The sequence below is a fragment of the Canis lupus genome, chromosome 6 (genome assembly GCF_011100685.1).
Source record: "Canis lupus familiaris isolate Mischka breed German Shepherd chromosome 6, alternate assembly UU_Cfam_GSD_1.0, whole genome shotgun sequence".
Lineage (NCBI taxonomy): Eukaryota > Metazoa > Chordata > Mammalia > Carnivora > Canidae > Canis > Canis lupus.
In genome coordinates this window covers 12,673,702-12,811,140 of record NC_049227.1, presented here as the reverse complement: position 1 = coordinate 12,811,140, position 137,439 = coordinate 12,673,702, and the positions used below count along the sequence as shown (strand labels likewise).

General features: G+C 55.2%; 2 protein-coding genes and 1 long non-coding RNA gene across 5 annotated transcripts; 2 read left to right on the top strand and 1 right to left on the bottom strand.

Annotated features, from left to right (window-relative positions):
• Positions 1–19,653: 19,653 nt before the first annotated feature.
• Positions 19,654–46,448, top strand: SLC29A4 (solute carrier family 29 member 4). Of its 3 annotated transcripts, none has more exons than XM_038539564.1 (11): positions 19,654–19,790; positions 33,861–34,046; positions 36,950–37,081; positions 37,349–37,462; positions 37,970–38,098; positions 40,000–40,074; positions 41,551–41,798; positions 42,444–42,585; positions 42,670–42,857; positions 43,868–44,108; positions 45,310–46,448. In XM_038539564.1, exons 2-11 carry the CDS (start codon positions 33,872–33,874, stop codon positions 45,444–45,446), a joined length of 1,581 nt encoding a protein of 526 aa, XP_038395492.1. In that variant the 5' UTR covers positions 19,654–19,790; positions 33,861–33,871; the 3' UTR covers positions 45,447–46,448. The 3 variants fall into 3 exon arrangements, with proteins under 3 accessions (XP_038395492.1, XP_038395491.1, XP_038395493.1); XM_038539563.1 differs by lacking the exon at positions 19,654–19,790 and adding an exon at positions 30,292–30,333; XM_038539565.1 differs by lacking the exon at positions 19,654–19,790 and having other exon boundaries at positions 38,007–38,098; positions 40,005–40,074.
• Positions 46,449–48,105: 1,657 nt separating this feature from the next.
• Positions 48,106–132,801, bottom strand: TNRC18 (trinucleotide repeat containing 18). The gene is given in 33 exon segments (XM_038539566.1): positions 48,106–49,320; positions 49,628–49,702; positions 49,809–50,045; positions 53,301–54,619; positions 55,006–55,170; positions 55,839–55,955; positions 58,369–58,477; positions 58,567–58,642; positions 59,086–59,203; positions 61,218–61,359; positions 61,692–61,844; positions 65,695–66,125; positions 77,241–77,486; positions 82,479–82,754; positions 86,475–86,835; positions 88,212–88,383; positions 90,053–90,181; positions 90,408–90,544; positions 91,109–91,284; positions 95,935–96,933; positions 98,332–98,761; positions 99,986–100,176; positions 100,641–100,787; positions 101,224–101,429; positions 101,702–101,804; positions 108,467–109,498; positions 109,501–109,554; positions 109,614–109,709; positions 109,712–109,854; positions 109,901–110,207; positions 110,806–110,931; positions 113,105–113,260; positions 132,548–132,801. Coding segments are annotated over 33 exon segments (8,823 nt in total). The 5' UTR covers positions 132,735–132,801; the 3' UTR covers positions 48,106–49,113.
• Positions 86,305–92,367, top strand: LOC119872163. Its single transcript, XR_005360646.1, has 2 exons — positions 86,305–87,754; positions 88,960–92,367. It is a non-coding gene; the product is annotated as an uncharacterized LOC119872163 (long non-coding RNA).
• Positions 132,802–137,439: the final 4,638 nt, after the last annotated feature.

Genomic DNA, 137,439 nt, shown 5'->3' with positions numbered 1-137,439 from the left:
ACAGGGGCTCTTGTATTCCTCTTTCTCATAGCTGCTGGGTTATGCAGGCATTTGTGCGATGTGGGCCTAGGTGCCCTATTTCCTGGGCCCAGGACGTAGGAGGCCTGCTGGCCAGTGCTGGGAGAAAGAGTTCCCCCTGCCTCCTGCCTCCTGCCCAGGAAGTGGGGGTGCGGTGGTCCCTGGCAGGGGCAGATGGGCATGGGGTCCTCCTGCTTGAAGCACATCCTGGTGGCTGTGTTCAAACAAAAACATTATGAACGCAGAGGCTCAGTGTGGACAATTCTGAAAAAATAGGGATGGATAAAGAGGACAAAGGTCACCTGCACCCCATCCTAAGCTAATGCAGGGTTAACCTTTTGGTGTGTTTCCTTCCAGTTTCTTCTCCAACAGGTCATTTGTAAGTTGATTTCTTTAAATCAATATACAGCTCTGCATACTATTCTCCCTGAACAATTAATGGGGAGCCTTATCTTTCCAGTTTCAAAACTGGAATGTGTTCTCTCTCCATACAGGCTGCCTAGAACTGGTGGCTGCCAGGTGAAGGGCAAGTGGGACATTCAGAGGCGTAGGGTCGCAGACAGAAGGTCTGAAACCAAGACTCTAGCAAGACAGCCAGGATGTGTGGTGGAGGATGGTGGGGATGTGCTGTTGCATGCACGCATGCGTGGTATGTGCATCTCAGTTCAGGCTGCTGTGACAATGCGGTAGACTGGGTGGCTTGGAAACGATAGAAATATATTCTCACACAGCTCAGGAGGCTAGAAGTCCCACATGCACATGCTGGCAAATCCCGTGCCTGGTGAGAGCTGCTTCCTGGTTCACAAACCACATCTCATACTGTCCTCACCTGAGTGGGAGGGTCAAGGGAGCACTGTGGTCTCTTTTATAAGAACACGAACCCCATGCACCCCAGAGTTAGGATCTGACATGGAAATTCATCCCATAGCAGAGTGTGACTCCTGTGTGCACATGTGTGCATTTGTGTATGTGGTGTTGGGAAGGTCACCTCCAATGTCCCAGCCACCAGGACTCTTCAGGTTCTCATGAGCAGTTGTATGTGGAGCCAGGCAGGTGACCTCCATCATCACCTGGTCAGTGTCTCTGAAGTCAGGCTTGTTTGAAAGGATACATTTGCTATGTCTTCTTCCCTCTAATCCTGCCTCAAGCCTGGCAAGATGTTTCTGCTCTCTTGAGTCCACAGCCCCCTCCTCTCAAGTGGCTCTACTCACAGCCTGCAGCGTCCTCAAATACAGAGTATTTCATTTATGATCCACGAATACTCAACAGATCCGTGAATGGATGGAAGGAATGAATAGACTTTTTGTTGGGTTTTGCAGACAGTCACACTGTCCCAGAGGATATATTTAGAATAGGACGTCTACATACATTTTTCTCTTGGGTTTTCAGGAAATTCCCATGCATCCTCCTGGCGGTGTTCTCTGTTGTGTTAAAGTGAGGTTGTTCATTTACACCTTCTCCTGTTGACAGACATGTGGGTTGTCTCCAGTTTGGGGCTGTTATAGTGTCCCTGCGAGCATCCTCATATATGTATTTTGGGACATTCCTGTGGGGTTCTTAACCTAGGAGTGGGGTTGCTGGGGCATGAGGTATGCAGACGTTCAGCTTCAGAAGATCGCGGCAAACTTTTGCAAGATGGTTACAGCATAACATCCTGCTGCATACCAAATCACCCACAACTCCTCTTGAAACAACAATATATTGTTTGTCATCACTCCGCAATCCAGCTGGACCCAGCTGCTCTCCAGAAGGCTTCTTGAGGTTGGCCAGGTGCCTCCCTCACAACATGGCTGCTTGGGCTTCCTCGCAGCATGGCAGCTTATCTGCAGTCAGACTTCTCACACGTGGCTGACTTCCAGAGAGTGAAAGTGGAACCCGCCAGATTTCTTTAAAAAAAAAAAAAAAAACTGGTATACTTGTCACTCTGACTCCATTCTCCTCCTGGCCAAGACAAGTCAGAAAGGACAGGTACAAGGGAGCAAAATCAACTCTCCTGTTGAGGTGCAGCTACAAGTACCTGCAGGAGGGAAGGGGTGAGGTCTGCATATTTGGAGAAGGATTGTATCAGTTCTCACCTCCACTCACTCACAGCCTGTTCACGTATTGCCCAACCTCATGGGGCACAGAATGCCTTTTTGACATTTGTGTGTCTAAAACCGAGAGAAGGAACACTTCTGGGACCCCACGTCCAAAGGGCTGCACCAAGTCCAGAGCAGGAGGGCTGAATTGAGGGTCCTATGGGCAGTGGAGAGGCTGCCGGCCCCAGGCTCCCAGCCTGATCTCTCCTCTGGTCCAGAACTGTGCTCCATGCTGTCTCTGCTTGTGGTTGTGTGGGGGCTGCCTTCTGGGGGGTTATATTTGCATAAGCCGGGGGAGGGCTTGGCTGCCAGAGAGCTCTGAGCAAAGGTTCGCAATAGCAACACAAATGCTCTGAAGCGCTTAAAATAAAACCTGGTAAAGAAACAGGCCAGTTAAGAGAAGATGTGATTACCCAGCTGTCACTTAAAACTCATGTTCAGCCCTCAAATCCCTTGCTGTGTTTGCCTGACTGTGTTTCAACTGATCATGGGATAGATATATTCACTTTTGAAAGGAGACTTGGAGAGCCCACAGGGGAGGCAGGCAGGCACCGTGGTTTCTGCTCCATAAATGGAAAGCCTGCCATGGAAGTCTGTGTGGGTTGGTAGGGAAATGTGGAGGGTTTTAGTTCAGGAATGAACTTGGTGGATGTAGAACCATTCTCACTCCAGCCACAAATACAAACACATAGCCAGGCTCGAAAGAAGAGGAAATTCTCAGGTTGAGAAACTCTTAAAGGCAAACAAGTGGGAGCAGGCTCACAGCCCAGATACCTGGGGTGGGGGCCCCAGATCCAGATCGCAGCTTGGGGGCCGGACCCTGATTCTGCCTGAGATGGCAGCAGGGACAGAGACTGCTCCAAACAGAAGTCACTGCAGAGCTTTCCGGTGAGAAGGGACAGGACAGCCCCAGCCACCAGCCCTGAGGAAGACCCATGACACAACACTTGCTATGTGCCCATGGTGGGGGTGCCATGGGGAAGGTTTAGGGAATGGTGACAGTTTTTCTGTTGGGAATGATGACAGGTTGTGGAATTAGTGATGAAAGTTAACACAACATTGTGCGTATACTGAATGCCACTGAACCCTGTGCTTAAAAATGGCTAAAATAGGAAATTTTATAGTATATATGTTTTGCCACAATTAGAAGCAAAAAATACTGGGAAGGAGGAAGCAGATTTTTGTTATCTGCAAGTAATAATGGTCATCTCCTTGGAAAGCCCAAGAAAACCCATGAGAATGTATTGGGATCACAATGCCCAGTCAGGTGTGTGGTTATGAAAGCCACACAAGTTTTCTGCACCAGCAATAGTGAGAAAATACAGCGGTGAGGGAGGAGCAACGGGAGATCATGCCTCGTCTTAGCAGAGATGGTGCTTAATACAATAAGGAGGCTACACAAGGAGCTACACAAGTAACACTTGCTGAATGAATGAACCATGACTCATTGTCCCGGAGAAATGGAAAAGAAACAAGAGTAAAGGGACGCCTGGGTGGCTCAGTGGTTGAGCGTCTGCCTTCAGCTCAGGGCATGATCCTGGGACATCGGATCAAGTCCCACATCCCTACATCAGGCTCCTCGCGGGGACCCTGCTTCTCCCTCTATGTCTCTGCCTCTCTCTCTCTCTGTGTCTCTCATGAATAAATGAAATCTTAAAAGATGTATCCTGTTTGGGGGAGAAAAATAAGTGATGAGCAAGGACATGGATAAGCCTGTTGATGAATATAAAGACACATGGACTCCTAACAAAAAAAGTCATAATGGCTCATCTGGGACATTCAAGTGATGTTAGCAGACCTATTGACAAAACACTGGACGTCAGTAAGGAGAGATGACCATTGTGAATGCAGAAGGGTCCGCAGAGCTTCCACATACTGATCTGACCATTTTGTAAGACCGACATTTTTAAAAATAAAGAATTGGAAAATTTATGAAGCATTCAGGAAAATTTGAGCACTGATGGTCTATTCCACGCTGTTAAGGAAACATTGTTCACCTTTTTTCAGCATGATAACGGTATTGTGATGGTTTTCAAAAGTGCTCTCTTTTAGAAGTATATCCTAGAATATATTCGGATAACGAATTTTGGATTTTCAAAGTCTGTGATGGGGAAGAAGGGAATGCTTCCAGCCTTGCTCCCGCCACGGACAGTCTGAGATGCTCACATGCCTAATGAGCAGGTGTGGGCTCGGACCTGCTGCTGACCTCCTTGGTCTCCAGAACCTCCTGCCAGTGCGTCCTGGGGGAGAGCCCAGCTCTACCGCACTCCCCCTGCCTCGCAGGGCCCACTCCTCCTGCTCCCCCCCCCCACACACACACACACACGTGCGGGCGTACACACATCCTTCCCCTCCTTCTGTTTTCTCTCCTGCGGGACAAGGTGTGCAGAGCACGGCTATACTTGTGCATGATTGTTCTCCGTCACTGTCGCTGCGCCAGGGTCTGCCCTAAGGAGAGCACGTTAGAGACCATGGTGTCACTCAGACCCTTCATAGCAGGAGTAACCCAGGAGCAAGCAACCGTGGAGGGGACATGCAGGGGCTGGTCTTGAGCTGGATTGGCCCCGGAAGCAGAATCGAGAGAAGGATGACCCTGGGAGGTGAGAAGGCTGAGGGAAGGAAGCCAGATGAGCCGGCTACAGTACTCATGCCACAAGGGGCAACTAGAACCGCAGGGCCAGGATTACCCACCAACTGGCAGCCACTATGGACAGTGCCACCCCTGGGATCCTTAGCTCCCTGGATGGCAAACCCTATCTGTGTGCCTGGGCTGGGCACGCCCTCAGGTGGAGGTCACAGGTATTTAGAGGTGGGTCGCGTAAGTAGAACTTTGTGCCCTGGCTGCAGGGGTCATAGTGCGGGGGGTCGGGGGGCAGAGCGGGGCAAGGAGAAGACAAGGGAGTCACAGTTTGCTAGTTGCCCAAGGAAACCAAATGCACCCTCTGTCTCCCAGTGCTCACTGTCCTGCCTTGCCTGATCACCTGATCTCCCGTACCCTACGACAAGGTGCTGCTTTGTGGAGTCGGGAAAGCCAGACCCCCAACAACCCCGGTCCTTCCACCCCAGCCTCTGTTCTCTGCCCTGGGCACAGCCAAATGCCTCTTGCCTAGCAATGAATGCTTTGCTTCTTCCCTCAAGGGCCATTGGGGCCAAGGGTCTAGAAGTACCAAGCACCTGCATCAGCCTCCTTACCTGCTTCATCATGTCCATTCTGGCCTGTTCCATCTTCCTGGACCTGCAGAGCTGAGCCACTGCCCCAGTCCACTGGGCAAGTAGCCGGGGTCAGGCCCCCTGGAGTGGGCTCGGAGAGCAGAGGCCGTGTTCAAACACACAGCACATGTTAATTTTCTTCCTCCGAGGAAGAGCTCAAGAGCCTCTCAAGAGTCGGACCCTTTCGAGAGTCTGTAAGAAGCACTTGCCAAGAAACCTCACACTCACCCAGCTGTGAGGCCTATACTCTGAGAATGTGATTTCATCAAGCGTGAAGTATTTGGAGGAGGATTAGCCTCTCGGCCGTGGCAGGGGGCAAAGCCAAATGGTGGTACAGCATTCTCTGCATCCTTGTCATGGGAGCTGCCCAGGATAGACTGGGGGGCCCAGAACGGGGGCTTGGCCACACCACCTCTGAGGCCTCCGAACTGCCACCCCCTCCCCTGAGCCCCACAGGGACCCATCCCCCAGGGAAGCTGCCTCCAACTAGGCCTCCTGGGCCTGAAACACCCATTCCCTCCCCACCTTCCTCCAGCAGGCCCTCTGGAAGGTGAGAATTCTCGTCACCTCTAAAATCTTAGGAGAAATCGCTTCCACTTCAGCGTTTCTGCCTGAAAGTAGCTGGAAACTGTGAGGGAAGCCAAGGCCGTTGGGCTCACCCAGAGCTCTCAAGGCCTGAGAGCAGTGGGGGGGGGGGGGGAGTGAGCTGGCACATAAGAGGCCCCCCAAAGGTGGGCGAACCCTCGAACAAGCTGGTGAAAGCGTCGAAGGGCATCTCCTAAGTGGCCTAACCAAACTATTTTACTTGGAGAATCATTTAGTTTACCATACATTTATGTAATTGCTAAAAGTGACTTGAAATACTGGCTTGCACCATTCCTAAAAGTTCAACAATCAGCCTTCAAGCACCCACGTGAGCTGGCTTCACCTGCCGGGCGGGCCGGGGAGGCCTGGGAGGCCACACTGCATGGAATGAGGGGTCAGGGAGAGACTGAATTCTGGCCTCCGGGCTGGTATTTATTGGCTCTGCTGACTCAGCACACCATCTGCCTTCAGATGCACTCATCACCACTCTCTGTGCCTGGTTTATGTCCAGACTCTTCCATTTATTAAAACGGCTCTTGTTCCAGGCACCACTGGCTTCTAAGTGACTCCCCAGGTGCCAGCAGGGGGCTGAGGCCACTTGGCAGCAGGCAGGAGATGGGGGTAGGGAAGAGGGAGGGAGGATGCTCAGCCCGTGGTCTAGCAGCTGCCTCTGGTTTGTCCTCCACGACTGCCCATGGGGGTCACCAACCCAGAATGACTACAGACACGGCCAGGGCCATCCAAACCAGAATGACCCAAAGGCTCAGGGGTGACACAAGGCTGGAGGCTGTTGTCATGGGGACCACACGCACAGGAGCACAAGGCCGTGAGGGAGGAGGTACACGTCCACCCCCCTGAGGCTCCCTCTCTTCCATGAGAGATTAACTCAGGAAGAACCAGCTTTTCAAGGGAGACAGGAGCCGCTCACAAAATGGGTGCAACAGGTGGACGCACGGTTCCAGCCAATGGCTGGTGACCAATGGCAATGGGCTTTTCCTGCCAGGCCCCCCTGGAAGCTACTGCCTTGTCGGACTCTGGGCCTGGCTGGCATCTCTGAGCACTGGGTCCCCGGAAAATGAGCTGCCTGTTACAGTTGGGGAAGGTGGTAGCCTTAGCTGATGTCCCTCAGGTTGTGCCCCCCCAGGACCCTAGCAGGACAGGGCAGGACAAGCCTAACCAGGTCTCTCCCTCAGCGTCCAGGTAGTGGGCCGGCCTGGCTTCCCCCCAGGGTCTTCAGAGCAAGTCCTGTAGTCCAAGCAGCCAGGAAAGGCCTAGACACAGGCATCCTCAGGGGACGCTGCCAAGGACCCTCTGCCTCCAAGCGCCTGACGGTGCCCATGTCAGCGTGCTGGTCAGCCCACGGGGAGGAGCGGGGCCTGACCATGGAGGGCTCCTTCACGGACGTAGCTCCACGCAGGGAAGAGGCCCCCAGCTTCAGAAGCAGCCCTAGGCTCCGACCCTCGCCCTGTGTGGCCCTGGTCACAGTATTCAATCTCTCTGCACCTCAGTTCTCCTTTTTTTTTTTAATTTTAGAGAACATATATATATATTTTTTTTTAAGATTTTATTTATTCATGAGAGAGACAGAGAGAGGGAGGCAGAGACACAGGCAGAGGGAGAAGCAGGCTCCATGCAGGGAGCCCGACGTGGGACTCGATCCCGGGTCTCCAGGATCACACCCTGGGCTGAAGGCGGGCGCTAAACCACCGAGCCACCCGGGATCCCTGCACCTCAGTTATCCTATCTGCAAAATGGGGCAATAATCCTACCTACCTCAGAGGGTGGCTGCCAGGGCCTGGTAGGGGTCCTACTGACCATGTTTCCTCCTGCTCTAGTTACATTTGCTCAGAGGCGTGTTTTGTTCTGTTCCAGGAGTTCAGGAAGGGCTCTGCTGGGCAGTCCCCTCCTGGGGTCTCTCATGAGGCCCAGTCAGATGTCCCAGGCGCTGTAGTCATCTGAGTGTTCTTCTGGGCTTCGCATCCAGAACTTCTCCCTCCAGGCCTGCAGGTGATCTAGGGGCAGGGGGTGGGATGGGGGTGCCTCTCCAGGACGTTCAGGCATCTCACAAGGAGCAGGTGTCCCAGTGAGTGATCTAGGTGGAAGCTCCAGGAGCTTTCATGACCTAGCACCTCGTCCTCAACCCCTCTCCCCACTTCCCCTGGCCTGCCCACACTCAAGGCGAGTGGACACAGACCTACTTCTCCTGGGAGGGGCCAGAGAATTGGAGGCAGTATCTTGAAACCTTTACAGAGACTTTGCCTGAACCCTTCAATAAATATTTGCTTGGTAGTCAGATTAACAGGAAGCCTGGCTGGCCAATTTTTTTTAAAGACTTAATTTTTTGAGAGAAGTTTTTTGTTGTTGTTGTTTAAGATTTATTTATTTGACAGAGAGAGAAAGAGCACAGGCAGGGGGAGTAGCAGAGGGAGAGGAAGAAGTGGACTCCCCGTGAAGACGGCAGCCTGACATGGGGCTGGATCCCAGGACCCTGAGATCATGACCTGAGTGAAAAGAAGGCAGATGCTACAGCGCCTGAACCACCTATAGGCTCCCCTCTAAGAGCAGTTTTATGTTCACAGCAAAATTGGGAGGAAGATAGAGGCTTCCCATGTCCCCCTCCCCACCTCCACATGCACAGCCTCCTCCCCCACATCCCCCACCAGGTGGTCATTTTGTTAACGATCGATGAGCGTGTATGGACACAACATAATCGTCCATAGTTCGCAGTAGGGTTCACTCTTGGTGTCGTACCTTCTGTAGACTTGGACACACATGTGATGACACCCAGCCGTCATTCTAGTGTCACCCAGAGTAGGTTCACTGCCCGGCAGATCCTCCGTGCTTCGCTTCTTCACTCCTCCCACCCCCAAGCCCCCAGCAACTGCTGTCCCTAGTTGCGCCTCTTCCAGAATATCATAGAGTTGAAATTATATAGTATGTGGCATTTTCAGACTGGCTTCTTTCACTTACAAATATGCATTTAGGGTTCCTCCGGGTCTTTTCTTGGCTGGATGGCTCATTCCTTTGTAGCACCTAATACTATTCCATTGTCTGGATGGACCACGGTTTATCCATCACCTAGCAGAGGACGGATTGGTTACCTCCAAGTTTGGACACTTGTGGATAAAGCTGCTGCTGTAAGCATCTTTGCGCAGGGTTTCGTGAGGACATAAGTTTTACACTCCTTTGGGAGCTTAAGGGGCACCACCACTGGATCATATGGTAGATGTTAATTTTTATTAAAAAATTGCCAAACTGGGACACATGGGTGGCTCAGTGGTTGAGCATCTGCCTTCAGCTCAGATTGTGATCCCAGGATCCTGGGATCGAGTCCCGCATCAGGCTCCCTACATGGAGCCTGCTTCTCCTTCTTCCTGTGTCTCTGCCTCTCTCTCTCTCTCTCTCTTTCTCTCTCTGTGTGTGTGTGTGTCATGAATAAATAAATAAACAAATAAATAAATAAAAGGAAAAAAAGAAAATGCCAAACTCCCCAGTTGGCAGCACCATGTTATATCCAGCTTACTGATTTTTTTCTTTTCCTGATCAAAATATGCTGAAGTTCATCTTGAGGCCAGGTTGGTCACTCCTGCCCTTAATGCCTCAGCCCTCAGCCAGTTTGGCAGGCACTCAAGTCAATTTGGGTAAAATGGTTGTGTGGCTCCTGAAGATGAGGCTCTGCTGTGGAATCCACCATCCACAGGGGCAGCGGGAGCCTCTGCCAGACTCAGCACTGGCATCCTGCGGTGAGCGCTGGAGATGCGCCCTGCCAAGGCACCCCGGGACTGCACACCAGAGCTGGGGCCTAGTGTGGGGCTCTCCAAAGTTCTGGGGGTGCAGCCAGTGGAGCATGTTTGCAAGCAGTGACTCCTCTGGCAGACGCACCAGGACCCTTCGAGCCTATGAGCCCTCTGCACCCTCACGTTCCAGCTTGGGGCCTCTGGGACTGGCAGGCAAGATTGCCATTGCTTGTGGCCAAGTCCTCAAGAGCCAGGTGCTACTGTCCTGAGGCCACACCTGCCCTGTGGCCTGCCTGCAGCTTTTGGGGTCACTGAGCCTCTGTCCTCCTACCACATGCCAAGCACAGTGTCGGGCCCTGGGGATGAGAGCCAGGAGTAGCCTCTGTCCCCTGCAGTTGGCAGTTTCTTGGGAAGACAGACAATACCTGTGCACCTGTTCTTGGGGCCTACTGTGAGGTTAGCAGGCAGCATCAGAAATGACTCCCATGGGGAGCTGCAGGTGACAGGGCCTTGATGGTCCACAAACGGGTGAGCAGGCAGGGGGCCCAGACTGTGCAAAGGCCTAAGGTGCAAATTTCGGGTGTGTCTGGGAAGCACAAGGGATAGCGAATGAGGAGATAAGGCTACAGAAGCTGGCAAGGCCCCACATTGTATCCTGGGAGGTACCCCAAGTCCCACACGAGAACAGCTGAGATCCACAGCCCAAGCCTCTGGGGGGCTGGTGAGCACTCGCCAGGGACCAGGCTCCATCCGGGAGCCTTCCCAAATGAGCACTGGTCTTTACATCTGCACTGGATGGGTTTTCCCATTTCATAAGAAATCTGAGGCTCAGAGAGGTTAAGAAATATGACCAAAGACACACAGCAGAGTAAGGTTTGAATCCAGCCCCACCTTGGCACCCTGAGTAGAGGAACTAGTCAGAGAGGGAGTGTGTGTGTGGGGGGGGAGGTGTCAGGGGGGCTGCAGCTGGCTCCTACCCACTCAGGAGCTGATCATGGGCCCCTCCTGTCCCCTGTGCTCTCAGCCACGTCATAGGAGGAGAGTTGACACCATGGGAGTCCACAACTGCTACAAAGCAAAAACCTGGCTGCTAAATAGGAACCTGTCCACCACTGGTCTATGTGAAACCGAACATATGTGTGTTCATGTCTGTGTGTCTGTATGTGTATCTGTGCATCTGTGTGAGACTGTGCATGTGTGTGTTCGTGTCTGCATGTGTGACTTGTATGTTGGTGTGTCTGAGGGTGTGTCCCATGTATGCACACGCCTGTACGTCTGTGTGTAGTCAGGGTGCATGTGTTTCTGTGTGACAGTGAGTTGAGAGTGTTTATATGTGTCTGTGTGATTGGTGTTTGTGTCTGTCACTGTGTGTGTCATTGTGGATGTCACTGCGCACTGCATGTGTATCACTGTGTGTGTCACTGTGTGTGGCCTCTCAAGCTGCAGGTTGTGGTTTCAAGTGAAATAGAGTCTGCGTGAAGACACTGCTGGCAAATGTCCTTGAGGAGGCAAAGGACTTGGGCTGCACGAAGAGGGGAGGGGCCGGAGCCAGCTGAGACAGACCACGCCCAGCCCAGGGCAGAAATGAAGTCACAGGACAGGATCGGAAGCCGCCAACCCCCCCACCCCCCCCACCCCCGTCTGGCCCTCGGAGTGTCCCCAGCCCTGCAGGCAGCAGGGCCCTCGAGAGCCTTCCATGCCATGACCACAGCCCTTGAGAAAGCAGTGTCAGGAGGGTTTGTAGGGATAAAAATATAAACTTGGTTGCTTACAAAAATCACTCGCAGCTTAAAAGCACTGGCCCCCTGTTGTCATGGAGTTGACAATACCGATAAGGATCAAAGGGACAAGAATAGACTGAAAGGACTGGTTCCCACTTAACTCTTAGAATCTTTTTTTCCCCTAAATTTCTGGCTCTCTCTTCCTGAAGAATATTCTAGATGCTGTAGTGTGACCCCCATTTTGTGAACGCTGCATCCTCTGCTGTCCCAGGACAGCCCCCCAAGCCATGGGGCCGTCTGACTGCCCACCCTCCTAGCCCCCGGGTGGCCGTGTGAGCCATGCTGGACCCATCAGGGCTCTGCCCTGGGACTCTCCCATTGGGATGGAGAGAGGCGGGTCAGGCCCTCTTGGGACACGGGATAGGAGCCATGAGTGATGGGGACAGAGACTGAAGGCCCTCCCCGCAGTCTGGCTTCCTGTTCTAGCACTTCTGAGGCCCTGTCTCCCCTGGCTGAGCCCCCAAGTGGTTCTATGAGAGGGGTGTGTGTCCCTCGAAACTTCCCGAGTCCTGATCTGAAGCCCGGTTACTCTCCAGCCAGCCCCTCACTTTTCCCTTGCACATATTTATCACAAGGGGCGCTATGTGTGCACAGGGGCTGTCACCTGTCAACCCTGCCCCATTCCCACTGCTAGAAGTGGTGCGAGGGCCGGGACCTGTATGGCTGCCTCAGTCAGGGCTCTTTCAGGGGCGAGGTTCAAAAACCCAATTCAAACTGCCTTAAGCAAGAAGGGAACGTGTGGCCTGCATCACTGGGGCGTCGGGACCCGAGCGGGCCGTCAGAGATGCCACCAGACCTCTCATCCCTCCATCAGCCTCTCTGTGCAGCAGCCCCGCCTTCAGAACCGGGGTAACGCTGGTCACAGACGCCGGGGGCGCCACTGATGTGGATTCATAAACCCCAAGCAGGACAGTCCCCTCCCTAACACGCCCGTGTCGCAGAGCTCAGAAGAGGCTTTGCTGGCCCTGCAAGGCTCCCACGGCCTCTGCTGAACCAGTCACAGACTTGGGGTCACAGTGCGGTGATTGAACTGCCCCAGAAGGAGGTACGGTCACATGGCAGGGGCTGGAGGGTGGGGGATGGCCCTCCAGCAGAAAGGCCTGGGGCCCTGACACCCACCCCCAAGGCCCACAGCCTCATATGGTCTCTCAGCCACAAGGCATCTGGCTCTACCATCCTGGGGCTCAGAGGCTGGAGCTCTGGTCTCAGGGGGACACATACAGACAATGCAATTGAGATGAGAATCCCAGGTCCCAAGGGCACAACTCATCCAAGGCTCAGGTGGGGCAGGAGGAACCGAGAAGGAGAAGCAGGCCCAGAGGAGCATCCTGGGGAGCAGAGAGGGAGGCCCCTTCAGCAAGGAGTGTGCTTTGCAGAGAACAAGGCCGGACGCCCCCCACCAAGGGAGGGGGCGGCGGGGTGGAGGGCACATGGGGGCCGGGTCTGCCGGGAGAAGCCAGGTCGTGGCTGCCACTCAGAGGGCGATCCCACCAAACTTGCGCACGATTTGGCCGGCAAGCACGTGCCTGGCCGATGACTCCACGTGGAGAATTGCGACTGCCACCTGCTCTGGCCCAGGGAGGCAGCGTGACCTGCCCAAGGCCACGTGGCTGCGGTGCTGGGAGACAAAGTCCCAGAGAAGCTTCCCTCCGTCCTTGGGTCAAGATGGAAAAATTCAAAGCACCCTCAGCTCCCAGTGGCTCGGAAGGCAGCCATACCGTCAATTATTAATCATCCCTTAAAAGCCCAGGAAAACTGAGATGGGAAAGCCACGAGGCCCCTCACAGCCTTTGCCTAAAAAGCCACAATGGGTCTGTGTTAAGCCACAGACCCCAGAGGCCAAGAGCTCCCCGTTTCTGAGGCTCCCTGGAAGAATGACCCCTCTGCTGAGGACAGGACTTTGCAAACCAGGAAGGGGTTTCCGGGCAGGCTTCGTTGTCCCTGTCACTTTATGGGGAGCCGGGGGGGCAGGGTGGGGGATGTGACACTTTAGGGTATGTCAGCAACACCACCCAACCTCTGCGTCCCGGGCTCCGTGGGCAAATGCTCAAGAACCCAGAGGCGAATCTTTGGCTAAGGGCAGAGTCCTTTCTTCTCCATGAATATTTATCACACGTGAACCTGGCTTGTTCGTACTTCATAAAGCAAGGCACGTTCGCCCGAACATTATAATGTGTATATTATTTCATGGACTGTGATCTTTATTTCCAGTCACTCCCCTTCTCACTCTTTTCTTTCTCACCACCCACCTCTCCTCCCAACCCATGCCTCCTTCAGCAGCCGTCGAAGAGCCCCTGCAAACCCACCGTGGACGGGGCAAGGCAGCAGGGACCGTGCATCCTGGGAAAAGCGCTCGGGAGCCTGCACTTGTCGTGAACCCATCTCCTGTGGCTTCTGCAACAAACACCACACACTGGATGACTCAGAACATCGTGTAGGCTGAACTGCGACCCCAAAATTAACGCAGTGTCCCAAAATAATGACTGTCTTCGGAGATAGGGTCTTTAAAAGGGTAATTTTTTTTAATTACTTATTTACTCATGAGAGACACAGAGAGGCAGAGACACAGGCAGAGGGAGAAGCAGGCTCCATGCAGGGAGCCCAACGTGGGACTCGATCCCAGGACTCCAGGATCACGCCCTGGGCCGAAGGCAGGCACTAAACCGCTGAGCCACCCAAGCTGCCCTTTCAAGGGGTAATTAAGGTAAAATGAGATCCCAAGGGTAGTCCCCAATCCCACAGGACTGGAGTCCTTAGAAGAGGAAGATTTCAGGGCACAGATAGGCATAAGGGATGATGACATGGGGACACAGAAGATGACCACCTACACACCAGGGAGGGAGGCCTCAGGAGGAGCCAGTCCTGCCCACACCTTGCAGGGGCTGAGGAGGGTCTGCCCCAGGGTTTGGCGATCCTGGACATTCCTTGGGTTGTAGACACCTCTCCCTCTGCCTCTAAGGACACTGGTCATCGGATTAGGGCCCACTTTAATCCATCTGGACCTCCTCCAAACCTGTGCAGAGACTCTGTTTCCAGACAGGGTCACATTCACAGGCACTGGGGCTTAGGACTTTGGGCATAGCTTTGGAGGCCACAGTTTAAGCCACAACGTGGCACCGTGTACGAGGCCAGCGTATGGAGGGGAGCAGTGTGGCGAGGAAGCCACAGTGGCTCAATCCCCGGCACTTTGAGCCTTGGCCCGGGGAACAGACCTGGGAGGGGGAAAGCCACCATCTGCCAGTGACCACATTTGAGATGCAGAGTGAGAACTGCCGGGCTGAGCCCAGTTCACTGCCAGACCCGTGAGCAGAATGGGCGGCTGCCATTGCTTCAACCCTTGCTTTTGAGGGGCAATTTCTTACATAGCACCAGATACCTCAACAACCATCCCACTTTCCACAATGGCCACAGCATGTCACATTCCCACCGGCAAAGTCTGGGGGTGCCTCTTCCCTCATCCTCGCCATCACTGGGTGTTATCGCTTTCAACATTTTTTTAACCATTTGGTCAGTAATGAGGGATATTCAAGTTTGTAAACCCGCGGTACACTGCTCTCAGGCGTGGATGCCCAGGGAGTCTCGGCTCGCCTAGGCCGACCTCTCATGCTCTCAATGGGCAACGGAGCATCAGAGTGACGTGGCTTGTGCAAGACACACCCTGGGCCTTTACTGGTTCTGTCACCCCAGCCGCTCCACCCAGAGCTACCATGTTCATCTGATCCTATGTGGTTTTCATGGCTCATGTATCCCTCAGACTCCCAGGGAAAACAGACGGTGCACTCAGGTTGGGATACTTCCAGGAGGGCTTGTTTCCAAGAGTGGGGGACAGAGGGTCAGGAGCCATGGGAACAGTGCAGAGACCTGGGGCAGTACCAGAGCTGCTGCCCCCAAACCCTGGGAGTCGGAGAAGGGTCGGCAACTGGAGTCTGGAATGAGAGGATCATGCAGAGAGGAGCCTGGAAAGCCGCGGTGGCAGGAGAGACACCGCCAGCTGAGGTAACCTCAACAGGTGGGAGTCAGGGAAGAGATGCCCTGACCCCACTCTGCCCCCTCCCTCCAATCTCTCACTGGGGACTTCCGTTGACCAAACCCAACCGGGAGCCAGAGGCAGGGACCCTGCTAGTGTGGCCCATATGGGGCAGCAGCCTCCAAGGGCACAGAGGAGACAGGAGGGGGCAGTAGGGCAAACCCAGGAAGATATTCCATGTAGTCTGATGATGAAACTACCACGGCCATCCTGTCAGCAGCTGCTGACATATCTGGGCCTTGAGAGCTGGGAGAAATCGCCCTGGAGGCTCCTTAGTCTTTGGGAGGAAGCGGGGGCCCCACTGAGGATCTGATGAAATCCAAGTGTTCCTCCTCCCAGCAATAGGCACATCCATCTCCAAGCAGCAGAAACACCAATAGAACAGCTTTCTGCCAGAAAAGGAATTTACTGGCTCATGCGGTGGGTGTCAGGTAAGGCTAGATCCAGGGTCACAGCACTGCCAGGGCTTTACCTCTCCCTCCTTCTCTCTCTGTGCTTGTCATCCTGAACTTCCTTCTGTATCTCAGTGCTTGGCACAGGGCAGACAGGTGGCTGCCACAGCTTGATCCTATCTTCCCAAGTTAGGAGACCCTATGGGAGAACCCCCCAAGCTAGACCCAGCGGGAGTTCTGGGGAAGGCTCTGGGGGGCCATGCACGAGCCACATGCCCATCCCCAACTGACCACTATGTCCCCGTGGATGCTGTCCTGTGACCGGCCTGCATTGTGCCTGACGGTCCTGCCACCTCCACTATGGGATGGGATAAAGAAGGTTTGTTTGTTTGTTTGTTTGTTTCTAAAGACTTATTTATTCATAAGAGAGACACAGAGAGAGGCAGAGACACAGGCAGAGGGAGAAGCAGGCTCCATGCAGGGAGCCCGATGCGGGACTCGATCCAGGGACTCTGGGATCACACCCTGGGCCAAAGGCAGACGCTCAACCACTGAGCCACCCAGGGGTCCCTGAAGAAGCTTTTCAAACCAACCTTAACCGTGGCAGCCACAGTCCATCCCCTTAGACACCTGACATTTCAGGGGCCACTGACCACTGCCAATCTCTTTCCGGTACAGGAGGAGGAGCAGAGCCGTAGATCAAGGTCACTCAGGGAGTGGAGAACAAAGCCGTCTAGGCTTTCTCTTAGAGAGCCTGAAACCTATAAATCCTTAAATGGCATTAGCAAGGGACAAGCACTGAGTTTCCTTAATCCGCCAAGGGGATTAGGAAAATGCAGCCAAGCTAAGCTCCTTTCAGGGACGAGAAACAGCCACCCCCCACCAGCACTGTGCTTCTCCTGAGCTGGCCCATCCCTGGAGGGTAGGCAGTAGGCCCTGCAGCCAACATCCTGGGGCCTCGGGACCCCCCCCCCACACACACACACACATAACACTGCAGCCTGGAACTAATGACCACTGGCATCAGCAGCATCCGACAGCTGAGGAAGGTTTCCAGGGGCACAGGCAGGTGTTCCGGATGGACCAAACCACATGAACGAAGGTATCAAGTCTGGAATTAGGGTCATCCCTGCCCCTAAATTTGCAGGGCCTGGGACAAAGGTTAAATGAAAAAAGGCCCACTTGCCGTCAGTCCAAACAGTGAAGAGCAAACAAACTGTTGAACAAACATGTTCTGTCTCACACCTTCTAACAACATGGTGTGAATTGAGCCTCCTTTTAGGAAGGGGGGGGGGGGGGTGGGGCAGGCAGCAGCACCCCGCTGACCTCTGACTTCTGGTCGCCCATGCTACCATGCTAGCCAACCCTGGTGCAGGAGCTCCCTTCTTTCCCACCCCTGTCGACCCATGGGTCACAGTGACATGTCACACATGCATGAGTGTGGACCTCCCAGCCTCTGGGGCCGTGTTCTGTCCTCCTTCCCCACACAGGCTCGCCCCTGTTCACCCTTGGTCCAGGACTGCACATGCCAGCCACATAGCCAGTCATCGGGGGAGGAGTCCCCACAGACCCCAGAAGGGGCTCAGGACTGCTCCTGACCCAGGGTGGGGCTTCGGGCAGTGGTTCGACTTGGCAGAGTCAGTTTGGCAGGATCGGGGGGTGAGCAGTGAAGTGGACAGAGCTGGCCAGCCCTGACGCCCCTGACAGCCTGGGGTGGGAGCCACCAGAGGACTGGATCCTGGGAGCACACAGTCAGCTCCATGCCAGAAGACAGGCCTCCGGATGCCACGGGCAGGGGGTTGTGGGGTGAGACGTGCCCAGGAGCCAAGGAGGAACCGTGACAGAGAGGGGACCCCAGGCTGGAGTTCATGCCCCCTGAGTCCAGGGCATGAACAGTCTGGGATGTGTTTATGGGACCCTCAGAGGGGAAGACCGCCCCCCTTGATGTGGAGCACAGGCAGTGAGAAGCGGTAGTGTGCTGGGAAGGGCGTAACCAGCAGCTCTCGGGTAGGAAAAGCCCTGATCTGAAGCAGTGGCCAATTCCCGTGGTGTAAATGTTCCCACCACAGCCGATTTCAAGGTGTCAACAGGACATCAGGGAACAGAGTTGGGAAGAGAGATGCCGAAGCACACCATCACTTGGCACCACTCCCATCACCTCGAGAGCAGAGAAAAGTAAAATAACCAAGACATGATGAGTCTTCGATAAGTATTAATTTAGCACGTTCATTTAATTTTTAGTAATGGCTGAGTCTAAGGACCATCTTGCAGAATTCCCTGAGAATGTAAAACTCAGCTCTCCAGAGCTGGTGGTAGCTGTGTTCTCCAGCACAGCCCTGAGGAGCCTAGATGCAGAGCTGAGGCATCTAGAATGTTCCCTGGCTAAATCCTCCATGGGGTGGAGTGATAGGGGGACTGTGCCCACTGCCCCCCAAGGGCCACATCCATCCCCCTTCCCAGCCTGAGGGGCAGCCTGACCTCCAGGTGCCAAACACACCAGGAGACCCCGTCACTCTGGCCGTGGGCAGGCTGAGGATCCCATCCCTGGTGGCCCCCTTCCTGCACTGGCCCCCAGCAGCCAGGCCCCCATGCCCTAAGTGCTCTGGGGGCTCCGCTCCTCCCCTGCCCTGTCCCGCAATAAGGATACTGGGACCTCAGCTCAAGCCTGCCCTGGCTGCTTGTCCTACCACCCCGTAGCCTAGATGATCTGGAACTGCAGGGTGACCTACAGACAACGCAGGTCACCTGTTGTTACACGGCCCTCTGCAGCCCAAGCTGTTCCTTGCAGCAAGCAGCCTGCGGGAAGCCTCCTGGACCTGCCTCGGGCTGGACGTTCCGGCCTCACCAGGAAGCCCTGCACCCCTGGCACCGACCCCGTAGGATCGAGTGTGCCCTGGGCACGGTAACGTTCATCCTGTTGATGGCGGAGAACAGCCCCCAGGGCGCCGAGTTCAGTGCCAGCGGGCTCGACGATCGGCACACAGGTATTAATGTAATTAGCAACGATCCCGTGACACGGCCACTGTTGTGACCCCATTTTTATAGATGAGGCAAGTGAGATCTGCTCAGCGGTCACACAGCTAGGAGGTAGAAGGCCCGGGCAGACTCAGATTTGTCTGACAGCAAGGCTCAACCTCAAGCCTTGTGCTCTCCTGAGTGGAGGAAAGGACCAGGTGTCGAGGCACAGTCTCCAGGGGTGGGGGTGGTTATCCTTCTCTCTCTCTCTCTCTCTCTCTCTCTCTCTGCAATCTCCCAGTCAGTAATCTCACCGCACATGTGGACCCCAGATGTGACAAGTGGCTGGACAGATATTCCCCTCCACCGATGTTCTCCATCCAAGGAATGGTGCATCGCGCTTGGTTCACCTTTCTGTGTCACACGTTTCTGGATTCGGTGGATTATCATCTTTACATTCAGAGGAAACAATAAAGCTATTTTCAGCTTGGGAACAAACGAATCCAGTGGTAAATAAAACCCCAAAGCCTGGTGCTGGGAAGGCCCACACTGTCCTCCCAGTTGGCAGGCTTCCTCTGCCTGGGGGGGCTCCGTCCACACCCCGGGGGGGGGTGGGAGTGTGCAGGCCCAGAAGGGAAGCAGGCAGGGAGCGTTCTGGAATCATAGCAGCTGTATGATCCCCACGTCGGCTTTACGGATGCAGACACTGAGGTCCAGAGAGGGTGAGCTGCCCGCCGGGGACACAGCCCTGGGCGCCAGGGAGCGCTGTCCCCGGCTCCGCTGGTGCTCCGGCTCCCGCGGCTGCTCCAGTGTTTTCTCAGCACTTGAGAACAGATGGCTCCAACTCCCACCCACGGAAGCCAAACATTTTCCCTGGTTACCCTGCTAATTTGCTCACAAGCCTCCTCTTGTAAATAGAGAGTACAAAGGCTCCTGTGAACAGCGTGCCCGACGAGCAAATTCTGACTTCACTGGAAAGGCTTCAGACGGAGCACAGCAAGCCCCAGGTAAGGCCCAGGTGTGGCTCAGGTGTGGCTCAGGTGTGGCCAGCAGCCTCGGTGGCCAGCCCGTCATAAGCAGGTACCAGCTCGGGCTCCAGCCCCCGTTCTGCCCCTCCCACCAAGGCTGGCTGGGAAAGCTTGGGCCGGCCCCTGGGGCTCCCTGGCATCCTTCTCTCACCTGTGAAATGGGTGTGCTGATTCCAGAGCCGTAGGACGTGAGATATCATGCATGTGCTCCGGGAACAGAGGAGAGGTGTCTGTGAGAATCCAGTCACCTTCATCTGGTGACAGTGGGCTGGCGTCACTCTGCACCCCACCCCTCACCCGACAATAGTCCACTTGCTCAGCCCCTTTCACTTCTGGAGCCCTCCTCCCAAGACCCAGAGAGGAGCTAACGCCTCAAGATTCTCAGCTGTGTGATGCTGCACGAGCGCCTTCACGTCTCTGGGCCTCATCCCCACCTGTGAGGATCCAATGATCCCTGATACCCAGTGAGTGCTCAGGGTCATCCCTACCTCACCAAAGCCAGGGGAGGCTCCTTGGAGGAGGGGGCGGTGGCCTGGAGCTCTTGCAGAAGAGTAGATGTTGGTGGGGTAGAGGGGAGTGTGCGTCAACGGGCAGGTCCTCCAGGTAGAGGGAACTCCGTGGGTAAAGCTCAGGAAGGAGTCACCTCCCTGTGGGGGAGCGGAAGCCACAGGAGCCCGGGTGTGGCTGGTGCTGGGCGGAGAGGGGGCACAGCGGCTAGCCAGGTGGGCAGGGGATCCAGAGGTTTGGAACTGGCAGGGAGAGAGGAGTCAAGGCTCCCAGCAGGTCCCCAGGGTCCCCCAACCTCACCCACAGCAGCCATAATGAAGAGCTCTTCCTGCTAAAAGCTCCTGGAGCCGGGCCAGGCAGCGTCTGCCGTCCTGGCCACCCTCCAGCGGCAACCCTGGGAGCTGCTGTCCCATCCTGCTGGCGGCCTGTGGTGTCCTGGGGGGTGCAGACCCGGGAGGCCACTTATGGCTTGGGGGCCCAGTCCAGGAAGCCTGGCCAGGGTGCCACGCCTTTGATCTGTAGGCCTGGGGCGTGGGGGTCCAGGGGATGGCATAACCTGCAGGATCGACAACAGTGGCTGAAGAGGGAAGAGCGCGATCCTGGCCCTGCTGTGGGACTGGAGCAAGCCCTCCCACCTCTCTGAGCCTCCCGCCTCTGTCAGCCTCCCCTGGCAGAGTTGCAGTGAGGATTGGAGCAGAGCTTGGCTCCTAGCCGCTGCCCGTAGCGTCCACCCCCACCCCCATCACGCACAGCACCACGCAGGGGGGTCTTCACCCTCTTAGGACAGAATTACCGGCTTTGCTTGTTTATTGGATTTAAACAAAGCCCAGATGGCTGACTCCCCTCTTCTCCCGAGGTTGACAGCACAGGTGCTTGCATGGAGGCAGGGGCACTGCACTGGGCAGCGATGGGGCAGACGGTGCGTCCTGGAGGGTGACGCCCGGCAAGGGCTTCTCCTCTCTGCACCCGGGTCCTGGGCAGTTCCAGGGGCCTTTCCGTCCATGGCCAGACATAGGCTTTGACACCGTGGTGGTCCCCGGGCCCGCCCTAAGTTGCCTCAATAATCCTGTGTCCTGGGGTCACTGTGAGCACAAAATGCAGTGCATATATGGCTGTGACCCACCATCCCAGGTGGGAGTCCCACCTCACCACTCACCGGCTGGCTTCTTCATCTCTAAGAGGGGGTTCAGGGCACACCCGTCTGTGCAAGAATTAGAGAAGGTGACGTCAATGAAGGCCACTCCCCGCTCAGGGGGACGCGGGAGGGGAGACCCCCGTCCCTTGAGATCCGCTGAGCCTCCCCCTGCTGGGCGCATCCAGCAGCAGCCCACGCAGCATCCCTCCCTCTGCGCTGGGGAGGCTCCCGCTCCCTCTCCCTCCCCGGGCTGTGTCCTGGGCAGGCCCCACACTTCGTTCTCTGTCTGGCTCTTGGCTGCAAGTACCGGTTTGACGGGAAGATTCTAATGGGCTTTAAGTTAATAAGTTGGGAATAAATTAGGTTTGAGCTCCGTAGGAAGCAGATGGCGCAGCCGCCGTGGCCTGGAACAGCCCCGCTGGAGCAGCGACGGGCAGGCAGGGGCATGGCTGGGCTCTCTTTATTCTTCTTTCTCCTCCAACATCTTATTATGAAAATTTAACATAAAGAAGATCCAAAAGAATCGTGCAGTGAACACCCATATGCTCACTGTCTGCATTTGCTCTGTGAGCTCACTGGGACAGCTGCCCGTCCCCCCCGTCCCCCTTGCCAGCCACCAGCCCAACTCGCTGTTTTTAATGCATTTCTAAGTCCGTGGCAGACATCAGTCACTTCACCCCTAAACATGCATATCATTAGCTAGAGGTCAATATTTGTTTTGGGTTTGGGTTGTTTGTTTTTAGGTAAAATTTACTAACAGTGAAATGCACAAATCTAGAGTGGACACTTGCTGAGTTTTGACAGATGCACACATTGCAGAAGCCAGAGCTCCACCGAGACACAGCATCGCCGTCGCCCCAGATAGCTCCCCATGCCCCGCACGCTTCCCGAGGGTGATCACCCTCTTAATCACCTCAGAACCATGTTGTCTGGTCTAGAACTTCATATGAATGGATATGTGTCCTTCTGTGTCCTTTTTCACTCGGCACAATGCTCTTGAGATTCCTTCCGGTTGTTGGGGTATCAGTGCTGCGTTCCCTTTTATTGCTGAGTACCGCGCTGTGGTCTGGAAGGACCACAGTCTGTGTACTCATCTCCTGCTGATGGACGCCTGGGCTGTTGCCAGGATTTTACTATTGTGAATAAAATCCTTATGGGTCTTTTTGTGGACATTAAGTTTATTTTAGTTTAGTTTTTTAAAGATTTATTTATTTATTTATTTGGGGGGGAGAGAGAGGGAGAGCAAGTGGGGGAGGGGCAGGGGGAGAGAATCTCAAGCAGACTCCTCACTAAGCGTGGAGTCCGATGGGAGACTCCACTTCATGACCCGTGAGCTGAGCTGAAACCAAGAGCCAGATGTTCAATCCATTGAGCTACCCAGGTGCCCTGACATGAAGTCTATTTTTAAGCTAATCTTGAGTCCCTCTTTCCCCTAAAACAAGACCAGCTCACTCCATAGCTGCAGGGGTTAGGATAATGCTTCAACTGTCCCCCCTGGTTTTTGGCTGGCCACATCTCCCCAGACTGAGTCCCCGTGGTGGGCCGTGGTGGGCCTTGGCGGTCTGCAGTGGCTCGTGCTCCTTCATGGGTGGCCAGGCTGGCGGCTGTTGTCTGCAGTGGTGAGAGCTACTCTGGAAAGTCTAGCTTGGGCCCAAAGTGTCTCCTTCAAGGTTTGTGTACAAGCACACGCACCTGGGAGGCTTGGTTGGATTGACCACCAGAAAAAACAGACCCGAGGGCCCCAGGGAAGGGATTCACCCCAAAGCAGAGATCAACTGTAGAGTACCACTGACGAAACACAGCAAAATCTCAAAGGTGCCACAGAGAGTGGCCATGGAGTAACAGACACGGCTAAGAAACACTCCAGGCCATACTCAAAACTCTCAGCCAGGTGGAAAGGGCTTCTAAGAATCTTAAAACTTAGACTTTCTCTGCTCGACTAGAGGGCTCCTAAAACTCCCATGGCCCCAAACAGAGAGACAATGTCTCAAACAGATGTGCATGTGTGGCTCTTACCCAATAGAGGGTGTTGTAATCTCATACACAGGAAGCCCACAAGGTTTTCAAAGGAATCATATCGGCTGGCCTGAGCAGAGCTGATGGGGCTTCAAGGCTGGCGAGCTGGCCTATAGCCCTCTCACCCTTATCAGCCATTCCTCGAGGGCGAGTGTGTGCAAGTTGGGTGAGATCAGCTGGCTCAGAACCCCTTGGGCTTTGGGTTCTACCCTAGTGCCCACTGAGGAATTATGGGAGAGAGTTAGCAATAGAAGGACACCTTTTAGAAAGCTCACTCTGCCCAAGAAGAGGGATTGGAGGGCAGAGTGGCAAAAGCCAGGAGACCAAGGAGGAGGCCCTGATAGCCATCCTACTGAAAAATTATTTTTTTTTTTGGTGGGGGAAGCATCTGAGGCCATTTAGAACAGCACCTGGAGCTTGCCAAGTGAGGACAAAGCAGGTGCCCTGACCCCTGGCAGTGGCAGCGCCCTGCTCCCTCTGTCCACAAGGCAGACCGTGGCACAGCATCTCCATGCACCGATCTGGCTGTGCCACCGGGGCCCAGATGACACAACAGTCATGCTGCAGGTCCCTCCCACAGTCGCTGCTGCAGCCTGTCACCTGCTCCTCTGATGGGCCCTTAATTGTCTGCATTTTTCATCCTGGCAGCTGGCTTTCCTCTAAGGGAGGGTTGCTAACAGGGTCGGGAGGACAGACATCGATTAGCAGAGTCCTCACTGCTGTCAGTGAGGCCCGGGTGTCATTGGCACTGACAGCAAGCCTGGCCCCGAGCCTCGCCCACCCTGGCACCCCCACAGGGAACCGTTTCCCAGCACTGCAGTCACCCCTAACAGAGGCACCCATGCTTAGCGGCCAGCACACAGGCTGAAGAGCACAAGACTCTGCTTCCACCTACCAGCTAGGGGCCTTCTTGGGCCTCAGTCTGCTCACACAGAAACTCGGCAGGGATGCTAACAGTCCCAGGTCACAGGGAACTGGGAGATTAATTTGTTTTTTTAAGATTTATGTATTTATTTGAGAGGGAGAGAGAAAGAGAGCAGTGGGGAGGGGCAGAGGAAGGGAGAGAGAGAGAGAGAGAGAGAGAGAATCTTGAACAAGCTCCATGATTGTAGTGGAGCCCATCACCAGGGCTAGATCTCACAACCCTGAGATCAGGACTGGAGTCGAAATTAAGAATCAGATGCTTAACCCACTGAACCCCAAAGGCATGCTGGCCCCACTTCCTCCTTGACACCAAGGGCTCCTCCCCACTCTGCAGAGCCCCAAGGAAAACTCCTGACTCGGCCAGCTGTGGGGATGGCCCGCCCCTCTCAGCTCTGGGACCTCGTCAGACACACCCACCCCTCATGCCATTGCCACCAGCCCCTTTTGCACCCACAACACAGCCCTGAAACCCCCCCAACACACACACACACACACACACACACACACAACCACAAGCCACTGCTCAGATGCTCTGGACATTGGGCAACATCAATCCTATGCCCAGACCTTGGCCCTAATCTAAACCCCAAAGTTTCTCCTGTTATTCCAGACTAGGAGTCCTTCACTCCCCAAGTCCTCCCATCACTTGGTGCTATCAGGAGCCAGGGTGCAGAGAGCACGGGAACCAGGCAGGTGAGGAAGATAAAATGTCTATCTCTGCACATAAACAATGTTTCGTTTTTCATAAGAAACATGTACTTGGAAAAAAACATTACAACTTGACCTGGGCTTATAGAAACAGTGGAGAAACAGACAGGAACATTCAGGAACACAGTTCAGTATTTTGCTGCATTTCCTTCTAGTCACTTCTCTATGTGGAGTGAATATTCTGTATTGTGTATCCTGTGTGTCCCACTTTAAAAAAATGCAGGGGCGCCTGGCTGGCTCAGTCAGTTAAGTGTCCAACTCTCGATCTCAGCTCAGGTCGTGATCTCAGGGTTGTGAGTTCGAGTCTCACGTTGGGCTCCACACTGGGCATAAAGCCTACTTAAAAAATAAAAATCCAGGGATCCCTGGGTGGCGCAGCGGTTTGGCGCCTGCCTTTGGTCTTGGAGACCCGGGATCGAATCCCACATCGGGCTCCCAGTGCATGGAGCCTGCTTCTCCCTCTGCCTGTGTCTCTGCCCCTCTCTCTCTCTCTCTCTCTCTCTCTGTGACTAACATAAAAAAAAAAAGATCTTTAAAAAAAATAAAAAATAAATAAAAATAAAAATCCAGGGGATCACTGGGTGGCTCAGTGCTTTAGCTCCTCTCTGGAGATTCTGGTTAATACAGTGCCTCTCTCTTCTCTCTCTCTCTCTCTCTCTCTCATGAATAAATAAATAAATAATCTTTTTTAAAAATCCAAAGTGTATATAAGTCTACAGTAAGTTAAGTTCAGTTTATTTTTTAAAAGATTTTATTTATTTATCCATAGAGACACACAGAGAGAGGGAGAGGCAGAGGAGACACAGGCAGAGGGAGAAGCAGGCCCCATGCAGGGAGCCCAACGTGGGACTCGATCCCGGGTCTCCAGGATCACGCCCTAAGCTGAAGGCGGCACTAAACCACTGAGCCACCCGGGCTGCCCTAAGTTCAGTTTAAATTTGAAAAAAGGCTACAATAAAATTAATTATCCCTTCTCTGACCCCAGCCCCACCGTCTCCTTTCTCCAAAGCAATCACCGTTACCTACCCATGTACACCTTCCAGAACAATCTGTGTTCAGGCAAGCACACCCGTGGATGCTCCCCCTTTGTAACACAATGATTTCATACTCTACACACTGTATTAACCAGAATCTCCAGAGAAACAAAATCAATAGGATGTGTGTGTAATGTAAATTTAGCATGAGGAAATTGGCTCACATAATTATGGAGGCTGGCAAGTCCAAAATCTGCAGGGCGGGTCAGCAGGCTGGAGGCCAGGAAGAGCTGATGCTGCGGCTGAAGTCCAGGGGCAGAATTCCCCCCTTGCTCAGGGCTAACTGATCAACTTTCTGTTCTTTGCCGGCCTTCAACTGATTAGGTGAGGCCCACCCACATGGTAGTGGGCGATCTTTCAAAGTCCTTGGATTTGCTTTTTCTTAAGATTTTATTTATTTATTTGAGAGAGGGTGAGAGAGAACACAAGCAGGGGGAGGGGCAGAGGGAGAGGGAGAGGCAGGCTCCCCACTGAGCAGGGAGCCTAATGTGTCACTCAATCCCAGCACCCTGGGATCGTGACCTGAGCTGAAGGCAGATACGTAACTGATTAAGCCACCCAGACACTTCAGTATTTTGCCCACTTTAGTGTCCATATCAATGACCATATGTTTTTTTTCTTTGACCTGTTCCTGTGACGCATGACGTCAATGGCGTTCTTTACGAGACCCTGCGTGTACCATGTTATAGAGCATGCTAATTGCAATGTGCTCCTGGATTTTGTCGGCTACTATTTCAGTGAGGATTTTATACTGCCATTCATAGGTGAGATTGGTCTGTTGATTTCTTAGAGAAATCTGTCAAGTTTAGGAAGCTCTTCTTTATTTTTTAACCCGTGCTCTGGAAGAGTAAGATTGCACTGTGGCTCCTTCTTTAAAAGTTTGGTAAAATTCTGAAATTCTGTGAACCTACCCAACCAAGCCTGGGGTTTCAACGGAGGGGTAATAGATCTTCAACAGAATCCTCTAGTTCCTGCTTAGTAATTGTTTTATTTAGATTCCTTTCTCTTCTGATAGCAGGTTGTCTGTTTATATTTTCCTAGAATATCATCTTACCCATTTTAAAAAATATTTTGTTTGTTTGTTGAGAGAGAGAGAAAGAGAGGCAGGGACACAGGCAGAAGGAGAAGCAGGCTCCATGCAGGGACTCAACCCCAGGACTCTGGGATCATGCCCTGGCCTGAAGGCGGTGCTAAACCATTGAGCCACCCGGGCTGCCCCATCTTACCCATTTTTTAAAAATTTTGTGGCCCAGGGGCACCTGGATGGCTCAGTTGGTTAAGTGTCTGCCTCTGGCTCAGGTCATGATCTTAGGGTCCTGAGATCGAGCCCCGCATTGGGCTCCCTGCTCAGTGGGGAGCCTGCCTCTCTCTCCCTCTCTGCCTCTCCACCCGCTTGTGTGCTCTTTCTCTCTCTCTGTCGAATAAATAGAATCTTTAAAAAAACTTCTGTGGCCTAGATGCAACGTGTGTTTTGCAGTGCTTCCCATTTCCTGTTTGTGTGTCACCACTTTCACCCTACCAGTTCCACCTGAGTAGGTAGGTACCTGGTGGTACCTCAGAGCTGTACATCCTAGTGGTGACTTCAGATTTCTCAGTGTGGTTACAGTCTTCCACTGGCTTTCTTGGGTTTCTCATATATTTTTTTTAAGATTCTATTTATTTGCGGGAGAGAGAGCACACGGCTGGGGGAGGGGGAAAGGGGGGAGGGGGAGAGGGAGATGGAAGGGCAGAGGGAGAAGCAGGAGCTCCACTGAGCAGGGAGCGCCTCGTGGGGCTCGATCCCAGGACCCTGAGATCATGACCTGAGCGGAAGGCAGGTGCTTCACGGACTGAGCCACCCAGGCGCCCCCTGAATTTTTCAGATAGAACAATCATAGTCTGTCTCCCACCATGATGAATATTCCTTACCCACTCTCCCGGAGTAATTGGGCTATTTTTGCAATGTCTGGCTGTTACAATGCACATCTTCATATACAAAGCCTTTTCTGTATTTAGAATTATTTCCTTGGGCTAGATACTCTGGATCAAAGGGTAAGCATGTTTTTTTAGGCCAGTTTACTTTCCAGAAGGGTTGTTCCAATTTGCACTCCCACCAGCAACCAAGGATTAAAAACCTGGGTCAGGTCATGCTTTTTCCTCCAACAGAAACACTGCAGGGGCTCCCACCCATTCCCACTGCCAACAAGACCCCCCTTCAGGCTGCTTTATGCCCCCAACCTTACTTCCCATCTCCCACTGGAAAGTTCTTCCTCCTCTGACCTTCTTTTTGTTCTTGAATATGAGCTTTTCCTGGCTCCAGGACTTTGCACTGGCGGTTCCCTGTGCCCCAAACACGCCTACCACAAACCACCCCACAATGGGCTCCTCTCCATCACAGTTCTGGCGTCACCTCCCCGGAATGGCCCTCCCTGACCACTAGACAATGATGCCCACCCCATCCCCATGGTCACACACAACCCCACCATTCTGTCCTATTGTCTTGCAGGCATCTGATGCTTCCTAAAGTGGCTGCTTGTTTGTCGCCAGCTTCCCCCATTAGACTGAAATTCCCCGGGAGCAGAGACCCCAATAGTCCCCTGTATCTAGAGCAATGTCTCACACACACACCAAATAATTTTTATTTACACCCAGGAGAGCTCGGCATGGCTTCCTGCATAGACCCTTTCAAAACTCCAGAACTGTGGAAAGCACAAGGCTCATTACTTTAAGATCAGTTACTTTGATCACCTGGCTGTCTCCCCCCCGTCCAGACAGCACCAGAAGGTGGGCAGAGGGGTGCTTCCAGCCCTGAGTGCACGACAGCACCCTCCCCAGCACCTTTCACTTATCTTCACTCTACTTCACTCAATGCAGCCTAATTCAGCACCCAGTTAAGTCCTCTTCAAACAAATATTTGGCTCTTTCTGTATGCCTGGCACTCCACTGAGCACTGAGGATCTAGTGGCTTTACTCCCAGGGGGCTTCCAGTCTTTCAGAAGGGATGGGGCAAGGCCTTGAGTAAAGGTGCCAACTCCGGCTCTGGGCTGACCAGCACCTCTGGGGCTTCCTGTTTGATGGCAGAGGTGGGTCTCAGGACAACAGGAGGAGCTAGTCTGGTGGGAAGTGAGAGGAGGCATCCAGGCAGGGGCCTGTCGGGTGCTTTGGTAGTCCCGTTCTGATCCCATCCTGGTGGCTCGGTCCTGGGTGGGGAGGGGGTTCGTCTGATTCCCATGGACACGGCTCCCAGCCCTGGAGGGACCCAGGACATGTCTACCTTCTCACCTTGTCACAGGACCCTCTCCCCAGCATGGACACCCACCCTCCATCCCTAGCTCATTTCCTGTGCCAGGGCGGGGACTCCCCTCTGCAATGTTCTCCAGGCTTCCAGACAGTCTCTCTTAAAATCACATTACACAAGAGTAAACAGAGGCTCAGACAAAAGTGGGCGAGCTCGGGCCCTCAGCCCCGAGAGCGACTCCTCTTTACCGGAGAGAAAACCGAGGCTCCGCGATAGGAAGCCATCCGCCAGGGTCTCGTCCCAAGCCGGGGGGAGCAGAGACTGGGCAAGGGGCTGGCGTCAACCCCCAGGCCCGGCCGGGACGCGCCCCTCACGGCCTCCAGCCCACGGACTCCTACTCATCCTTCAGAACTTGGGGTCTGGCCGCTCGGCTCGGGTGACCTGCCCCAGCCACTGAGCTGGGCGCTGCAGGCCTGCCCCCCACAGCGGCCGCGGCGGGAGCGGGGAGCGCGGGGCAGTGCGCCCGGGCGTCCGCGCGGGAGGTGCGCGTGGGGCCGGGGCTGGGGCAGGCGAGGTCACCCCGCGGGGGATGGCGGGGGCGCCGCGCCCCTCGGGGTGTCCGGGCGGGTGAGGACCTGAGCCGCGCCCCGCCCCCGCCTCTGCGGGCCCGGCTGGGGGGAGGGGAGGGAGGGAGGGGAGGGAGGGGGCGGGGCGGGGCTCCGCGGGGGGCGGGCCGGGGCGGAGCGTGGTGGCCCCCGCCGCGCTCGCCGCCGCCGCTGCGCCCCCCGGACACGCTCGCGGAGCCGGGCCCGGCCGACCGCGGACCCGCGGAGGACGGCGGGGGCGCCGGGCCCGAAGCGCGGGGCGCGGGGCGCGGGGCGCGGGCGCCCAGGGGTCCCGGCGCGGGGCCGGCGGGGCCGGCGGGGCGGCGGGGGCGGCGGGGCCGGGCGCGCCGAGGACCCCGGGGCCGGGCCGGGCGAGGTAAGCGGTCGCCGCGGGGCGGGGGCGGGGCGGGCGGCGGGGACCGGCTGGGCTGAGGCGCGGGGACCTGTCGGAGCCTTTGTCTGCGGCGCGCGCGGCCCCACTCCGCGCCCCTCCCCCTCCGTGGCGGTCGGGCCGCTGAGTCCGGGGCGAGGGCACGTGCCTGGGGACCCCGAATCTCCCCCCCCCCTCGTCCCAGGTACTCCCAGCCTGTACCTCACCCGCCATCTGGGCCGGGCCAGCCCCCACCCCCGTCGGCCCACCTCGGAGTGGCCAGTGGCCCCAGCCATGCCCGGCGCTGGGAGCCACCGCCCGCCCGGGCGTGCCCAGGGGTCCTTCCTCCTGAAGTTCCTCCCTGGACCCCCTCTGCCCCGTCTCACGTCATCCCCCAGCCAGCTCCCTCCTGGCTCCTGGAAAAGCCACTGTAAGAGGCAGGGCCTGTGCCCAGGGGTCACCTCCGGCGGCCTGGGGAGTCCCTCTTTTGCCTAGGGGCACAGGCTGGGAACCAACTTTGTTGCTGATAGGACCCGGCAGGCAGAAGGAGCCCGGGGGATGCAGGGTGCTGCTGGCCTGGGACCCGCAGAAACCAAGGCCAGGGAGGAGGGGGTGCGACTGGGCTGGGAGCTGCCAGCCAGCGCCTGTGGCCAGCGCCTCCGCCTCTCCAACAGCAACTGCAGGAAGGAAGCGGCCCAGGGCCTTGAAACCCACTTTTCTGTGGGCAGAACCAGCAGGGACGAGTTGGGGCAATCTGTGAGCTGAAAGGGGGGGGTGCCAAAGGTGCTCGACCCTGCCAGGGCTTCAGTGCGAGCCGTGTGACCTCTGACCTTGGCTCTCCGGGCAAAGTGGGGGCCCGTGAGCCAGGCTTTCAGGACTGCTGGAATCCGGAGCCCTCTGAGGCCCACAGCAGTGCCCCAAAGCAGGGGCTGGTGTGACTTCTGAGCGCCTCCTGTGTGTAGTCCAGCTTTGACCATCTAGCCACCTGCTCCCATTTATGAAGTACGTGACAGCCTCACCTTCCTCATCCACAACAGGGAGATAGGGAAACTGAGGCCTGGAGTGGCCCTTTGAAGCATTAAGTGGTGACCTGTTGACCAAAGAAATGAACTTTGTCCTCTCGACTACTCCCCAGGGGTGGACATTGAGGGGTTCTGGCAGGGTGGGGGGATCAGAGAAGAGCCCGTGCTCTCTTGCATTTTTAAGCCCATGTGCATATCCTTAAATCTTAACTGAAGAGGGACATGAGAAGAGGAGGAATGGGTTGGGGGACCATCTGAGGCTCCAGGCTGTTGGTGTGGAATGTGAGGGGTCCAGGGAGGGGCGAGTTGGCCGGGAGAGGTATAGATGAGCCACCTCAGCCCCCCCCACACTCTGCCACCCTGCGAGGCCTGGCCTCTGCCCAGGCCAGTGACGTTGTGCCTAGGGGCCTGGGGCCGCCACAGGGGAAGCCAGAGCCCCCTGCCCACAGGAGGGACCAGGAGAAGCACATGGGGACAGTGGCTGAGGCAGGCATTGTGGGTGGCAGCTGCCTGCCTCACTGATGAGCCAGAGGGAGCAGTGGGGCCGCCTCCTGGCTCAATGCTGAGCATGTCCGCCTTCCCGGGTGGTGTGGTCAGACGTGTCCAGGGCGCTGCGTCTTGGGAAGCTTTGCAGAACACAGGTCAGGGGTTCGGGGTTCGGGCGTCCTCTGGGGCTGGGCTCAGGTCCTGAGAGGATTGCAGGGGGGAGTGTGCCATTGTTGTAAACCACTGCTCTGCTGCTGGCTCCTTCCTCGGCCTTCCCATCGGCTCAGGGAGGCTGGGAGGGCGGGGCCCAGGGTCTTGGAGCCTCCTGTGCCGGATCCTGACCAAGGCCACAGAGCAAGGCCACGGTCATTCAAACCAGGCGCAGCTCTGTCCTGAGTCCACTTGGTATCCCCAGCTCCAGATGTGGCAGGAGGCCCAGGGCTGGGGGACACTTGGGAGATGCACTGAGCCTGCAGTGGGGTTACGCCTGCCTCTCAGCCCCCAGACGGAGAATCCTCAACCTTCTTGCCCATGCTTGTGGGTGCCCATCAGCTGGGGCAGCCCCCAATTGGCAGGGGCAGTTTCCCCAGTCCCTGGACCAGCCTGGAAGGAAGCAGGATGGCTCTGAGCTCCAAGGTCCCTGTTAACACTCTGTAGAGCGCAGGAAGGGTGGAAACACGGGCCGGCAGGAGGCACTCAGTAACTAGTCAGCACATCAGATCCGGGGGCTGAGAGCGGGTAAACTGAGGCAGGAGGGCAAGAAGAAATGAGACAAAAGAAGTGCAGGTGGAGGTTGGAGGGGTGGTGGCGGGCCGACTGCAGAGATGATTGGAGCAGTCTCGGACACCCAGGATCCTTCGGGAAGTGGGCCTTCTCCTGGCTTCTTCACACACACTCTTGGGTGGGTCGAGGTGCCACACTCAGTGCCCGATGCTCTGGTGTCCCACCTCTGTCTCAGATTCTCTGCCATGAGTGTGTAAGAAGATAAATGAATAAAAGTCATTAGAAAAACAACTGGCTCAGTCGCTGGAGCGTGCCATCTTGCAGTTGTGAGTTCAAGCCCCACACTGGGTTTGCTGATTACTTTAAAAGAAAATAGAATCTTTTTTTTTAAAGGAATTTATTTTTTATTTATTTTTTTTAAGATTTTATTTATTTATTCATGATAGACACACAGACAGAGAGAGAGAGAGAGAGAGGCAGAGACATAGGCAGAGGGAGAAGCAGGTTCCATGCAGGGAGCCCGACGTGGGACTCGATCCCTGGTCTCCAGGATCACGCCCTGGGCCAAAGGCAGGCGCCAAACCACTGCACCACCCAGGGATCCCAAAAAAATAGAATCTTAAAGAAAAAACAGAAAAGAAAAACTGGTAACTCTTTTTAGGGATAAAAACAAGACTCCCTCCAGCCCCACTTGCCCCCCACAGGGTTACCTCTACAATGGAGGTGACTCTCCATCAGGGATAAATTAGCTTCTTCCTTTCTTTTAAACGTAAGACTTGAATTGAAGCAAGAGAAACTGGGGTGAGACCAAAGGAAGGACTTCCCACCACGGAAAGTGGTTGGCCCCAGAATGGAGGGCTGCGGTGCTTCTGAGTGTCCCCGGGCTGCTGCTCCCCTTACGGTCTGTGAGACTGGGGTGGGGGTGGCGGGGGCGGCTGTCTCTAGGCTCCCGTTCCCTTCCCGGCTGTAAAATGAGTGAGTATGGGCACGTCTTCCCAGAGGGAGATGGTGCGGGGGACACTGAGCACGTCGCTGGCACACGCAGCACTCAGTGATGTCTGCTGTCACTCTGACTGCTCACCGAGTCCTGGCACTCCAGCTCCAGATTCCCCCTCCGCCCACCCCATGTCTCTCCCTCCGTGCCACCATGCCACTGTCACCGGGGTCCCCGTCATGGCGCCACTGCGACCAAGCCTGGAGTGGCATGGCACCGCTCAGCCACAGGCTCGTGTGCCCCGGGGGCGCAGCGGGGTGCGGGGTCCCCCTGGCTCGCTCAGCCCGCCTCCTCTCCCCTCTCCGCAGCACGGGCTGCCATGGGCTCCGTGGGCAGCCAGCGCCTCAAGGAGCCCAGCGTGGCGGGCACGCCAGACAGGAGCGTGGTGATGAGCTTCAGCTTCGACAGCTGCCAGCTGGAGGAGGAGGTGGCGGCGGGGACGGCTCAGGGCCAGGGCGGTGTGGCTGGGGTTGTCCCGGCTCTCGCGGACTCCGGTGAGTGACGGGGCCGGCGGGGGCGGGGGCGGCGCAGGTGTGTGTCCGGCTCAGGGCCAGGATGGGCTGCGGGAGCCCCCGGGAGCCACCGAGTGCAGGACGCAGCATCTGCCAGGAGGGATCTGTCTCGAGGACTTCGCCCTGATGTCACGTGTCCCACGTGGGTCACGGAGCCAGGCGAAGAGCTTTCATCTGGCCAGAGGCTCCTGTGACCTCTGGGCAGGTGGAAGGGCGCACGATGAATCATGCACTGCCCTGTAGAGCTTCCGTCTGGAAGTGACACATGTCGCTTGGGTCACCTTCACTGGCCTCCCTTCAGTGGAGATGGGCAAGCGAGTGCCAGATGGGAGGACCAATGTGAGGTGCAAAGACTTGATTTTCATCCTGACCGTGTGACCTTGACACAGGCCTAAACCTCTCTGAGCCTCGGTTCCCCCACATCAAGGAAATGGGCCAGTTGCCTATGCGATCGGACTTGCTCGGTAGAGGGCTGCATGCGGGGCTGACACTGGACAGGTTTGGGTTCAACCACGTCCTTCCACCGACTTGGGGGCCTTGGGCGAGTGACCATTCTCTGAGCTTTGGTTCTGTCATCTAGAAAGGGGAGAAGTCCAGGTGCCACCCTCACTGTGGCTGCACAGAAGCCCCAAAACATTGCTAAGGGCTGTCCCTGCCCTCGGGAGGCCCCCAGTGACAGCTCATTTTGGGGTGCCTGCAGTTGTTTTTTTAAGATTTTATTTATTTATTCATGAGAGACAGAAAGGAGAGAGAGAGGGAGAGAGGCAGAGACACAGGCAGAGGGAGAAGCAGGCTCCATGCCGGGGGCCCAACGCGGGACTTGATCCCGGGCGGGACTCCAGGATCACGTCCTGGGCCAAAGGCAGGCGCTAAACCGCTGAGCCACCTGGGCTGCCCATGCCTGCAGTTTTTGCTAGCACCCCTCCAGGCTCAGAAATAGGGGCTGATTTTCTGGTTCCATGCCCTGTCTTTGCACGTGGGAAGCAGAGGTCCTGCTGGCCAAGCCCTGTTCCCCTGTACTTAGGCAGAGCCAGCTCTGGGCCCATCCCCAGGGTGCCAGACTTCCCCTGGCCAGTCGTGGCACTAGATAACATGTGACTGTGGCCATAGAAGCAGATGGTGGTCATGGCAATGGTGATTTTAACTGTAGTCGCCTTGGTGATGGTGGCTGGGTCACTCAGCCAAGAAACAGAGCCAGTGGGAGATACATACACAGATAGTAGAGAGTTGGAGATAGGATGCAGGTGTGGTTCACTACAGAACATAAGCAACTACAATGGAGACTGGCTAAGGTGGTCTGAAGTCCATAAGGCTGGTGCTCAGGAAACCCCAGGGCTCTGACCTGTTTAGGGTCTTGGCTCTGGGAAGACCTAAATGCCTTGCCTGATTAGGTCAGGCCCACCCAGGGTAATTTCCTTTTGATTAACTTAGAGTCCACTAAGGAGAGACTTTTATCCACAAAATCCCTCCATGACAGCACCTCAACCAGTGTCCAATTGAACGAGGGACTAAGCCAGCCAAGTTGACCCATAAAATGGACCCATCACAGCCCACCCCTTGCCCCCATGGCTCTCAAACACAGCTCCGTAACCATACTTCATCTCCAAATAAAGACACTAAGTCATACTGCCACCTGGTGCGACTCAGCTAACCCCTCTGCAACCGAAAACACACTGACCCTTACCCCAAAAGATGCAAAGTCTGACATAGCACGTTCCCACCTCTCCTTTGACAGCCCACGATTTAAATATTGAGATTTGGCACAAACGTGTCCTCTGTTAGACGGTAAGGTGATAAGGTGGGCAAACGCAAGCTTTGGGTTCATAGACACATACAGACATACTAGCGTCAAGGTGAGGGACAAATACGTGCAACAGCGGCATTCCTGGGGTCTGGGGGGTCCCGTGGTCATGGCTGGTATTTATAACCACCTTTCTCTGCTGCCCATCCCGCGCCTGTTCCCTCCACAACCGAGCTGGTCATGGTTCTTTGCCCAGTGGGGAGACCCAGACCTTCATTTCTAAAGGCACAAATCAGATTGTTTTCCGTTGACTTCAGCCCCCGGGAGTGGAAATCCTAAGAAACGCCGTGACATACTTGTTCCAGACGTACGCATATTCTGTTCTATTCTCTTTTTTATGATTTATTTATTTATTAGAGAGAGAGAGAGCGTGTGCACATGCGTGGCACACACCGAGGCAGAGGGAGAAGCAGACCCCCTGCTGATCAGGGAGCCCAACGGGGGCTCCATCCCAGGACCCCGAGATCATGACCTTAGCTGAAGGCAGACACATACCTGACTGAGCCCCCCAGGCACCCCTCTGCTCTATTCTGTTCCATCCCTGATGTGCCCTTGGTAGTCAGGATGAGCCACCCCAGCCCCCTGGCAACCCTCTTCTCTGCCTGCTGATTTGGGGCCAGGAGGAGCCCAGCATGGCCAGGGGCCGTCTTGCTTCCCGGTCAATGGGACTGTTGTGTCTCCGGGTAGAAGTGTTTCTGCCTTTGGACCCTGGACCGTCCCTTTGGGCCCGCAGCCTGGAGTCATAGGGGCGGGAGGCAGCCGCGTTGCTAGTGGGTCCCTGAAGGTCAGAGTGGACCCACATCCACCTGCGTGCTCCCTGGACACACGAGTGCTGGTGTGGGGAGCTCAGCCCGGGTACTAGACCCCCAGTTAGAGCCTAGGCAGCCTCCTGGGGAGTTTCGCCTCAGCTGAGTCTCCCGGGGGCCTTTCTACGGTCTGTCAAGCCAGCTGCTTTATGGCCACGACGGTGGTGGCCATGGGTGGTTGCCATGACAGCTCTGACCACGAAGGGGGATGGTGGCCGTGATGCTGGTGGTGTGGAGGGGCTCGCCCCCCTCTTACCTGCTGCTGCCCTTGGGTTTAGCGGTAGAGGAGCCGGTGCCCGACGACCGCTACCACGCCATCTACTTTGCGATGCTGCTGGCCGGCGTGGGCTTCCTGCTCCCGTACAACAGCTTCATCACCGACGTGGACTACCTACACCACAAGTACCCAGGTGGGCCCCCCACCGTCGCGCCCTGCCTCCCCAGGCCGGTGGCACACTCGGCTCTGGCTCGCCACCCTCCCGAAACCCTACTGGGGAGCCCATTCATTCAAATCCTCGCTCAGCGGCAAATTGCTAAGTGACTCAGGGCGGCCGCTCACCCTCCCTGGGCTGCCAGCCACTTTCAGGCAGAGCGAGGAAGCAGTACCTGCTGAGGGTGGGTGCAGAGAGAGGGGCTCCCCTGAGCACCTACTGCCGGCGAACCCTCCCCCCTCGCAGGGACCTCAATTGTGTTCGACATGAGCCTCACGTACATCTTGGTGGCACTGGTGGCCGTGCTCCTGAATAACGCGCTGGTGGAGAGACTGAACCTGCACACCAGGATCACCGCGGGTACACTGCCCACCGGGGCTCCCAGCTCTCGAACATCTGGCCTGTCACTGCCATTCACCTCCTCAGTTACCCTGCGACCCATCTGTCCAATGGGCACACCTCCTCAGAACGTTACAGGGTTCAACGTATGAAAATAGGGTCCAGCTTGTGGTGGGTGCACCATATGCTAGCACGATACCTGCCCCTGGGGAGGCTTCTGTGCACCCTACATCGCGTCCCGGGGCCTAGTCAGCTCTTCCTGTCCCTTTCCTCTTCATGGCAACATCCAGTTTCAAGGCCCAGCTCAAGTGGTACCTCCTCCAGGAAGCCTTACAGGCATCCTCCTCTAAGACCTCTAAAGTGTCCCCAGCCATACAAGCATTAAGGAGAAAGGCAGACAGAGAGGGCATCTCTGACCAGGAAGGGTGGCACGAGGGGAGCCACAGGAAGGGTGCTCCACAGGAAGGGTGGCACGAAGGGAGCCCCCCACCTGCTGCTCCCTGCCCACCACTCTGGCCTCTCCCACAGGCTACCTCTTGGCCTTGGGCCCCCTCCTCTTCATCAGCATCTGTGACGTATGGCTGCAGCTCTTCTCTCGTGACCAGGCTTATGCCATCAACCTGGCCGCTGTGGGCACCGTGGCCTTGGGCTGCACAGGTAGGAACGGGGGCTGGCACCGACCCCTGAGTACCCGCCGCGGGCCGTCACACCTCGGTCCCCCACCTGCTGGGGACGTACCGCACGGGCTGGTGGGCTCAGCGCCAGGACATATCCACGTGCGTGCCCCACCCGTGTGCTCACACACGGAGTGCACACCCGTGGTGCCTACTGCATCCACCTGCACGTCCTACACACCTGTGTACAGCATCCACGTGTACACTCCACACAAACCCACACACACACTGCACATCTACACCTACATGCCACATCCTTGTGGCACTACACACACACACACATGCTGTATGTGTATACCTACGTGCTGCATCCATGTATACGCTACACATACACACACATGCTGCATCCACGTGTACACCACACACGTGCACACACTTGCATGCTGCATCCATGTGTAAACTCCACACGTGCGCACATGCTGCACATCCACAGTGCCCGTGTGCCCCGAGCACATACAGCATTAGAGTGCATACACTGTGCACAGGTCCACACACCCACTGCATGCCATGTGGACGTGGAGGCAATCCCCTGGCTTCCTCAGGTATGAATTGTGCTTCAAGAACTATCCTGCCCATGTCACCATGTCACCTTGTTGCTCTTGGGGGGTGTCTCTCAAACTTATTTTTTTAACTTTATTTTGAAACTATTTCATACCTCTGGAAAGGTTGCAAGAATAGCATAAGGAATTCCCACACACCCTTCACATTCATTAGGCTCGCCAGTTGCTGATGTTTTGTCACATAGACGCTCTCTGTCCCCATTATACACATAGATATGAATAAATTTTGTCTCTGAAAACATATAAATATAAAATAATCTGTGTTTTCATCTTAAACCATTTGGGAGTCATCTTGCCTAAATCCTGAGTCCTTTTTTTTTTTTTTTTTTTTTAAATCCTGAGTCTTGAGAGTGTATTTTCTAGAAGTCAAGATGTTTCTTCTATCCCTGTGTTACAGTTACCTGAGTCAGGAAGCATAACCCACATGGTGCGCTCTCAGGATCCGTGTCACATGTCACCCATCACCTGGATAGCATCCTTTATAGCAGTCTGTTTTCCTGACCCAGGATGCAGTCCAGGATCACACCTGGCACTCACTGTCATGTCTTTAATCCCCTTTAGTCCTGTATGGTCCTCCGCTTCCCTCTTTCACGGCAGCAATGTCTGGAAAGGTCCAGGTGGTGGCTTTGTACTCTTTCAAACTCTTTTTGTGTGGCAAGAAATACGTTTCACACTATGAGCCAGTGAACATGTTTGCATGCGTGTGTGTGCTTATTAGTGAGATTGAAGCTCTGGGAAACTGTGTCCTCACTCCAGGTGGTGTCCTCAGGTCTGTTTTGTTCTGTTCTATTTCTTTAAAAAAGCAAATGCCGGGAAGGACCAGGAGATCCTAGTTTTCATGGTTTGTCTGCTCTGGGGTGGGTGTCCGTGTAGGGCAGGGATTTGCTAAGCTGTAGGCTCTGAGCCTGTGCATCTCTGTGTTGGTTAGGATGAGAGCAGGGAGGCTGTAGGAACCAGCTGGCCCAGAAATCTCAGTGGCTTCATAAAATTAGACTCCTTTCTAGCTCTCGCTGCATGTCCAACACGTGGACAGAGGCGATGCTTCACACAGTCCCTGGGAGCTGGGCCTCAGTGGCCCCCATCTGTAACACGAGGCCCCTTTGGTCACTGCCACTGGGGGAGAGAAACATCAGAAGTCCACTTGGCTTTTTTCGCCTCGGCCGGAAGGGGTGCATGTTTTCTGCTCGTGTTTCATTGGCCAGGACCTGGCTGGCCCGTGGTCCCCAGCACACACTACTTGCTGGGCAGGGTGGGTGGGCCAGATGCCTCTGCCACCAGGTGAGGGGTGGCATCTCACAATCACTCCTCTGTCTCTCCCCCCAAGTGCAGCAATCCAGCTTCTATGGGTACACGGGGATGCTGCCCAAGAGGTACACCCAGGGCGTGATGACCGGGGAGAGTGAGTATCTGCAGACCCCCAGGAGGAGCCCTTGGCTATGTGCCACGCACCTGGTTGGGGACGGTGACCACCATCAACCCCCGCCTGGCTGGTGGGGGGCAGGGACTCCCGATGGGAAGGGAACGGCTATGATGTGTGCACATCTCTATGAGGGTGCAGACCTTTGTGATGTGAGAGCACGTATGCGTCTGAGCGGGGCTCTAGAGTGACTTGGGGTGCTCGTGTGTTCTGTGTGTCTGCATGTGCATGTGTGTGCAAGGTATGCCTGTCCAAACCACGATGTCCGGCACCACACCTCAGCGTCACGTCACGCTGTCCTCAGATCCCCGGACCCACGAGCTAACCCCTGCCCGGCACCCCCACATGGCTTCTCAGACTCACTTTTCCAAGCCCACCCGTCCTGTCCATCTGCCCCTGCTCAGTGAATGGCACCCCCAAACCTGAACCTTACCCAGCACTCTGATCCCTGCCCTCCAGCCCTGGTCTGGGTGGCCAGCTCCCCACTGGCCCTGCTGTCCCCACCTGCATATCAGGGCCCTCTTTTGAAGCCCCTTCCACCAGATGTTCTCAGCCTTCCTTGATGCCTGGATGGGCCAGGGTCAGCAGTGTAGTCCAGGCAGGAAGTTGGCCCACTTCTTTGGGGTACTCTGCATCCCCTACCATGTGGGGAGGTTGCCCAGACACCCTCAGGACTCTAACCCTTAGGTGTGTGGGGTTCGGCTGCAGGAAGGCACGGGGCAAGCAGATCACTTCGGTATGTTTTGTCACAGAGGTGAGCGAGGCAGCTGCAGACTGTTGCTGATTTGGGGTGGCTTGTGCAGCCAGGAGCCCCACACTCTGAGATTAGCCATCAGTGGCCACGGCCTGCCTCTGCCAGACACTACCCAGTGGCTCATGGTCACACCCCACACCCACATCCTGCCTGAGGTCTCCCACCTGCCATAACCCCACTGCCCTCCCTTGTGATCTTGTGACCACACCCACACTTCCCGTCAGCTCCTTGAACATGGACAAGCATAGCTCAGGCCAGCCCCTGCCGGGGATGCTCCTCCCCAGCCTTTGCCTGCCCCCACTGTCATGTACAGATGTTGACATTCTTCTGCAACTCGTTAGCAGCACGAGCCCTGGGAAGGCAGGGCTCAGGTACCCCCTGTCCCCACTGTGTCCTCCTCAGGGCAAGGTGGTGCCAGGCACACAACAAGCGCTGTATAAATGCTCCTGGGGTGTGTGTATGAGAAGACAGCAGGGCCAGGGAGGGGTGGTCTGAGTGGGCGCATGCTGGGAACAGCTCCCTCCCGTCTGGGGCCTGGGCCAGGGCCGGAGGGAGCTTGAGCAGGGCAGGGCCGGGCAGGTGCGGGGCCGGGCAGGTGCGGGGCTGGGCAGGGCCCGGGACGGATCCAGGCAGGGGTAGGGCAGGGCTGGGGGTGCTGAGTGGGGGCCGAGGCCCAGGCCGAGCATGGCTCCTTCCCGCTCCAGGCACGGCGGGCGTGATGGTGTCCCTGAGCCGTATCCTCACCAAGCTGCTGCTGCCGGACGAGCGGGCCAGTACGCTCATCTTCTTCCTGGTGTCCGCGGGCCTGGAGCTGCTCTGCTTCCTGCTGCACCTGCTGGTGCGACGCAGCCGCTTCGTGCTCTACTACACCACGAGACCCCGCGACAGCCGTGGGGGCTGCAGGGCCGGCTACCGCGTGCACCACGACGTTGCTGCGGGGGACATCCAGTTTGTGAGTCTGTCGGGCGCTGCCACCGCCAGGTCCCAGCCGACCTCCTGGCCTTCCCTCGGGCCCTCCTTCTATCTGCAGAATCAGGTTTCGAGCCCCCGTGGCACCCGTGTATGTGGCCTGAGGCCCGGCTGGTGGGCCGGCCAGAGCCGTCCTGGGGGGCAGGGTGCCCTCTGGTGGCAGCAGGGCCTCACGGCCCCGGAGGGAGCAGGGTGGCAGGTAGGGCGCCACAGGATGACACGGGAGGGCAGGGCGGGAGGAGTCAGCATCCCTGCTCCTGGGAGGCCCCACGCCCCTCACCGTCCTCCGAAGCGAAGTCCTTGCAGACAGGGTCCAGAGGGTCAACCAGGCTCTGTGTGACACAGAGAGGGGCCACCAGGCAACACACTGTGTCACAGTGCTGGGACCAAGCCCACGGTAGTCAGGGAGGTTCCCTGAGAAGTGTCCTCTGGGCTGACCTTGACCCCCGAGGAGGGGAGATGTGGAGATCCACAGGAAGGGCATCGGGAGCAGAGGGAAGAGCAAGTGCGAAGGGCTCAGGGGCTGGATGGAGCTCTATGTGTTTGAGGGGCCGTGGGGTGCAGGGTGGGCGACCTGGAGGACCCCTCCCCACCCATACCCGACCGGCTCCGTGCGTCCTCCCTCCAGGAGCACCATTGCCCAGGCCTAGCCAACAGCGGGTCCCCGAAGGACAGCCCAGCCCACGAGGTGACCAGCGGCGGTGGGGGCACCTACACGCGCTTCGACATGCCACAGCCGAGAGTCACGCGGAGCTGGCCCTCCTTCAGAGGTCGGGGGGCAAGGCAGGCGGGGTGGTCCTCTGGGCATTGCCGGCAGCGCCCCCACCGCCTGACCCCTAGCCTGCCGCCCACAGCCCTGCTGCTGCACCGCTACGCCGTGGCCCGCGCCATCTGGGCTGACATGCTCTCCATCGCCGTCACCTACTTCATCACGCTGTGCCTCTTCCCGGGTCTCGAGTCCGAGGTCCGCCACTGCGTCCTGGGCGAGTGGCTGCCCATCCTCATCATGGCTGTGTTCAACCTCTCCGACTTCGTGGGCAAGGCAAGCCTGCAGCCCCTTCAGGGTCCCTGCAGGTTGGGGGCGGCCCCTGAGCTGAGGACACCGGAGCTCCCAAGTTGGGAGGGGGCAGCCAAGCCACTGCGCCATCCCAGGCCACGTCCCACAGCGGGCGGCCCTAGCAGTCATCCTTGTGTCTGCACCCCGCAGCTACTGGGTCTGTGGGACAGGCCTCCCAAGAGTGCAGGACGTACTCCCAGAGAGCAGGCACCTCGAAGGGGCCACAAGAATCTGGGCAGAGTGCCCTCCCCGTGCTACAAGCACAGGGCAGGCAGGGGTCAGGGTTGGAGTAGGATCAAGGCTGCCATTTCTGGGGCAGGCCTGATGTGGGCCTTCTTCAGACGAATGAAGAACGTGAGGCTCAGAGAAGGAAAGCCTTTTGCCCAAGGTCACACAGCAGAGCCGTCTGAGAAATGAGTCTGTCTGCGAGGGAGCAAGGCTTAGTGAGCTCAACTCTTAATTGTGCTCTTTCCTGCTGCATAAAATGTTGTAGGCAGGACTGACCCTTGGGGTCTCGAGGGCCCCATTTCTCCAGTAGGGTCAGGAGCCCATCCTGTGAGGGTACAGTGAGGATAGAATGAGGTGGGGGGACCCATGCAGTGTTCTTGTTTTTTGTTTTTTGGTTTTTTAAAAGATTTTTATTTATTCACGAAAGACACAGAGAAGCAGAGACAGGCAGAGGGAGAAGCAGGCTCTCTGTGGGGAACCTGATGTGGCACTCGATCCCAGGGAGCCAAAGGCAGATGCTCAACCACTGAGCCACCCAGGGACCCCTTGTGCAGTGTTTAGATGGATGCTAGGCACACCAGCAAGGACCGTGTGTTGCTGTAACAACACACGGATTTGGTGGATTTAGTGGCCAAGGCCGGCAAAGGATGGGGACCCACCGGAGCTGGTGCATCTGTGCACAGGGACCCTGTGTGGGGCTGCTGTAGAGACGGGAGGAGTGGCGGGCTCGGGAGAGACGGGGAGCCCACGTGCCTGGCTCTCCACAGATCCTGGCAGCTCTGCCCATGGACTGGCGGGGCACCCACCTGCTGGCCTGCTCCTGCCTGCGCGTGGTCTTCATCCCCCTCTTCATCCTGTGCGTCTACCCAAGCGGCACGCCCGCCCTGCGCCACCCGGCCTGGCCCTGCGTCTTCTCTCTGCTCATGGGCATCAGCAACGGCTACTTTGGCAGCGTGCCCATGATCCTGGCAGCGGGCAAAGTGAGCCCCAAGCAGCGTGAGCTGGCAGGTAAGGCCCACGGGAACAACGGCCATGTGGCAAAAAGGTGCTCCTGGGCTCCAGGGTCATGTCAGCCTCCGGGAGCTCATAGATGTGGGGATGTTCATCAATCACTTGCCACTTCATTCATCCCGCAAATGCTCAATGAGCCCCTACTGTGTGCCAGGCACTGTTCTAGGCACCAGGGATACAGTGGCAACAAGACGATGACCCCTGCGCGTGTGGGGCTGACAGTCCAGAGGTGACAAATGACCATACACGTAATGTGTTGAGTAATGGTAAATATGACAGAGAAAAAGCAGAGAAAGAGGATGAGGTTGTTGGGATGGGGAGTTTACAATGTAAGTGGAATGATCTGGGAAGGCCTCCCTGAGGAGGTGACTTTTGAGCAGAGATCTGGAGAAAGTGGCAAGGAAGCCAGCCTTGTGACAATGCAGAAGAAGAGCCTGCGTGAAAGCCTAGGGGCAGAGCCAGCGATGGGACGGGGGGAGGGGGGGGTCCCCACGGTAGGGGTGGAGGCCCCCAGGAGCGAGGAGCGGCAGGACCTGAATGTGTGTAAAGACCGCTTCCGGTGCTGCTTGGACAGTGAGGCAGGAACAGGCAGGGGCCGGGAGGGAGGGAGGCGCTCCTGCACTCGTCCAGGCCAGACCAGACCTTAGAGGAGGGGCTCGGGCAGCGGGCCACGTCCCTGGAAGAAAGTGCCAGATCCCAGATCTGTTTGACAGCCAGAGCCCACGGGGCGGGCTGATGGATCTGGAGACCAGATGTGAGAGAAGGATCTGGGGCCAAGAAGGAGTCCCCAGTTTGGGGGTGTCCCGAGAAGCCTGGATTGCCATCGACTGAAGGGGGAGAGGGGTTGGGGGGGCCAGGGGCCCTGGATCACGTTCCGGGCACAGTCGTTCCAGAAGCCCTTAGACATCCCAGATTGTCCGCACAAGGAGGCACGCACGTGTAGATGGGGAGCTGGAGGCAGAGAAGCAGGCAACGCCTGGGGCAGCCCGTGTGTTCACCTGGGGCGTAACCGTCCTCAGATGGCCTCCCCTCCGGGAGCGGGCGGTGGTCACTGCTTCGCACCCAAGAAGCTGCGGCTTGGACTCGCGGCCGCCGTCGTGGTCGCTGCTGTGGTCCTCTGAGCGCCCCCCCCCCCCCCCCCGCCGCCGCAGCGCCACCCTGCCCCTGGCCGCCACCTGAGGTCCCGTGTCGTCCGCAGGCAACACCATGACCGTGTCCTACATGACGGGGCTGACGCTGGGCTCCGCTGTGGCCTACTGCACCTACAGCCTCACCCGGGACGCCCCCAGCAGCTGCTTCCACACCTCCACAAACACCTCCTTCCCCGGCCTCTGAGCCAGGCCTGGCCACCCCCGAGGCCCGAGGCCCCCTCCCCGCCCCTGCCTGCAGTGCCTGCGGGGCCCCGGCCTCCTCCCCGTGCCAGTCACGCCCCCTCTGGGCCCAGCTGCCCTGTCACTCCGGCCCCAGGGCTATGCTGAGCCATCCCAGGGCCACCCAGGGCCGCCCAGCACTGTGCTCCCCGTCCTGTCTCGCACCTGCCCTTCATCCCCTGTGTGCGGTGGCCCCGACTCTAGCCAGGCCAGTGCTCTCTGGGGTCACAGCCGTCCCCAGCCAGAAGAGCAGGCCACCAGCGGGGGCCACTCTTGGCGACCCCCACCCATGGCCACCTGTCCCCGCCATCCATGGCACCTGACCCCACCCTCTTTCACCAGGGAGCCCTCCCCAAGGAGAGGGCCTCTCCCCTCTACCTGTCCCTAAACACTAGTTCTCCCAAGCAAAATGCATTTGCCACGACGGTATAGTAGCCCTGGATCTGAATGCCCTCAGACCGTGGTCTACACTGGCCTCTCTACCACCATAGCTTGTGCGCTGGCCTGGGTGCACCCACCCCGCATCGAGAGCCCCCCTCCATGCACCCAGGCGCCCACCTAGGCCACAGGCCTGGGAGTCTGCACCTGACCGGGGACCCCTGTCCACTTCTCTGGCTCCACCCCATCCGTCTGTAATGCCGCAAGGGGACACACGCAGGCTGAAGTCATCTCTTGACTTAGACCTTGATCCTCACCCAGCGAGGCCCAAGGAAGGACAGGAGTCACTGCAAGTAGGTGGGGGGGGTCCCCTCCCCAGTCAGGATCCTCAAGCTCCAAGTCTGGGGTGCCCTGAGCTGAGGGGATTCTGGAGCATCTTGCCAAAGACAGACTTTTCCAGGGGGAGGATGGCCTGCCCTGCCACGCCCATGGCACACTTGTGACCACCCTGGCCCTCTATGTCCTGTCCACCTGTCTGTCCACTAACTACCGCACTGGCCATTAAAATATGAAGGCAGAGAACTGCCCAGCTGCTGCCTCTGAGTGGCGTCTGTGTGGGTGGGGGCCGCCCCCCACCACCTTGCTCTCTGGTAGTGGGGGAGGGGTCCTGTTGGGACAGAGCCACCCATGGGGCTAGGACCTCAGTCTTTTCACCTGGGAAGCTGCCCTGCCCACAACCAGGCCTGGAGTTGCGTGGGGGTGGCCAATCTGGTAGCAGGAGGGCTCCATGCACCTGGTGGGGGGTGGACGGGTGGCACGGGAGCTGGAAGCATTTGGGGTGTGAAGGCACCTTTGGTGCTCCTTGGCCCTCAGGTCAGGGGGAAGGGCTGCAGCCATCCATTTGACAAGGAGCTTGCACCCTGCCCGCAGGAAATGAACCAGGACCCGAGGTTGAGGGTTCTGGGTTCAAGTTTCAGCTATGCTGCTGATTCCTGTCCAGTTTGGTGCCTTAGTCTCCACAAGCAGTGGAGCCGGTCCACCCTTTTATGTGGGTCCCTTGGAGAAGGTCTGGGGAGGGGGGTCGGCCATCAGAGGGGCTGTGCTCCGGGCCTGCAGCCTGAGGACTCACCACCAGGACCCACTGTCAGGCCTCAGCCCTGGACCCAAACGGGCGCCCTGGGCAGCGAGGGGAGCCAAGACCTCGAGGCAATACCACAGGGGCCACCAGGTGGCGCCAGCGCAGCGCTCCTCTGGGTGGGAGTGGCCGGCGGCTGTCCTGACTCGGTTTCTCAGCCCCTCCCCTGGTGGGTCGCTGGGCAGGTGCCCGCGGGGTCAGGCCGGAGGGAGTGGCAGCAGCAGGAGCAGGACCCGGCCTCCCGTGACCCCCGCAGGGGTGCAGTCCCGTCTCCCCACGGCCCCGGCCCACGCGGCCCCCCTGCACTGCCCTGGCTCTTGTCTTCAGCTGTGGGCAGGGCTGGAGCGCTGAGCTCTGCATCTTCAAGGACACGGGAGGTGCCCACCCCCAGCCTCGCTTCTGCACTGACGGACACGTCCCGCAGCTCAGCCGCCCACACAGTGGTGGTCATCTCTGGCCACCCACGGGGACAGCAGCCGGGACAGCCCACAAAGCCTCCGCTTCCCTCCACTGGCGCTGGCTTGGACGGAGACGGCCCTGCGCCGACCGCGGCCGCTGTGGGGCCAGCGCCCAGCTCCTGGCCTGGATGGTGGGCAGCACCGCCCCAGCCGCTGCCCAGGACCGCGCACCACCCTCCCCTGCCCTTGAAATGAACCACTCCAGACAACGGCATTTCTCCGATTATAGCTTTTTCTCTTTTCTTTTCTTTTTTTATGAAAAAGATCACACAGAATTCGCCAACAAACAAAATTCCAAAAGAAACTTAAAAAAAAAAAAAAAAAAGGAAAACAGTAATTCCCCCAAAAAACAAAACCAAAGTCTGGCTTTTCCTTCCCTTAAGATTGTCTGGACGAGGCCTCCCGTCCCCCTGGAAGGCGCGGGGGCTGGTAAGTGCTCTCGGGGCCGAGCCGGGGGAGCAGGGGCCCCCCTCTCTCCCTTCCTCAGCCTCTTCTCTCCCTAACTGCTTCTCCATTCTGGGGGCAAGTACAGTACACCTGGGCCAGGGTGGCGGGCGGGCGGGGGGTGCTCAGGACGAGGGGGGCCCGTGAAGCTGGGTGCTAGACACTCACAATCTAATAGGAAATAAAAAATAATATTCTGCACGTCAGAATGTGTTCGCTTTTTTTTTATAATTTCATAGCTATTTTTTCACAGTTTTAAAAAGTTTATATTTATATATATTTATATATATTTATCTTTATATATATAATTAAAAAGTTGACTCCATTTAAAGGCGTATGATACAGGGGCGGGGAGAGTCTCTCGGTACAATAAAACTGTACAGGTTATAAGAACTGCCGCCTCCGGGCTGGCTGAGGCCGGGGCGGGAGGGCCGGGCGGGGCCGGGTCGAGGACTTCAGCACCATTGGGGTTGTGTGTAGTGTAAGGGGCTGGACCGGGAGGGGTGGGCTCTCCCCAGGGCCTCAGGGCAAGCAGCCCCCCCGCCCTGCTGCCTGGCACCTGCCCGATGCTCCGGGGCTCCACCCTCACCTGGCTCTCTTGCTCGAGTCCAGGCCATCCTGAGGGGCAGAGGCCGGGCCCCAGGCCGGCGCCCAGACCAAGCCTGGCCTGATCAGTGAGGCTGGCGGGCATCCGGCCACTTCCCACTCCCCTCGCTGCCCGTGTCACAGCGGGAGGCTTGGGGCGGGCTCCGTGCTGAGGGGGGTCAGGCCCGAGGTGCCCCGGGGAGGACCTCCAGCAGCGGGAACCCCAGAGCGAGTGTCAGTCTGGTTCCTTGGAAACCACCCCGTCCCCCAACTGAGTCCCTGGTGGGCCTGGGCATCGGCCCAGAGGGGACCCAGCCTAGCCAAGTGCTTACAAGGTGCTGGAGGGAAGGCCCCTGGAGGGGGCCCAGCAGAGCCATACCCTGATAGCTGAGAGGAAGCCCCATCCTGAGGGGCACCGAGGGGTTTGGGAGGGGGGCTGGAGACGTGTGCACATGTGTGCACACACGTGCATGCATACAGGCACACACATGTACACGCTCACACACGCCGGGGCGTCCAAGGGCACACCTGCATGCACACAGCCAACGCACATGGCCCCCGAGACGTGGCAGTGATGGTGAGGGCCCCCATCGGCCCTCGGGGCACAAGGCAGCTGGCAGGGTGCTGGGTGCTCAGCAGAGCACAGGCACGCCGTCGGTGGAGAAGATCATGCCTGTGGTGGGCTCGTAGGTGCCCGCGAGGTAGTACAGACCCTCGCTGTCCTGGTATTTCTTGGTCTTGAGCATCTGCTCATACTGCTCCAGGCCCACCACCAGGCACTTGTGCGACACGGTCTGCACATCGTTCTCGTCCACGTGGGAGGACTGGTAGAGGGCGCGCTGCGGGCACGGTGGGCAGGTGTCAGGGCAGGTGGGGGGGCAGAGGGAAGACCCCCCTCCCAGGCCAGAGGGACCAGGGCAAACCTTGAGGGCAGAGACAGAGAAACGCCCCTCACCCCGACCCTAGAGCAGCCCAGAGACTGGGATTCTGACACAGGCCGAGAGAGGCGCCAGGACAGAGCCCTGAAAGCCAACGGCCCCAAAGTATCGCGGGGACCGAGTGTGGCAGGCAGCAGTTCAGAGCCAGGACGAGGTTGGGGTTGGAGGCCTGGGCACCTCCTCCCTGCCCTCCACCACGTGCCCCTACCTCCATGAAGTCCTTTCTCTGGCTGGAGGCTCGCAGGGCCGCGGGGAGGCTGCGGCCGGACTTCTGGTCCCAGTGCTGCATGAGGGCCAGACAAGGGGCAGCGGTGAGCCTGGCCAGGCCCTGCCCGCCCCAGCCGGGCACCCTGGCCTCCACCCCCGGGCTGGTCGGGCCCTGGCCTCACCTGGCCCTCGTGGAGGCGCTTGCCCGGGCTGGTCTCCTCAGGGTGGTAGAACCACTTGACGCGGACCACCATGTTGCTGCCCCACGACTCCCACATGCTCTGGATGCGGCCGATGTAGGGCAGGTTGGGGCGGCCAGCCGACAGGAACACGGCGCAGTCCCCGATGCGGATCATCTCCTTGCCGCGCACGATGGCCTTGTAGAACAGCTTGCGGGCCTTGCCCTTCATGCCACGGCGCTGCGGGACACACCGTGTCAGGGGCCCCAGGCCCGCCCTGCCGCCACCGGCCCTACGCACGAGCCCTGGGCTCCTGTAGAGGGCGGGCTGGGATGGAGGGGACCCCCTGCTTGCTCTAACTGGGGGAGCCTCCTTCATCTCACTGCACACTGAGTGTCCAACAGGGGCTTCCCTGACATGCAGGACCCACAACTAAGAGGGGCTTTTTCCCATCCTGGAGAAGTGCACCTGCTGTCCATGAGGCTCGTGCAGCCGAACCCAGCAGCCCCCTACTGATCCCCAATTTCCAGACAGGGACAGTGTGGTCCAGTAGGGAGACAGGGCAGTGAAGCCCCGGGGCTCCCAGCTTCGCCTGTGGACAGAGCACAGGGCTCCTCCCACATGACTCTCACTTAGCCATGTAACGTCCCCTGGGGCCACAGGACACTGGCTGTTCAGCCTCGTTCTACACCCCAACAGGTAGTGTGGGGCTGGGAGTCAGCCACCTGAGTGGCCTAACCAGGGGCGAGGGAGTGGGGGGCAGGGGCCGAGGCTGTCCCTGAGACAATGTCAACCCCCAGGGGAAGCCCCTGACTCCGGTCAGCCCAGGGCCCACAAGGCCCAGCACTCGGTGCACATCTGCTAAGCCTGTGGTGTGCTGGGTTTTTCTTAGTCACTCAACAAACATTTCCTGGGCTGGCACTGGGACACACATGCAGGTCTGAGGAGGGAACACACCTGCCATCAGGACCCCAAAATGTACCCCAGCCCCAGGCAGCTCTAGGGTCCATCGCTGTCCCTGGGGGCAACCCCTGAGAGACCAGACCTAAGCAAAGTTCTGCTCTCCCATGGATGCAGAGTGTGATCTCCTAGAACCCAGATCTAAAACTCACTTTGCCCATTTCACATGGGCTGCCAGCGGACTCAGACGAGCCTCAACAGGGGAGACTGCACGCTTGTTTCCCACCTTCTCCAGCAGCCCCCTTTCTCTGCTTTTAATTCATTGGCTCCCTGGTGGTGAAAGACTTTCTGATGTCCTGGTCACTGATTTCTCGTACGTTCTACAAACTGCTCAAATTCTTTTCAGCTCAAGGCTAAAAATAAATTCAAGGTGAGGTGGACAGCTACGATTTCTACATCAACTCATCTCTGACGGCCACTATGTTTCTTAGCATCCAGTGGCTACTCCCCTTCTCACGGATCCTCCTCAATCCATATGGCTCCCCAGTGGGGCTGCTCCCACCCCTGCAGTGAACACAGGACTTGGCCCGGCCAATCTGAACATCCTGTCCTCCTTCTGGCATTGTGACTGGCTCAGAGGTGGGCTTAGCATCCAAGCCAAAGGCATTCCACCAACTACTTGTAAAAAGATACTTCCATGGGGATCCCCGGGTGGCTCAGCGGTTTAGAGCCTGCCTTCAGCCCAGGGCGTGATCCTGGAGTCCCGGGATCGAGTCCCACATCGGGGTCCCTGCATGGAGCCTGCTTCTCCCTCTGCCTGTGTCTCTGCCCACCTCCCGTTTCTCTGTCTCTCATGAATAAATAAATAAAATCTTAAAAAAAAAAAAAGATACTTCCTCCCTACTGTCACTTCTGAGATGGTGGAACACAAACTGGAAGCTACAGGGGCTACTTGCTGTCAAGAGGGAAGGGACCGTCAAAGCAGGAGACCGATGCAAAGGTGGGAACAACTGAAACCTGGAGCGTGGACCCAGGAGTGAGTCTGAAGACAGCCTTTCAAACCCCTGGATCCAGTTGTACCTGAAGCTGGACACCCCTGGACGTTTCTGTCCACTGCAGCCCTGCACCCTGATGCTAACACAGGGAAGGGGCCAATCACAGTGGAGGCGAGTCAGCAAGAATGTGCCCGTCTTCAGCTTCGAAGCTGCCACTCAATGCAGCCCCTCAATAAAGCACCTGCTGGGACCAGAGCTCCAGGACGCCCAGCAGGGAATGTCTGAGTGCAGCTTGTCAGGGAAGATCCCCACACGCTCAAATGTGCTGTCCTCAGCGGTGGCCTTGCCAAGAGAGGCTCTCATCCTGGAGCCAGCGACCTGCGTAGGCTGAAAGCCAGACAACCTGTGCCCCGCAGGGTCCGAGCAGATTATCTGCACCAGGTCCAAAGTGGTGCCTCCACAGCAGGGAAGCCATAGGGAGAGCAGGAGCTGAGAGGGGCCCGGGGACTGAGTACTCCTGGACTCCCTGCTCCGCACCCCTTCTGAAGAGCCCTCTGGGGGGTTCTAACTGCTCCTGGTGGCACAGGGGACCCCAAAGAGCCACCTGAGACAGACACCCCCAAGCTGGAGTCATAATTCAGAACTCTCCTCCACTTTTCTGGCTTTGCTGTCGTACACCAGGGAGCAACACAACGTAAGCCCCCTGGCAGCCTCCCCCACAAGTCATCACTATCAATCCCAAATCCCTACACCTGCCCTGGCAGGAACTGGCAATGATGAGGGGGTAGGTATGGACCCAGTGGGGCACCTCCTCCAAGCCCACCTCGGGGGTAGCCTTGAGGGGCCCGGGTTAGTGGGCAAACCTGCCCAGGGGCATGGGGGGGACTGGTGACCACGGGGGCTGTTCCCTTCTGCACATGGAAGCTTCTTGGATGCCTGTGTGTGTGCATGGGCAAGCATGTTTGTGTACATGTATAGATGTGTGCTGGCACATACATGCATGTTCATGTCCACATGTGCACACGCCAGATGGGCACAGGGTGGGCTGGGAGGGCTCCTTCTGGAGAATCCCTCTCTACAACAAGGGTGACTGTGTGACCCTAGACCTGGGCAACCAGAATGCTGTCCCTCTGAAAGGTGGCGGGCGGGTGGGCACGTGATCCGGCCACGCCCAGCAGATTCAACCCCAGATCTCTGTGGGCAAACACAGGAAAAAGCGCCTCCTCCTTGCTCGCCTGGTCAGCCAGAGGTCCAGGGCCATTCTGCCACGAGGGGAGAGGACGGCTAACCATGAAGCCCACGCCGAGTGAGCCTGTGGGGTTTCGAGAGCCCTCTGCGTGATAACTAAATGTCTGCCCAAAGGGTCAGGGCTTGTCCCTGCCTGTTTTTTTGCCTGTGTCCCTCAGAGTGGGGGAGGGTCTGGGCTGAGATCAGAGGGCAGCACTGCTCTGGGGAGGACACGGCTTTGGGGCTCATCAAAGTGGGCGTACTTGGGTGCTCTGAGACTCAGGGGACCCATGTATAAAAGGGGATCTCCCCACACAGTGGCTGGGTGGACAGGAGGTGACGGAAGGACGGGCAGGCCCCCGCCCGTGGCTACCTGGGTGGGCTTGCCGAACCACTTCCAGAGCTGCCGGGCAGGCAGGAAGGCGGCGATCTTGGGTCGGTTCTCCACGGACGGCAGGCGCTGCCGCTTGGCCAGCTCCTTGGTGGTGGGAAGGTGGACGCCCTCTCTCTTCTTGGGTCGGCTCTTGGCCCCGGCCCCGGCCTGAGCCTTGGGCGGCATAGGCTGTGGCGGCTGCGGCGGGGGCGCCTGGGGCAGGGGCGCCGGTGCCTTCTTGCCTGGAGAGTGGGCCGAGGAGCGAGCCTTGCCTGGCGGCTTGGGCGCCTTGCTGGGGAGGGCTGGTGGGGCGGAGGGGCCGGCCGCGGGGGTGGGCGCCGCCTCGTCATCTGAGCTGCAGGAGGAATCGTCTGTGGTGGAGGAGGAGGAGGAGGAGGACGAGGAGGAGGAGGAGGAGGACGAGGAGGAGGAGGACGAGGAGGAAGAGGAGGACGAGGAGGAGGAGGAAGAAGAAGAGGACGAGGAGGACGATGACGAGGAGGACGAGGAAGAGGAGGACGATGACGAGGAGGACGAGGAGGATGACGCCCTGGAGCTGGAGGCGCTGCAGTTCCGGCCACCGCTGCCCTGGCCCTCTTCCTCCCCCTCAGTCTCCGAGCTGCTGCTGCTGCTGCTGCCACTGTCACTGCTGCTGCCACTCTCAGACTCCTCGGCCCCGTCCTGCTCTGCCTGGCCCTTGTCAGGGCTCTTGGGGTTGCCGGAGTCCTCAAACTCGTGCCCAGTGCCAGGCTCCTGGGCCAGGTCGCCATCCATGGGCTGGGGCCGGGTGGCCTTGGGCTCACTGCTGCCCGTGGCCGGAGGGTAGCTGCCCAGGCCCAGGAGGCCCTTGGGCTCCTGCCAGCCCCCAGCTCCAGGGTCCTCCCGCAGAAGGAGGGCCTCTTTGGCCTTCTTGCTTTTGGGTGACGTCACACCCTCGTGGTCCAGCTTGACGAGCAGCTCGGCCTCCTCCCCAGGCCTCCGGGTGCCCTTGGTGGCCGCCTCCTCGGCAGCCCGGGCCTTCTTGGGCTTGGGCCGGGTGGCGGGCATGGTGATGGGCATGGTGACAAGGGGGGCGGGGGCCAGGACCGTGGCAGGGGCTGGCAGCTCCCCAAAGGGCTCGGGAGCCGGGCAGCTGGTGAAAGTGGATGGCGCTGGATTGGGTTGTGGGGGCGCTGAGCGAGCCTTAGGGGCTTTGGCCCGCTTATCCACGGGTTCTGGGGGGCTCTTCTTGGAATTCGGGGTACTGATGGGCTCCAGGGCCAACGGGGTACTGGGGACCTCTTCTGTTGAGGGCCCCTCCTCCAGGACGGCAGCTCTATCTAGAAGAGAGAGGAAAGATCTTATGTGAGACTAGGGCCCGGGGCTCCTGAGCCAGAAAGCCCTGTTTCAATCCTGGCCCTGCTTGTTCCTGAACAGCGGCCGTTCTGGGCCCTCACATCACCATCATCCTACAGGTGGTGACCCCAATGGTCCCCAGCAGTGTTGGCTCTTGGCACTTGTCCCTGAACTCTGGAGTGAGCCACCTGGCTGAAGACCAACTCCGCCCCTGATGGATCAATGCACCTCCCAAAGCCTCAGTTTCCCAATCTGTCAAATGGTCCAAGAGGCCCCATGGCCAAGTCCCCACAGAGGTATGCAGCCTGTCCCCATCTACTCCCACACCTGCTCTTGTGCCTTGGCTAGGACTGAGCTGGGGCCCACATACCACTCTTGGCCTTGGTGCTGGGTTTCCGCCCACGCCCTCGGGCCTTGGCACCAGACTCCTCAGACCCTGGCGTGCTCCCATCTTTGCTGTCCCCGGTATCTTTGCTGGTCTTCCGGCTGCGGCGCTTGGCACTTGGCACCAGGAGGGCTGGGGATGGCTCCGCACCTGCACGGGCAGGACAAACGGGGGCTCAGGGCTAGCTCTCCACTTTCCTAGCTGCCTAAGCATCGTCTGTCACAAGGGACAGGGGCTGGATCACCACCTGGCTGAACTTGCTTGGCCTGCCTGAAGGGGCTGCGCAGTTGGAGAGTGTGGCCCCGTCTGCAGGGATGCCACTCAGGTGTCTACACACACAAAATATTCCACAGGGGCCCCTCGGGTGAATGGACTGGGTGGAGCGGAGCCAAGATCCCACCTTTGTGGTTTTTATAATCCACCTGGAGGATGCTCAAAACCTACAAGTCAGGCAGTCCTCATTCCAAGTCCTGGCTCTGCCCCTAGTCATGGGACCCTGGAAGAGCCATTCCCCGTCCCCCCACCCCAAGAACCTGAGCTGCTATTGGTCGGTCAAAGGGGCTGGGATCTCCAGACACACAGGGCTGAGGCACCATGCTCTCGTGGACACAGGCCTGGGACATTCAGTCACGGTGACCAGCCAGCCTCGATAGCCTGGGCAGCCTGGGGATGCAGGCCTGGGGAACCCCAGGAGCCCCACCCATGGTTTCTGCCATTTCCATCCCATGGGTGTAAATGGTTCAAACAATGGCCAGAGCCCGAGAGTTGGGCTCACAGGGCAGGGTCACCCTCAGCAGGGCAGAAGGACCACCACTCACACTGGATCTTATAGTCGGGAGGCAGGAGGCGGATGTGGGAGAGGGGGATCCTCCCTGTGTCCCCGTCATCAAATTCCACGGTGATCAGGTCCCCGTCATCCTCGAGGCCAAGCAAGCCTGTTGGCAGAGGGGCAGGGTCAGGGAGGCCAGCGGACCCCACTCTCAGAGGGGCACGAGGGCAAAAAGGGGAGCCAAAACGAGCAGGTAAGCAGCCCTGGACTTGAGACGTACAAGGGCAGGTAGAGACTGGTGTAGAATGTGAGCTTCGGAGCCATGTGGTCCCAGCAGGAGCACCAGCATGCCCATTCCAGCATCTCAACTCACTCCCAAGACCCTCCCCGAGCCAACAGGGAGCTAGGGAGCACAAGGGCAGGCACCAGAAGGGACAGTGGGAAGCGACAGGGGCTGGTGGCAGGTGGGAGCATGGCATTTCACAGACAACCACCTACACTCGGAGGGCCCAGAAGAAGGCCCAAGAGGCGCCCAGCACCTCTGAAGGTAGGGGTCAGGGAATCCCAACACTGGACAGGCTGAGGGGATAGCCCTGGGGTGCAGAGGAGCTGGGTGGGTGACCCCCACCCCATTCTACATGCAGATGCCTGGTCTGGCCCCTAAGCACAGGCCGTGGGTGGTCTGCCAGCGGCAGCAGGCACACTGTGGGTGCTGGGACCTGAGGTCCCCACAGAACACTCCTGCCCACACACAAGGTTTCTGATCCACTTACTATGGATCACCAGGGCTGAAAGGACAGCCTCTTAGGAGAGGCAGACACAGACCAGAGAGGTCAGAGGATGAAGAGAGAGCCCAGGACCCCAAAAGGGAATGGGGAACCCAGGACAAAAGGGAGCTGGAGAAACCTGACATGGAAACAGTAGATTTTCAGAGATATTTAAGAAAATGTAACATGGATATAACCAAACATGATATGAAACAAAACAATATAAAAACAAGAAAATAGGACACAAAAAGTTCCCGGGGAAAGAAAAAGAGAAAGAGAAAGAGAAAAAAAGAACAGAAAAAAGAAAGATAGATTGATTCAAAGAATAAGAAAAAGCTCTTAGGAATTTCTTACATGACAGGGATTTCAACAATTCAAGACAACGGAAGGATCAGAAGGGCAGGGTCGGCCAAGGAAACCACTCAGAGGTGGAACAAAAGGGTGATGAAACAGCCCCCCAGTAGGAATAAAGATACAGATGCTGTGGGCAGCACAGCTCAGGAGCGTGAGTCCCAGGGAGCAGCTCTCTGAGGGCAGCGCGGGCGTCCAGAACAGAGGACACTTGCTTCATCCAAATCACCAGCAATGCATACAGACACAGACACACAGACACAAACCCACATTAAATCCCAGATCTAGGAAGAATGAGAACATCCTAACAGTTTCCAGAGAGAAAAAAGCAAGTCTCCTACAAAGATGTGTTTTTAATCATGGCATTGAACTTCTCAGACAATTGGAAGCCAGATAAAAATGGACCAGAGACAGAAAATTATTTCCAACCTAGAATTTATTCCAGTTCTACTATCTCTTAAGAACAGTTTAGAATAAAGAGATCTTGGGCATGCAGATATTGGAGGGATTTACACCCCCCTCCCCCCACTGCACCCCCTTATACCCTTTCTCAGAAAGCTACGCAAAGATTCTCTAGGACGACAAGGGAAGAGAAAGACACAATGCAGCCCAGGAGCTGGAGAAAATAGTACTCTCAGAGGGATGACCAGGGGAAGTCCCTAGAGTGACCTCATCGTGGTTTAGGGAGTCAGAGAGCTCTGGGGGACCTGAATCAAGATGAACTCTTACCACAGTAAGAGGACTTCCTGCTCAGTGCCCCCCACGCTCCCACCTTCTGCCTTACGTGGATACTAGGTAGCCACGGGGTGCACTGAATTTGCCAGCTGGTCGAGTGGTGGCTGTTGCCTGTAATGTAGTGAACATCCATACCCCTATCTCCTGGGAATGCTGGGTCTGCAACAGCTAGGGGGAGCCCAGAGGGCATCTGCGGTGTCTGACACCTGTACCTACATCTTCTGGGGCTCCTGTTATTTTCATCTGCCTAGCTCCCAATCTCTTACTCTGCTAACAGCACCCCAATTTTCCCGGGGAAGCCACCGTCCCCTCTCTTAGTCCACATGTGGAATTAGTAAACTGACCTTGCTCGCTAGTGTTGGGGATGAGACTCACAGCAGTCAAGGAAATGCACATGACCCACACCAGTTCTGCAGGCTCCATCCCAGGACTTATATGGAAAAGGAGAGAATTCTCCCAATGACAGGATTTGTTAGGATTGTGGGATCTAGTCCCCAAGGAACTGAGTGTGAAGCCAGGCCCAGACGAGAGCAGATGGAGGGCCTGAGTCCTGAGGATGCTTGTGTGAACCATTCCTGAGCCTGACAAGGCCCAGAGGCCCCAGAAATTTTCAGCTACCAGGAGCCAGCACAAGCGTTCATGTTTCAGACAGTCAGGGCTGGGGTTCAAGTGACTCAAGAGGAAACAAGGGAATGCCAGGGAGGGTCTACAGGAGGGATGCCTCACCTCGGACCACAGTGCCTGGGTAGAGGCAACGGTACTGCTGGCTCCAGTAGGCTGCGATTCTGGTCCCTTGTGGCAAGAAGCGAGTGGAGGCTGGCCTCACGTCATTGATCTGGGAAAAGCAAAGTATTGAGCACCAGGGGTGGCCGGGAACAGCCCCGGCCCCCACCCTCCCAGCAGCCCCGCTGTCTGGCCCCTCACCGCCTCCTGCAGCAGCTGCTCCAGACAGTAGATGTGGGGCCGGTTCCCGCGCTCACCCTCCACCACCACGCGGTATCTGCAAGGCCATGGCATGTGTGGGGTGGGGTGATACAGACCGTGGACCTTCCCAGAGAGACCCTTGCACCTCAACTCCTGGCCCAGAGAGCACCAGCTCAGCCTCCCAGACCACCCACATATGATGTCAGAGCTTGGGAGTTTGCTGACGCCCTATATAAACTTGGGGAGTCTTTCCCCTTCTGGGTCTGCTTCCTCCTCTGTACAACTAGGGGTTGCAGGTCTAAGCACATACTGGGGGCTGCCATGCCCACTCAGCCCCCTCAGAGAGCACCACCCTCTCAGGGTCATTCCACGGGTTCTACGGAGGAGCTGCAGCTCAGAGAAGCAAAGCTACCTGCTCACAGAGGCCTGGCAAAGCATCCCGGACATGGGACTGGGTGAGGGTCTTTGGGCTCTAAGCCCGGCGCTGGCCCCTGCCCAGGCCCCCAGGTCTCCACTCACATGTCTGGGGAGTGCACTGTCTGTACATGCCCAGCATACAGCAGCTTGTCATCCATGGGGATGAGCACACGCAAGCCGTCCTTCAGCTCATCCTTGTCGATGATGCAGGAACGTGGAGCTGTGGGGGTTGGCGAGGAGGCAGGGCTGGAGCCAGGGGGCAGCCGGGAGACCCGCCCTCGCTGCCCAAACCTCCCTTACCCCAGGGGAAAAGGCATAAGGCTGCCTGCAGGCAGTTTGTGCTCTGTGTGTGTGAGTGTGTGTGTGTGATTGTGTGTGCACGTGTGTGCCCACTGGTGGGCCCAGAGGCTGCCTGTAGGCAGTGTGTGCCGTGTGTGTGCGCCTGTGTGTGCACACGCACATGTGTGTACCCACTGGTGGGCCCAGACAGACCTCATGCAGGGGCACACAGTGGGGCCATGAGCAGCCCCTACTCTCCTGACCCAGGCCTCTGGAAAGATCCCAAGTGGGTAAAGACCAAGGGTGACAGCCTACATGTGCTGCCCCTCCTCTACCTCAAAGACCACCACCCTGAGGCTTGAGCATGAGGCTCCAGGTCATCAGCCCCACCACCACCACTTCAGCCAAGCATCCAGGACTTTCCATTGGCTTGTTCTCCACCTGGGGTGCCATTCAATCTGGTGGAAGCCAAACCCCTCTAGCCAAACTTCCCAGCGAGGCTGTCAGTACTCATTGCTCCCGCCCCTCCTCATCTGTCCTCATCCCAAAGCTACCTCTGCCTTTGGCTTAAAAGCCACCTGCTTCTAGCTCCCTCAAACAACATGCTCCCCCATTTTCCTCCTCCAGGCTCAGCCACACTGTTTCAGGGCCCTAGGCCCACTCTTCCTGCCCTGTGGGACCTTGAACCCGGCCCTGCGCTGTTGTGACCAGGCTAGAGAAATCCAGACAGCTCACTGGGGTGGACAGAACGGCCAGCCCACCTGTTCACCCCTGGCTGCACCTACACCCCTGCCACAGCCTCACCGTGGGTGCAGTGCACTTCCCACTCCTTCACGCTGAGCATGGCCACATGACTTGCTCTGGCCAATGGCACAAGAGTAGGAGTGATCAAGTGCTGATTCTGAATCTGGGCCTGAGGAGGCCTGGTCAGCTCCCACTTGCCCCTGTTGGCCTCTGGCAGGATGGCCACAGGAAGAGCATGCCCTGGCTCACCCACTAGTCCAGGGGCTGAATGGCCACAGAGCAGAGCATTCCCTGCATCAGAGAACCTCTAGCCATCCCACTCTTGTGGGAACAAACCCAGCTGAGGTCAGCCCATCTGCCCTGCAGATAACTGAGACACAACTACCTCTTGCCATTTCCCACTGAGTAGCTGTTTGTTACACAGCAACAGCTGAGTGATACTCCCCCGATCATGAAGTCCCTCAGCCTGGTTCATCCTCTTGCTCCATATCTGCCCCACCCAATTCCCATCCTGAGTCTCTCCTCTAAGCTCCTGGAGGAGATCCCTGGGTCCAAATGCCAAGCATACGTCGCTTCCCTGGGATGTCCTCCAGGCACCCCAGGCTCTGGCTGGCAAAGCATGGCACAGGACCTCAGCCTGCTCCCTCTGTGCCCACCCTACCACCAGCCGTCCTCACCCCTTATCTGCTCACATCACACAGCCCACCCCAGAACCCCTCTCCCCCTCCCAACATGGCCAAACCCACCCTATCTCCCTCCATGCTGTCTATGGCACTACAGCCCACCATCGTTTGCTGGGATCCTCACAAGGGCCTCCTACCTGGACTGCCTGGGCCCCTCAGGCACCCCCCCCATCTGTCCTCTACAAAGCAGTCAGAGAGCACTTTTCAAAACCAATCTGACTGTGCTGATCCTCCACTTACAACCTCTGACAGCTTCTTGTTTTCATTAGGGCAAAGACCGCAAGCCTGGGTCATCTGCCTCTGCCTCCTCCCCTACCCAGGGCTGTGCTCCTGCCCCCCACCAGCTTACTAAACCAGAATCAAACCGGACTCCCTCAGTTTACCACAGATACCATGCGCCGACCTCACGTCAGGCCCTTGCAAGTGCCCACTCCTCGTGCTAGTCAGCCCCTGCCTGCTGCTTTCCTCGGGGAAACTTCTGCAGCCCCACACTGCAGGCCGGACCAACACTGCGTTGCTGGGACTTACCTGGAGTTAGCGGCCGCTCCACGGCCCCACCACGAGGCAGGTGTTCATCCTCAGAGAAGCTCGAGTCCTGGTTGGGCTCGAAGTCCTCCTCAGCAGCCATGCTCTCCATCAACTTGCTCACAGCTCCCCCCTTTCCCCGATTCTGGGGACAGAGCACAACAGACCCTCAGCTTAGGACGTGCCATGCAAGTCCTGCCACTTAGGACCCTCCCTGGAAACGGGGGTCATCGTCAGGCCGCAGGGGCATCTCCCACATGTGCTAGCTGGCCTCACTCCAAAGGCCAGAGAGCAGAATGAGCCTACACCCCAGATGGCCAGGACTGCGTGTGCTGAGGCAGCACCTCCAGACAAACAGTGGGCTCTGAAGAACAGCCTGGCCGGGGGCTGGACGGCGTTGGGGGGTGGGCACACCCAGCACATCCCCATCAGGGAGGGGGCTACAGGGACCTCACTCTTGAGCACAGAGAGCCTTACCTCCTTTTTCACCTCCTTCCCTTTGGCCTTGGCTTTGCTCCTCTTGGCGGTGGCCGGGGAGCTGGTGTGGGGAGCCCGGGTCTCGGGGGGCAGGGCGGGAACACGGGGCGGGGGTGGTGCGGCCCCTGAGCCGGCCTCCTTTCCCTTCTTCTTCTGGGTGAGGAAGCCACACAGGTGCCATCAGAGGCTGTCCTCCCCCACAACTCGCCTCTCCTGGGAGAGGAACAAAACACCTCCCCCTCCCTTCCCGCTAGTATGTTTGTTCTTAATCTTAATTGTTTTATTACTACATGTCACTTGCGTAAAAAGAAGAAAAAAAAAAGTACCAAAGTGCATATAGGTGCAACTTCCTCTCCAATGTATCCTATCATGTACACAATGCTAACAAGAATCACCAGTGGCTGCCTGGTGCATCCTTCCAGAACTTGCCACGTAAACACACAGGCTATACAGACACATTTGCGCACAAATAGTATTTTTTTTTTTTTTAAACACAGATGGGAATTTGCCCAAAGTCCTGCTTTGCAACTTCTCCCCCAAAAATGTCTGATATACACAGAGGCTGCCTCACTTCAGCGGCTGCTCACGGTACAGTTCTGTGTGCGTGTGTGTGTTGGGCGGGTGCACAATTCGTTTAACCACCCTCCAGGAATGACTGCATAGGTGGCTCCACTTTGCTCTTTCAAGTGATGCCACAAAAACAGGGCAGGACCGGCTAGTTCCAAAGGCACGTTCTTGGAAGGAGGAAGCAGAACCATTCACCTGACTCCAGGGCACCCCAGCAGCGAGGGGGAGAGCCAGGCCCATCCTAGCTCCAAGCACCCCCAACCCAGGGACGGCAGGGTGAAGGGGCTGCTCCCAGACCCTGCCAGCGGCCTGGAGACTTCTGAGTGCACCAGCTTTGTTCAGCAAAGCACTGCAAACAACCTGGCTGTCCTGTGACCTTAGGGAAACACTGGTGCATCACCAGATCCAGTGACAAGCTTTTGGGCCAGCGGCCGAGAGTCCCATTCGAGGAAGAGGCGGCAGCGGGAAGAACAAAGTAGGGACACTTGGTGCAAGAAGCAAGCTCAGGCTAAGGTCTGCACGACCCAGGGGTGATGGGCGGGCAGTGGAGACGAGGGCGGGGGTGTGTGTGTCACTTTATGCTTTTTAAAAGACACATTCCTGAAACAAAACAACCAAGTCAAGGGACCCGAGGATGTGGGAAATGAAGAAACATAAAAAGACAATACTGGGCAACGTTAAAAAAGACCACAGCGGAAGTCACGGCTTCCTACCAGACACGTAACATCCACAGCACACAGCGTCATGAGGGGCAAGGCAGACACTCAATAATTATATTTTCTTGCATCGGATGCATGCCTTAATCTTGTTCGCATTTCTGAAATCAGAAGGCATCCCGGGGGTTGAAGGAACGGCTATGACGTGGTTCTGTTGCCTTCTCCTCCAAATACCTACTGTAAATACATAGCCCGTCCTCCAGCGCCTATCTCTGCAGCTGTGTCCACGGGGGCAGGCCAGGGACGGCAAAGAAAGTTCTGAGTGGACTTGAATTTTCGCCCTTTCCTTTCTTTCTTTTTTTTTTTTCCCACCCTTTTCTGTATCCTCCAAATCACTGTTATGATCAGACAACACTGATAACTGTTTCCCATGGACCAGAAGGCCCCTTTCTGGGAACCTAATCTTTCTTTCTTTTTTTTTTTTAGTAAGAAAGGAATGCCAGGGGCGTCTGGGTGACTCAGTCGGTTGAGCATCCGACTCTTGGTTTTGGCTCAGGTTGTGATCTCAGGGTCGTGAGTTCAAGCCCCGTGTTAGGCTCCATGCTCAATGTGGAGTCTGCTTGGAATTCTCTCTCTCTGTCCCTCTGTCCCTCCCCACTGCTCTCTCTAAAATAAATAAGTAAAAATCTCAAAAAACAAAAAAATTAAGGCTGATGGCAAATGGAAATGTACAAGTCTAAAAAGAATACAAACATTATCTCACAAAACTATGAACAGTGGTTGCCTCTGGGGTGATTTTATGGATATCTGGTTTCTCCTCTTGTTGATAATTAGCCTGTTCTGTTCTAGTCTTTTACTGTGTCATCAGAAGGCTGGGATTGGGTGAGCCCTGATCTTCTCGCCCATACATGGCACCGTATCTTGGCAAAGGGCCCACAGGCAGTAAGGCCCAGGGGGTGTTCAAAGCTCAGCTTGGATGATCGTGTTAGCTGCCGTGACCATGGAGGGGTTACAAGGCCACCTGTAAAGTGCAGTTAATATGAGTCAGCTACCTCACAGGGTCTTGTGATACAGGGACATGGTAAGAAATATATACTTGGGGGACACATGGGTGGCTCAGTGGTTGAGCAACTGCCTTCAGCTCAGGATGTGATCCCGGGGTCCAGGATTGAGTCCCACATTGGGCTCCTTGCAGGAAGCTTGCTTCTCTGCCTCTTTCTCTGTGTCTCTCATGAATAAATAAATAAAATCTTAAAAAAAAAAGAAATATATTCTTGGTCTCTGCCCCTGGTTTCTGACCCAGGGCTCCTAAGCCCTTGGAAACTTCCTGGATCACAGGAGCGTCTCTCTCTTGCCTTAATGAGGCAACTTCGGGTAAGTCCCTAGCTAGCCCCAGGATGGGGGCTGCTCATTAGAAACACCAAGCCAGGAGAAGAAGCCAGGAACTCTGTGAGCTCTACCCCTCCATCCTCCAGAGAGGAGAGAGGGTCCAGAGACTGAGTTAATAATCAATCCTGCCAATGAGATGAAGGCCCCATAAAACCCCAGAAGAGGGATTCAAGGAGCCCCCAGGTAGGGAGCACCTGAAGAAGGCAGGGAAGTGCCACATCATTCCCCCGTCCCTTGTCCTGAGCATCTCTTCCATCTGGCTGTTGCAGAACTGTATGCTTTCTGATAAACGGTTATATCAAGTAAAGTACCTTCTGGGTTCTTCACGTCCCTCTGGTGAATTATCAACCCTGAGCAGCAGGTCCTGGGAACCCCCGGTACACAGCCTGTGCATCCATCAGAAGCATAGGTAACAACTGAACTCCAGGACTGGTGTGTGAAGTAGGGGTGGGCTGGGGACAGTCCTGTGGGACAGGCCCCCCCGCCAACTCCAGGGAGTCAGTGCCAGAAGGATCGTGAGAAGAGAGAATAGGGGTGAGAGCCTACCTGGGCCCTACCGCAGACCACTTGGTATGATCAGCATGAGTATTCTATAGTATTCCAGCACCTTCCCCACAAGGTCTGGGAAAAGCTGAGAGGGCTCTAGCCACAAACAGGTGAGCACAAATCACTGTGGAGGACCGTAGCCCCCTTACCAGGAAAGCAATGCCGAGTTTCATCCCTCATCACAATGTCCTCTAGAACGTCACTGTTAGTCAAGAGATCATCCTCCACCAGGGTCGGAGTGAGGGCCAGGGAGGCCTGAGTCAGAGGCCACAGCTGAGAGCTGTTAGGTCTGAATGCAATCACCCAAAGGGGGAACAAGAGGCCACTAGCTCCCTAGCAGGCAGCACGAGGAAGGGAATAGGTTAGACCGTCCAAGGGTGCTCAGAGAGCAAGCGTTCTCCACCTGGGGAGCCCAGGCGGAGAATTCACTACTCAAGAAATGAGGTTTTCCTATAGGTTGTGCGTAGGAGACCACACACACCGTAGTAGGATCCAGACAGACTTTAGCAACACAATCACTGTCACATAGCACATAATGATTACCACAGAGACCCTGAGCTAATGGTTTGGGCTCATCACCTGAAGTGACAGCACTTGATAGACCCGGTGACGGGTCCCCATATCAGAAACACTCCTCCAGGAGCACACAGAGTGCCCTATCACAAGTGGGGGTGTTCAGTGTTCTGATAACTGCATGCCAGGATTGCCGTTTCCTTTGAGGTCCCAGCACCTCACTCCCGTGGGACAGTGTTACCCTGAGATGGGAGGTGAGAGCGCCTCTGGGAGGATCGATCGATGGTGGGGGTGCCCCTTCCCACCACCCCCACCCTCCACGTAGCCCCTACCTTCCTGGGGTCCTTCCTGTCCTTGGCGCGGCCAGTGTCCTTGCGGGGGCTCAGCGGGCCACCCTTGCCACAGCGGCTGGGCTTGGTGGCCGCAGGGGCTGCGCTGCTGGGGGCCGGGGCGGCGGCTGAGGCGTCGTGCAGGAAGATGCGCTCACTGCGCCTCCGTGTCCACAGGTCATCGTCGCTAGCCTCAGGCCCTGCTTCGAAGCCGGGCTCCTTGGCACCCCGCAGCTTGCGGGCCTTGCGCCCCTTCTCTGCCGCCAGCTTGGCCTTGTCGGGGCTGGCAGGACCAGGGCCCCGGGTGCTGGGTGTGGGTGAGGCCAGGGAGGGGCCTGGCTCCCCCAGTCCCTTCTTGGGCCGCAGCAGCCCGGCGGGCGACCGCTTCCGCACCTTGACCTCACTCTCCGAGTCGGTGTACTCAAACTCCGTGCCTAGATATAGACGAGGGTGGGGGCTGTGGACAGGGGCTCCCGAGGCCCCCCACTTCCCACCCACCCAGACACCCTGGCCACCAGCAGAAGGCCACAGTCCCACTCCTCCTCCTAGGGCCCTGATGCCCACAAGAGGCTTCTCATTTCCAGGAGAGAATACCAAGGCCCAGAGGAGAAAGAGGACTCACTGGGCCACATACCTGTGAGTGGCAGGTCCTGCTAGCCCCACTGCTACCCTGAACACCCTTCGGCTGCCCAGACCCTGTTCCCTAGCCCTCACCCCAAGAACGCCATCTGGGAACGTGAAGATTCCTGCCTGGCCCCATGCGAGCTCCCCAACTGCCTCCTGTGAGCCCTGTGGGAATCCCAGAAGCCAGGGCAGACTGGGAGGGCCTAACGCCTACAGGGGCAGCGGGTCCATCGGAGGCAGGTGGAAAGCCCACATGAAATCCCCAAGCCTGGTGGGTGGGAGTGGGGGCTCTCCTCCACTTCCTGGTATCGCTTCTCAGAGCTGGGAGGCCCCTGGCACCCACCCCTCCTTCGGAGGCCTCCCCAGAACTCACACAGCCCTGGGGCCGGCCCCCTCCTCTCACCCCTGAGGCTTGTCCCTTCCCACAGACAAATGGCTAGGCTTGACCCAAACCCTGGATCTCCTGGCCTTCTTTACACAAAAACCACTCCCCCGTACCCAGCTGTGCTCCATCCCTTCAGGCCTTTGCTTCTGCTGGTCCCTCTGCCTGGAGCACCATCTCTGGCTTCTACCTGGAAACCTGAGTCTCCTACCTGAGAAGACCTGCTCAGAACCCTGGGGAGGGTTCTGTCTACACCTCCATCACTACAGGCACATATCCCACTGTCAGATTCCTATCCAATGTCTGCCTATCCTGTCCTGCTCTGCCCTCCAGAAGCAGATCCCCAGATTTACTACCCCAGGCCTACTGACCCCTGGGTAGCTGGCAGCTTGCCCACGAGGGCTCCTCTGGGAGGCCCAGCCCCATTGCCCATGAGATGTAGCCTCAGTAGCTAGGCCGGGCAAGCAGGAGGCACACTCCGTGGGAAGAAGCCACTTGCAATGCTTAATGATCCCATTAATTAATCTTTTGTTAGCAGACTTCCCACTGCACAGGGAGGCAGCTGGGGGCTTTCATGGCTGATTAGGGTGCAGGCCGTAAAACACAGGCTGGAGTTCTGCAGCAGGGTGTGACGGAATGAGGCCCCACCTGATGGCAGTCTCCTGCAGAAAACCATCAGAAAACCCAGACCCAATCAAACACTGCAGGAATGTCACATAGGGCGTGGTACTACAAAGCGGACCGGGTGGTGAAGGACAGTAGACACTTGCTTGAAAGAGGGAAGTTGGAGCCGTGACTAAAGTCCTGTTGGAGCACAGCACAAACAGTACCTGGGACAGGGGCAGGGGTATCTCTCTGTAAGGGTCTTGTGGTAGGGACATGCATGATGCCCAGAGAGCGGGGAGTGTGTGCCAAGGCAGTGCCTCATTGCCACATGGTGACTCAGCAGGGAGTTGAGTCCGTATCCCTGACTCCCACCCATCGTCCTGTACTCCTGCCTCCTCCCCAAGTAATAAGGCAGTAAAGGAGGAACAGACAACAAAAAGCACAAAAAATATATAAAACAGAAGAGTAAGACACAAAGTGGCTGCAAGCCAAAGGATAAAAAAGATATATCACGCAAATAGCCAAAAAAGAGCTGAGGTGGCTACACTAAATATCAGACAAAAGTGATCTTAAGATAAAAATTGTTACCAGAGACAAAGAAAGACATAGCTAAATAATAAAATGGTCAATCCATTATGGAAATATAACAATTTATAAACATAGATGGACATAATAGAGAAACATATGAAAAAAGATTATACACTATGACCAACCAAAATTTATTCCAGGAATACAAGGCTGGTTCAACGTATAAGAAAATCAACGTAATGTACTGTATTAAAGGACAAAGACTTCATGAACATCTTAATAGAGAAAAAGTAACGGACAAAACCTAACACCCTTTTATGATAAAACCACTCAAACCAGGAACAGAAGGAAATTTCCTCGACCAGACAAAGATGTCCATAAAATTCATCTCTAACATGATACTTAATGGCAAAAGAATGAATGTTCTTCCCCTATGATCAGAAGACAATGAATGTTCTCCCCCTATGATCAGAAGACAAAGATATCTATTTTTCCCATTTCTATTCAACACTATACTGAAGATTCTAGCCAAGGCAATTAGGCTAGAAAAAGAAATAAAAGGTATACATATCTGAAAGGAAAAAATAAAACTATCTTCTCTATTTGCAGATGACATGATCTTGTATTATAGAAAATATTAAAGACTCTACTAAAAACCTACTAGAACAAGTGAGTTCAGCAAGGTTGCAGGATACAAGATCAATATACAAAAATCAACCGTATTTCTATACACTAGCAATGAACACTCCAAAAGTGAAAAGAACGTAATTTACAACAGCATCAAAAAAAAAAAAAAACTTACAAATAAACTTAGCAAAAGAAGTGTAAAACTTGTACAGTGAAAACTATATAGCACTGTTGAAAAAAATTAAAGAAATAAATGGAAAGACATCCCATATTCATGGATCAAAAAACTTATAATATTAAGATGCCAGTACTTCCCAGTATGATCTATCGATTTAACACAATTCCTAATCAGAATCCCAACTGGCTTTTTGTAGGAATTCACAAGCTAATCCTAAAATCCATATGGAATGCAAAGGTCTCTGAGGTACCAACAATCTTGAAAAAGAACAAATAGGGTGGACTCATACTTCCCAATTTCAGAGCCTCCTACAATTCCTATGGTAATCAATTCCTATGGTAATTAGACAATATGCTACTGGTCTAAGAATAGATGTATAGATTGATGGATTAGGACAGAGGGTCTGGAAATAATCCTTCATCTTTATGTTCAGTTGATTTTCTTTTTTTTAATTAATTTATTTATTTATGTATGTATGTATGTATTTATTTATTTATTTTCAGTTGCTTTTCCCCAAGGGCACCAGCAGCATTCAATGGGGAAGAGAAATGACTTCTCTCAACACATGATATGGGACAATTGGATCTCCATATAAAAAAGACCCCCACATCACTCCATACACAAAAATTAACTCAAAATGGATCACAGACCTAAGTATAAGTCACAAAGTATAAAACTCTTAGCAAAAAACAGGACTAAATCTTTGTGACCTTTGGTTAGGCAGTATTTTTTTTTTTTTTTTTTTATGTAAACACCAGAAGTACAAGTAACACCTTTGGACTTCATCAAAATTTACTTTTATTTCAAACAACCCTATCAAGAAAATGAATAGACAACTTACAGAATGGGAGAAAATACTTGCAAACCATGTTTCTAATAACAGAGTTATAGCCAGAATATACAAAGAACTCTTACTCAACAACAAAATGACAAACAACCCAATTACGGAAGAAGTAAAAGATTTAAATAGGCTTTCTCCACATACAAATGGCTACTAAGCATATGAAAGGATGCTCAGCATCATCAGGAGAAATGCAAATCAAAACCACAATGACATACTACTGCACACGCACTAGAATGGCTTCCTCTCCAAGAAATAAGGCATCAGCAAGAAGACACTTAACAGGTATCAGGAAGGATTGGGGAAGAAAATGGAACCCCTGCAGAATGCTGGTGGAAATATAAAATGGTGCAGCCACTTTGGAAAACAGTTTGGCAGTTTCTCAAAAGGTTAAACATAAAGTTACCAAGTAGCCCAGCAATTTTACCCTTAGATTTGTAGCAAGAACTGAAAACATGTCCACCTAATAACATATACATGAATGTTCATAGCTGCATTATTCATGATAGCCCCAAAATGGAAACCAAAAAAGTAGATAAACAGGGGCACCTGAGGGGCTCAGTCAGTTAAGCATCTGCCTTTGGCTAAGGTCATTATCCCAGGTTCCTGGGATGGAGCCCCACCTCGGGCTCCTTTTCCCTCTCCCTCTGCCTACCGCTCCCCCTGCTTGTGCTCTCTCTGTCCAATAAATAAATGGATAAAATATTTTTTAAGACATTAAAAAAAGATTTTATTTATTTATTCATGAGAGACAGAGAGGGAGAGTGAAGCAGGCTCCCTCTCAGGAGCCCAATATGGAACTCGATCCCAGGACCCCGGGACCATGACCAGAGCCAAAGGCAGACACTCAACCACTGAGCCATCCAGGCACCCAAATGGATAAAATCTTAAAAAAAAAAATTGATAAACAAAATGTGGTATATTCATAAAATGGAATATTATTCTGCCATAAGGTCTGAAGTCACACAAGAAGAAATAGATAATCTGAATAGACCTTTATCTATTAAAGAGATTGAATTAGTAATTAATAACCTTATAAAACAGAAAATGCCAAGCCCAGATGAGTTCACTGTTGAATTTGAACAAAAATTTAAGGAAGAAATTATACCAATTCTCTACAATCTCTTCCGGAGGACAGAAGCAGAGGGAATATTCTTCCCAACTCATTCTGAGGTCAGAATTACTCTAATACCAAAACTAGACAAAACTACAGACCAATATCTCTCATAAACATAAATGCAAGAAATTCTCAACAAAATATCAGCAAATCAAGCCCAACAATGTACAAAAAAAAAATTACAAACCACAACTAAGTGAGATTTATCCCAGGTATGCAGGGCTTGTTCAACATTCAAAAATCAATTAATGTAATCCATCACATCAACCGGCTAAAAAAGAAGAATCTCATGATATTAGTAGATACAGACAGAAAAAGCATTGGACAAAATCCAGTATGCATTCATAATAAAAACTCTCAGTAAACCAGGAATAGAAGAGAACTTCAACTTGATAAAGAACATCTATGAAAACCCTAAATCATCATACTTACTGAAAAAAAAAAAAAAAGAACATCTATGAAAACCCTAAATCATCATACTTGCTGATGAGAAACTAGAGGCTTTTCCACTAAAATAAGGAATAAGACAAGGATGTCCCCTCTCACCATTCCTTTTCAATATCGTACTGGAAGTCCTAGCTAATGCAGTAAGACAAGGCAAAAAAAGTATATTGATAGAGAAGGAAGAAATAAAACTGCCTTTGTCCATAAATGACACAAGTATCTATATTTAGAGAATCCGAAAGAATCAACCAAAAAATCTCCTCGAACTAATAAGCAATTGTAGCAAGGTTGCATTTTTATAACCTTCATATACAAAAGTCAATCATTCCTACATACTAGCAATGAAAACTGGAATTTGGGGCACCTGGGTGCCTCAGTTGCTTGGGTGCCTGCCTTCAGCTCGGGTCGTGATCCCGGTGTCCTGGGATCGAGTCCTACATGGGGCTCCCTACTCAGTGGAGGGGCTGCTTTTTCCTCTGTCCCTCCCCGCTGCTCCCACTCTCTCTGGCTCTCTCTCTCTCAAATAAATAAATAAAATCTTAAAAAAAAAAGTGGAATTTGAAATTTAAAACACAATACTGTTGTGTTGGCACTCCCCAAAATTAAATACTTAAGTTAAATCTAACAAAATATGCACAAGATCTATGGGATGAAAACTACAAAATTCTGATGAAAGAAATCAAGAAAACTTTCCATGTTCATGGACAGGAACACTCAATATTGTCAAGATGTCAATTCTTCCCAATTTGATCTTTGGATTCAATGCAGTTCCACTCAAAATCCCTGAAGTGGGTATCAACACACTCATGCCAAAGTTTGTATGCAGAGTCAAGAAACCCAGAATGGCTAACTCAAGATGGAAGAAGAACAAGGTCCGAAGACTGACAGTACCTGACTGCAAGGCTTACTATAAAGCTACAGTAATTAAGACAGTGAGGTATTGGCAAAAGAAAAATCAAACAGATTAATGGAACAGAGAAAAGACCAAAAATAGACTCCTAAAAACAGTCAAATAATCTTTAACACAGGAGTAAAGGCAATACAATGACGAAGGGATATATATGTCTTTCCTTTTTTTTTTTTTTCTTAAGATTTTATTTATTCACTAGAGAAACAGAGGGAGAGGCAGAGATACAGACAGAGAGAGACACAGGCTCCCTGCGAGGAGCCTGATGTGGGATTTGATCCCGAGAATCCAAAATCACGCATGGAAGCAAAGGCAGACACACAACTGCTGAGCCACCCAGGCGTCTTTCCAACAAATGGTATCCTGCTGAGCCACCCAGGATATGTCTTTCCAACAAATGGTACTAGAACCAGGAGAGATCCACATGCAAAACAGTGAAAGTAGACACAGATCTTACACCCTTCACAAAAATTAATTCAAAATGGATCACAGGCCTAAAGGTGACATGTAAAATTCAAAAACCCCCTAGAAGACCATGTAGGAGAAACCTAGATGACTTTGGTTCTGGCAGTGAATTTTTATAACACCAAATGCACAATCTGCAAAAGTTGGACTTCCCTAAAATTATACATTTCTACTTTGTGAAAGATGCCAAAAAAGAGAATAAAAGGACAAGCCATAGCCTGGGAGAAAATATTTGCAAAAGACACACCTGATAAAGGACTGCTTTCCAAAATAGACTAAGAACTCTTAAAATTCAACATTAACAACCTAATTTTAAAAATGAAAAAAAATAAAAATAAAAAAATAAAAAAATAAAAATGGGTCAAAAAAACAAATAAATAAATAAATAAAAATAAAAAATAATTTAAAAATTGGTCAAAAATCATAACAAGACATGTCACCAATAGTACACAGATGGCAAATAAGCATGCAGAAAAGATGTGCCACGTCGTGTTATTAGGTATCTTGTTTTAATTAGCATTTCCCTATTAGAATGTCCAAAATCCAAGACACTAAGCCTAAATGTTCACAGGAATGTGAAGCAACATGATTTGTCATCCACTGCTGCTCAGAATGCAAAATGGTGCAGCCACTTTGTAAGACATTATGGCGATTTCTTACAAAACTAAATGGACTCCTACCATATGATCCAGCAATCACACCCCTTGGGATTTACCCAAAGGAGCTGAAAACTTACATCCACATGCAAAAAACTGCACACACAGATGTTTATAGCAGCTTTAGTCAAAACTGCCAAAACCTGGATGCCACCAAGATGTCCTGACGCCCTGGAATAGGTGAATGAATAAATAAACCGTGGGCCATGAGATGCCTGGGTGGCTCAGTGGTTGAGCGTCTGCCTTTGAGTCAGGGCGTGAATTCGGATTCCTGGGTTCAGGTCCCGCATCGGGTTCCTTGCATGGAGCCTGCTTCTCCCTCTGCCTGTGTCTCTGCCTCTTTCTGTGTCTCTCATGAATAAATAAATATTTTTAAAAAATAATAATAAAATAAAATAAAATAAACTGTGGGCCATCCAGACAATGGGATATTATTCAGAGCTAAAAAGAAACAAGCTATCAACTCATGAAAAGACATGGGCAACCTTTAATGCATACTATTAACTCAAATAAGCCAATCTGAAAAGATACCATGCTGTATGATTCCAACTACATAACATTCTGTAGAAGAAAAAACTATGGAGACAGTCAGAATATCAGTGATTGCCAGGCAACCAAGGACAGGAGAGAGATGAATAGGAGGGGTACAGAGGATTTTTAGGCAGTGAAACTACTCTATATGCCACTATAATGGTGGCTATACACCATTACACATTTGCCCAAACCCACAGAATGTACAACACCAGGAGTGAATCCTAAGGTCAACTATGGATTCTGGGTGACAGCGATGTGTCAATGTAGGTTCGTCAATGGTAACAAATGCACCATTTGAATGTCAATAATAGGGAAGGCTGTGCATGTGTGCAGGGCAGGGGGAATAGAGGAATCCCTGTATCTTCCTCTCAATTTTGCTGTGAACCTAAAACTGCTCTAAAAAAATAAAGTCTATTATTTTTTTTAAAAAAAGGAATCAGGGATCCCTGGGTGGCTCAGCGGTTTCGCGCCTGTCTTTGGCCCAGGGCGGGATCCTGGAGCCCCGGGATCAAGTCCTGCGTCGGGCTCCCGGCATGGAGCCTGTCTCTCCTTCTGCCTGTGTCTCTGCCTCTCTCTATCATAAATAAATAAAATATTTTTAAAAAAGGAATGAAGTACTGATACATAACATGGATGAACCTTCAAACAATTAACAAATTAAAGAAGCCAGACACAAAAGACCACATGTTGTAGGATTTCATTTATATGAAATGTCCAGGAAAATGCATAGAAGACAGAAAATAATGGTTTCCTAGGGTTGGGGGTTTGGGAGAATATGGAAAATGATATGAATAGGTATGGGGTTTCTTTGGGGAGAGGGGGATAAAAATGTCCTGAAATTAGATAGTGGTAATGGTTGCATACCTCTGTGAATACAATAAAAGCCATGAAATTGCATACTTTAAAGAATGAATTTTGTATTATGTGAATTATATTCCAATAAAGCTCTTACTTCTAAAGAGTAGATTCAAGTCTGACCATGTCAATAATTACATTAAATATTAATAGATTAAACACCACAGTGAAATGATAGAGATTACAAAGTAGACTAAAAAGAACAACTCAACTATAAGCTGTCTACAAGAGACTCGCTTTAAATATGAAAGCAAAGGAAAAACACAGTAAATGACCAGGAAAAGATATGCCACACAAATAAGAAGCATAAGAAAGGTGGAGTAACTATTTACTACCAGATAAGAGGGATTTCGAAACAAAGCGTATTAAGAGATAGAAAAGAACATTTTGTAATGATAAAAGGACCAATTTAACAGGAAAACAGAAAATCATAAGTGTATATACACACCCAACAACAGAGCTTCAAATACATGAAGCAAACATCCACAGAATTAGATTATAAGGAGAAAGAAAATCCTGCAATCATAGCTAGAGGTTTTACACCCATCTGTAAGCAATTGATAAAACTAGACAAAAACTAGCAAAGATTTTTTTTAATTAAATATTCTATTTATTCATGAGAGAGAGAGGCAGAGACACAAGCAGAGGGAGAAACAGGCTCCATACAAGGATCCTGATGTGGGACTTGATCCCAGGACTCTAGGATCACGCCCTGAGCCAAAGGCAGATGCTCAACCACTGAGCCACCCAGGCACCCCGATTCACAAGATCTTAACACTTTCAATCACACTGCCTTGCCTGATAGAACTGAACGATTTACCGAACAGTATATAGAATGACATAAGAATGACATCAGAATATGTATTCTTTAAGTGCATGTGGTACATTTACTATGAATACCATATACTCTCAAATTTTAAGTTTTAAAAGATTGAAATTATACAGAGTATTTTCTCTGACCGAGATGGAACAACATGAGAAATCCATAATAATAAAATAACCCAGTAACCCCCACTAATATTTGGAAAATAAATAATACTTCTAATAATCAGTGGATGAAAAGTAGAAATCACAACATAAATTAAGAAATGTCAGTTGAACTGAGAGTAATAATGAAAATAGAACAACAGAAAATATGTGAGATGCAGCTAAAGCAATGTTTCGAGAGAACTTTTAAGGTTTCCACAAGAAAAGAATGTCCTAAGTTGATAACCTTAAGCTTGCACATTAAAAAATAGGAAATGGTTGGCAATTATACCCAAAGTAAACAGAAGGGAGGAAATAATAAAGAGTAGAAATCAATGAAATTGTTAACTTCTAGCCACACTGTTCAAGAAATAGAACAGAAAGAAATTATTTGTATTGGCAATGAAAAAGAAACATCACTACAGATCCCTCAGAATTAAAAGTATAAAAGGGGGAACTCTCTGCCAATACAGTTGACAACCTGGATAAAATGCAGAAGCCTGTAGGTTCTAAGATGGCTGGTGCATTTAGGGATGAGGATGGGGGCTGAGGACAGGATGATGCTGTCTGAGTAGCCACAGCTTGATGGTGGGGGGTCAGACAGGTGGAATGTGACCACAGGGCAAGAGGGAACTAGTCAGAGGTTCCCAGCAGAGAAGTAGTCTGATCAAGTCTGAGCTTTGAGGAAGAGGCCTCCAGCTGCTTAGGTACAAAGAATATCTGAGACCGGTGAGCCAGTGCCACTGACTCAGGGAGCCAGGCCCAAAGCTCCCAGGGAACAATAGTAGGAGATGGGAGTGAGAGGGAGGGAGAAGGAAGAGGAACGAGGCAGGGCCAAGGCCTGCAGACTATGAGGCCACCCCAGAGATGGGGTCCCACGAGGCAGTACAGGCCACAAGAATGAGCTTTCGTCCTGCAGCCTGCAGGGCATGAAGCCAGGGACAGCTGGGAGAGACCCGGGTGTAGAGCTGGGTAGCACCACTGTGCTCATTCTCCCCATGCCAGCCCCTGCCAGAGGGACTCACGTGGACCCTGGATGTTCACAAAAGGTAGCGTGAGTGCACATGTGGAACCATTTCAGTCCCCAGCCCTCAGGTGCAGTGGGGCCGGGTCCAGGAGGGGACATTGGCCCCATGAGAATAGGGGTGGGACCAGGATAAGGTCCCCTGTATGTTTCAAGAGGCAAGCATATGACTAGAGACACTGAGAGGAAGGAAGCAAGACCAGAACGAGGTCTAGCCTTCTGTGGGAGCCTTAGGAGCCAGCCATCTCCATTTGCCCATCAGGGAAGTGGGACAGTAACCCTAACAGTGACACAGCATGCAATAACCCCCAGTGACAACTCTCTCCAGACCCCAACCCCACGCTGCAGGCTCATCTCACTAAATGAACCACCTCAAATGCCCAGATTTAAAGAGCCTGTACCTCTATTTTGTCTATGTATGCTTAGCCAGTTCCTGTTTCTCTCTCATGGTTAAGCCTGGGTGTCACCTACCTGGAGTGGCCTCCCTCAGGCTTCTATAGCCCTCCAGAGTACAGATCTGAGGCCTCTCTGCTTCCCGGAACTGCCTATCACCGGGCATCAGAAGTGGGGGAGTCAGGAGTATTAACAGTGAAGGTCACCCTGCATTGCTCCGGAGACCCCTCCTGGGGCAGGCCAGGTCCATGTTACCAGTACCAACTGTTCTGCTCGGGACATGGTTGGCCCACAAGGCAGGGCCCCACTGGCCCCCAGCTAGACTCCTTCCATTCTCTGCATCCATTTCCTGTCTGCAGAAGGGGGCAATGGAGGCCCCGCATTCCACCTGCTGGTACTCACCCATCAGGTTCTGTCGTTCTTCCTTCTTCCGGGCCTTCTGCTTGGCCTCCAGCTGCACCACGGAGAGGGAAGGCCCCACTGTGGGGCTGGGGAGGGCACTGGCTGCAAAGCGGGCCAGCAAGCCCAGCCCACTCTCCTCCAGGCCCGGCGACAGGGCCCGCTCCCGGGCCCCCAGCCTATAGCCGCCGGCAGCCTCGTCCTCCTCCTCCAGCTCATCCTCCTCGTCCTCCTCCTCGGAGCTCTCATCTGGTGCAGAAAACAGGGGGCGAGTCAGAGCCTTGGCCTAAGGAGATACCGCCCCCCACCTCCCCTACTCAGCCAGAGCACCAGCAAGGGGTGCCACAGTTCCAGCCTAGCTCATTCCTCATCAGCTGGGGGTAGATCCAATACCAGCCCATAAGTCTCCCTGCCCCATGGCCCAGTAGCCCCCATCAAAGCAAGCCCAAGACGTGGGCATCCTGGATGGCCCAGAGGTGGGCAGCGGCTTTGGGAACCAGAGGTTTTCTGTAAGGGGAGCATCGACATGCACCTGTGCTGTGGGGAGGGGTACAAACACACGGACAAGGACTGGAGACAGCTCTTTCCACCATCTCACACACACACGCACACTCACGCCCCGACATACAACATGAAGGCTGAGAAAGGAGGCAGGAGAGAAGGAAAGAGGAGTCCAGGGAGGGGCAGAGAGGGTGGAAGAGGGCCCCGGGGACTCAGGTGCCTGGGGGTCTGGGGCTGGCGTTAGGAGAAGGTGGAGTTTGAGCTCTTCTTGGGGGAGCAGGAAGGCCCTGGGTTGAAGGCCCCAACAGGCTCCAAGGTTCAAAGTTGACTCCCAGCAATACCCCCAAGCCAAGAAGCCGGGGCAAATCCTGGCTCTCTGTGAGCACTTCTTGTAAGCATGTGCTCATCTGTGGTGGCAGGGGAAGGGAGTGACGTGGTGGGGGGGCCTCCCAGCCCACCCACCCACATAATGGGAGGCTCCCCACAGGATGGCATGTATGGAAGAGAAAGCACTTTGCAGGCTCCATGAGGACCAAACAGAAACAGAGCCAGCCTGTTCTACAAAAAGAAACCACTGTCCCCAGGGCCAAGGGAGCCACAAGCTGACTAAGCCTCCTGACCCATGCAGGTCAGCCCACTTTGCACCAGGAGATGGAGGCTCAGCGTGGCCAAGCACTCAGGCAGATGCAAACTCGGGGCTGCTTGGCTGCCTTGTCACCCAGAGCCTCCTGGAAAGAATCTAAAGATGCTCCTGCCTGTCTCTCTGGTTGGCGAAGAGACTTAGTGCTTCTCCCCAGGCACATGCCTGCGACCCAGGACCTACAGCCCTGCACCCCGCTCAGACTGTGGGAACAAAGGTGGGGCAGGCAGGAGGCTGGCAGAGGGGACAGGAAAGGCAATGTTCCCTGCAGGTGAGGCTGCCCACCAAGAAGAGAGACTTGGAGGGAGGGAACAAGCTTGCTTTGGACCTTCCCAGGGAGACAACCCAACACCACAAGAGTGGGCAGGTGAGACATCATCAGGAGCTAACTGCCCAGGAGATGCCCAAGGGACACCTGCCAAAAGGTGCCTGTCTGCCTGAAGTGCTAGGAGCGTGAAGGTGGCTCTGGGGGCCACTGACCAAGGGCAGGGCCAGGCAAGGCTAGAGGCAACTCTCTGCAGCAGAAAGAGGGAAGAGACATAAAGAGGTGGCCCACAGCCCCCCATATTCTACCTGGGGCAGGGAGTGCCTGGGCTCAGGGAATGGAGATGGACAGACACAGATGGCCAACTCCACATTCTCCTGCCACACCCCAAGCCACCTGCTGGCTTGGGTGCAACTAGCAGCCCAAAGTGGTGGCCCCCAGGTGCACCAATGGGGGCAGGAGTTCCTTCTGTCTACCCATGTTTCCGAGGGAGCCTGGGTCTCTGTTGAGTGACCCCTGGGTGAGGGAGGTGGAAATGAGCATAAAGGAATCCCTGAAGGGAGCTGAGAAAGGAAGGAGGCAGAGACAGAGGTTTGTTAAGAGGAGGAAAGGGAGGGGGAGGAGGAGGAAGAGGGGGAAGAGGAGGAGGAGGAGGAGGAGGAGGAGGAGGAGGAGGAGGAGGAGGAGAAGGAGGAGGAGGAGAGAAGGAGGAAGAGGAGGAGGAGGAGGAGGGAGGAGGAGGAGGCCGGGCTCCCAAAGCAATGGATGAAGCAGGATGGAGGCCAGCGGGGCAGGCAGGCGGCAAGCAGGCAGTGCACACTTGCGATCCATTCACATAGCGGACATCACATGGTTGTCTCCGCCCCAGTGAGCCACAGCGGCAAAGCAGGCTAAGTGTAGGCAGACTTTCGACAGCGCCTGGGTCCCCCACATCAGGCCTCCCTGGGGTGGGCCAATTTGAGCAGGGTGGCGGGCGGGGGGCTGGCTGGGGTGGGGGCACAGAGTTAGACGTATGGCCAGTTTTCCCTTCTAAAGAACGCCTTCCCTGGCTGCTCAGGTGTGGAGACTCCAGAACTCTCTCCCGTCCAGAAGGACTCCCCACCAGCAATGTCCAGCAGGGAAGGGCTGGCTCTGGGTTTCTGGATGCCTGGAATGTCTACATCGGATACCAGTCAGCCAGCAGCAGCCCAACCCAGCACCTTGAGACTGATAAGTGTTTGGGAAGGAAAAGCCAAAACCAGGGTTTGCTTCCCATAAAACAAGATTATCTTGGTCTCTGGAGACCCTCCCCGCCTCCAGCAGCTACGAGCCTGACAAGCTCCCATTGGCTGCTTCCCAAGGTGGCTGGTCTGCTCAGGATGGAGTCTGTGGGGCAGGGTGGGGGGCCGGGGGGGAGGGCAGGGGGGGCAGAGGGGGTCTCAGGACCAAGGAAACCTTTCTGGAGCTGTCCACACCTGAGGCCACAGAGCTTGCCAAGGGCACAGGGAGAAAAAGTCCCAACAAAGCAGCCCAAGGAAATACAGAAAAACTTTTTTTTAAATAAAAACAAAATCAAAAAACTCTTTCTTGGCTCAGTACGTGGGGTTGTCTGTTGTCACTTGGTTTGGTTTTCCAAAACCTGATCGATAAATGCCAAAGCAATCCGCTGCTGCCATAGCCGATGGGGGCAAACCCCGAGGAGGGGAGGTGCAGAGGGGACACAAAGAAAAAGGGTTTTGCCTACCTACGGAGCAACGAGCCAGGCTCGGACCCAAGCTCAGTGACCCGCTGCGCCGTCTGCCCTACTCCCAGCCTTCGCTTTGCGTCCAGAGTGCAGCGTGAGAGCAAATGCAAGAGACCAAAACAGACATTCAAAGCATCATGGGTAGGGATCAAGGGTGAAGGTATGGTCAAGCTGCTGGGGGAGAGAGCAGACACTAGAAAGCCAAGCAGTCAGGGGTTTAGTACCGGATGTCAGGAAGACCCTATTACCCAAATATCCCTGTCAAGACCTGCCCAGTGCATGTGCGTGCAGCGGGGCCCCTCCCCTCCCTTCGTCTGGGCTCCCTCCACTGCTGCATCTGGCCTGGTCTGAGGGCCCCCTAGCCCCCTCTGCCCACTCTGGGCAAATGACCTCATGCTAGGACATTGATGGGGCTGTCTGCTTCTCCCCAGGGTCAGAGTCAGGTGGAGCTGGGGCAGGAAAGCTTAAACACATGGAAGCTGGAACCCTGACTTTAAGGGGGAGGAGCTCAGGGGGTGGGAGGGGAGGAAGGGATCATAGAGGGAGGATGGTGGTGAGCCAGCAAGACTGGTCCACAGAGGCCAGGGCTAGGGACAAATGAGGCCAACCGGCCAGTTAGTGACCTCCCCCTCCTTGGCCCAGACTGCATTCACTCAGGCGTGGCAGCACAAGAGAATGTGAGTCCCAAGGGCATCTGGCTCCCTACTGTGCCACCTCTTGGTCACCCAAAGTGGACCTGGGTAAGCCAGGATGGGTGAGGGGTGTGGGCAGGAAGAAGACAGACCAGGAACAGGAGCTCAGCTGGAAGCAGGGTAGCATCCAGTCCTATGGCCAGAGCTAGCTCCTATCCAGGTTGGCCTTAACATATAGGCCTCACTCTGGGACCATGGGGCCTGAGCTCTGGGAATCCCTGCAGGGGGTCTGCCCCCGAAGCAAGTCCTAAACCAGGGTGAGGAAACACTTAAGGATCCTCTGGCTCCCCCACTTGGCCCCTGGGACACTTCTAACCTGGGGAGGTTGGAGCCAGGACATACACAGGGACCACTGAACCCCACCTTCTCTCCACAGGTAAGGTGGATGGGGGCCCGGGGCGGGGTGGGGTGGGGCTGGGCTGCCAGCAGACCAGGCCTGTGGGCTCAGAGGCCAGTGCTCTCTCCGAAGCCTGGGCCCCGCCGCTCAACGTGGCAATGAAGCCCACAATTTCAAATCTCACAACAAAACGGGCGGCAAATGGTCTTGACCCTGCACTGCCTACACGCCCTTTAAAACAGAAATACGTGTTAGAAAACAAGTGTATATTTTTAAACCACCGTTACATAGAAATACAGCTTTAAGAAAATAAATAACAAACAAGCAGCTAAAAAACAAAAACAAAAACAAAAAAAGATGAAGCTGGAGGTGAACGCAGTTGACTTTAAACCTGAAGAATGAAGGCATGCCAACAGCTACGAGGGATATTTGAATAATAGAGAAGAGCAGCAGACTGCATATTCCAGCTCTACCCCTGGTGGGGTGGGGAGGAGGCAAGGGAAGGGGGAGGAGGAACAAATGAGGGGAGCGGCAACCTAATGGTCTAGTCAGGACACAGCAAGAGAGACAAGGCACACGGGTTTAGTTAAAAATGAACTCGGTATGTTTAATAAAGCTTGGTATTACCAAAATCGCGGTACAAACATCAAGTCACACGCCCACACGACAGAATTCCATTTACAAAGTGTCCCTCGGGAGGCCTCCTCCGGCCACGCCCGAGAGAGACCCCGACCCAGGCCTGCGGTCTAGGGGGGCAGAGGAGGTGAGGACGGGGGGCAGAGGGGAGCGTGGAGGGTGAAGACTACAAACAGTCCGTATAAAAGCTCAAAAAGAGCCAGGCCGTGGCGTTATCACAATGATACAGGTACAAGGAGAACAAAAATAGGACTCAGGCGGATACAGCAGGCTACGCTGCCAAGAACCCAGACGGCCGCCCTCTCCGAGGCGTCCCAGGGGGGCCACCTCTGCCCGCCATCTCCTGCCATCTCCTGCGTGCTCGCTCGCGCTCGCTCTCTCGCGCTCTCTCTCACTCACTCGCTCGCTAGAAAACACGGAAGGTATTTTGTGTTTGGAGCTAGTAACCTTGGTCAAACGAGTCCTCCGAAGAATCGCTGAAGGAGGAACGGGCTTCGACCTCTTGAAGCAGCAAACAAAAGGGCTGCTTCCTGCTGGCGGCCGGCTTGGGTTTCAGAGTCCGCGCGGCCGCCAGGCCCCTCTTGGTCAGCTTGGGGCCTCCAGCCAGCTTGCCGTTCTTTGCCACCATGCCACACAGGATGGAAGACGTCAGTTTGGAGCTGGACGGGCCTTGGGCAGACCACTCGTCCTTCAGGAATTCTTCGTCTTCCTCTGAGTCCGTATCTGCAGTCAAAGTAGTTTTTAATACGGTAAGTCATCGAGCGCTGGGAGGGAAGGGAGGGGCTGGTGTGTCTCGTTATTCTCAGTGGCTTTGAGGACACCCTGGCACGTGCCAGGACAGAGAGGTCCAAAGGCCTATTGGCCGTGGGACAAGCCCTGTCCCACCGCTTGACCTCTTCTCCCTGCCTGGAACGCTCGCCTCTCGCCTGGGAGGCCCCCCAGGCCTCACAGAGCTCGTCGTCTCCAGGCTGGTGGCTGCCAGCACCACCCACCACACAGCCACCTCTGCAAACAGCCCTTCCGGGCCGCCGATGGAGGGAGGAGCCCCACTCTCAGAAAGGTCTCAGCCCAGGCCATGGAGATCTGTGCACTAAGCCCACGGGCTCCTTTTGGGGAGGGACAAGGCCCAAGAAAGGAAGGGCTCAGATAAAGCTCTCCTGCCCCAGGATACCAGTTTCCAGCAGTGTGCTGGGCAGCCCAGACAGACTCACAACGGCAATCACACAGGCGTGTCCCAACTCTCCGCCCAGCAGCGTCACAACGGCCATCGTGAAAGCAGTTACTCCAAGGAAACTGGCAAACCATGTTCCAATTCAAGGCCTTCGCCCCCAACTTTCTCCTATCAAAGGCCTGCGTTTACCAGCACACTGCTGCTGGCTTCTCCCAAGACTCCTGCCTTACTGTGCAGGCAAGGCTAGGGTTCTTAAGCTTTCCTGGGAGAAGATCACCCAGATTTGGGAAGGGGAGCCGTCAAGCAGGCACAACTTTGGCCCCTTCAACCCCACCCCAAATATCCTTAACACCATTTTGATCTGTTTTATATATGGGGCTGTCAAGCAAGATTTCACTGGAAGAAACTGCTGCACAGCAAAGACTATATAATCCCTCAATCTGATAAAATCCACTCTGAACATAAGGAATAGTAATAGAGCTCCAACTCTGGCAGCACCTGCCATCTCCAAGTCCATGAGAAAACTACACGTGAGGCAGTGTCTTCTGGCTGCCTCTTCTGACACCTAAGCTTTCCACTCCAACCAAGACCCCCAACTGTAGGATGGCCTCAAAACTCTAGGTATGGGTAGGACATGGACAAGCCCTATCAGGTCTCTGTCCGTCCTTCTCAAGGCCACATCCCAGGCTGGAGACACCCTTGGGTGATGAAACCAAGTTGGCTTCCCACCAGGCATGCCCCTCAACCCCTATTACCCAAAGTGAAAAAGAGTAGCTTTCCCTCTTTCCACATCCTGCCAGCCATCTCCGTGCTAGAAAACACTCTTGACCTCACTGTGACTGCATTCTCTCATTTACCCAGAACTACAGAAAACCCAACATAAAAAATATAAACAAGAAGTGCCTGGGTGGCTCAGTCGGTTAAGTGACCGACTCTTGATCTCAGCTCAGGTCTTGATCTCAGGGTCATGAGATCGAGCCCCACATTGAGCTCTGCCCTGGGAGTGGAGCCTACTTAAAAAAAAAAAAAAAAAAAATACAAACAAGATCTCTCTCCACAGTCAGCTGCATATCATAGCCAGCATCTAGTTGGACACAGATCTTCTGACCTCTTTGTTGCAACTTTAACTCCTTTCTCTCACCTGGACAATGGAATTTTAGACACATGTTTAACAGACTAGCAATCTGAACATGGCTTTGTGTAAGCACACATCTACACACAGTGGACTGTGGCTCAGAGAACTCCAAAGACCTCAGGACAGAGCTTATTTCTGGCCTCTAGATGCCCCCCAATCACCTGTCAGTGGGAGGAATACGGGATCCTTCTGGCAATCAGAGCAGCAGCAATCCTCCCCAATTCCTCCATCATTCTAAAACCAGCCAAGATGGAAGAATAAAGGGAAGTCATTCTTCCCTTCTCCTCCAGGGCTATGAGTTTCTGAGATGAGCTCATGGTGGCCATGGATGGGCCTGGGCACTGCTGTTTAGATCATACCTATCCAAAACTGAGGACCACAAAAGCTATGACAATCAAGCATGTCCTCAACACATAAGGCACAAAAGAACTGTTTACCTCACATATATCTCTGCGTCAGCCCTAGAGACCCATTAGTTCTAAGCAACCAAACACACAAATGCATAAAAAAAAAAAAACTGCAATAGCAGCAGCTGAATCTTATGCCACAGCCAGCTTTTACCAACATGAGCTCACTTAAAGCTCATGACAGTCTCGTGATAATATAATTGCAAGCCCATAAAAACTTTTTCTTTTCCTCGAGAAAACAAACTTTAATAGCATTACAGGTGTCTACTTTCGTGCACTTGACAGTCAACCACTATGTTCTCCCCCAATGAACCCTGCAGAGCCAATCAACAGCCTAGACACATACATCCAGGCAGGCCCAAAGAAAAAGCCCTCCACCCCAGTCAGGGCCTGGGGGCTCCCACAGCAGACTGTGCCAACAACTGCCAGGAGCCACGACGCCCCTCCTGGCCTTCCTGCAGCGGCCACATGCTTAGTGAATGTGTTCTGGACATTAGGGGGTTCCACCCACACACACCTAGGAGTATCAATTATGTGTCAAGCAGCATCCTAGAGCCATCAGATGCCACCAAGAGCTGGCCATGGGCACACAGACACCCAGGAGCCCCTATTACATGCCACCAGAGGCCGTGGAGGGTCAGCCATCTGCATACACACACACCTAGGAGCATCTACCACGTGCCAAGCAGCATCCTAGGGCCACCAGATGCCACCAAGAGCTGGCCATGGCCACACAGACACTTAGGAGCACCTGCTATGTGCCACCAGGGCCTGTGGAGAGCTAGCCATCTGCAGACACACACTTAGAAGCATCTACTATGTGCCAAGAAGCATCCTAGGGTCATCAGATGCCACCAACAGCTGGCCATGGGCACACAGACACCTAGGAGCACCCACTATGTGCCACCAGGGCCAGTGGAGGGCCAGCCATCTGTACACACACACACTTAAAAGCATCTACCACGTGCCAAGCAGCATCCTAGGGCTACCAGACACCACTGACAGCTGGCCATGGGCACACAGACACCTAGGAGCACCTGTTACATGCCATCAGAGGCCGCGGAGGACCAGCCATCTGCACACACACCCAGGAGCACCTACTACACGCCGCCAGAGGCCCCCTGGCCCCAGGCCAGCCGCGTTCCCGAGTGCCCAGAGAAGGTGTTCCCGTGCGGCGACCCCGGCCAGTAAGAGGCCGTGCAGCAACCCCCAGTCCAGCACTGGGTGCGCTTCCCCACTCCGCAGCTCAAGCCCTAGAAGCCCCCGCTCCAGCGGTCCACTCTCGGGGACAAGGCGCGGCAGCCACCTGGAGGCCTGTGGCCCGTGCAGCCCTCAGTACTCTGCGCAGCACAGGGTGCACCCTGCTGACACTCAGCATCCCCAGAACCCCGGGAGGAGAATGGAGAGCCGCTTGTGGGCAGGAGAGGCCGGCTGCTCTCTATGGTCCTCGCGAGTAGCCGCTCTAGGCCAGGCGGCGGCGGACTCCATGGCGCAAACGCTTCCGCGCCCACTGCTTGCAAACCAAGCACAGAGGGCAGGCCAACTTCCGCTCCCGCCCGCCAATCACAGGCACTTCCGCTTTCCACACCCCCCACGCACTTCCGGCCTGGAGCCCACGCGCAGAGGCGGAAGAGAGACCTTCAAGCGCCCGCGGGAGAGACCGAGGAGCGAGGAGCGAGGAGCGGGAGAGAGAGGAAGCGCCCCGCGGCGGCGCGGCGGCCGCTACTTACTGTAGGAGTAGCTGCTCACTTCCGAGGCGAACGGGGAGTGGGCCGACTTGGGCTGGCCTCTGGCCTTGAAGCCCACCTCCATCTTCCTCGCTTTGGCGGCCCGTTTGTGTTTACCTTCTCTGGAAGCCTTGAGGGACAGGCTGAGGCCTTTGGCCAGCGCCTTCCTGTCCTTGCCCAGCAGGCTGTCGTAGGGCGTCAAGTACCTGCCGCAGCCCCCGCCGCCTTTGGACTTCCCCCCAGAACCGTCCGAGAACTTGAAGGGCGACTTGAGCTTGTCCTGCTTCGTGAGGGACAGGGCCTTGTCCAGCTTGCTGGCCAGCTGCTCCTGGTCACTGGCCATCTTCTTCTTTTTAATCTTCAGCTGCAGACGGAAGTCGGGAAGTCATGGGTTAAGACATTTGGTGAACCGGGACAGTGGGTTTCAGCACACCGGCTCTGAGGAAGCTGGGCTCCAGTCCCTTCCACCTACCTCTGTGGCAAGCTGCTCAACCTCTCTGAGCCTCTGTTCTTCCCGCTGGGTAAAACAGGGACAACTAGGTGCAGCTCATCTGTTTAACTCGAGTACCTAAAGCAGCCCACGAAGACTGCAGCCCAGCCTAAGTGGGCCCATCCAACTAAATGGGCTGAAGCTGCTAAGAGAATGCCCCGGGTGTGCCTCAGATGCCCAAAGCGGAACAGAGTGACTCAAGATCTCACAGATTAAATTCCTACTTGCATGTCTGCTGCAGTCATTTGTTGTCAATATGAAATGTGCCGTTTCAAAACCATTAATGCCCCTCATTTGCACGTTTTAGCTCTATTTTCTTTAATCGGGTAACATAAGGGGGGGAGAGTTGCTATAGGGTCATTTAAACAACGTGAAGTATCCTTCACAATTTGCAAGTAAAAGATCTTAGGATGTACAGGCTGGCTCTGTTCCCTCCTCCTGGATCGAGTCTCCCTTTTGTGAATATTTCCCTCGGATGGCCAAATCAACAGACACAGTCCCCTTGCATGGGGCCTTATGAGGAGAGATGACAAGGTACATTAGTATTTAGAGACAAAGGCCTTAAATGGACGATTTCAGGGCTCTGCAGAAATAAGAAAAATCAAGGAGTTGGCTCTCACCCCATTACCCCTGGGGAGTTCACAAGGAAATTACAATGGCATCAACCCCTTGTTTCTTAGAACGACAGAATGCTGAAGCTGCTCATTAGACAATTACGCCGTTAAACAACAGTAATTGCATTATTTGGTTAAGAACCTGCAGTCTCTCTTCATGGCTTCAGCAAAGCATCATGGTACGTGCACAGGGGATGTGGCTTTCATCTTAACCCTACCTGAGGCTGTGCTACTCTGGTAAGGCTCTGACCTCCTCTGGGCCTTAATTTCCCCCTTTGTGCAGTAAGAAAGCCTGGAGGAGGGGATCCCTGGGTGGCTCAGTGGGTTAGTGCCTGCCTTCGGCTCAGGTCGTGATCCTGGAGTTCTGGGATCAAGTCCCACATCAGGCTCCCTGCATGGAGCTTGTTTCTCCCTCTGCCTGTGTCTCTCATGAATAAATAAATAAAATCTTTTAAAAAAATGTACTAGAAAATTTGAAGAAAAAAAAAAAAAAAAGCCTGGAAGACAGTCCCTCTGGCACTAAGGCAATTGTTTCTACACTTTCTGTGCAAGACTAGGGCCAACAGACCTACAGAGAGTGAACTCTGGCATGCCCTTCCAACCTCAGCAGCACACCTAGAAGACAGGGTGACTGACCTGACTCATGAAGTCCGATGAAGCTTCATGCTCATCCCAAGGCTGGTTCCTGCCCCTCGCTTTCCCCGTTCCAACGAGGGCATCATGTTCCTCTTCAGGTCCCTTGTGTCTCTTCCTCATCCCTGCTCCAAGCTCATACTCCTCTGACGTCAGCAGGGGCTTGCTGCTCAGCCTGAAACCCAGATGCACTGCTGGTCAACACCCTGACCAGGAAAGACTCAAGGGTTGGGGGTCGGCCCTCAAGGCCCTGAAGGGTAGGCTTTGGATGTCGAAGCACAGACAGTGATGGCAGAGTGACGAATCTGGGGAGACGGATCCTGTGAAGCTATGGTGCTGGGATTCTATTTGTGAATGGGGCAGAATGAGAGTTTAACAGGAAAGAAGCAACACTTCTCCAAGGCAGTATCCTCTGCTGGCCTCTTTCTCTCGTGCTTCTTCACACACACACACACACACACACACACACCCCTTATCAAAACATGCCGAGAACAAGGATCAGAAATGTCAAGGAACTCCTCCAGGATGGGAGGGAGATCAAGAGCCCCTGGCTGGTCTCCTGTACCTCTGGGATTAAGACAGTCAGGATACAGTCCCAGGTTGAAGGCATCTCTTGCCTACTTTAAAATAAAACCTCACAAGTAATAGAAGCAGCTAATTTTTACTCGGTGCTTTATTATGTGCTTTGTTCCATGTTAATGCTTTCTATTTCAGCCACATAATAATGTTCTACATAATGTTTTTTACACAGGGAAACTAAGGCTCCAAAAAGCCAGCACCCAGTCTGAGGTCACAACAAACACTACAGGAGCCGGGACTCAAAGGTGGAAAAACACGCCCACCTCCAGGGGCTATGCGCCCTGATCCAGTGCTGTCTGCCAGCGGCCCAGCCTCTACTGTCTTCAGCAACTGCTTTCCTACTCTCCTTTGACTGGCTATAAGGGATTTCTTCCTCTCTCACTTCTCCTCCAACAGGAACATCCAAGGAAGATAAATGTAAGTTGTGGGGGCCCCTTGGGGTGGTCTTCTAACAAAACCTGTGGCCAACCCAGTCTCTCCTCTGCCTTCTGAAGCCACCGTGTGGCCCCCTCTGCTTCCTCAAGCCAAGCATCAGGCCGCCTAGTGTCCGCCCTGCCCCGATGTCCCAGGCTGAGGCACACTCCAACTTCATTCCTCTGACGGGCCTCATTCAGTTGATGCTACTCCCTGACACCCAGGAAGACTGCAGCATCATTCCTATCCATGCTCAGCCTGGAGGAAGAGCTCTCATTCTAGCCACCATTCAAGAAAACCTCCAGAGGTGCCACATGTAGCTTCTGCTGCCACTCAAGCTGTACACAAAGCAGTGGCCCAGGGCCACAGGCTCAGGTGCAACAAGCCAATAGGTCAGGCCAAGAGGACAGGAATGACACTGTCAGTCACATAGGGAACCAAGTGACAGCATAAGTCAAAGCCTGTCCCAGCAGGGCTGAAGCTCAGCAGATCCCTTTGCAGGGAGGAGGTGTATGGAGAAGAGCAGGAATTAGCCCCTAACCATGGAAGAAGCAGGTGTGGCAGGAAGATGGGTGAAGCGCTTAGCTGATGGCACAGGAACCTCTCTCACTGGGGTCAGCTGCCCACTCAGTGCTGGGTGGATGAGTCTGCCTGTCCATTCCGCCACTCGCCTGGCTCACCCTCCTGGCCTGGGCAGTGTGCACCATGCTCCCTGAGAGCTACCAAACCAGATGGGTCAGAGCCCGAGGGACTCGAGGTCCCCGGTGCCCAGATGCAGGCCCTGTGTGGGCCCGCACTCCTCCCCTCCGAGCTCTGTGCCAGTTCCCGACCCACCGAGGGGCCAGCCTTACTTTCCGCTACTGTTGCGGCTCTTCCCTCTCTTGCGGGGGGGCGACAGGGCGCTCAGGGCGTGGGTCCGTTTCCTCGGCCTGCCAGGGCCTCTGCGTGCCAAGCTTCTATGGGGTTCCTCGCGCCTGTCCCTTAAAAAGAATCACACGCTTGGCTGTGAACCTGGGGGGTGGAGGGGGCGCGGAGAAGGACATACGATACACACATGTCACTCGGGTCCACACACACCTCTAATGGCCTACCACAGCCAACCTACTGAGCGCCAGCGCCTACAAGAGCCCAATCAGGGCACCGCCTGCTACAGCCTTGTCACCCGGCTGGCCGGGGCCACGGGATATGGCTAGGGCGCACACTCACTCGGAATCACGGCGTCTCTGCAGCTTCACCAGCTCTCGCTGCTTCTCCTTGTACCGCCGCTGGACCTCAGCCAGCCGCATCCGGAAGTCCAGCTCCATGGCATCCATGCTTTCCAAGGAGGATTTCATGGCATACATCTGCAGGGAGAGCGGGGTGAGGATGCCAACGCCCACCAGCTCCCACTGGCTGATCAAGCGTCCACCCAGATGGGGATGGCGAGGCTTGATGGTAACAGGGGCCCAGCTCAAACCCCTCCTCTGCCACTTACTAGCCAGGGCCCTGTGGGCAGAACACAGGATAGGAACCAAAACCCAATTTTGCAGGACTGCATCAAAGCCAAAGTGGCCCCAGACAGCTGCTCAAGCAATGTGGGCCACCGTGTTATCCATCACTTACAGATGGAGGCTCAGAGAGGTGAGGAGCTTGCCCAGGGCTCACAAGCAGCAAGGGGCACAGCCAGGCCTGCTCTTCCCAACCCATCAGGCTGTCACCCATTATCACATAAATAAACTGGGACCCTGAAAGGGGAAACAGCTTGCACAGGCCTGTACAGCAAGTCAATGGCAGAAGCTGGACTCAGATCAGGCCCTTTCAACTCCAAAGCCAGCCATGTCCCCAGCAAGGTGGCATCTCTGGGGGACTCAGCTACAACCCCACCCCTTAGGCCACAGGTAGGCAAAAACAGGCCCAGGACACCTCACCCGCTCCTCCTTCTTCTGCATCCAGCTATACTTCTTGTTGGGGTTCAGCTCCCGCGGAAGCCGCAGATTCTTGAGCGGGTCCACAAAGGGGCTGTCCAACACCTCCTTCAGCATGTGGCTACTGGCTGCCAGCAGGCTCTCCAGCGAGGGCCGTACCGCCAGGCCCCGCTCCGCACCTACATACAGGAGGCAGGTGAGCCCATGCCTCTGCGCTGGCCCCGCCATGCTGCCTGGGGGTAGGATTCACGGATACTGCAGCCAACCCCACTCAGACCCCAAACAGGGAGGAAAATGAGGCCCAGGACCAGCTCAGGGCTTGCCCAAGGTCACATGGCCCCCAGGATGCTGACTGGACTGCGGCTTTTCTGAGAAGCAAGAAATGGTGCTAAGTGAGGAAAACAAGTGAGAGCTGGGGCACACAGCATGGCCCTATCCCAAATGTCCACTGCTGCACAAAGTCACCGAGAGTAGCCAAGCCACCGGCAGAGGTGCTTTCTAGGGTATGCCTCTTTCTGCTTATCTGTCCTTTAAATATCCCATGAGGAATATGCAAGGTGTTAATTTTCAGAAAAAAAGGAACCGAAATTAAGTTTTATGAAATGTAAAAGTAATACGAGAACACCAAAAATACAAAACAGGCATAAAAATGTGAAAAAATGAAAACCTTCCCCTACTCAGCACAAAGTTGTCCCCGCCACTGGCGGCACTACCACTGATGTTCTTGTAGAGGGCCCTGAAAACTTTTGCCCATACTCAAACATATGTGACGTCTGTGGGCATCCTTTATAAATATAGAAATGGCACCAATCCACTCGGAATCACACTTCACTCCTTTTCACGTTACCGCATAATGGACATTTACCACATGATTAGTTTGAATCTTATAAAGGCTGCCATTTCTGCAGGTCAAAAACAACAGAATTTCAGAAGTTTTCCATGACCAAACCCACTAACAGCTGCCTAGAATTCTCTTGTATTGCTGAGTTTTAATGAATCTAAATAATCCCCCATTGATGACATTTTAGTCATTTCTAAATTTTTTTTGGTACTGGATAGAGGTAGGCACATAGGACACATTTTGTTTTAGGAGAATTCCTACCTGTAAGATTAACATGATCAAGGTATGTGAATTTATTCCTTTGATAAATATTCCAGCTGCCCTTCAGGAAGGGCACACCGACTCAATCTCAGCAGTGGCTCATGGGAGCCCATCTCCCCTCCAACTTCTCCCAGAGTAAAAGGAGTTTTAATTTTTTTAACTGGTGTTTTCTTTGTGATCTAACATGTGGTCAGTTTCTGTGAATGTACCTGAGGTACCCATTTTTCACGTATACCTAAGGTAAAAAAGTATATTTTTTACTTCTGATGTGTACAGTTTCATAAAATCGACATTAACAATTATCTGGCATAGATCAGGGCTTCCCGACCTTGGCACCGTCCACACACCTTGTGGTGGTGTGCTCATCCTCTGTGCTCATCCTCTGCTACAGGGGCAGCTGTCCTGGGCATGCGCTGTAGGAGGTTTCGGGGCATCCCTGCCTTTATCCACTAGATGTCAGCAGTACTCCCCCAAGCTGGGACAACCAAAAGGGTCACTGCCAATAGAGAGCAGCGGGTTTTGCTCTCCCATATCCTTACAGAAACTGAGGCTACAAACCGTGAACCCCATCAGCTCATAAGGGGCTGGTATAAGACTGGAGTATGTGGACCACCCCAAGGTGAGATGGGTGTGCCAACGTCCTCCAAGCCAGAAGATTTTTAGCAGTTGGGTAAGGCAGGAGAGTGCAGCTCCATTACAGAGGAGGGGGACGGAGGTGTAGCTTTGTCCCCTCCTTCATCCTCCCAACCAGTCTTGCTGGGGGTTCCCGGGCAACCTGGATGACTCTGGGCCAGCTGCTATGGGATGAACTATGTCCCCCCAAATCCACACGTTAAAGTCCTGACCCCAAACAGACACAAAGGGGCAACCAGGAGAGAAACCTCGGCGGGACCCACCCTGCCCTCACCTTGGTCTAGAACTTCAGACCCCTGGGTGGTGGGAAAACACATTTCTGTTATCTGAGTCCCCAGCTGGTGGTTTGTGCTGGCAGCCCTAACTACTATACCAGCCTTGTGGCTGTACCAACATGGAGGTGACCCATGGGCCGTGGGGAAGCTCAAAGTGTGAGGACTGATGCTCAGTATCCCATCAGCAGCTGCTGGCAAGAGAAGAGACTACCAAGACCTCCCTCACCCCGGCAGTGTACACAGCGCTACACACCAGCACCACTGACTGCACTTTCCAACCCAGGGTCATGGATCAAGCTCTGGGCCACACCTCCATGGCAGAAACCAGCTGGAGGTCACAAAACCTCCTCCTGTTGTTTCCTGGAAAGTCTGCTCTTCCAGCAGCTCAGGCCAGAAACCTTAGAGTCACTCTAATACCCACTCTGACAAAACCCACTGGCTCCACCTTAATTTACCTCCACTCAGAATCCTCTTGTTCCTCACCTCCACCCGCTACCCCAGGGCCTGGAGCCTCCTCCTGAGTCTCCCTGCATCCACCCTTGCCCCAGCATCAGTTATCTACACAGCTCCACCCCCCAAATATGACTCTATTTACGTCTGATCCTAACACTGCAATTCTGAACCCTCTTTCAGGAGTATCCAGGGACCTACTCCCTCCCCATCCCACAACCTGCCTGTGGTCACCACTCTCCTCCTTCCACTCCACTCCCAGCCTCCTTGCTCTTATTCAACACACCACACAGTGCCACATACACCATTCACCTCAGGGCCTTTGCACCTGCTATTCCATCAGGTCGGAATGCCATCCCAAGAAGAGTTCCTCCCTGGCCTTTCTCAGGTCACTTTATGAAGAAAGGCTTCCCTGGCCTTCTCGCTCTGCCTTGTCCCCCCTTCCCACTGTTTCCACCTACTACTGTTACTGCCTGACGTTGCCAAGGGCTACACGTGGACGACTGTGTTCAAAAACAGTGCTGGGCACACAGCTAATTGAGAACAGGTAGGACCCCAAAACAGAAAATGAAGCAAGGGTGGGCAGCAATCCCCAAACCAGGCAAGCCAGCCTCAGGCCCTCCTTCCCAGATGCTGCTGGCCCTCTGCAGCCCCCACTGAAAACCCACCACCCACTGGCAGGATTTAAGAGGGTTTCCATCTTCTTCTGAAAAATGATTTTTTTGTATGAAAATACGTAAATGAGGGAAAAGTCGTCATGAACTTTAGAATAACAAGAACCAAACTGTGGGGGAGTGGGCAGCACGTAGCCAAGCTTCCAGGGGACCAGAGGACCATGACCATGAACAAGCCCTGAAAAGGTGACCTCGGTTCTGACCTAGCAATTCCAACCCTGGATATACCCCCAGAAAAATCGGAGGTGTGGCAAGGATTTTTCTTCGGGTACAATCATCACATTATTTACCACAGCAAAATAAAACAAAAGGTAATGCCTAACAATCTAGGATGAGGTCATTGAAGACTGGGGCCTCCACTAGCTGTCCCTAAAAAAAATTTTTATTTTATTTATTTATTTTTTAAGATTTTATTTATCCATTCATGAGACACAGAGAGAGAGGCAGAGATGCAGGCAGACGGAGAAACAACTCCACGCAGGGAGCCCAACGTGGGACTCGACCCCGGGTCTCCAGGATCATGCCCTGGGCTGAAGGCAGCACCAAACCGCTGAGCCACCCAAGCTGCCCCTAAAAAAAGTTTTAAAGACACATAGTTTTGAAAAATATTTCATAAAGAATATGCTAAGTGAAAAGACCAGTTCACAGAACGTTGTTTACAAAATGATCTTAATTTTAGAGCTGTATGTGTGTAGAAAAAGTTCTAGAAAAAATGCACCAAAACACTGGCAATGCTATTATTACCGCCTGACAGCTGTCACCCAGGCCCCTCCCTCCTCCGCGCAGGTTCTGGGCCTAGCGTGGGGTGGTGAAGCCCGCCTGGCCCACAGCCCCTTCTGTACACATTTCTTGGAGTGCCCTGAGTTTCTGTGTTGAACACAAGTGGGTTTGTGCACAGCCCGAAATTTGCTGCCCTTCTGCTGAGAGCACCCATTTCTTGTAAGAGCTACCCCTCCCTGTACCCCAGAGGGGACAGTCCCATCAGGGGCAGTACATGATCAGCCCATTCCTTCCCATCTCCCAGACTACAGAGTGCCTCTGCAGAAAGCATGAACCCCAGGGAGCCAGGAGAATGAATCAAGTATGTTTGCCATAACTACCAGGAAAAGAGGTGGCCTCTTTTGAGAGTCTGCTGAATTGGGCAGGCCTGTGGGCCTGCGAGGAAGTGTTGGTGACCCCCATGAGGACAGTGGGCCTGCCGTGAATGAGGCCAACAGAGAGAAAAGTGGAGCAGATGGACAGAAAGATGGGGAAGGGGTAAGTATGGAAAGAAACTCCTGAGGACTTGAAACGCTGAGATCCAGCCATACCTGAAACTTATTACCTAATTAGCACCATAATACTTGGGTTCCAAGAGCCAATCAATTTCCCCCACCTTCTTCTAAGCCAGTTCAAACAAGCGTTTCTGTCCCCTGCAACCCAAACAATGGTGCCAAAACAAAACACAGCACTGACAGAACGAGGAGAAACGTCACCACTAAGAAACCCACAGACCAGCTGCACGGCAACATGTGCGTGCTCGTAACACTACCAACCTGTAAACAACCGAAATGGTAATCTTTGTTGTGTATGTTTTGCCTCAACTTTTAAAGAATGCACACAAACCATATCCTGGGGATTTTTCAAGATTTTTAAATTCTGAGAATTAGGCAACATAAAAAATGCCACAGAAACCAACCACCCATCGTGGCTCACCTCCCACCTCCTGGCTCCTCTTCTCTAGCTCCAGCTCGGCGATCTCACTCAGCAGTGTGATGCCATGCAAGAAGCTCTGCTCCAGGACCAGGCTCTGCGCTGCCTCTAGCTTCTCCAGGGCCTGGGCTCCGGCGCCCGGGGAGGGCAGAGGCCTGGCCTGGGGCAGTTCCGCAGCTGCCGCCAGGGCATTCATGCCAGCCAACGGGTCCTCCAGGCCAGGCAGAAACTGGTCAGAGCCTTCCTCCTCCAGGAAGCAGGGGCCGCCGGGCACAGGCGCGGCCTCCCGGGCTTCCAGACTCAGGCACTCTCCCTCCCCGGCGGGCACGTCACAGTCTGCCAATTCCAAGCTGGGCAGGGGCTCGCTCGGGGCCACCTGGGCTAGGCCTTCCTCGGGCCCCGCCTCTGCCACGGGCACAGCCATGGGCAGGTCGACGGGCACCTCCACTGGCTCCTCCTTCGCCTCCACCAGCGTCTCCGGCGTCAGTCGCGCTCCCAGGTCCGGGGCGGCTGTGCATGATTCTGTCCGGCCCGGTGAATCGACCCGCGCTTCGACCCTCTCCGAGAAGTCTGGGCACCCGGGGGGCTCCACGCCCCCCTGCCCGCTGGCGCTCAGTGCCTGGGCCTCCAGCAGACCACCTCCACAGCCAGCCGAGGGGCTTTGGACTGCTAAGGCTTCCTCGGGGGGCAGAGTCAGAGGTGACTCCAAGGATGGCAGCTCTGCAGGGCCTTCATCCATGTCCTCCACCTCCGCCTTCACCTCCCGTTCTGCCAGCGGCTCTTCGTCTGGGCCCTCTCGAAGCGGCTCTGGGATCTTGGAGGGGGACAAGCGGATGGGCTTGTCTTCAGGTGAGAGCGCCAAGCGCTCAGGCCCATCAGCTGGGAGTGGCACATCAGGAGCCAGGCCGTCAGCGTCGGAGGCCGCTGTGGGCTGCAGCAGGAACGGGTAGGGCCTCCCATAGTGCGGTGGCAGCGCTTGAAACGGGTACCTGGGTGGGATATCTGCCAAGGACACTGAGAGTCAGCAGGGGCCCCTTCACCTGTCATGTCTGTCCCCATTAACGCCCACCCACCAGCCAAGACGCAGACCCACAGCCACCCTCTTATCCTGGCCGGCCTACAGAGCTGGGACCTCTTCCAGGCAGCATCTGAGGATCCCTGGGGCCTTTCTGCCATGTCCGGACCACAGAGAGAAAAAGTCAGCCACCACCCTGTCCCCAAGGAGCTTCAGGTCTCAAAGGCAGAAACCATAATCGGCTCTTTCTTTCTCTAGCCCCCGACCCCTTAGCACCCAGCACAAGGCTGGCCCAGAAGCAAAGGCTCAGTAGATCTGCCAACGGTTTTCACCCAGCCAGTGCATCTCTGGCTCTCCAATCCCACCCCATCCCATTCATGCAGAGTTGGGCCATCCAAGTTGTTCAAGAAGTAACAGTAATGCAGTGCTGCACCCCTTCTTTCTACTCTAAAACCCCCACCCTTGAGTGTAACCACTCAGGAGAAGGACGGTGTGTGGGCCAATCTCTACAATGCTCCCAGGCAAGCTCCAGGTGCTCCACAGCAACCCGACCAGGGGGAGATGGGTGCAGGGAGCAGGCCCCGGGGCCAGGCATGTGCTCAGTACCAGACATTAGCATGGCATCAATCTCCCCAGAGAGGGGCAACCACTTGCCCCAAGATCACACAGCATCCTGATGGCAGAATCCGAATCTGAACTCAAATACTCCCAAGCCTGCCCTCGCACTCTTAACAGCTACCAGGGAGGAGGGATGCCACTAAGGCCACCGGCTGGCCGTCCCCACTGACACAGGCCAGGGGAAAAGCACCTGAACTCACAGCACACGGCAAGGGGCACCCAGAACGGGAGTCCCCATGCTACTCTTGTTGGGACAACTCAGTACCTCCCGTGTTTCAGGCACAATGTGCTTTATGGTTTTTACTTTCCTTAACCCACAGAGTGGAGTCCCTCTGCAACAGGTTTTGTTTTTTTTGTTGTTTTGTTTTGTTTTGTTTTTTTTCTTTAAGTAGCTTCCACGCCTAACATGGAGCCCAACGTGGGGCTTGAACTCCTGACCCTGAGATCTCAAGCTGAGATCGGGAGTCAGACATTCAATGGACTGAGCCACCTAGGCGCCCCCTACAGAAGTTCCAATAGAATGCCCATTTCCTTGACTTTGCTCCTGAGGTGGGGCTGGGAGGAGAGACATCTCTGACCCACACACCCATGCATTCACTTCAGAGCTGAGTGGCAGGCCTGATGCAGGGCAGGTGCAGGGCAGGTACCCAGCAGAGACAGAGGAGGGAAGGAGGAAAAAGCTGGACAAATGGATGGTAAATGAGCCAGCAGGGGTTGGTCAGTGAGCCAGAGCATGCAGCCTGCAGGGGTCTGAATCACACTCCTACCCGAGAACAAGGCCTGGAAGGGGCTGGGGGCTTCTTTCTCCAGCTCCAAGTCCTTCTTCTCCACGACGTTCTCAGGAGCCTCCTCCTTGCGGGTGATGCCAGGAGTGGGCGGTGGGGAGGCAGGTGGCGGGCTGCTGGGGTGGGAGCTGGGCGTGGCAGGGTAGGCATAGGTGGGCGCCTTGGACACATCCTCCAGCTTCTGGATGACCTTGGCCTTCAGAGCAGCCACAGGAGAAGCACGGGGAGATGGTGGTGGGCTCACGGCTTTGCCATAGGTGCCCGTGGGGCCAGCAGCCAGGCCAGGGGGCTTCCGAGGCAGCAGCCCAGGGCCCGCAGCAGCCAGGCCAGCCTTGCTTGCGGCCTGCAGGCTCCGCTTGCTCACCTTCTCCTCCATCTCCACCCGATGCTCCTGGGCCTTCAGCCGCTCCTGCTGGGGAGGGGCCCGGCAGGCAGGGTCAGCACAGCAGGAGCCATCACCCAGCACCTGTTCTGTCCCTGGGGTCCCCTCGAGCAGGGTCCGGGGTGCAGGCTGCCCACCCTCCCAGTTGGCTACAGACATTCCGTCATGGCTTGCGTGTAACAAGCACAGCGTTCCTTGTGGAACCCCAGATGGGGCCAGGGGCCTTGGTGGATCTAAAGGCTCCATCCTCCAGGGCTTGGGTGGGGGGGGCCTCCAGTCCAGATCCTGGCCCTGCTGGGAGCCTCACAGTAAGAACAAGGGGGACAGGGCAGAGACATGAGATTCCTGCTGATGAAGGAGCCACCCCTCTCCCTGCACTTTTATGGCATTAAAATAGCTACCTTCACAGAGAACTCACTACCGAGTGCTCTCCTGCCTTAGCACCTTTGGATCTCAAAATGCCTGTGTTGGGGGGGGGGGGGGTCTCTCCCTATATTTGACATCTTTTGAGGAAATGGAAGGGGCTGCTTGAGGATAGCCAATGCTTGTGGGGGTGGGGGCAGAGGGCCAAGCAGTCAGCACATAAAACACACTGGGAAGAATGCTCAGGGCAACAGCCACTCTCCTGATTATTAAATCTCACTGAACAATCCTGATGACACAGGATTACCAGCATCTCCACTTTCCAAAGGAGGAAACCTGAAGCCCAGAGACATGAAGTCATTTGCCCAAGGGCACAGAGCCAGATATGCCAGAGCTAAAGTTCCAGCCCGGGGCCGTCTACTACCCTGTCTGCTGCCTGTGCCACCTCGGCGGCCTCCTCTGGAGTGGCTACTGCACAAAGGACAGCAGGCAGCCCAGCTGGGCTGCTCAGGGAGATCAGCCTGGGCTCAGGAAACCGCAGCAGCCCCTGGCATCTCTTCAGTGCCCAGTGCAACTTCCCAGTCCAACCAGCTGCCTCTCCTGCCTCGGTTTCCCCATTGCTCCCCACACCCTGCCCCTGCCAGCTTCCGACCACCTCAGGGCCTTGTTCACGTTGTTCCCTCTGCCTGAGGGCTCGTCCAAAGTCAACTCCTTCGGGTTTATGGGACAGACACTCTCTCCTCTGGGTGGCCCTCCCTGACCACCAGCCCCTGCCACCTTCTCTCCATCCCAGTCCCTAACTGTTGAGTTTCGGCCTGTGGACCTGCCTGCCTCTCCACCACAGATGGCGCTGCAGCAGGTCCTCCTGTGGCTGCCCCCTCCCCAACTCACCACGAGCTGGGCGCTCCTCTGCAGCTCCAGGGCCTGGGCTGCCTGCTGCTGCAGGTACAGGAGTTCCTGCTGCCGCAGAAAGCGCTGCTGGGAGAAGAGCTGCAGCTGCTGGGCGTGGTGCAGGGGGCCGCGGCCCGGCGGGTACAGGGCAGCCCAGAGTGGGGGTGCCGCGGCCCGCTCCATCAGCTCCGCTAGGGGCAGGATGCACAGTGAGGCTGCACCCGCCGCCCAGTGCCCCCATCGGCCCCCCTGCGGGGCAGGGCGGGGCCTCCCTCTGCACCCACCTCACCAGCCCAGGGGACCAGGGCCCCATCCACACTCCAGGTGGGATGTCCCAGGCCCTCACACCAAGCCCTTCCTCCCACCACACCCAGTGGTCTGCCAAGTGGACTCCTGAGGGATGGGAGGCACCAGGGCGGCAAGGGTGGGGGAGTCTAGGCCCCAGGAAGGAAAACCTGCTTTGGTTCTGGGTAGAAGCTTATCAAAACAAGAATCCCTATAGCTTTATGACACAGGGAAACCTTGAAGCCCCGCTCTGCCTCCTACCCCATTATTCTGGGCGGACACCTCCCCAAGAAGGCCCTTGGCATCTGGGTCAGTCTCTCCAGGTGAAGCTACCACGGCCACTGACCCCCACCAAAAGGCTGCCACTTACCAAAGTGAGGAAGGTGATCGCTGGGAATGACCACCAGCTGGCCCGACTGGGGGTCCCTGACGAACTGGTAGGCCGAGGGCAGGGAGCCCCCCAGGCCAGGCGGGAAGGCAGGTGCCATGCCTTGGTGCAGAGGTGGTGGGCCCAAGCCTTGGACAGACCCAGGCCAGAGTCAATGCCAGGGGCCAGGGACCCAGGCCAACCCCCTTTCTGCCCACTCCCCAGATCCCCACCCTCCTGGAGCCTCTGTGCAGGAAGCTGAGGTGTGACAGGCTACAAAGCATGTCCACAGCCACCCACCCCTGGGCACCACTTCCAAATGGGCTCAGCAGAGGGAGCCCCACAAGGCCTGTGTCATAGTAACTACCCTCCTCAGACACATGAAGAGACCGAAGTGTGGGGAGAGGAAGTGAGGCCCGGGCCCTAGCCAAAGGAAGACAGGAGCCAGATCTGGGCATGGGTCCCGCAAGCAACTCACCTCCACTCACAGCCCAGCCACCAGTCCTATGCTCCAGGCAAGAAATGCATTGGGCCCACTCTGTCCTCAACCACCAGAGAAAGGGGACATCACCCACCCCACACTTACCATAGGGGTGTCCGGCGAGCCACATGGACGTGCTACCCGACCGAGGCAGCCAGGGGTGAGTGGCCAGGTGGGCTGTGGGGTCAGCAGACCAACGCCCCGAGCCTGCCAGCGATGGGCCACCAGTCACCATGAGGTTGGGGTTTAGGCCATTAGCAGCACAGCTGGTGGGGTGCAAGCGGGCCAGGTCGGCCAACTCCTTACTTTCTCTGGAGGGGAAACAGAGACATTGCCAACAGCCTGTTTGGCTTAGGGGATGTGGGAGAGAAGGGGTATCACCCTGAACACCCAGTGGACACCCAGCATAAAGAGTAACCAGCTCTGGTTCAAGAAGGGCCCCCAAGGCCTCCCCCAACACTCATTGGAGAGGGGCTGTGGGGCCATCTGGCCTAGGATCAGGGTCATGGTCCAGACAGCTCCCACTCTCAGGACAAGAGGCCACACCCATGGAGGGTCATCCACCCTGGTCCCAAGCCCTCACCTGAGCAGCTTCTCTTGGTCTCGGTCCAGCCGTGCCCCCAGCAGCCGCTCCTCCCGATGCCTGGTCCTTTCGTCCCCACAGTCACCATCCGTCCGGCCATGCCCTGAGGGGGGCGGGCAGGCCTTGAGTCCCCAGCCCAGGGCCCAGGTGAGCCCTCCCTCCCAGCCAGGCCTCTTTGGCTCCAGGCCCCTCCATGTTCCACAGATGCTGCTCTGTAGCTCACACGGGGAGCTGCCATGGTAGGTAAGACAGATCCCAATCTCAACCCCAAAAAAGCAGCACAGCCAGACCCAGGTCCCAGGAGTCAGTCACCACACTTGAGCCCCATGGAGGTCCCATCATGGTTGTGGCTACTGCAGACATGCGGCTGATCTTTGTAAAACCAAGACAGGAAAGTAAAACCAGAGAACATGATCCACATGGGGGTGAGTGGAAAATGTGGGAGCAGCCCCCAGGGCTCGCCTGTCCCTGCCCGAGTACCCAGCATAAAGCACCAGCCATGTACCTCCCATGAGCTGCCCGGCCCCCAGGGGTCCCTCAGAACAGAGAAGGTGGGTCCCCAAGACCAGCCTGGCACACAACCAGTTAACTCGCGGGGGGGGGGGCGGAGCCCATGGAGGGCACCTGCCATCTGGTCTGTCCCTTCCCACCCTGCCACCTTCCTCCAGCTCCTGCCCTGGCCCCTCTTCCTTGGTGTGTTCTACACGAGCCAGGAACTTGGTACACCCATGGCAGACCCAAGGCAGGCTGGGGCACAGGAGGCAACAGGCACTGGCATGCAGAAAGCACCTGAGACTTTTCTCGAGAGAACCCACCAGGACTGGTGTCCATCCACCTGCATCTTGAGGGACCCACCAACACTGGGAGACACGCTCAGGGAGCCGAGGGGAAACAAGGGGTCTGGCAGTGGCCCCCACACTCACACCCCTCATGGGCAAGGACTCCACTTGGAATACTGCCACTGGCCATCTCCCCTTCATTTCTCCCCTCTGCATCCCCAAAACCAGGACTTAGCAAAGAATAGAGCTCTCAGGAGAGGCTCAGGGGTGCGGGGGCTTCTCCCGGGGAGGCAGGAGCCTGCGGGCCCCAAGACGAAGAGCAGGAAGCCAGAGAGAGCACAGCGGCAACACAAGCCCACATGCCCAGAGACCAAGTGCAGAGGAGGACAGTCAGCAGCCTAGCACTGGGGAGAGGGCACATCCTAGAGGCAGCTGGACAGACTGGGACAGCGCGACCACCCGGAAGGATGGCCCGGGAGTTCCAGAGGTGGGCCCAGACAACAGGGGAACCAACAACTGGGCATCCAGCAGCCAGGCAGCAGCAAAGGCAGGCAAGGGAGCACATGTCTTCACAACTCAGCCCCTGTGGGACGCCGGGGTACATCCCTGGCCGCCCGCTAAATCATTCATGCCGGCTGCGGTCGGCAAAGGCACCGAGCACACTTCACGCATGCCAATGCCAGCCCAAGTCGCTGCAACCTCTCCCGGCCCATGGCGGGCAGGGGAGAGGCCCCCAGGGGGAGAGCAAGGCCACAGCCAGCCTGGGACAAGACCAGTACACCAGCCAGTATCAATGTGGTTCCGGTACCCAAGGGGACCCTGAGCCCCCTTCAGAGACCAATCAGAAAGGACCAGAAGGGGCCCTAGAATCCCCCAGGGTAGCAAGGTGCAGAAGGACAGCCCGGGCTTCCGGCAGGGCCAAGGTGTGGAGGGCCACCCAGAGTCCTGCGACTGGGCTGGGAAATCAGAGCCTGTGTGCCCCAGCTTCCTCCTCCCGGGAAATGGCCTCCCAAAGCCATCTCCTGCCCCCCAGGGCCCCCTGGATTCAGGGACAAGTTTTGGCACCGACTCCTGGAGTCCCCAAAAGGGACAAGTGCCTAGAAAGTAGCCTGGCTCCAAGTCCCCTGTCCTCTGGCCTGATGCCCCTCCACGGCTCTGGGGCCATCACACCATGAAGTGTCAGTGGCTTCCCATCCCAGGTCCCACCTCCCACCACAAACTCGTTCACAGTCCCACCCATCTGGGAGCACCCACCAACCCCAAGGTCACTCAAGTCAGGGCCCCAGATGGCTCCCTCCAAATTTGATTGGTCTCTGAAGAAATACAACATGCCCCCCATGACCTCACCCCAGGCTTGGCTGGACTCCAGCCCTACCCTCATCCTTCTGCGCAGCCTGTCTCCTCTAACCCCTGTTCACACCTGTCCCTCCCACAGAACACTAGCCCCACAGAACCACATCCCTGTGACCATGGTTCTCCACACTCCAGTCACACTCTGGGCCACACATGTTGTTCCCTCTGCCTTCCCCACATGTTGTTCCCTTCCCCTAGACTACTCAGCCTCTCCTGTCAGAGCTTAGCTTAAACGCCACCTCTTCCAGGAATCCCTCCCTGACCTCCATCAAGCTCCCTTATTTATCTCCCTCCCAGCATTGACCACACTGACCACAACATGCTACTATTCTGCTTGCTGGTTGTTCACCATCTGTCTCCTCCATGAGAATATGGACTGCTCTGATTCAAGGAGTCCCACACCTGGCTGTGGGACTTCCCTGTACAACACTTGACATAGGAAAAGCTCCTCAATAAACATGGATGGATGGATGGATGGATGGATGGATGGGTGGATGGGTGGATGGGTGGATGGGTGGATGGGTGGATGGGTGGGAGGGAGGGAGTGAAGGCGGAAGGAAAGAAGGAAAGAAGGAAGGAAGGAAGGAAGGGAGGAAGGGAGGAAGGGAGGAAGAGAGGAAGGAAGGGGCTGTGTGGATATCTACAGGAAGAATGAGCTATGCAGTAGGAATAGCAAGTGCAAAGGCCCTGGGGCAGAAATGTGCCAAAGAACATCAAGGAGACCATGGTGGCTAGAGAGAAAAATAAGGAACAGATGTACAAGAGAGGAGACCACAAAATAGGTGGGTACAGACTATAGGGCCTTGTAGGCTGTGGAAAGGAATGTGGTTTAAATTTTGTTCAAGGTAGGAGGGGAAGCTGGAGAAAAGGAAACCAGAAAGCCCTTCACCTTCCCATGCTGACGTGCAGGATCATCCACAAGGCAGGGATGTGGGGCAGGTCCCAGTGACACAAGACCTCACCCCAGCCCTTCTGTACCCGGCAGGACTCTAGATCTTCACCATGCATTCACTCACTTAGGGGTCATCAACCCAGGAGGTGGGTCCCAGCCCTCTCCCACTCAAGACTAGGAAACTGAGGCACAGGAAGGCAAAGAAGCCTGCCCAGGTCACACCACTGACTGACAAGCATCCTCGCTGCTTACACCCCCGAGACTCCAGCTGTGCCCGGAGTGACACAGGCACACCCCCCAGCCATAGGTCATGCCTGTTCGCAGTCCATCTCCAGGCCTTGCATGGGCCCCCGGGGGTCTTTCTTTCTCCAGAAAGACGGAGGATTCGCGGGCACGGCCGGAGGCTCTCAGACCCCATCAGGCTGAATGCGAGCAAAGAAAAGGCAGGCCTGGGGATCCCTGGGTGGCGCAGCGGTTTGGCGCCTGCCTTTGGCCCAGGGCGTGATCTTGGAGACCCGGGATCGAATCCCACGGCGGGCTCCCTGCATGGAGCCCGCTTCTCCCTCTGCCTGTGTCTCTGCCCCCGCCCCCTCTCATGAATAAATAAATAAAATCTTTAAAAAAAAAGAAAAGAAAAGGCAGACCTGTTTCTGAGGCTCCTACTCTGTGCCCGGTGGCCACATCGGCAATGTGGACACCAGGCCCCAGGAGACTCGGCCCTTCTGTTCAAGGTCACGTAGCTGAAGAGGAAGAGACTGGATCTGAACCCACTGATGAGCAGAAGGCTCCAAAACTTCAAGGAGACAGGGGAGATGTAAAGAGATTGGGAGACCCAGGCTGACGACCCACTCGGCCGGGGGTGCCCCCAGCTCCTGCCCTCCCCCAGGTGCCCGACATGGGGAAAACCCACCACTTCTTACGGGAGCTGTGTGGAGAAGCCGGCTGCCTCCTTTTCAGCGGCTGGCAGTGGAGGAGGAGGCCTGCTTCAGGCTCATCCCACACCCGTCAGCTCCTCCCTCCATCCCCACATTCTGTCACACACATACATGGTCACACACACTTCATGCACTCGTACTGTCACACACTGTCACAGTCACTGTCACAGTGTCACATTCTCTCACAGTCACACACACATTCACACACTCTAACACAGTCGCACACACAGTCATTCACACACTCACGGTGTCATACACCATCACAGTCACTGTCGCGGTGTCACACTCATTCTCACAGTCACACACACATTCACACACTGTCACTGACAGTCACACACATTGTCACTCACACTCATAATGTCATACACTGTCAGTCACTGTCTCTGTCACATTCATTCTCTCACACACACAGTCACACACTCGTTTACACACTGTCAGTCACATACACTGTCACACACATTTTCATATTCATACAGTCACATGCTGTCATTGTCGGTCACACACTGTCAGTTACACGTTGTCATGCTCACACACACATTCTCACACACACCCTCTGTCTCACACCCACAATGCTCTCACACACTCATACTGTCAGACAGTCACACACATTCTCTCATAGTCACACATCCTGTCGTGCACAGCATCACACACATTCTCACAGTCACACACCTTATCTCATACATCATCTCATGCAGTCACAAAGTCACACACTCTCAGATATTTACACACTCACAGTCACACACTCTATCGGTGTCACACATCCTGTCACACACGTGCTCTCAGTCTTACAATCACACACACAGTCACATCATCTCTCACACGGGTTCACATGCACTCTCTCATGTGTCTTCTCTCATACATACATTTTTCTCTCACACATACTCAAGCACACGTTCTCTCTCTCTCTCACAGGACCCCATAGACACATGTCCCTCAGACATAGGCAGGTACTCAGGGAACTGTGAGCCCCTAACAGTGGTGAAACACCATGTCACCAAAGCATTCCTCCAGGGAAAGGACCCAAAGAGATCTCTGGCCTCCCAGAGGGGACCCTGAATACAAACCTCTCTCCTAGCAGGAAGGCTTGTCTACCACAGAGCCAGCCCACCTCTAAGCCAAGAGCTGTCACCACCCCCCCTCCTTCAATTCCGGAATGAGACAGTGCCTTGGGCCAGTCCCCCTGAGTCAGAGGACAGGCTTCCCTGGCTCAGGGAGGAGGGGACGAGGAGAAGCTCCACACAGAAACATGGGCTCAGTCATTCAAAAACATCCATGAGGTGTCACTCACTCTAGGCCAGAAGAAGATCCTTTGCAGCTACGTGCATGCAAATGGGTGGGGCAAAGACCACTAGGAACCGCAACACGGCCCTATGCCTTACTGCGCTCATCCAGGAGAGCAGGGCTAAAACAGCAGGTCTAGGAGACACCTGGAACAGGACAGGGGCCACTGACCATGGACCAATAATGAAGCACAGAAGTCAGTGCAGGTGGGCACAGGGAGGCCAGACCAAGAAAGGGATGACATTCACCCAAGATGCCTCCACAGCCAACAGGAGTAAAGTCTGGGAGGTACAGGGAAGGGGGCCATCTGGGTGCTACAGACAGGTGCCCAGGATGTTGGTGAAGCCTAAGCTTGCAACAGGCTGAGTATGGGATGCTGGCTAGACACTAGAGACAGAGGCATAGGGAAGAAACCCAGGCTGGCTGTTGCAAAGTCCCAAGAGCAAGGACCAGTGGACACAGCCTCCCTGGGCCCTTATCCCAATCTCCCAACCCCACAGCACAACACACTAAACAGCCTAGTGTCCAACCTGTAAGAAGGGTCCTTGGCTTGACAATGGGCTGACCAAGTCCACAGTCCCAACAAAAATGCCACAAATATCCTCCCTCAAAAATACCACTCCAGCAGCACAAAATGCAAGGGACAAAAAGACATACAATCGGCTAAGTTCTAGAAAAATACTCAACTTCACCACTAATTGAAAGAAACACACTATTCTTCTCCACCAAAATTATCAACAGTATTTTTTAGGCCCCAAAGTACAACATCAAGATCCATGAGAACACTGGGACCCAGTTTCCATCCATCACACTCCATCACTCACTCCCTCATTTATCAAACACCTACTACACGCCAGATCCCACACTAGGTATAGGGGACAATGAACTACGTACGGCTGTTACTCCCTCAAAGACTTGGAACTGAAACGGTACAGCTAGCCTGTTCCTAAGAACCTATTCTTAGAAAATGACTCAAAATATCAGGAAGGTGCGATGCACAAAAATATTCAATGCAACTTCCTAAACACAAAAACACCAGAGAAGGGAAAACAAAAATGCCCATGAGAGGAATAGTTAGCTTTACTACGGTGTGTGCTCTAGACAGAATAGTAGAGGCCGTTAAAAAAATTATACGAAGATTTCACGACAAGAGAAGAGAAAACCCACACCGTAATGGGGAAGAACACAGGCACCAGCATCAGGTGTGCTCTAGGAGCCCTGCAGGTACAAGCACACTGAAGAGGAAAAAGAATCCAGGGAAAGATCTGGGAGCGGTCAGAGAGTTGAGAAAATAGAATGATCCCTTTCCTTCTTACTCCTTCTCTGCATTTTACATGTTTTTCTCTGTGCATAATGGAAAAAGCACCCTCCCCCCAAGTGGATAAAGGACCAGTGGTAGCAGGAAGGCAGGGAGAAGGGGGTGCAGAGAGGCTGAGGCGGGTGGAAATGGAAAGCAAAGGTGGACAGGATTTAGGGGGCCGAGGGCGGAGAGTGGGGAAGGCCAGAGCTGGGACCCAAGACCCACCTTTGACATTGCTCAGGGACAGGGAACGCTCCTGGTCAGCCAGTCCAGGCCCCAGCCGTCCGCTGCCACCACTGTCCTTCTGCCGGGCCACGGCCACCGCAATGCCCACGGGCGGGTGTCGCACCTCTGCCTCTCCCTGGGCACCCGAGCTCTCGCGCCCGAACGCCTTGGCACTCTCGGGCCTCTCGGGGTCCCGCTTCAGCTGCCGGCCTCCGCCCGCCGCGGGGCCCCCGGGGTGCGGCAGGCGGGCCTGGGCGCGCGGGGCGCCCGCCGCCGTGGGGGCCGGCTCGGGTTTCATGGTGCCCAGGCCTCCGAAAGGGCTCTTCTTGCCGCAGCCACCGGGGCGCACAGCCACGGCCTCGCGGGCGAAACTGCCGCTGTACTTGATGAGGCTCTGCATGGCCGAGGCCTCCCCGGGCCCGTGCGCCGGGGCGTGCACGTCGGAGCCGGGCCGGGCACAGGCGGCCGTGGCGCGGGGCAGCGCGCCCCCGGGGTCCAGGTAGGCCTTCTTGGAGGCGGCCGCCTCCTCCTCGGCGCGGCTGGCGTGGTGGTGCTGCGCGGCCAGCACGGCCATCTGCGTGGTGGCGAAGTTGCCCAGCTCGAAAGGCTTCCACTTGGGCTCAGGGCCGGCGGGCGGGGGCGGCCGCGCGGGCTCCAGGCCGAAGAGCTTGGCGGCCTGCTGGGGGGCGGCGGCGGCGGGCCCGCGGGGCGCTCGCTCGCAGGCCCGCGGCTCGGCCTCGGGCTTGAGCAGCTCCTTGGGCGGGAGGTAGGCCCGGGCGTCCGGGGAGGCGCGCGCGGCCCGCGCCGGCGGGGCCTCGGCGGGCGGCGGCCGCTTGAGCGAGCGGATGACCGAGTTCTTCTCGCGCAGCGCCTCGGGCCGGTCGGGCGGCGGCCGCGGGGACCCGGGCGGGGCCTGCAGGACGCCGGGCCTGCCCACCTCGCGCTCCCGGGCCCGGGCGTCGCGCGCCTGCGACGCGATCTGGATGGGCCCCGGGCGCTCGTCGAAGGCCTCCACGGAAGGCACGAAGGTGTGCGCACCACGCGGTGCTCGCGGCCGGGCTCGCGCGCCGCCGCCGCCGCCGCCGCCGCTGCCGCCGCGGCGGGGAAGATGGTGTAGACGCCGGCTGGGAGCGGGCTGTGGCGCGGCGAAGCCCGGACGGGGAGGCGGGGGGCGCGGGCGGGCACCTGGGCGGCGGGCGGCAGCGGCTAGGGGCCGGGGCACGGCCGGGCAGCAGGGCCTCGCGCGCCGCAGCCGCGCCCGCTCGTCCTGGCGCGCCGCCTCCTTGGCCTCCAGCGCGGGGAGCCCCGCGTCGCCCGCGCCGTTGCAGAGGCTCAGCGCCGGGGGCGGGGGCGGCGGCGGCGGCGGCGGCGGGCGGCGGGTTCTTGCCCTTGCACTCGGCGGCTGCGGGGCCCGGCGCGCGCGGCGGCCCCAGCTCGGCCAGGAAGGGGGACAGGCGCTCGGCGAGGCGCGGCGGCCCGCGGTCCTGGCGGCCCTCGGCGCGCGCCTCCTGGGTCAGGTCCACCACGCCGCGCGGCCCCGCAGCCTCCTCCCGGGCCCTCGGGTCCTTCTTGCCGAACAGCGGGGGCGGCTCCCCGCCGCGGCCCGCCCGCTCCTTGGCTGGACCTTCCCGCGAAGAGCCTTTGGCCGGGGCGCTGGACGAGTGGCCGCCCGGGGTCCTGGAGGAGGGCGCGTGAGAGTGCAGGGAGCCCGGGGCCCCCGGGGCGGGCAGGTAGAAGCCATCTGCGGAGGAGAGAGCGAGAGCGCGGGGCTGAGCGAGTGCCCCTCCACCCGGCCACCCAGAGGCGGGGTCCCTGAGGCGCCCCTGCCCCGCCCAACACCGGGATTAAGGAGGAGAGCAGGGGCAGCCCGGGTGGCTCAGCGGTTTAGGGCCGTCTTCGGCCCAAGGCCTGATCCTGCAGACCCAGGATGGAGTCCCACGACAGGCTCCCTGCATAGAGCCTGCTTCTCCCTCTGCCTGTGTCTCCTCTGCCTCTCTCTCTCTCTCTCTGTGTGTCTCTCATGAATAAATAAAATCTTGGGGGAAAAAAAAAAAAGGAGGGCAAGCTCTGCAAACGGAGGGTAAGGAGTTCACACTCTCGCCTTGGCGGTCTAAGTTTCCTCATCTGTGAAGGGGGTGGAGTCCAGGGTTGTTTTAAGGGCCTAAGAAGGTCAGGCGACCACAGTACAACTAGAAGGCACAGAAGGGTGGAGGGGGTGTGGGGCATGGAAAACAGCTAGGTGCTGCCTGAAATACTAGGTAGCAGTGAGGGCCCCAGAGAAGTCTCTCCGAAGCACCCCCCCCAAGCCTAGTCTCGGGGCTCCTGCCCCCTCATAATACCTTTCTGGGCATCGAAAATGCTGGGCTGGCCCAGCTGGCTGAGGAGGGGGCTCCCGCTGCTGGGGGGCTCCAGGTGGTTCAGGTGGAGGTAGGATGGGTACAGCCCGCTGGGCAGATGGGAGAAGCCTGTAAAAGAGAAGAGAAAAACCGGACTGTCCCACTGCATGGACTCCCAGGAGGAACTTCCTCCAATCCCTCTCTATTTTTTGAAAATAAAATATTTTAGCTGTCAGCCCCCACCCCCCCCACCCCCCCCCACCCCCCCCCACCCCCCGCCTGGGAGCCCTGAGATTCAGGGCCAACTCCCCAGGGCAGGCTTGACCCCCCTCCTGTCCCTCCCGTCTCCCTCCAGGCCAGCCCAGGAAGCCCCCAGGGGTTCAAGGCGCTCAAATCCCCCAGGAAGAGGATCAGAATGGATCCAGCTAGGCAGGGGACAGTGATGATGACAATGATGATAGCTCTAACCGCAGGCCAAACACTGCCAACTGCTTTGCCTTTGTTATTCTCATTTAAACTTCAACAAAACAAAACTCAGCAAGGCAGATGCTTTTAACATCCATACTTTATGAGGAAACAGAGACTCAGGCAGACTACTGGCCCAAAGTCACACAGCACCAGAGCCTGACTTTGAATGGAGGTCACTGGGACTGCTAACCTCAGCCCAACACAGTTGAGTGGTTTACTGACTTATGTCCCCTCTCTGCTGTGTGACCCTGAGCAGGTCACTCACCTGCTCTGAATATCAGCCCACCCAGCATCTCCAGCTGTCAGGGCTCCCAGGCCAGGAAAGACTTCCTCCTGGTGAGGATCCTCCCAGTCTCTCCCCACCAGTACTGCCCCAAATCAGGGCTTTGAGGGACAGAGAAGACAAGAAAGGGTAGCCACAGAGAAAAAGTGAGACTCCTAAGAGGATACACAGGGGATGGAGCCCCAAGAGCTGCTCAGCAAGGCCCAGAAAGCCAGGCAGACTGGCAAGCAGGTGCTGGGCACTGGGGGAAGGTCCTGATGCTCGACCTGGGTTGGAGATCCTACAGGACCGCAGGCCCATGGGAAATCCCTGAGACTCAGGTCCCACGTGCCCCTAGTCGCTCCCTCTGAGGCCAGAGGTCCAGGACCTATTCCTAGACACACTGGACCCGTGCTTCCCCCACAGCGCTGCCTGATAATGGCATTAACGACAATCACAGAAAAATCAAGACCACCTGAAGCACATGATCTCTTTCAGCCCTTGAAGCATCGTATGGGATTGGGATCCCTGTGCTTTCCCGTCCGTAAAAGAGACCTAGCCGTCCTATCTCACAGCTGGTCATGCGGATAAAATGAGTTCAACTGTGCAGCGCGTGGTACACAAGTCAGCACCCTCCGTGTGTGTAACCCTTACCATGTTACTAGCATTTGTAACGCGAGAGAAAAAGGAGTAGGAAAGGGTAGAGGAACAAGCCGGTGGCACACAGACACCAGGCAGCTTCTGCTCTTCGGGCTTCTCCATACCCCCCCCCCCAGCTGGCTAAAGTAGAAGGCTCAAATGGGACCCCAACTCCAAAGGACTGCCCACCATCCCAGGCCTAGAGAGGCAGGACCACCCCCACTATGGGGAGGGTACACAGGATAGCAGGTGCTTGATGACACTGGCACAGAGGAGGAAGTGGGGAGACCATGCACTGTGAAAAGCCCAAGAAAGCCCTTAGCCTGCAGTGGGTGCTCCCAGGACCCAGCATCCAAAATCCGCCAGAGGCAGGGAAGGAGCTCAGGGTCCCCCAGGCCCATCCCTTTACTGACAGAGTGAGGCTCAGGAGGTCCAGCATTTGCTCAGGGCCAGCAGGAAGCCAGGCTCCCAGAAGCCCACATTTAGAAGCACCACTGAAGAATTGCAGCAGGAGAGCCCAATGGCCCTGGCCCCATTGCTCCAACAGTGATTATCGAGTGCCTCCAGGGAGACAACAGTGAGCAGAACCAAGGCCCTGCCCCCAGAGCTCACTCTGGTAAGAAAATATCTGTCCTCACAAGTAACAGGGAGCCCGCGGGGGGTGGGGGTGGGGGTGGTCAGCTGAGCCCTAAAGGATGAACAGTGGGTGAGGGGCTGTAACAGAGGAACACTTGTGCAAAGGCCCTGTGGCAGTGACCAGAGGAAGTACTGAGTGTTTGAAAAACAGCAGGGAAGCTGGATGATCAGGGCTTGCCACCCACCCCCAGCCACCGCAGGAGAGATGACTAGAGGTGAAAGGGAGTGGGCAGGATGGAGAGGTGCCAGGACAGTGGCCCACAGCCCTCAGCCCCACCCACCTGGCACACTCCTTACCTTCATGGGCATGAGCAGCCCACAGCTGCACCATAGGCAGGTTGCTGGGGGTAGGGGAGCGGAAGGAGAGGTCAGAGGGTAGGGGCACGGGGCTCCCATGGGACGAGGCTGAGGGCCCCATCCCGCTGGCCACAAAGCTGCCCAAGAAGGCCTCGCCTGCAGAGAGAAGGGGGGGCTGTCAGGCACCCAGCAGGCCCCCAATGCCCGGCCCAATGCCCCAAGACCCCCATGTCTCCCCCACTTCTCGGAACTGACACTTGCAGGAACAGCAAAGAAACCTTTCCACCCCACCTCAGACCCTGGGGCTCAGGACAAGCCTGGTCACCTCAACCACATCCAATGCTTGAAACTCTTGCAAGCACAGCCCCAGAGGAGCAGCCAGAAGGAAGCCCACCACCATTAAAGACCCTCACCTCCAGGGCCCCCAGCACTCTACAGGAGGGCATTACCATCCCCAGACCCAGTGGGGACAGTTCCCCAACCTGCTGATGAAGGCTGAGGCACACCCAGGGACCTCCTGGGGCCACAGAGCAAGGAGGTGGGGGGTAAGGGGCTCAGGGCTTAACCCCCTGCTCATCCTCTGAGCTCCTGGATCAGAAAGGATCCCTCAAGTCAGAGAATGATCTCCCTGAGCACCCCACAGCAGCCCTGGTGAGCTCCGAGGAGTCCCCAGCCAGCGGGGGGAACCATGCACCCATTTAATGCGTAAGGATTCCCCCGGATGCTGGGGGAGGAGTGCCTGCGGGGGTGGGAAATGCCTGCCCCCAGCCAACAATCCACAACCCGAAATACACACCCAGCAAACATCCAAGGACTACACAGCGAATAGGCGAGAGAGAAACAGCGAAGAGATGAATGAGACCCATGGGCCTCCCACCCAAGGTCCCTCAGGTAGGGGGGTGTGGTGTGGAGCTGCTGCTTGGAAAAACAATGTGCCGGGGCCCTAGGTGGAAAGCACCTACCCCTGCCACGCCCCATTCGGCCAGGCCCACGCCAGGAGGGACGCCCCCTCCCTGCCACCACCCTGCGCACTGGCCCTCAAGATCCATGCACCCCACCCTCAGGGGAAGATCCCAGCAGGCTGCCAGGTCACAGGCCAGACGGAGGCCTGTGAGACTTGGGCAAGAGACTGCTTCTCCCTGGCCTCAGTTTGCCCATCCACAAAATGGGAATTCTAATGCCTCCCTTAAGAACCATGTATTTAACAAGAATAACAAGACAGCGTGCGGCAGGGTCCAGTCGCAGCTACCGAGCACCAGGCAGTCTGTGGGGATTCCGAATCCTCCCCTGACACCCCCAGGAGGAGGGGCAGAGGCCCGCACCCAGAGCTGAGCATGGCAGGGGGGGGGGGGGGGCGGGGGGGCAGCACCCAGCAGGAGCCAGCTCTGGCCAGCCGAGCTCAGGGCATCTCCGTGTACCCCCTCAGGTTAACATCTCCACAGCCCTGTGAAGCAGGTACCATCTGCAATGACCCAAAGAAGAGACTCCGGGGGGCCCCAGCCCACAGGGAGCTCACAGAGCCCCGTCTAACCTCTCGGTCCCCAGCAGCCCTGTATGCAGGGTCTGTGTATGACAGGTGTTCACTCACTGGGGGGCACAGGATGCCAGAATGTCCACCTAGTCCCTTTGGGGTACACGAAGGGAAACCCAGACTGCAAGGGGCAGTGCCTCCGCCTTGGTCCTCCGGAGTGGAGACAGCAGCAGACAGAAGGACACCTTCTGGCCACACGTGCCATCGCCAGCACCCCGCGTCCAGGGAGCCCCCCACGCTCCGGCCCGGCCTCACCCAGCCCTCTCACCAGACTCCAGTGCCAAGCCTTCGGGACCCAGGGCCATGGTGGCCGGTCAGTACACCCATGTGGCCCAAGCCCGGGCGGCAGGGCCTCTGGGCCCCGCTAGGCCCAAGGCTTCCTCCTTGGCAGGCGGGCGGGTAGACGGCTCCGGAAGCCGGCAGCCCGAGGTTTGCGCAACGGCTTACATCAGCCACCAGCTCTTCCTGCCTCGGGCTGCACGGAAGCCGGGTGGCCCAGGCCTGCCCCGGCCCAGGCTTGTGAAACCCGCCCAGCAGCACCCGAGGCCTGGTGGGGGGGCGCCGGTACCCGGATGCCACCAACGGCTCCCGCCTGCCGCGGGCTCAACGGTGCCCCAACTCCCTGCCCCGGGTCTGGCCGGTGCCGTTGCCCCTCCTAGACCGCAGGTTCGCAACTCTATAAACCGGGCACTGCCATCCCCACCTCAGACCAGCGCCGGGGATCTCCCTGAAGACCCCCTCCCGGCCCATTTCCACCTTAGGGGGGCCTTCCCCCCAACTCCATCCAAGCCTCCACCAATGACGCTTGCTAATGCGGATCCCTGTCAGCCTCACGTCCCGCCACATCCGGTGCCCACGACCTGGTGTCAACTTCGTAGGATTGGAAGAGAGTGTAGGTGCAGCCCCTGACCCCTGAGGATACCACACAGCATCCCAGGCCATCCTGCCTGGTGTCCCTGGGGTGGAGGTCAGGCAGCTGACCCCCAGACCTGGTCACCAGACTCTCCAGGCAGCTTTCTAAACCCCATCCACGACCCCCACCAATCTGGTGCTCATGTCAAAGTCTAACTATGTACCCCTGCTCCTCACACCCACCCCTGGGGACCCAGTGATGGCCTCCTGGGTCCCCAGGGGGCAGTGACAGTCAAGCCAGAGCCCACAGGGCTCTCCCTAGACTTTGCTGGAAATCCTGCGGCACAGCCGGAGGCAGGAGGGGTCTCACTCCCTCCCACCCTGGGCTGAGAGCAAGGCCTGACCCCACACTGGTCCCAGGCTGCCCCCTGGTGGCTAGAGGTGCCACGTGCTCTCTGGACGCCTGGGAAACAAACCTCCGTGGTGACCTAGACACGCAGTGAAACCAAGACCAACGATCATCCTAGGGAATAATGGCCAACATGGACAGGCTCCTGGCATCACCTGTGCCTAAACCTCATCACTGTCACACGTCATTTATGGAATCTTTCTGCCGGCCTCAGTACAACCAACAATCTCAACTCAGGGGACATTGAACCAAGAGCAGAGCTGGGGCCTACCCCGGAGCCCAGCAATCGGCCCTCCACCCCTCCACCCCTATGGGGGGAGGGGGCTCACAGGAGGGCCACCAGGGTACCCACACCAGAGTGTTCCCGCCTCCCCGCTTACCGTTCAGGCCAGACCAGGTAACTGGCCCCATGACCAACAGTGTCCGACACATGCTCTGTATCTGTGCTGACACTACAGTAGCCACTGGCCACTTGTGGCTACTGAGCACTTAAGTGTGGCGGGTAAGGAAGCACATCTTTAATTTTATTAAATTTTAATTAATTTAGACTTAATTTAGCCACAGTCTGTGAAGGCTTCTCCTGGCCAGAAGCCGGAATGGGGGCAGGGATGTGACCTCTGGCAAGCCAGTCCCTCCACCATCAGAAGGGACGAGACAGAGGGGTCCCCAGGGATGGCAGAGAGACAAACCCTGGCTGCAACGCCCACTTGTTCTGTGACTTTGGGCAAGTTTTTTTAATTTCCCCAGGCTGTGTGAAGAGGATCAGAGAGTAAAACAGGGATTTGTAAAATGCCTCGGTGAAGTGCCAGGCAATGTTGGGCTAACATTTTTAATCACTGTTTACAGGGACAGCCCCTGGGGCTGAGAGAAGCAGAGCAGCTGCCCAAGGCCAGGGTCTGAGAGGGACGGCTTCCCCTGCCTGTCCTTCCTTGAAACCAAATTTCATTATTATTGTTTCTTTAAAGCTTTACTTTCTATTTATTTGAGAGAGAGGTTGAGAGCAAATGAGAGGGGGGCGCCTGGGTGGCTCAACAGTTGAGCGTCTCCCTTTGGCTCAGGTCGTGATCCCGAGGTCCTGGGAGCAAGTCCCATATCGGGCTCCCTGCAGGGAGCCTGCTTCTCTCTCTGCCCATGTCTCTGCCTCTCTGTGTGTCTCATGAATAAATAAAATCTTAAAGAGAGAGAAAGAAGGAAGGAAGGAAGGAAGGAAGGAAGGAAGGAAGGAAGGAAGGGAAGGAAGGGAGGGAGGGAGGGAGGGAGGGAGGGAGGGAGGGAGGGAGGGACAGGTCTTCTTCTCTGGTACCCAGTGCCCAGGGAGAGGGGCGAGGGCACCCCTGCGAGGGGCAAGAAAGGAGGCAGAGAAGCCCAGCTACAGGACGTGCCCCCTGCGGTGCCTGGGGGCAGGCTTCAGGGTCCCTCTGGGAGCATGAGCAGCAGGGAGCTGGGCAAGGTCACCCTACCCCTCGAGGCCTTAGCTCCCCACGTGTGCCCCTTTCCACACACACACACACACACACCCAAGCTGAGACCCACCACCACTCCGGGCCCTCCTGCCCCGCACACTGCCAGCCATTCACAAGCACCTCCAGGGCACGGCAGTGAGCCGTGGATTCAGGGGTGCTGGCCAGGCTATCTTCAGCCATCACTACCCCCCTCACTGATACCTGAATGCAGGAAGGCCTTCAGGGATTTGCCAACTCTGAAGCTGCCCAAGATCACAAGAGGGCAGAATTTGAAATCCAGACAAGGTCCATCGTTCCGTCTGTCCATCCATTCATCAATGCTAATGTAGGGCTACTGTGTGTTCTGGGCTGGAGAATGAAGCCCATCCAGATGCATTTTGTAAGGGGCTATGCTATGCTCATCCACCTCAGCTGGCCTCAGTAATGGATGGTGTCACTGGGGACCCTTCTAGAAGCTGACTATATAATGGGCACCTAATGTCCTCCTCACTGGTGGGAGCAGGGAGGGGTACTTGGTGAGGTGAGGGTGGGTACAAAGGTTTAGTAAACAGTGAAGGACTTTATCACTGCAAATGGGCTGGGCTGGAACATGGAACAGCACAGCCCCATAGGCTGCACCCCAGGGCCTTTGCACCTCAGCCTAGAATCCATTCCTCCCTCCAGATAAGGCAAATTGTCTGTAAACTCCCATCTGTATGTACCTCACTCTCTTCCCCTACACCTCAAGTAACACTTGATGAATACAGCCTTCCCTAACCCTAATTTATTTATTTTGCTAACCATGCTAGTTCAGATTGCAACCCACCCCACCCCCACACCCTTTCCTGAATTATTTTCCACCATAGTGCTTATCACCATTTATCATATCAAATACACATTAGTTCCTTCTTTATTATAGCGCCTTGTTTACTGTCCCCCTCCACCCACTGGAACAGGAGTCGGCAAGCTTTCTCTTGAAAAGGCCAGATAAATCATTTACGCATTATGGGCCTACTCTGCCTGCTGCAGGGAAAGCAGCCGCGCACACCACTTAAACTACTGGGCTTTGTTCCAATAAAACTTTATTTACAAAAACAGGAGGGGGGCTGCCTGGGTGGCTCAGTCCATGAAGCATCCAACTCTTGATTTTGGCTCAGGTTGTGATCTCAGGGTTGTGAGATCGAGCCCCTCTCCAGGTTCTGCCTCAGTGCAGAGCCTGCTTGTTCTGTGACTCTCCCTCTGCCCCATCCCCTGCTAGCACTCTAAATAAACAAATAAATAAAATCTTTAAGGAAAAAAAAACAAAACGGGCAGTGGACCTAATTTGGCCAGTTTGCAGGCCCCTGCGTGACAATGTGGGTTTACTCTACCCCAAGTGCCCCCTACGCTGCACATAGTAGGTGCTCAGTTAGTATTTATGGGAGGGCAGGATGGGCAAGGTCATGCTAGGGCTGAGGGAAGGAGAAGGGGGGGGCGCTTTCCTGGGACCCGACATCACAGCCAGCATTCGGCTCATTAAAGGCTTCAAGGCTTTGCTTCATTCTGTCTCCTCATCCACTCTCAACTGGGGGTGGGGGTGGGGGGTTCTTAGGACTTTTGCAGATGAGGAATTAAGGCTTTGACTCCCAAATCTACACTTTTCCGCTCAGCCATACCACCTGGACACGGGGACCCTGTTTCCATATTTTCATTTCCCAAAGCCCCTCCCCCCCCAACCACAACAGAACAAATACTTGGTCTCTTTCCATTTAAAAGGTTTTGCCCTCGGAAAGGAGCTGCATCCTTTACCGGTGTCACCAAAGGCTATCAGAGCATCTCATCAGCATGATCAAATCAGGGTTATCACCCAGAAAAGAGCTCACTCCAGCCCAGAGCACGGACATGTGACTCAGGCGTTTCTATGACAGCAGCTGAAAATAGTGTGAGGACCCTCCGGATAAAATGACCTTCAGACTCCCACGGATCCCGAGACGCAGGGACTTCTGTGATATCTAAGCCAGAGAGTGGGTTAATGCCCTCGCTGTATAAAAAAAGAGAGCCTTATCATTCAGTAAGAATCCCAACCAAATCGCTAACCACACAGTAAATGGCTGAATCCGGTGAAAAATTTGTCATTTAGGATTACAAAGAAATATTAAAACAGGATGATGTCATTTTCATCTATCAAATGAGCACATTTGGGGTTTGGCTGTGGGGAGGGGCAGGGGTGAGGTGGAAAGCAGCCCAGGGAGGATCCCCAGCTTTTGGAAAGCAAATCAGCAGAACTCTTCAAGGCTGGGAAGAGGCATAGGCCCACTTTTGAGGGTCCCTCCCAAGGAAATCACCAGATGTACTTCCTAGGATGCTCACTGAGGCCAAATTGATTGAGATATTCAAAGCACTCCTAATTCAAATCCCGACAGTGTGTGTGTGTGTGTGTGTGTGTGTGTGTGTGTGTGTGTGCGCGCGCAGCCCCTAAACATTACATACAAATGGAAAGCAGAGTCTCGGAGAGAGGTATGTAGGCACACTCACATCCCAGTGGCATTATTCGTAATAGCCCAAAGGTGGGAACCACCGAAGGGTCCACTGGATAAACAGAATGTGGTCCATCCATACAACGGAATACGACTCAGCCTTAAAAAGAAAGGAAGCTCTGACATGTGCTCCAACACGGATGAATCCTGAGGACGTTATGCTAAGTGAAATAAACCAGACACAGAAAGGTGGTAAATCTGTATGCACTGCACTGGTTTAAAAAAAAAAAAAAAAAAAGTTACATCAAAACGCAAAGAGTCAAGAAAAGCAGAGGCAACCTGAAAGATAAGTGGGATGTCTTTGCTGTCAAATACCCAAAGGCGTGCACTTGCCACAGTGAAGTTGCATCGCCATCAGCACACGTGGGTACAGGACCAGACCCAGGCCAGGCCAGTCCACAAACTGCCCCACCCATATACACACAGTAGAGAAAAGATGAGGCTGCCAGTAAACACCACTGGTCAGCCCAGATATCATGTGAGGAAAAGCCATGAGTCTTGACCCCCTAACTTCACACTGCACAGAAAAATCGATTCCAGGTAGACTGGCTCTCCACGTAAAAGGCAAAACAGGAAAGCTTCTAGAACGACACACTAGAAAATATCTTCACATTCAGAGGGCAAACAAAGGTTTCTTAAAGACTATATAAAAAGCACAAATCAGGGCACCTGCGTGGCTCAGTGGTTGAGCATCTGCCTTTGGCTCAGGGTGTGATCCCAGGGTTCTGGGATTGAGTCCCACATCGGGCTCCCTCTGAGGAGCCTGCTTCTCCCTCTGCCTGTGTCTCTGCCTCTTTTTCTGTGTCTCCCATGAATAAATAAATAAAATAGTTAAATAAACAAATAAATAAATAAATGAAGCACAAACCAAAAGCATAAGGCTGATGTACTGGGTTACATTAAAATGAGAAATGTCTAGCGGGCGCCTGGGTGGCTCAGTCAGTTAAGCATCAGACTCCTGATTTTGGCTCAGGTCGTGATATCAGGGTTGTAGGATCAGGCCCTGCATTGGGCTCTGCACTCAGCATAGCAGAATCTGCTTGAGATTCTTTGTCTCCCTCTCCCTCTGCCCCCCACCTGTGCTCGTGCTCGAAATAAATAAATAAATAAATAAATAAATAGATAAATAAATAAATAAATGTCTTAAAAAAGAAGAGGAAGAGAAATATCTATTTATCACAGGACACCATTAGAAGAAAGAAAAGGGGGATCCCCGGGTGGCTCAGCGGCTTAGCGTCAGCCTTCAGCCCAGGACCTGATCCTGGAGACCCAGGATCGAGTCCCACATTGGGCTCCCTGCATGAAGCCTGCTTCTCCCTCTGCCTGTGTCTCTGTCTCTGTGTCTCTCATGAATAAATAAATAAGATCTTAAAAAACAAAAAAAGAAGAAGAAGAAGAAAGAAAAGGTGAGCCACCACATTGAATGAGATCTGTGCAGCATGTCACCAAGGAAGAGTTTGTAACTAGAATACATAAAGAACTCCTGCAAATCAGTAAGAGAAAAACCAGCAACCAAATGTAGAAATGGGCACCAAGAAGGTGGCAAATACATCCAAATGGCCAGAAAAATGATTACTCAGCCTCTCTTGTTTTGGCTTTTTTAGTTTATTTTTTTTTAGTAATCCCCACACCCAACATGGCGCTTGAACCCCATGATCCCAACACCAAGAGTCACATGCTCCTCTGACTGATCCAGCCCAGCGCTCCTCAGCCTCTCAAACCAGGGAGGAAATGTGAATTATAACTACTACATTGGGGGGATCCCTGGGTGGCTCAGCGGCTTAGCGCCTGCCTTTGGCCCAGGGCGCGATCCTGGAGTCCCGGGATCGAGTCCCGCGTTGGGCTCCCGGCATGGAGCCTGCTTCTCTCTCCTCCTGTGCCTCTGCCTCTCTCTCTCTCTCTCTCTTTCTCTCTATGTCTATCATAAATAAATAAACCTTTAAAAAAATAATTACTACATTGCCCACCAGAGGGGCTAATGTCAACAAGGAAAGATGGACAATATTAAAAATTAATACACGGCTGGAGGAGGTGCAAATTAGTATGACCACTCGGGAGAACAGTTGGACAGAATGTGCAGACTTTCTGACCCAGCCGTGCCCTCGCAGGTGTACATACACCCAAGGGTGAGGCACGGAAATGCACAAGCAAGCCCAAATTCGAGAGTCTAACCACCAATAATAGCCAAAATCTGAAAGCAACCCAAACGTCCATCAACAGCTAAATAAACACATTGTGACATCGTCACACAATGAACACCTCCCGCAAGAGGCAAGACAACCACTCAGACCAGGACTATGGTGAGTTTCACAGCAAAAGACACACAAAACACAGCACACTGCCTGCTTCGTCATACTGCACATGAAGTGTGTGGACAGACAACTCCAATCTCTGGGGTTCGATGGGGTCACCTGGGGACAGAGAGGGGGAAGTGACCCAGGGTTATGGGGGGGGATCTGTTTGTGAAAAAGGTAATGGAGCCCTACATCTATGATCTGTGCTCACTTGTCAGTATATCTTAAACCCTAGTAACAAATATCCGCAGAAGAAAGGTCAGTGGGGGTGGAGAGGCCAATCTGAACCCTAACACAGTAAATATCACATTTTGAATAATTTTTATGAACTCTCACATTGGCAAAATTTGCGAAAACTGAAGCAAGTAAAGAAATTAAAATGAGCCAAGAAAGGAAAAAGCAAAGAAAAAGAAAAAGTCCTACCAGTGACCTAGCTCTCCCCGACCCTTGGCTTTCCAGCACATAGCTTAGGCCTTGCTCTAGTTCTAGAGCCTGTCACTTCCAAGCTGTGTGGCCTTGGGAAGGATACACAACCTCTCTGTGCCTTACTTTCCAGTAAAGTGAAATGAAGGGAGTAGCAAAGGCAAGAAGCTGAGCCTGCAGCACTCCCTTACACTGGACTGGACGCAAATCCCACGCCACGGATAAGCAGGACTGAGGGACAGAGCTCCAAGCTGGGATGGTGGAGGGGGGCTTACCCTGCATGTGCTTGGTGCTGTGGCTGGGCCGCAGGACCTGTGACCACTGCCACTGTCCCCAGCCTCCCAGCAGAGGAATCTTGAGCTGCAGTCTTGAACTGCAGAGGTTTCCCCAAACCAAGCAGAGGCCTGGGAGCTGCAGGAGCCACCAGGCCAGATCAACCAGCTCTGGCCCTGCCCCCCAGGAGGGGAGGAGTCCAGCTGGGCCCCAGCTTCCCCTCCCCATCAGGCCTCTTTTCCAGCTACAGCTACTGGGCTTTGTTCCTCCAGCTCACTTTCCCCGGTCAAGTGCTACCTGGCCTCCCTCCCCTCCTGCTGGGAGCCAACCCAGACTCCCTAGAGAGGGTCAGATCCCAACAGACATCTTTTAGCTCCCCGCCACCAGAGGAAGACAATCTGGGTTTAACTCAACTCCCACTTCCAGCCCCAAAAAGGGACCCCCTGTGGGTTGGGACTTTCCCTGGCCCCCACCAGAAGCCCAACCCAAGGAGGTACTCCAGTCTAAATAAAGGGAATCCTGAAACAGCCCAGGGGGGTCAAGGCCTCAGCATAGCCAGTGATATGCAAATGCATCCACCACAGCCTGGCCCCAGGGCTCCAGACACTCTCAATTCTACAGCAATTACAGAGGACTTCCCCACTAATTTCCTCCTCCGTTGTTCCCCACTAACCGAGGCCTAAGGAGGGCCTTCCAGAACCACTGGGCAGAAAGCTAGGAAACCGGTGGGTAGGAATGGCAGACAGAGGAACTTGGCCTCCCCTCCCAGGCACAAGGGCCTGGGAAGGAGAGTGGGCTAGATCCCAGTAATGGTGGCACCCAGATCTGTCATGACCAATCCTTTCCCAAATGCCAGAACCTCATGAAAATGACAGCAATGCACTTCAAAATGGAGAGAAGATGGGGCACCTGGGTGGCTCAGTGGTTGAGCATCTGCCTTCAGCTCAGGGCTGGATCCCCGGGTCCTGGGATGGAGTCCCACATTGGGCTCCCCATTGGGAGCCTGCTTCTCCCTCTCCCTCTCTCTCTGTGTCTCTCATGAATAAATAAATAAAATCTTTAAAAAAAAAATCAGCCTGAAGGACCTCAGTTTCCAGATTAATATGGCCTATGGAACATCCAACACAGCAAATGCAAAAGAACCCATAGCAAGGTGCATGATGTGAAATTTCAGAACACCAGTGGTGAAAAGAATAGTAACATATTAATATCTACAAGGCTCGCTTTGTGCCAAACACTGTTCTGTATATTTATGTATATAAGCCCATTTAGTCTTAGCAGACAGTAAAAGGTAGGTACTGTTACTCATTTCACCAAAAACAAAACTGAAGCATGTCCAAGACCACAAGGCCAACAAGCAGTAAAGCATGAATTTTAGAGCCATTGCTTTTAACATAGTTCTCAAAGATTTTAAGCGTTTGGAAAAAAAAATTTTAAAAAGAAAAAAGGTTCACAAACAGAAGTCAAGAATCAAAATAGCATCACATTCCAGTACCACTGGAATTTAAAAGGTGATGTTGCAATTCCTTCAAAATATTAGGGGGAAATTATTTCCAAAATGCCAGTCAAGTATAAAGGTAAACTAAATGCATACCCAGGCAGACTAGGCCTCCAAAAAACTTGCCTTCCATGGATTCTGTCACAGAAAGCTAATGCAGGATTTCCTCTACCAAAACAAGGAAATAAGGCAGAAAAAAATGGGGCACCTGGGTGGCTCAGTGGTTGGCTGCCTGCCTTTGGCTCGGGCGTGATCCCAGGGTCCTGGGATTGAGTCCCACATTGGGCTCCCTGCATGCAGCCTGCTTCTTCCTCTGCCTATGTCTCTGCCTCTCTCTCTCTGTGTCTCTCATGAATAAATAAATAAAATCTTAAAAAAAGAAAATTAAAAAACAGAGGGGATCCCTGGGTGGCTCAGCGGTTTAGCGCCTGCCTTGGGCTCAGGGTGTGACCCTGGAGTCGCAGGATCAAGTCCCACATCAGGCTCCCAGGCATGGAGCCTGCTTCTCCCTCTGCCTGTGTCTCTGCCTTTATCTCTCTCTCTCTCTGTGTCTTTCATGAATAAATAAATAAAATCTTTTTTTTTTAGTTTTTTAATAAATAAAATATTTTTTAAAAAAGATAAAGAAAAGGAAAGGAAAGGAAAAGAAAAAAAGAAAAGAAAAGAAAGGAAAAGAAAAGAAAAGAAAGAAAAGAAAAGAAAAGAAAAAAAGAAAAGAAAAGAAAAGAAAGAAAAGAAAAGAAAAAAGAAAAGAAAAGAAAAGAAAAGAAAAGAAAAGAAAAGAAAAGAAAAAGAAAAGAAAGAAAAGAAAAGAAAAGAAAAGAAAAGAAAAGAAAAGAAAGAAAAGAAAAGCAGAGGAGTCAAGAAACAGGAGCTCCAACACAGCAAGGAGGTAAAGGGATTCTGAAGGATCATGATGGCTCTACAACAGGCCAAGCACCAAACAAACCAACCTAGACTAGTAAGATGGAAAACTAGGAAGGAAATTCCCAAGAAAGGAAGCAGCTCATGCAGTAGATTTGACCAAATGAAAAGTATTCCTAGAGACTGCAAGACAGAGATTCTAAGAAATCCAGCAATTTTTTTTTTAAAAAGGCAATGAATAACTCCAAGAAATAAATGAATTTTATTATACTACTTGGCTCAAATGTAGACAATATTTACAAAGCCAGAGCCATAATAATAAACCTGGTTTAAACAAAACTGTATTTCACATAGATTGGGAGGACAGGGAAAATAAAAATGGTTGGGGGGAGCAATAGAACAACAATAATAAATATTTACTAAGTGCTTATCATGTTTCAGACACAGTTCTGAAAGTTTTTTGCTTAATCCTCACAACAATCTCATGAAGTAGATACTACTATTTTTCCTCATCTTACAGATGAGAAAACCAAGGTAGGGAGAAGTAAAGAAACTTGCCCACAGTCTCATGCTAATAAATGGGAGTCAGACTCCAACAGTCCATGAGAAATCCTCATCCGCCACACAAATCAACAAGAGAAATAGAAGTAGCAGTAGGAGCCAGTTATTACACAGAAATATGGATGAAAAGGCCACAAGAAATAGCCAAAAGATTTAAACAGGGAAATCAAAAATAGGAAGGTAGGTAGCAGGGGATGGCTGGTTTTCTTCATAATTCTTCTAACACCATCTGACTTTGAAAATGATGTGTAGGGGCACCTGGGTGGCTCAGTGGTTAGGCATCTGCCTTTTGGCTCAGGGCGTGATCCCAGGGTCCTGGGATCAAGTTTCACATCAGGCTCCCCCCAGGGAGCCTGCTTCTCCCTCTGCCTATGTCTCTGCCTCTCTCTCTCTCTCTCTCTCTCATGAATCAATTTTTAAAAAAAATTTTTAATAAAACAAAATGATGTGTAACTCTAACGTTTATCTTAAACATAAAGCAGAACTGTACACTTTCAATGGATGAACTTTACAGTATGGAAGTTCCTCAATAAAAATAAAAAAATAAAATAAAGGAGGAAAAAAGTTTTAAGATGCACACACAATTAGATACTAACGCACTCACCAGAATGAATAGAAGCTAAAGAAACTGACAATATCATACTAATGGCATAGACATGGAGGCACCGGAACGCTACCAACTAGGAACCTACAATGGTGTGACTGCTGGAAAATTCACGACTGTGAAAGCTGAACCTACATATACCCGGTGACCAAACAATCTGCTACTAGATACTACATCTAAAGAAATGTGTACATATGCACGTGCACCAAAAGGCCATGTTCATAACAGCCCTCTCCATAGCAAATGCTGGAAACAACTTAAATGTCCATCGACAGGTGTGGACAAATTGTGCTATTTTTATGTATAATATTCTACAGCAACAAGAAATAAATTGCTGCACACACCAGAATATGGACTAACCTCACACACCTAACGTTGAGTGAAAGCAACCAGAGATAAAAGAGGGCATGCTGTATGATTCCATTTATAGATAGTTGAAAAATAGGTAAAAGGAATCTAAGGTACCAGAAATAAGAATGATACTGGAGGTGGGGCAGATAGTTACTAGGAGAAAACATGAAGGAGCCCTCTGGAAGCTGGAAACATCCTGATCTAGAGCTGGTTATTAGTTACATGGGTGTGCTCATTTTGTAAATATGCAAAGTTCTCAATGCTCAAGGTTGAATAAATATGCAACGTTCTAAATGCTCAAGATTGAAGCATTTTATAGTATATGTTACACCAAAAGAAGAAGAAGAAGAAGAAGAAGAAGAAGAAGAAGAAGAAGAAGAAGAAGAAGAAAAGAAAGAAAGAAAGAGAGAGAGAGAGAAAGAGAGAAAGAGAGAAAGAAGAAAGAAAGAAAGAAAGAAAGAAAGAAAGAAAGAAAGAAAGAAAGAAAGAAAGAAAGAAAGAAAGAAAGAAAGAATTAGATTGGTTTGGGTTAGAACCCTGGAGTCTCAGGAGCCCACAGGCCATAAACACAATTCCAGAGGCCCCTGGAGAGGACTGGACTAGAACAAGGAATTAACTTGTTAGCTTGATGACTTGACTCATCAGTTAATGATAACAGTAATTACAACAATCACTTTTACTGCAACTTTTGCAGAGAGCTGGACCTATGCTAGGCATCTAGCTAGCATTTGCTTATTGAAACGTCACAATAGCCTAATGAATTCAGCACCCCGAGTGGACCCATTTTTAGAAATGAGGAAAATCAAGGCTTAGAGAATTGCATAGCCGGTAAGTGGAAGAGCCAGATGGAAAACCAGCCAATCTAACCTCAGCCGCTAGGCCAACCTGCCTCCAAATGAAGCAGTTCCTTATCCAGAGACTGCAAAGTAGAATCTTCAGCTGGCTCGTGAAGGCCCAGAATGTGCAAAATTGTGAGAGTGCATGGAGAGAGTGTTTTGTCCACTTTCATCAGCTCATGAAGAAATCTCGGATGCAGGTGATGGGTGCATTTGTGGCCTACAAAGATGGAGTTTTGGGGTTTGCCACCTTTGAGAGCCCAGACTTCCTCCAGAGTCAGATGCCAGGCCTCTGTGGGCAGCTGGTGTGGTAAGGACCCTGGCCCTGGGGGCTGGGACTGACCACTGGCCAGGGCTCCTGGCAGCTCCTGGGGAGGCCCAAGACCCATCCAGACATCAGTTCCCATGGGTCCCCTCAAAGGCTAGGCTGGGAAATAAAGGGCAGGGATGGTCACAGGATGGGGCTGGAGTCTTGGCAGAAGACAGGGCTACACATGACCAGAAGGGAGTTAAGTTTGCTCCACACCGGAGCCAAAGCACCCCAAGCTGGTCACAACCAAATCAAGAATGCTCAATCACTGCCCTCTCCCCACATCTGTTCCTGCCCATTCCTCCACAAGTAGCAAATCCAGCTTTTGTCCTCTTCTCTGCCTCTCCACCTCTATCTCAGCAGCCCAACCTCTCTACAAGGCCCCAAACCCCGGCTGCCTCCAACCTCCCTCTTGGTCACTACCACCTCCTTCACCGCCTCCTCACCACTATCGACCAGACAGTCTCCAGCTGGCAGCCCAGACTAATTTTGTTAAATGCATATTTTGAAATAATTTCAAACTCAGAGAAAAGTTTGAAATAGTACAATGACCTGCCATATGACCTCCCCCAGGCCCAGCCACCCTGAACTCTCCCTCCCTGGAAGTTAACTCCATGTCAATGATTTAGCAGTCTCCCATCCATATGTAAATTACAGGTATTACTTTTTCTCTTCCCAAGCCATTCCTGAGAGTCTTCCGTGGCCACCTGGTCCCCTGTCCCAGGTCCCCTGTCCCTAAATGGTTCAGTGTTCTTACTTCCAGAGAGCAAGGACATTCTCTTCCATAAGCATGGTACAATTATCAACTTCCATGAAACCCACCATTGATTTGATACTATCAGCTAATCTACAGCCCATATTCCCATTTTATCAATTGTCCCTAAGATGTCCTTCAGAGCAATTTCTTCCCTGATCCAAGATTCAAACGAAGGCCATTCGTTGCCTGTTGCTGTCACATTTTTTTTTTCAGTCTTTTAATCAGGAACAGTTCTTGGCCTTCCTTTGTCTTGTATGACATCGACAGTTTTAAGAGTCCAGATCAGTTCTGTAAAACGTCCCTCACTTCTAATGGCTCCCCCTGTTTCAAACCCTGAATTGCCTTCTCATTCCTCAGTGTGAAATTCCAAGACCTCATTACTGGCCTTCAGGGACCAGCAGGGTCCCCCTCCTCCCCACCAACTCAACTCCCCACCACTCCCCCCCAACCCCCCCTGCTCCTAGCTGCTCCAGTTCTGGGAGCCCCAGCCCAGACGGACCCTGGGCATTCTCTTTCCTTCACAGCCTGTATCTCTATTTAAAATGATTTCCTTTGCTGATCTGTGTGCTCACTGTCTGGCCTCCACACCAGAATGAAACCCTCCAATAAGAGCAAAGATTTTTGTCTGGTCATCCCCGGATTCCCAGAGCCAGAGCAGTACCTGGCACGCCAGAGGCACTTGGAAATGGTTTGCTGAGTAAATGAACAAGAAAGGAAGCACTTGGATTGACAGCCAAAGAACCGGCAGGCTCAAGAGCCAGGGGACCTGGGGGGGGGGGGGGGGGGGGGGGGGCCTCCAGAGTCCAGAACCTTCCCCCAGGCCTCCTCCCAGCTAGAGGAGGAAGCACCCAGCAAATCTCCTTTATCTCTGGATCGCATCACTCCACCAGCCAGTCCCACTGATTAATCTCTTTAAATCAATCCCAGTAGGCTGACGGGCTGGATTCCAGAGATAGAGCTGATGGACCCTGGAGAAAGCCCATGGCCCCCTATTGTCCACTGGCCAGTCCAAAGTGCACGGCCTCTCCAACCTGATCCTTGGGTTCCACCCCCCATTCATGTATCTTCCAGGCCCAGGCAGCCCTGGGAGTGGGGGCAGGGAGAATAAACATCCAAGTACAAAATCCTGCTAATAGGTCTTTAATTGCAGCCTGAGGAGGACCTGAGTCCAGGCCTCCCAACCCCAGAGCCCAGAGGCAAGCCTACCAGGGGCTTGTCACTTACTTGTCCATTTCACTGACCCCGGGGAACATTTAAGGGCTCACACTATAGCAATACTCAAGGTTATGGGAAAAGTAATGGCCAACCAAACCCTGTTTATTTTTTATTTACCTCCTCTTCTGCACAGGAAAGAGCCAAATCCCTCAGCCTAGACCAGTGATGCAGAAGGGCCTCTTCTCCTGGAGACCCTCACTCACGCCAACACCTGCCTGGACCAGCCCAGCCCAGAGCCTCCCAGAAGGGCAACTCTCTCTGCCTAAAATGCTGAATTCACAGGCACTCCCACCCACTCTGCCCTGCAGACTAGAAAGGGGTCCAGAGGTAATCTGGGCCTCTGCCTTGCTGTGTGATCTAGGGCAAAAGACTCAGCCTCTCCGGGCTTCCCAGAACAAAAACAAACAAAGACAGGACCGATAAAGCTGGCCAGACCTAAGTTGCTGACAGCCAAGCAGAAGAAGCGTCTGAAAGAGAAAATTTAGCACCTGCACCCAGCAAAGAAAGAGGGGGAGGGGTGTGGGCTGAGGAATTTGTAATCCACCCTGCCCAAGCAGTGAATGGGAAGCAGCTCTCTACCTCCTGGCTAATGGGATTAGCACAGGGCTGGGCTCTGGGCGTTGGCCTAGGGTCCAGGGTCTCCAAGTGGCCACTCATGTTGGGGAAAGCAAGGGGCAGCACCAGCTGGCCTGCAACCCTTCCTAACCAGGTGAGCACAGGCCGGCCAGCATTTCCCAGCGCTTCCCGAGCCTGCCTGCTACTTCCTTCATGACCTCAGCAGCCAAGCACGCAGAAGTCAGGCAGCTCCTTGGGCAGGAGGCCCAGAAGACAGGCCTCTGCAGCCACCTCCAGCTGGACTTCCTCCTCCTGCCTGCTGCAGTAGAGGTGCTTCACCTCTCCGGCCTCAGCCTCCCCATCTACCTAATGGGTGTTAGGCAGTCTGCCCACTGCAGCTAAATTCAGCAGAGCCCTGGCTCACTGCAAGCAGGCAGAGGCACCCGTTGATTGGGGCTGTTTTCACTGCTTCTCATTAGGGCATTTGGCGCCTGTTAGGCAGGAACCAGACTAGAGATGGGGTGCCGTCTCCCCTGATCTGGGAAGGCAGAAGGCCAGGGAAGGCCCTGCCAGCCAGGAAGACCCAGGCTGTGACTCTCAGGCCCCAAAACTCCGCCACCACCCTGGGCCGGCCTGAGTGACCGGATGAGCTCAAAAGACACGCAAACCGGAAAATTCCCGCGGCCTCTGGGGGCAACCAAAAGGGGATGTTACAAGGGGGCCTTTGCATCCCCAGGGTCGCCCCCAACCCCTCCTTTAGTATCCCGGCACCTCTCCAGCGCCCACAGTGCACCATTTGAGAAAAAAACCAGAGTCCTGGTCATGGCCCCCTGGGCAGAATGTGGGCCGGGTACAGGAAGGACCCCGCGCACCCCAGGCCAGGACCAGGTTCCCGCGCCCCCGGGGCTGGGGATGTCTGTGCTGGCTGCCCCGAATGTGCCCCTCCCCGGCCGGCGCTTCACAAAAGGCCCTTTGTCCCGCCGAGCCCCGGGACGCCGGTTCCTGAAAAGTTCCATGAGAAAAATCAAAGAGAGGCAAACACCTCTCTCGAGCCGGCCTCGCTGGAGAAGGCAAGGACCCGTGCGACCCGGCCAGGGCGGCGGGAGGTGTCCCTCTCCAGGCCGCGGGGAGAGCCGGCGGCTCCCGCAGAAATCGCAGGAGTCCGGCCGACACTCTGAACAGGAGAGGTGGATTTTTTTAAGTGAAGCGTGGGACGCCAGGCCAAGCAGCCGGGCGCGGCCGGGAGGAGGGAGCGGGTATCCTGGAGGTCGCCGCGCTTCCCTTCCCACCCTGCTCTACCGGAGCGGCCGCAGCCCGCCCGGGACAAGCCTCTCCCAACCCGGATGCCGTCCCCACCGGCCTCGGTGGCCCCCCTTGGGAAAGGACGGAGGCCTCCGGGCCCTCTCTGCCACCTCCTGCGCACGGGTCCATGTGAGACCTCAGGCTTTCCGTGCGCCGCTCGGGGCCGGCCAGGTCGGCTCCTGACTCCGCGGATGGCTGCGGCCCCGGCTCTGCGCCCCGCCGCGCTGCGCGCCCGCCCGCCCGCCCGCCGGAGAACGCGGGGTTCCCGGGGCCGGGGTTTAAGTCCCGGGACAGGTGCTCTCCTCTCTCGCGGCCAGGGAGGGGGTCCCCGGGACGCCGAGATGTCCGTCCTCCCCACAGCCCCGGCTCTGGGGCCGGCCGGAGCCCCCCCACCCCCACCCCGCCCTGTGCGAGCGAAGGAGCCAGGAACGGACCGGGGCCCAACGGCGCGCGTTAGCCAAGAAAACGATTGAAGCTCGGGGAACGGATGTCTCAAAGGGTGTGGGGCTGGCTTCTTTTCTTGCCCAGATTTTGAACACCCCAGCCTGGGCTGGAGCCGCAGGGGCCCCGGGGTCGGAATTACTACCGGCCTCGGGTTTCGGCAGATGCGTGTGCTCCGAGAGGGCACTGGCGCGCCGGGGGAAGCAGCCGAGCCGCGCGCCCCTCTCCGCCGCGCCCGGGGGTCCCCCCGCCCTGGGAGCTGAGCCTACCCGCACTCCCGTGGCCCTGCCAAGGGGAAGGGAGGTGCCGCGTCCCTGCCGAGAACGCCCAGGAACAGGCCGAGTAGGTTTTCCCCGGGCCTCCCTCCCCAGGGTCCCAGGAGGGGGCGGCCAAGGCGCAGGGCACTTACCCGGGTGCGGGTGGAGATTGAGGCCGGCCATGTACTTCCCGGGCGGCAACGGGCCGGGCAAGCCAGAAGCGGGCAGGCGTCCGGCCGCAGCGGTGCCCACGCGGTGGCTGTCCATGGCCAGGCCAGACAGCAGCGGCGGCGGGGGGCCGTGCACGGACCGCGGGGGCCCGAAGTCTCGGCCATCCATCCTCCGCGGGAGTGCCGCAGCCAGCCCCCCACCCGGCCCGCGGGCCTCGCTCAGTGGGACCTAAAAGTTCGGCCTCGGCGTAGTCCCAGAGTCCTCGGGCGGCGGGGGCTCCGCGGCGTGCATGGCGGCGGCGGCCAGCGGGGCTTGCGCTCGGCGGCGGGCCCGCGGCCCGGGGCGCACAGGCGGCCGGCGGTGGGGCCCCTCCGGGCGGCCAGGCGGAGCTGCGCGAGGCGGCGCACACGGCGTCTTGGCGGGGAGAGGAGACGGGCCGCGGAAGAAACAGGATTGGGGGGGAGAAAAAAAGAGGGAGGGGGGAAAACAAAGTTTCAGAAAGTCGCCTTGCCGTTCGCGGTCGGGGACGGCGGATCGGGTGGCCAGAAATGAAATCGGGGGTCACCCCTTTTCCATAAAAAGTACGAAATCCATGCTCTTTCCTCCGGCGGCCTCGCGCTCCCGGGGACCCGGCTCGGGAAGTGGCCTGTGGCGCGCTGCGCCCCAGCCCAGACTGGCTCGGCGGCTCCCGGGTCCCCTCCCGAAACCCGGGAAGGCCCCTCAGCCGCGCCCGGACGGCGCAAACACAAAACCTCCCCAGTGGGATTGATTCCTGGGCGTCACATGCTCCGGGGCTTCAACCCGTGAAACCTTTCCATGGGCGCTTCGAAATGTCTCCCTCAACACTGTGTCACTATCTGATCCGGAAAGTTTAATATTTAACCTTTTTGGCCGCTGGCCTGCCTTTTTTTTTTTTTTTTTTTTCTTTTTTGAGTCTGTTTTCCCCTAAGCTCGCCCTGAGCCGCCAATTAGTGTTGGGGTTTTTGTTGTTGTTTTTGTTGTTGTTGTTTTGGGGCTTTTTCTTTTCTTTTCTTTTTTTTTTTTTCTCTAGAGAGTGCCAAGCCTGTTTATTCTTTTTTAAAGAGGCTCGTGCCTCCTCCTGCCGCCCCCCTTGGGCACGGTGAGTCGCAGAGTCTGAGTCCGAGGACTCGAGACGTGGCACTCTCTCCCGAGGACTGGAAAGAATCCTTCAAAACAAGCTTTGGTTTCATTTTCCAACGCCTTGGCCTGAGAATCCTGCGGCCCGAAGACGTGGCCTGGCGCGGGGGGTTTGGGGGAAGGGGGGCGGCCAGAGGGGAAGCAAGGGGCTGGAGGGTCTTGCTCCTACCCTAGCTTCCCCCACCACCACCACCACCCAACCCCAAAAATAACCTACAAAGAAAACCTTCGCAGCGCGGGCGGACCAAGGGGCGCCTCCCCCAGCGTTGGATAAATCCCCCTGTAGTTCCAGTTTAAAGCTGTTTGTTTAAAAGATTTGTCGTTTGCCGATTCCCATGGGGGCGGGAGGGGGGTCTCGGAGCCAACCCTGCCCTCGCTCTCCGTCTGCCCGCGGCAGCTCGGGTTCCTGATTCCGGGAGGCCCGGGCGCTCCTAGAGCCACCGATCCACGCCAAAGCCACCGGCTCCCGGGTGCCCGCCCCGCGCCGTGAGCCCCGCGCCCGGCGCCCAGCCCCCCGAGCTGCAGACCCCCCGGCCTCTTTCTCCACCCGCCCTCCCCAACTTCGCTAAGGGTGCTTATTTTAACCCGGTTTTGGTTACAAACACCCCCTTCCCTCCCTCCCTCGCTCACTCCCATCAGGCTCTGGTTACCAGATCCGCGTTTACTTTGGAAAAAATCTAAGATCGCCACATCCGAGGATACATGTCTTAAAGGAGGCGATGAGCTTTCCGTGATTTTTTTTTTTAATGTTCTTTGTGTAGCTTTCTTTTAAAAGGTAGGGCTTCGGAGCATGCCCCGACGCCCCACTTTGGGGAAGTCGAGGTGGAGGCCCCCGGAACACCCTCGCTCTGGTGGAGAAGCTGGCTCGGCCATCTGCGGGCTCCACTGCGTTCTCTCTACTTTTCTCCCCCCTCTTATATGCAGTTAAAATGGCTGAATTCCGGCTTTTAATTAAAAACAGCCTATAATCGAAAACGTCTCGGCGTCCCCGGCTCCCCCGCCGCCTGCCAGGAACCCAGAAGGGAACCGACGCCCCTCAGCCCGGCTGGGCGGGCTGGATCCGGGCTGAGGACTCAGGTGGGCGCCCGAGGCGCCGCGGCCCGCCCCCGCCCTCCCCAGGGCGCCCTCACCGCACCGCCGCGGACCCCCGATCCCGTTCGTGGGGCCCGGACAGCTGCGGGGATCCCCCCGCGCACCCCGAGGGGGAGGCGGGCTAGGGGGTCAGCTGGAGAAGTTTGGAGACCGTCGTGCCCGGGCAGGGACTGACGCGCGGCCCGGCGGCGTACCTGGCGCGGCGGGGCTCCCGGCTCCGGGCTCCGGTGACGGCGACTCCGGCGGTGGCCCCGACTCCCGGCGCGGCTAGGCGCCCGTGCTGCCCGCCATCCCGCGGCTGCTGCTCCCCTTCGCCACCCGCAGCCGCCTCACACTTTTTGCCCGCCTTTCCTTTTTTTGGTAGAAAACCGCTCCCCGGGCCGAGCGCTCGGCGCGCCAACTCCTCCGCCCTCCCGCGGCCCGGCTCCCGCAGCCCCCGGAAAAGCCAGCTTTCCTCCCGCCGAGCTCCTCGCTTTTTAATAAAATCCAGGTAGCGCCGGTTTAAAGAATCCCAAATCTCCATATACAGCCCGGGATTGGAAAAGGTACATTACACAACCCCCCTTTCAAGTTCCTCTCGCTGGATCTAAAAAAAAAAAAAAAAAAAAAAAAAAAAAAGCCAGCGGGAGGGGGGAGGGGGCGGCTGGGGGAGGGGAGTACTCTCCAGCGAAGAAACACGCATTGTTCCCGGGCGCCCGCCTCCCCCCCCAGGCCGGCCCCCGGCCTCCACCCATTGGCCGCGCGCACCGCCAATCACGCGCATGTAAACACCTTGGCCCTCAGCCATTCCTATAAAACCAATTACGGACCAAGGGGCTCCAGCAGTTTCCAGGCTCCCCACGGCGGGGCTGAATGATCAAAACTGGTGGTGAGAATTTTTCCCGGCCGTTTCTAGGCAGCCCTCCCCCTCCACCAGCTCGGACCCCCCCTTCCCTCCCTCTCCTCCCTCTTCCTACCCCCTCCCCCGGCGTCTAGGCTGAGTGATCAAAATAGAGGAAGATGGTTGTCGCCGCAATCCAGGGCTTTGCAAGGCGCGGTTTAATGGGCCGCCTGTCAGCTTCCTGCTCGCAGGAGGAGGTGACGAGCCGAGCGAGCCGGGAAGGGCCTGGGGCCCGGCGGGCTGCACCCCGCGCCCGGGCCCCGGCCCCCTCCTACCTCCCCTGGGGCGCGCCTTCCAGAGCGCGCGGTGGAGACGCCGACACAGACAAGGGCTGCTTTTTCCCTTTTTAACTCCCCCTTTTAAAACAAAGCAGCGATTCATGCCTTTTCCCCTAGCAGCGCGGTTGGGTGGGATGGGTAGGCGTGAAGGCAGTCTTCCTAGCCCCGGCCTGCGGGTCCCTCCCTGAAACGCGGTGTCAGATGGTTACTGATTAATATTTTGGAGAGGCCGCGGCGGCGGGTAGCGGGTGAGTCTCTAATCTTCTAAAAGGGGTTCCTATAGAAACGCGCGGGCCGGGGCGCGCCCCCCGCTCGGCCCCGGCCCGGGCTGTGGCGCTCTACGCCGCGCGCCCTTCCCCAAAGCCTTTCTTTGCGTGGGCGCTCCCCTCCCCTTCCCTACCCCCCCCCCAAAAAAAAATCAGAGCAGAAAAAAGGATTAGATCGGCTGAGCGCGAACTGACTCCCTCTCGATTCTGACATTTCAGCCTATTAGCATTTCTCCACGGGGCCTTCTGAAACCTATTAAAGTGTAATATTAAAAACCTCTTGGCTGGGGGCCTCTCTCGCCTTCCATCCGCCGCGCCCCCTCCAGGGAGGGCGAGACCGGGAAAAAAAAAAAAAAATCTGTTGAGCTCAGAGGAAGCAGAAGCCAAGCCCAAAAAGTGCTTGGCTGGCCGCGGCGGCCGGAGGGGGAGGGGAGCCCCAATCCCCCAGACTTTGTACTTTTATTTTGCGCTTTCAGCAAAATCCTTTCTGGGTTGAGTCGCCGGGAACTGCCCGCGGCAACGTACTTGGCTGCGGGCGCGAGGACTGCGGACGCGGTCGGAGGGACCGCCCTGGGGCCCCCGCACCCTCTCTCTGCAGCCCCGCAGGGACCCATGCCCGGCTGGGCATTACGTACCCTCAAATGGAAGCTTGGAGGGGCAGAAATCCTTGCCGATCCTGCCTCGGAGAGCTGCCGCGGTGATTAGATTTTAATTAAAACAAGAGAAGCCCGCTCTTTCGCCCCGCGCTGCGGACTCAGCGTTTTCGCATCGCTGGTTCTTTTTTTTTTTTTTTTTTTTTTTTTATCCATTTTTAAGCAACTTTTCTGGAAGGGGGGAAATGAGCTAGTTGGCGCCCGTTCGTTCTATTTTCTTTTCTCCACTTTTAGAAGAAAACGGGGAGGGGGGGAATAGGCTCGGAGAAAGCGAACTGGGGGTGTCTAATTTAATTCCAGTATAAATTTGAGGAAAAAAGTTCAGCCTCTTGAGGGCAGTTTCAAGTTGCCCTTCCTGGAGCCTCTGCGCTGGTTTCGAGGCTGCCCTCTTTTGGAAGCTGGAGCTCCGCAGGGGGAGGAGGGAGGAGTGAGAAGTAAAGAAAGGAACGAAAATAGCCGGAGCCGAGGGGAACAGCGGCGGTGTCCGCGCTTGGAGCGGGGCGCGCAGGTCTCAGTGGCGGCTGGGGCGGCGGGAGGTTCCCGGTG

Coding starts and splice junctions, on each gene's coding strand:
- SLC29A4 (XM_038539564.1), top strand. CDS start 33,872: ATGGGCTCCGTGGGCAGCCAGCGCCTCAAGGAGCCCAGCGTGGCGGGC. Junction 37,463..37,969: donor GCACACCAGGATCACCGCGG/GTACACTGCCCA, acceptor CCTCTCCCACAG/GCTACCTCTTGGCCTTGGGC. Junction 41,799..42,443: donor CTGCGGGGGACATCCAGTTT/GTGAGTCTGTCG, acceptor TCCTCCCTCCAG/GAGCACCATTGCCCAGGCCT.